We start from the raw sequence: 144,179 nt of genomic DNA, 5'->3' as shown, positions 1-144,179 counted from the left end.
GAAGGACTTTTGGGAAGGCAGGTGTGGAGGAAATTCATCCAATCATCAAAGTCTAAGCAAACCAGGAAAAGATGGGGGGGGGGGAGGAAACAGGAGTGTAAATGAATAATAGGGGGCAACAGGAGGAGCTGAGGGGGTACAGGGGACTGAGGGGAGTGCATGGGGGCTGAGGGGAGTAGTGATTGGAAAGGAACTTTAAGGACAAGGAAAGGAAAACATTCAGAGAGAAAGACAGGTTGATCAGAGTACAAACTTCATTTGCTTCAGACAGTTTTCTCTCCATATCCTCAGAGAAGATTCGCTGACAAAAGATGCAGCACCCCTCTTGTCTACGGCACCCCTCCTGTCTAATTGTGGTGTTAGAACAATGTTTATGGTACCTAGCTAGTATCTGGGAAGTGGGGAATTCTTTTGATGTTGGTTTTTACACAAGTGCCTAATCAGTTTTGAAGTATGACACATGCATTCTTCCAACGTTTAACGTCTAAAGTCATTGATGCTTCTGGAAAAAGCTGGAAATGAACTGTGGGAAATACCTGAGTGGGTCTTGGCACAGCCTTACATATTTTAAGAACCTGTGACCTCACAACTTGTATGAGGTAAGGCAGCAGAGTAGCCTTGGGCTTTCCAATGGGCTGGGTAGACACTGTCAGCAAGGTGTGGTTGTCCTGGATGGGGCAGGGGCTGAGCAGCCAACAATTGCCATTCGAGAAGCACATTCCAAGCTCAGGGTTGCCATAGGCACTTTGCCCGTTCTTTCTAACAAGCTTTCATAGTAGGTGTAACAAGCCTCTCTCATGAAGAATCTAGAGTGATCTCGACCTCACAAATGCCCACCTGCCTGCCTCCCTGTCTGCCTTTCTCTTGTGCTGGATTGAAGTACTCTTGTGCTTATGTGTGCCAGGCAAGTGCTCTGCTGTTTGGCTACATTAACTTTTTGTTGAGACCATGTCTCACGATATCCTCCAACAAGCCTTGAACATGAGCTCCCTGGCCTCCTTAGTGCGGGGATTTCACTGTGTATCACCTGTTCTAGTAAAAATTAATTGAGAGTTTCTACCCACCTGGGATCATTCAGTTCCCAAATGAAAGACACGAAGCCTTTATATTTATAATAAGCCTTAAAAGCAGTAGAGCTGGACAGATGTCAGCCCTCCATGCTATTTCGTCTACTTCCCTGTCAGTAACTCCAAGGTATCCCTTGCTGTGTTCTGCCTGGGTTGCTCCTGCTCCAGTTGACTGGCCCTCTCATGATTCACCTACCCCATGGTGTCTTCCTCTCCTCCCTCCTCTCCTCTTTTCTGGTTTCTGCCTCAGACCCTGGGAACTGAAGCCCCACCCACCTCTCTTCTGCCCTGCTAGTGGCTGGAGGCAGCTTTATTGACCAATCAGGGATAACTTGGGAGACAAGATTACATAGCATTTCTTGGTGTACTGAGGATTTCCTTGTTGGGGAGTGGGCAGCCAGATCTTGGGGCCGGTATTTAGCATTATAATACATAGCAAGAGACCAAACCTCAACAATTAGCACCCCAACTACCTTACCCTTTGCCTGTTCAGCTACCTAAAAGCAGTTTTCCTTGCTTAATTAAAACCATTTTCCACAGGGTACTAGCTAGTCACCTAACCAGACTATAACAACAACAACAACAGCAACAACAACAATAGTAACAAAAACCGGAAAGACCATCTTCTCCTCAGTGTACTTGGTCATTGGCCGCACACCTGCCACTTGCTTTATAGGTGCTTTATAGGTAGTATCCAAGGGATTCATGGTCTTATTCAGACAACAGTCATAAAAGGCAGTGAGCTAACAACTGTTTATTGAGCATTTGCTCACAGTAGGTCAGTTCTGTGTCCAAGAAAGAGCAGTGACGAAAACAGACCAAATAATTCTCTGTCCCCAGAGGGATGACTCCCCAAGGGGCAGGGAGAAAATAATTCCAATGTTCTTTATGCCAGACAGTGATGGGGTGAAGGGGAGAGAAGGAACGGAGTTTTTTATACACAGTCATCTGAAGGATGCCTCCTGAGGTGATGACCGAGGATGCCCCGAAGAAGTGCAGGGATGGGGTAGGGAAGAGAGCACATCCACAGCCAGTACCAGTGTGCAAGGTGCTATGATCAGCTGAGCAGGGAAAGGATGCTGGGAAAACAGGGGTGGGGGTGGGGGTGGGGGAAAGGGCTTTCCTTGCTGTAGGGGCTGTGGCTTCACCAAAAATAAAGACGTCATCGAAAGGCTTCCAGTGGAAGATTACACAGATTTCTAAGTCTCTCCTGTGGTTTGTCATTTCCCTTCAACTATAACAATATATCTAAATGTTGTCTTAACAGCCAGCCCAGGCTTATCTCTCTCACTGGGAAGGAAGGCAGGTACTTCTAGAAATGGTGCCATCATCCAACCCAAACATCATCCTGGATGATCCAGGTGATCATCCAACCCAAGTTTCCTCACGCACGGTGTTATCTCCTCTACACTGGGTGACCACGTCATTGGCCCTCACCTATGCTTTTTCTCTCTCGGATTCCATGATTCTGCTGTGTCTTTGTATAGAGCCTGTCTGATGGTTCTAGCTTTTGGTGCTGGAGCCTTCTTGTTGGCACCCCAACCCCAGAAGCTGCACACCTTTGTCCTCCTTTCTAGTCCTTTTTTTTCTCTCCTTAGTTAGCACCTTCTAAACTCACCCTTGAATTCTCTGATGATGCATTTGTTCAGTCAGTTTACTTCAGCTATTGTGTTGGGAACATGCTACAGTTTTATCAGAGCATGAGACTGGTATACAGAAAGGTCTGGACTTGCACTGGTCACAATTTCCCAGAGAAAGAGGAGTCAGAGCTAGGCATCAAGATTTATTACATAGGACTAGTTCACAAGAAGGTGGAGAAGTCCTGGACTGCCATCTGTAAGCCAGAGTCACAAGAATATTGGTGATGTAGCTCTAGTTCAAGTCCAAAGGCAGATTTTGCTATGTAGCTCTTACTGGTCTCAAATTCACTATGTGGACTAGGCTGGCTTTGAACTTTCAGCAACCTTCCTACATCTGCCTCTCATATGCTGGGATTACAGGTTATCACCACATGCCTGGCCTATGATTGTCAAAGAGAGAAGATAAAAACCAAGATCAGCCAAGGGCCTGAAAGAGCTCCCTGTACTGACCTGCCCTTGCTATCCCCTAAGAAACTGTGATGGTTTGTATATGCTCAGCCCAGGAAGTGGCACTATTAGGAGGTGTGGTCCTGTTGGAGTAGGTGTGTCACTCTGCATGTAGGCTTTAAGACTCTCATCCTAGCTGCCTGGAAGGCAGTATTCTGCTAGCAGCCTTCAGATGAAGATGTAGCACTCTCAGCTCCTCCTGTACCTTGCCTGCCTGGATGCTGCCATGTTCCCACTTTAATGATAATAGACTAAACCTCTGAACCTGTAAGCCAGCCCCAACTAAATATCCTTTATAAGAGCTGCCTTGGTCATGGTGTTCACATACTGTTCTCAACAGTAAAATCCTAACTAAGACAGAGACCCACTTCCTATCTATTTATAAGGAGGTGGTACCAAGACCTAAGAAACTGTCAACTGAGAACAGCCATCCTGTGGAGGGAAGTGATGACCATGAGGGCAGAGCAAGGAGGTCTCCAAGCAGAAGTTCACAGTAGAGAAAGACAAGAGACAATGCAGATGACAGGGAAGGGGAGTAGATTAGTAATAGAACATATGCTTCATACACACACACACACACACACACACACACACACACACAAAACCCCGCACAGACTCACACACTCACACACAGGAGGGTATATTCTAGATAGGTCAACCCACAATCACGCTGCTGATTCAGTCAGCCTCTAGTCAAGTGGGAAGAGAGTAAAATGGGTCTAAATGCCTGAGTCCAGCTTCTGAGTAGGGTGAGGTTGGTCATGAGGCGCCTGTGGATTCCAGATGAGGCCAGGGAGCCAGGCACTAGTCAGTGGGCACCACTAGTATCTAACTGTATAGTCCACACAAACAAAGTGTTGTTTTAGCTTTGAGACAGGGGTCACCACCTAGCCTGCTTTCACATCTAGATGCTCAGCCTCACGCCTCTGGAACAATGTCTATTATTGAAATCACGATGGAAGTTAAAGGTAGGCACCTTCAACTAAGCCTGAGTTTGATCCTGGGAACTTAAACAGTGGATGGAGCGAGTCATCTCCCAAAAGTTGCCCTCTGACCTCACACACATGCTCTGACTTCCAAACCTATGCACACCTCCTCCTCTTCCTCTTCCTCTTCCTCCTCTTCCTCTTCTTCCTCTTCCTCCTCCTCCTGCTCTTCCTCCTCCTCTTCTTCCTCTTCTTCTTCTTCTTCCTCCTCCTCCTCCTGCCTCTTTTCATTCCCTGCAATTTTATAACAGGAAACTTGGGCTGTTCTAGCTGAGCACAGTGGTGTACACCTTTGGTCCCAGAACTTGGGAGGCAGACACAATCAGATCTCTGTGAGTTCTAAGGCTAGCCTGGTCCAGAACAGTTACACAGAAAAACCCTGTCTTGAAAAAAACAAAAAGAAAAAATTAAGAAAAGTGGGTTATAACAGTCTGTGAAACTCAAAATAGTTAATTTTACTACTATGCATGGAAATTCAGGGTTAAAGTTGTTTTGTGTTTTCTCCTAACCTCCTGCAAGGAAGGAGATTTAAAAACCAGGGCAAAGAAGTGGGATCTCATAATTTTGTAGGTTTCAACTAACATCATCTATGAAATCACTGTTTCTGACTCCAACAATTCCAAGAATTAACTGTTTCAGACTGAAGCCAAGTTTGGTGGTTTTTAGTTCAAACACTTGGAAGGCAGTGGCAGGAGCTCCAAGCCAGCATGGTCCACAGAGGGAGCTTCAGGCCAGCCTGGGCTACAAAAGGAGACTTTGTCTCAAAAGCAACAACAATTAACAAACCTGCTCTATAATGAAAAAACAAATACAGTCTCAGGGGCTGGAAAGATACCTCAGCAGTCAAGGGTGAGCACTGCTCTTACAGAGGACTGTGGGACTGTGAAGGGTAGCATGGTCCCCAGTTGAGCTAAGGCTAGAAGCCCAGAGACCCTGAAGGGATGGTAGGAGCTTTGCCTGCTCCCGAGTACCAGGCTCCCATCACTAGCTGCAGCCCCCATAGATTTGTGGCCATCAGTTATGTAAGGGCAACGCCCCAAGCCCCTCCACATGTAGATGAGGTATCCCTAATATCTCAGACTGAGACAATAGGAAAAGAGATGTGACCTGTAGTCACGTAGGCTCAAGATAGATCTTCATACTAATGAGGTACCTAAAGGCCTGGAGGGCTTAGCCAATAAGCTTTCCTTCCCAGACACTCCTCCCTGCAAAAGGTATTTAATCTCAGGCCCACCCTGAGAAGTGGGGTATGATTTTACACGTCCACTTTCCACCATGACAATAAATACCTTAAAACCCTGAACTGTCTCTTTTCCTTGGGATCCACCGTGGGGAGCCATGGAGAGGGCCTTCGCCTCTAGTCTCCTGTAGAAGGCCACCAAGCCAAGCTCAAGCCTGCTACTGTCAAGCCAAGGACTCCCTGCTCAGGACCAGCCAAAGCACCCCTCTAACCTTGGCCCTGGGCCAGATCCAGCCCAGATTCCTTTCTCAGCTCTTCCTCAACTTCCAGCAGCGCCTGGGTGTCTAAGAGCCTGGGAACCCCACAGATTCAGCCTCTTCGCAGGCCTGGGGACCCCTGAGCTAGCTCCCGCTCCTATGCCTCATCCCAATGTAGAGTGAAAAATTATAAAGGCCATTTTATGAAATATGTGTAGATTTTTTGCCTTACAGAACTGAAAATAAGATTTCAGGCCTTCACATTCCAGGTGAAGGACACTTGCTGGATTACATTCCTCAAGCCTCGCCCAAGGCAGGAAGGCATTCCTGATTACAGATAAAGATGCTACCACCTAGGTGGGGCCCTAGCCCTATAGCCGGAAAAAGTAAAGATAGCAATCTGAAATGGCCGGATAGGGCACAATGGCATGGTAAAAACCACATTTTTGAGAAGAATGCAGGGCGATTTCCACATGACACTAATCATTTAGAGTGAATACCTCTGAATTGTTCCACTGTTTTCATGTTTTGTATCTTTAACAACCCCATCCCACTCCCCTGGTTTGTGGTTTTTCCCTTTAAAACCCTCCAAGGACTGGCCGAGGGGGTCGGACCTTGACTCCAGCGCGAGTACCTGGTCAGACCGCTGGCTGCCAGCTCTTTCCCTAATAAACCTCTGCTGATTGCATCCAGGTATGGTTTCTTGTGATCTTTGGGTGGTCGCGATTCCGGAGGCTTGAGGAAGGGTCTCCCGAGTATGGGGCTCTTCATTTGGGGGCTCGTCCTGGATATGCGACCACCTTAATCCAAGAACCACGCTGGGAGGTAAAGGGACACCGCGGTTTTTTTCTGTCTGGTTGTTGTGTGACCTTTTGTATAAATTGCCTGGTTTTTCATGTACTGATTTCTGGTTTTTCATGTGCGGGTTTGCCTAAATCGTCTGATTTCTCGTGTGCTAGGGTTGCCTCGTGTGCTGTTTTGTCTAGGTTTGTTTAAGTTATTTGGTTTCTAAGTTGTTTGTGCCCGTCTGTCTGAATTATTTGGTTTCTGAAAAGTGCACTTCGGTTTGGACTGGCAGCTGTTTCTGTCTCGTGAGGGGCAGTAAACCATTTTTGTTTCGAGAGGAGACAAATGAGTGATTAGCAGACGTGCTGGAGAGTCACTAGCTGCTGCACCCCCAGAGACGTTTGGGGGTTCATCTAGGTGCCGGGGAGGACGTGGAATCCCTCTAGGCTGGCACAGGTTTGCATCTAGGTGCCGGAGAGGATGTGGAATCCCTCTTGGCTGGCACTGGCGATTGAGACGGGTTTTTTTGTTAGTCTTTTTGTGTGTTAACAATGAAACTAGAGAGAAAAGGTCAGAAATGGCCACCGTGGTAGTTGTGCTCTCATGGCAGTGTGTCTATTTTTGGGTTGTTCATTGCTGGTATGTTAGAAATCTGTTAGACTTGGTCCAGCATAGGCTGACCAAGTTGTCTGAATCTGTTAAATCTGAATCTGTGAAGACTGACCGCGTTGTCTGGTTATTGGAGTCTTACTTGGAAGGCGAGAGGCCTTCCAGAAGGTCAGGGGATCTGACCGTTGGATTTCAGGGGGAAGGTGAGAGGCCTTCCAGAAGGTCAGGGGATCTGATTGTCAGGTTTCAAGAGACTGAGCGCTCCTACTTGGGAGAAGACGTGGAATCCTTCTCCATCTGGGGTCGTGACCAAATGTAGTTAAGTGTTATTTGTGCCACCCGTGGCAGGGGTGAGCTATCTGTGTTTTATGTACTACACGTGAGAGGGGTGAGTTATTTGTGTTGTTTTTTTATATGTGTGTGTCTTTTCTTGGCAAATCATCTGTGTGTTAGCTGTTAATCTACTGTGTTAAACATCTTGAGTTAAAAATAGGTAACATGATTGCCGGCAGAGAGAGAAATGAAGCCGCCGGTACAAGAATACAACTGCAGAAAGGCGGGCAGGTCCTTTAATAAGGGGCAGCTACCTCAGTTCGTGCTCGCGGTTCGTGTTCCTACAGCCCGCCTACCGCATGTAGGGAATGCTTCAGGTAACAGCACATGGAGGGTGCCCTCACCCAGCCCGCTCACCCAGCCCTCACTTGGCGGGCTACAACTTGTGGTTCCCCAGCACAGCAACAGCGTGCAACAGCTACCTAGTTTGGTATTCCTGGCTGTACTGGGTACCTTGAGGTCACTAGTGCAACAAATGGCGGTTTTTCACCTGCCGCCTATGAAGATAGATGAGAACCCAGGTGATAAAAGAAAAAAAAAAAAAAAAAAAAACCTGGCAGTGGAGCCAGGACAGCTAGACAAACAGCCGCAGCAAGATTGTTCACCTGAGAGTTAATTATTTTTTTTTTAAAAAAAAAAAGAGAGAGACAAGAACTGGTTAAAACTGCTTACTTAATTTAGTTTAAAACTTACTTGTGAGGCAGTCTTGATTTACACAAGAAAAACTGATAATTCGCCCTGCTCTGTGGCTAGGAGAAGGACACCAGCAGAAAGTAGAAAAAAAAAGGGGCCAGCAGTTTTTTAGCTTCTGTATGTAATAAGGAAGTTGATAATGATTTTTCCCAGTTTTATAAGTAAAGGAGTGCTTTTTTCTAAAATTACAGCTTAAAAGTTATAGGCTGCCCTGAGTCAGAAATATATATATATGAGTCAGGAATATATATATATATATATATATATATATATATATATATATATCCTTCAGTTTTGATAAATTTTTTAGCCATTACTGTTTGAGACAATTTCATTATTTGTATGAGATTTTCATTAAGATTTGGTTCAAAGATGAGAGTTCTGACAAGATAAAATTAAAGAAGTGGTGAAGACTTGTGCTCTTATGTTAGACATAAGAATGTTTACTTTATTGTTCTTGTTGTAATCAGAAATAACTCTTCAAAAGGTTTTTATAGAACTATGACCAAAGTTTCTATTTTGTTAAAAGTTAAATTCAAATAAGTGTCAAATGTTACTCAAGTTGCCTTTTAAAAATTGTTAATACTGTGTAAACCTTTAACATCGTAATAGTCCTTACTGTGAAATGCTATAGATAAAGCTATTTGTTCTGATTTGATTTCTTTCTTAGAGCTTCAGAGGTGAGCTCACATTACACCTGTGGACAAGGTACTGTTTGCAGACTGAATTAGGTTGTGGTCTCTAGTGTGATGTGAACAGCAGTCATGCAGCCTCACAAATGCATCAGTCTACACAGAGTTCAAAGCAATAAATAAGGTAAAAGCCTTGCTTTCACAAGACCTTTACAGGTTCTGGTCTTCAGATTGGGGACCCCGTCAATTGATCAGGCCGTGGTCAGCAGCAGGTCAATTTGGAGCAGATTTGACTGAGACCTCCATGTGACAGAAGGTAAGGGACACCCAGAGGCCCACGCCAGATTCCGCTGATAGGTCTTGAGAGAGAAGATTATATGAGACCCCACTAAGTTTGATCAGGACACATGAGGTTAAGCAGAGATCAGATAAGTTACCCACAGCCTTTCTAGACTAGCTCATAGAGACATTCTGTCAGTGTAGACAAGGCTCCAGAGGCTACAGAGACTACAAGATAAGTCATTGAAAGATTTAGGAAGTATACTACATATTAAAATTATTGATGGTAATAGCAAGTGAGAGAAGATTTTACAGAAAGGAATAGAGAAGAGGAATAGAGAAGGTTTAGTGTAAGTCTAGAAAAAAAAGAGTAGAGAAGAAGAATAGAGATCAGTTGCTGTGAGTCCAGAGGAATAGAGAGGAATAGAGGAGACTAGAGAGAGGTGAAGAAAGAGAAAGGTGACAGGAAAGAATTTACAGAAAGCAGAAAAAAGGGATTCCAATCAAAGAGAGATAAAACTCTTTGAAAAAGACCAGTGTGTGCATTGCAAGTAAAGGAGCCAGCTTCAGGGTCCAAGAGGGTCCTAACAAATAGAAGCCAGGGCCAGAAAGTCCCAGGCCTCGAAAAACACCCCAAGTGGCGAAGATAACAGCTCTGTGTGAAGACGGCTATTGAGATAGACGGGGCAGCTTGGAGCCACCCAACTTTTGATAGACACAGGGGCTTCCTCCAGGCCAATGGGTCAAAAGGTATTCATGGACTACCCGAAAATGGTGGACTAAGAGATGGGCTGGGTATCCCATTCATTTATGGTCATCCTAGACTGTTCCTACCCTCTGTCGGGTTGAGACTTACTCCCCAGGATTGGGGCCCAGACAGGCTGCAACTAACTGACAAGAACTCACGGGTAGAGGAAAGGCTCCTCCTACTGACTCCAGCCGGGAGCCGTTTTCTCCATGCTGGTCAGAGACAAGCCAGCGCTACTGTGGTGGACACATGCCATCTGGACTGACTCCCCACCCCTGAGGTCATCGGTGCAGAGAACAACCTTGGAACTTGGGGCTGACAAGAAAGCCAACATCTGCATGGACAACAGGTATGCTTTTGCCACAGTCCATGCCTGCAAGGCTATATGCCAAGAGAGGAAACCCTGATGAAACCGGAAGCTGTAAATATTTGTTGCCCAGGATACCAAAAAGGGAGGAGACTCCAGCCTGAGGCAACAACCGGACAGATCAAGTGGCTTGATACAGGAGCCCTCCCAGGTTTGGGGCCTAAAAAAGACAATGGCGCACACAAGAAGGGAGAACTATACTCCCCAGAAAGCAAAGGATTTACCAGGCTAAATACACAGATGGACTCTTAAGATATGAGTGCAACCAAGCAGCTAAGAAACTTAAAGCGTATAAGGGACCTTAGGTTCTAAGCCAGAGAAATAATAAGACTTAGAGTAGATAAGAAATACCTAGGAGAAAACAGCCTAGAATAGGGACCTTCCCGAGGTTTCAAGTGTCCTAGGTAATTAGATCAGAGAGCAGTTTTACATTGTCTCCGAAGCTCAGGACAGGTAGAGAGAATATACAGGACCCTAAAATTAAACTACCCTTGGGAACTGGCGCTGGCTAGAGTGTCCCTTGTTCTTGCTCCATACCCAGAATGCCCATTTTGTGTGAGAAATGATTTTTCAGGCTACTAAAAGACTGTTCCTGGTGCTGTGGACCATCCGACCTCCTTGAAGTTCACCATCACCACCTGTGACTGATGCCAACTGGAGAAGATCCAGATGCCTGAACAACCCCCTACTCTTTGGCTCCAGGTCTTCTGCTATTCTACAAGGCTAAAGAAGCAGCAGGCCTTGACTCCTGAGACCACCCCAGAGGCACAGGGAAAATGCTGCCTTGGAGGGTGGGACTTAGTGTGTGTACACCCAAGGTTAAATGACAGCTTGTGATTACAGGATTGAAGTTGAAATGTGAATCTAGAGTTATATAGATTTGTTCCTTTTGCAATTTCTCTTTATTATATATGTGGTTTTATATATATGTAGACAGCTATGTGCCACAAAATGTGGAAAAGTCAGAAGACAACTTTGAAAGTGTGCTATAAAGAAAAGGAAATGTTTTGAAACCCCTAGTCAATAGAATAGAGCCCAAGAACCCCTGCTAACAGATACCTAGTGCCTAAAATTGATAAATGGTAGACTTACAGCTCCGGGTTAACACCATGTGTTTCCACTGCTATCTTTGATGAAAACAAAGATTATTGTGTACTTGTCCAGCTAGATCCCGCAGGTACTCTTGAAATGAGTTTGAGATACACCCTAGATGATTCTGCAGAGAGCCTATTTTCCTTGACTCTAGCTGTTACATTGTGACTAGGAGTGGCCATAGGTATAGAGACAGGTGTAACTACATTGATACAGACACCTCATTATTTTCATCAGCTGAGAGCTGCCACTGATGTGGATTTGAGAGCCCTAGAACAGTCAGTAACAAAGTTAAGTTGTTACTAGACTTGCTGTTTCTTAAAGGAGAAAGTCTGTGTGCTGCTCTAAGAAAAAATGTTACTATTATGTAGACCATTCAAGAGTGACCAGAGAGTAAATTCAGAAAAAAAAGTTAGACCAGAGACAAGATAGAGATGCACCGCAACTTTGATTCGAGAGTTGGTTCAATCCTCCCTTGCTGGACCCCTTGTGATTTTACTTTTGCTCTTAACCATAGGCCCCTACATTTAAAATAGATTAGTAACTTTTGTTAGAGAAAGGATAAATGCTGTTCAGCTTTTTGTGTTGCGCCACCAATATAAGACTTTGGGTCAAGAAAATGGTAATTATGATGACACTGGAGTTTAAACTTTTCTAAAGATCCTAATCGGAAAAAGTGGGGTGAGAATAGACTTATTAATAATTGAGTTTTTATGATTAAAAACATAGCCAAATCGGAAAAAGTGAGGAATGTAGAGTGAAAAATTATAAAGGCCATTTTATGAAATATGTGTAGATTTTTTGCCTTACAGAACTGAAAATAAGATTTCAGGCCTTCACATTCCAGGTGAAGGACACTTGCTGGATTACATTCCTCAAGCCTCGCCCAAGGCAGGAAGGCATTCCTGATTACAGATAAAGATGCTACCACCTAGGTGGGGCCCTAGCCCTATAGCCGGAAAAAGTAAAGATAGCAATCTGAAATGGCCGGATAGGGCACAATGGCATGGTAAAAACCACATTTTTGAGAAGAATGCAGGGCGATTTCCACATGACACTAATCATTTAGAGTGAATACCTCTGAATTGTTCCACTGTTTTCATGTTTTGTATCTTTAACAACCCCATCCCACTCCCCTGGTTTGTGGTTTTTCCCTTTAAAACCCTCCAAGGACTGGCCGAGGGGTCGGACCTTGACTCCAGCGCGAGTACCTGGTCAGACCGCTGGCTGCCAGCTCTTTCCCTAATAAACCTCTGCTGATTGCATCCAGGTATGGTTTCTTGTGATCTTTGGGTGGTCGCGATTCCAGAGGCTTGAGGAAGGGTCTCCCGAGTATGGGGCTCTTCACCAACAGTGTCCTGGTCCCGCCTCACTGAGCAGCAGAGTGGACGCCAGACCCACTACCCTACAGATGACCTGTACTTGTTCCCAGCACTCAGCTTGGGTGGCTTACAACCTCCATGGAGCTGTAACCCCAGCTCCAGGGGATCCAGCGCCTCTTCTTGCCTCCAGAGCCACCAACATTCACATTCACATTCATACATAGACAGGCACATACACAAGCAATTTTTTTTTTAATCTGAAATACAATTTCAGATATAAATATGGACATGTGCATGGTAAACTTCATGTTGTACAGAGATTGTAAAAAATAAAAAAAAATTTGATGAACACAGGGCACATGCCTTTAATCCCAGCACGCAGGAGGCAGAGGCAGGTAAATTTCTGTTAGTTTGAGGCCAGCTTGGTCTAGTTAGTGAGTTCTAGGACAGCCAAAGCTACATAGTGAGACCCTGTCTCAAAAAAAAAAAAAAAAAAAAAAACAAACAAACAAACAAAAAAAAACAAAAAAACAAAAAAACAAACAAAACAAAATAAAAGTAAGAAACATCCATTACTATCAGACATTCCTATTATTTCACAGTGGGCAAACATTCACATTTTTTATATTGGAATCCATAAATACTTAAGTCTAGCCAGCCATAGTGACACACACCATTAACTCCAGCTCTCAGGAGGAAGAGACAGATGAATCTCTGACAGTTTGAGGCCAGCCTGGTCTACACAGTTCCAGGACAGCCAAACCTACCTAGTGAGACCCTGTTTCAAAGCAACAAAACAAAAAAGTCTAAGTAAAAAATTATTTTAATATTAAAAGCCACAACGTAACTGACAAAAATGTGACATTAAGGAACTGACCGGCCAGGCCTGTAGGCCCAGCCCCTGGGAGATGGAGAAGAGTCTTTAGGTTTGCCAGCTTGGCCTATACAGTAAATTCCAAACAAAGATCAATTTCAAGGAACTTTTCTGTTTAACTGAGGTTCCAACTTGAGGATTGGTCCATGGTGACCAAAAAGATACAGAAAGATATAGCATGTGAGAAAACAGTTGGGAGTACTAAGAGAAAGTGTTTTCAGGAGAGAAGGGAGACATGGAACAATGCCACCCTCCAAAAATGACCTCCGGTTTGTCTTACAGATGTGGAAGTGAGGCAGCTCAGTTAGAGCTACAACTTGGCTTTCCTCCGCTCTCCTAGCCCATGCTTGGCTCACCACCGTATCCACTGCTCTGTTCATTCCATGGAATACTCATTTCAGGTTCTTGCTTTTGTTCGAGACAATGTCTCACTCTGTGTAACCCTGGCTGACCAAAAATGTGCTCTGTAGACCAGGCTGGCCTCAAACTCAGAGATGCGATGCCAGCGGCCGGCCTCTGCTGGGATTAAAGGTGTGCCCTCCTGCAGGTGTGCCCTCCTGCTTTGCTGTCAAGTTTTTCAGTGGTCAGGGACAGCCCTGCTTATACACTGAAGGCCTAATATCAGCAATAGGCCTGGCATTCATGCCTGCTAACACAAAGTCTTGGGTCTCCATGGAAAAACACTGAAACAGAGGGCTATAAACTATTGTAAATAGACAGCTTTTGTTGAAATCTACCAGCCTGAGTAGTCATACATTTCCACTTTCAGCCTTATTTCCTACATGGCTTAGATAATCATGTTGCTGTTAACTTTTGAACTTTGTGTCTCAAGCAGATAGGTTGCCTTCACACAAAGATCTCTCCCAACAAGCCCAGCTACTTAGTACCCCAGATGGGATGAAATCGTGTACCCCACACAGCTGCTTCTACTGGACCTGTTCCTCCTGACCTATCCTCAGATGGGCTCCATAAACCCTGGACAGAAGGACACGGCCAACTCTCCCAAGACTGGACAAACATCCCCCATACCCATTCTTCTAGGTTCCCCCTAGAGACAAGTCACCCCCAATGTCAGCAGGAAGTAGCCAGATATCACGAAGACCCTATTCCTGCTTCACCTCTCTCTAACTTTTCTTTTTAAGTTAACCAAAATGGGGGAACTGTACCCTTCCCCCCCACCATGAGCAGGCCTGAGAGACCTTGTTTACCACAAGACCAAGTGATAGGATCTAGGTGGAGTTACCCACCTTGGCTGCCCAGAACACCGAAGCAGAACTGCCCCTGGGCTTGCCTTGAGACATCTCCAGCTGTGACCTGGAACAGACTATGGATTATCCCACCCATCTGAAACCAGGAGGGGTTGTGGGAGCTGAACATTAAAGCTTTGAGCCTTGATCAGAGAACTTTGTCTTGGCGTCATCTCTTCTCGCCCTCCATCCCCTTTCATTCCCAGCCCCCCTTTCCGGTGAACCCAGTTGACTTGTGGCCGCAGGCGGCTACATTCAGTCACAGCAAAGGCAGGGACAGCGAGGAGTGGGGTGGGGAAGAGTTGGTGGTCTCATGCTTGGCTTGAGTTTCTACCTGGCCTTTGCAGGACTTCCTCTCCAGGCTTCTGGTTGTCGGCGTTTAGTTTTTTTTCTTGCTGGGAAATATACACTTGAAGTAGGAATCTCCATTACCCTCTTCTCTTAGTCCCCAAGGTTCACCCTGTATAAAGTTGGATGGCTACCACAGTGACATCTTATTCTGAAAGAGCCCTTCCATGTGTCAGCCTCAGGTGCTCTGTAGCCCTCAAAACATCTCCAGGAGGGGTTATCAGCATCACCACCATTACCCCCATCTTACAGAGGCACAAGGAACCCCACAAACTTGCTGAAAGTCAGACACGGGGCTTAAATCAGGACAGCTGCTCTTCCCAAATCATTGCTGTTGAACTGTGCAGTTCATCCCAGACTTCTAGCCCGGGACATGGAGTCTGGGACTCCCCTGATGCCTGAGGACCTAAGAACTGTGCCATCTCTCCTTCATCCCTTTTTATTTTGTCTCTGATCGAGGACACTTTACTGCCACTCCACTGTCCCCTCCTCTGGTTTCCCACTGCTGCTGTGGAGGAACCCAGGGCCTGCCCTACTGTTAAAGGCTGTTGCTGCCTGGGCTGAGCCAGGGTAGCCAAACTGGCCTCTTGTTATAAAGGGCTAACTCTGGCACCGCAGGAAGACAGAGCTGCTTCAAGACTCAAAGCCAATCACAGGGGTATATATAATAGGTTCTCTGCAGAATGCCTCATTATCTCAAGCAGACAGATTCTCTTTAAAAGACTCTCGATTGAGAGGCGGGTGGTAACATGTAATGAGAATTTTGGTGTCTTTAAAAACATAGAAATGTCGTGTGAATGTTTTTGTTTTAATCCCAGGTGTGGGATATGGGGCTGCTTCAGACTGTCCACAGCAGCTACAATTTGTCTTGTGCTCTGGCAGAAGTGTGATTTTGCCAGCTGAAGATAGTTTCTGTCTGGCATTCCAGGATATATTAATGCTAATAGAAGGGGCTGATTGGCTGGCAGATCACTGGATTTGCCTCAAGGAACTTAACACCCCTAATCAGCAGGTCGTCTAACAAGTTGGACGCCCCCTTTCCCAACCTTCTTCCTCTCCTACCTAGAGTTGGGAAGTTAGAAAGGTGCTAAGAAAAAGAACTCAATAAAGTAGCCAAAAGTTCTAGTTACAAGTGAATGCCTTTAATCTCAGCACTTGGAAGGCAGAGACAGGCAGATCTCTGAGTTTGAGACCAGTCTGGTCTATAGAATGAGTTCCAGGACAGCCAGGGACACACAAAGAAACCCTGTCTCAGAAAAACAAAGAGAGAGAGAGAGAGAGAGAAAGAGAGAGAGAAGAAGAAGAAGAAGAAGAAGAAGAAGAAGAAGAAGAAGAAGAAGAAGAAGAAGAAGAAGAAGAAAGAAGAAAGAAGGAAGGAAGGAAGGAAAAGAGAGTGATTGAGTCCAGATTGTGTGGTCAGTGGTAGAGCAATTGACCAGCATGTGTGGACCCCCTGACTTGATTCCCAGTGCCAACTAAAGAGAGAAAGCTTGACTAAGATTTGGGTCCTGCTGTATCATTTGCTGGCCTTGTGCTCTGGAAACTAGATCAAGGGCTGGAGTGTAGCTCCGTGGTAGAGCTTGGCAAAGACACTTTTAATTGCGACTTTGAACCTGGGTTTCTTAGTCTTAAGAAGATTAAATGGATGTGTTAAAGCTCATAAAAAAGTGACTAGAGTACAGTAAAATTAAGCAAATGATCATTATGGTGTTCAAGTCCCAACTACAGTGTCTGAGAATCCACCTTTGGGGTTCCAAATTGTTTTAGTTTTCTGAAGGGCAGGAGGTTGGCTTGTGAGACTAAGCATGGCCTGACCCATGGCTTCCTATTAAATGCCCCTTCCATCTAGGCTGAGGGAGAACAAGTTTGATAGCTTTGGAACCGGGTAGAAGCAAAGGCAGGAGAGAGGGGTTGCATCCTTAGATGGTTCCCACCCAAATACCTGCCAGCTCCTGCCTCTCCCCTCCCAAGCAGACTGACCATGCCTCTCCCGGCTGCTTCGGCCACTCCTCCTCTTCCCACCATGGCTTCCCACCACTGTGTCTTATCACCTGCGAAGAAATGTGTGTGCCCTCTGTCCAGTGCCACGCCCTGGATCAACTCTGACAAAGAGAACTGCTTCCTGGAAATGCTCAACTTTCTCCTAATTATCCTGGCTGCACACTCCAATTCCTTCTCACCTCTAAATATTTTCACCATGAAAGGCCTGCTTTTTGTTAAAGTTTTACTCTTGAGACGGTTTCTCACATAACCCAGACTGACCTTGAACCCCTGATCTTTCTGGCCCATCCCCCAAGTCTTGGGATTACAGGGGTATAGGATCTCACCTGGCTGCTAAAATTTTAACTATTCATTGCCTATTTGAATTTCTTTAAAATATTGTCTTATATTAACACACCTGTTTGTATGCATTGGAGTGTTCATGTACTATGATGCACATGTTAAGATCATGGCAAAACTTGCCAAAACCTGTCCTCTCTCATATTTAGTGACTGAAGCATCCAATGGCCTGAGTTCAAGTCTTAGTCCAGGGGGCTTTTTGTTGTTGTTGTTTTTGTTTTTTGAAACAAGATTTTTCTGTGTACTCCTGGCTGTCCCAGAAATTACTCTGTAGACCAGGCTGGCTTCAAACTCAGAGATCAATCTGCCTCTGGCTCCCAAGTGCTAGGACTAAAACTGTGGACCACCACTGCCCAGCTAATTCTTTTCTTTTAATTTTTTTTTTTTTTAGACTTTAAAAAAATTATTTTGTGTCTGATTGTTTTGCCTACACATGCAAGTCTGGTCCTCACAGATGTTATAAAAGAGCACTGGGTCTCCTGGAACCAGAGTCATAATTGGTTCCGAGCTACCGTGTGGCTGCTAGGAAGTGAACCTGGGTCCTCTGCTAGACAAGCAAGTATTCTCCAGTCCCCAGGTGATATCTCTGATGTACAGTTATAAGGAGGTAGCACTTTGTAATTTAAGCCATGTTACAAAGTACCCAGTTATTCTCACACATGGAAACAACTGTAAAAAAGATGAAAGAAGCCAGTATACCATCTTTAAACTTGGTATGATCAAAAATTTGCTCTTGGTGGCACATGCCTTTAATCCCAGCATTCAGGAGGCAGAGGCAGGTAGAGCTCTGAGTTGGAGGCCAGCCTGGTCTACAGGCATGATGTCCAGGACAGACAGAGCTACACAGAGAAAACCTGTCTCAAAAAACAAAACAAACAAAGTTTGCTTTTGGGATATCACACACATACATGCACAATTCTTTAAAAATCAAAACCAAAAAACTCTAGGAGCTAGGGAGAAGGATCAGCAGTACTTCAGAGCATTTATTGCTTTTGCAGAGGAACTGGGTCCAGTTCCCAAAATGCACAGGGTAAGTGACAGCACAAACCGACACACATACATACATGCAGGCAAAATATTCAGACATAAAATAAAATGAATGAATCTGATTTGAAACAATGTTCTAGGTTCTAGGTCTCACAGGCATGTAGACCTGAAACTATAAAAACCCAGCCAAGCTATCAGAGGTCTTTAATCACAATGCTCCTATGATAAGGCCCCCAGAAACTTGACTGATGCAGGGATAGCCTGGTATATGTAGGCATGAACACCAAAGAGACCCTGTTTCCAGCAAGGTGGAAGGTACAGACTGACACAGAGGTTGTTCTCTGGCACATATGTGTCCACGCTCACACAGTTAAATCCACATACACACATGTTTGTACACATAAACAGGTTAGGAATTTAGCTTAGTGTTAAAGTACTTGCCTAGCAAAGCACAAGGACCTGGCTTCGGTTCTCAATTCCAGGAAAAGCATGAGAAAAAAAAATAGAGAAAATGTAATGAAAAAATTAAAAACCAAGAAAACTTTTTTTTTTGTTTTAAAACAAATGAAGGCATTAAAATCTTAACATAAAAAATGCTATCCCCTGCCCCATCCCTTCCCCCACCCCGCCCCACCCCCACCCCAAGCTGGTTGGTGCAACACTCAGGAGGCAGAGGCAGGCAGATTTCTGAGTTCATTGGAGTCTTGAAAAACCAAACCAAACAAACAAACAAAAACCCCACCCCTTGCTTTTCTTGCACATCCACTTTTTATTGTAAGCAAATACACCAGACAGTTCAGCTGGCTGTGACTTCCCCAGCGACAAGGACAGGACCCGAGTATAATTCTTTTTTTTTTAGGTTTTTGTTGTTGTTGTTGTTAGGTTTTTTGAGACAGGGTTTTTCTGTGTAGCCCTGGCTATCCTGGAACTCACTCTGTAGACCAGGCTGGCCTTGAACTCAGAAATCCGCCTGCCTCTGCCTCCCAAGTGCTGGGATTAAAGGCGTGCGCCACCACCGCCCGGCTCCCGAGTATAATTCCTGCAAATGGAATTCAGCATCCTTTACAGGGGCTATCAAATCTTTGGTTGTTTCCAGTAACCCTTGAGTTCTTCAGGACGTAGAACAGAAGAAAGAAAGGGCAATGCAGATGTGGTTAGCTGTAAGAGAAAAATAAAAAGAATAGGATAATTGAAGAGATAAAAATAAAAACAATATGTGAAAAAGGCCAATGTCATCAGTAAGAATGGAGAAGGAGCCGCAGGGTGGAGGAGGGAGGAAAAAGAAATGGTGTACGATGGGACAATGCCACAGACTGTGTGCGTGCGCGAGCGTGCGTGTGTGTGTGTGTGTGTGTGTGTGTGTGTGTGTGTGTGTGAGAGAGAGAGAGAGAGAGAGACAGAGAGAGAGACAGAGACAGAGACAGAGACAGAGACAGAGACAGAGACAGAGACAGAATGGGCGCAGGAAGAGAGACTAAGTTGCAGGAATAGGCAGAGTGAAGAGAGGCGCCTGGGTGGGGGAATCCCAGAACAGGCCATTTTCAAAAATTCCAGTGGAAATTCCAACAGCGACTCTACAAACACACACAGACTGTGTAATGCACTATGGCGAGTATTCTGTCGAGGCTAGAGGGAATTCTTCTGCTCAGAGCAGAGAGATTGTATGTTTCACAAGTCCCAACTGCTCGGTAAAGACTTGGGCGCACAGGGGACCCAGACGTTCACGTCCTTTGTGGCTTCAGACCTTTGGGTTATTGTTTCTCCTTTTCTGTCGCTCTGAGTGGGATCGGGTGGGGCTGCCTGTGCTTCGCTTGTGACTCTGATGAGGCTCCGTCTGCCGGGTCCGCGCCCCTTTTGCCGTGTCCTTTCAGACTCTAGCTCTGCCGCCCGCACCCCCTGAAGCTCGCACCCGCCTATCCACGCCCCCTGCAGCCCACTCCCTCCTGCCCACACCCCTTGCAGCCCGCCCTCTTTCTGCCCACGCCCCCTGCAGCCCACGCCCCTCCTGCCCAGGTTCTCCGCAGCAAGCGCTCCCTCTCCCCCCCACTCCCCCCCAGGCTCTCAACCCTCCTGCCCACTACCCCTTGCCGGCTTGAGACGGGCAGAGCTTGCTGCTCCGTGGCTTCCCTGGGCTCTTGAGCTGCAGGAGGGATCCTGTGACGCATCCTCCTGGCATTAGAACACATCACCTTCTATTTATAGCCACCCCTCCGACCGCAAACCTAGCATGCTCTGGCTTCCTCATCGTACATGAAAATTCTCATCAAGGACCAACCTTCAGCAGCGAGGAATCCTATGCTACCCATTCTTCTAGTTCCAAGTAGTGTAACTCTGCGGGTCTAATGGTTTCTCTGGCGCAGGGAATCCCTAATCTTCTAAAGCTTTAAACCTACGCGACTTTATTTTTACATGTGTCCAAAACATTTCTAGTGAATTTGATCCGTCTCTTGTGAGTTCATGAAATATTCTTTAAGAATTTAATCAGGCCAAGCAAGCCCTAAACTGGCTGAATTTTGGGGAAAGATGTTTTTAGCTGGTTTTCTGAATCTGCTAAAATCTCACGGTTCTAAATGTAACATATATTTGGGAGAAGGGACACTGTTATATATTTCAAACAAAGGGAAAGGGTTTTTTTTTTTTTGTTTTTTTTTTTTTTTTTAAATCGTGGCTTTTAGATACTGATTTTATACTTTTACGTGTTCACCATTCATGTAATTATAAGTGGTTATAAATAATTCCTACCTAGTCATATTGAAGTTTGCAGTAACTGGAACTGAATTTTTAAGGCTGCAATTCATTTCTCATAATTCTGCAGTTTTCCCCATCAATCTCAAGAGGAAGCCTAACCGTTGACTTTCATCTTGGCTTCTACTCAGTTTCACTTTCTCAACAGCAGAAATTCCAGAGTAGATGGCCCTTTAGATTTAAGAAAAAGGGCTGGATAGACATCCCTAGTTACAGGTTTGTTTTAAAAAGCCTAGCAAACCACAGCTTAATCTCTACAAAGGCAGATCTGTGACCTCAAAACACAAGCAGAGAAATGTACAATGTGCTATTCTTGCTAACATGTAGACTATGGAAGCATTGCAACTATGGAGTAGTTTCACTGCAGACAGTACCGTGTAAGGACTTTAAGAAGATCACCACAACAATTTTTACATGCATTATAAAACAGCTTTTTAGTGACATGACCTTGTTACAGCCAATTTGGTAATATCTGTCACATTTTGAAATGTGCATATGGAGATGGAGGGACAGCTTAATGGTTAAGAGCACTGGCTTGCTCTTGCAGAGGACCCTGGTTCAGTTTCCAGCACCCCACATGTAGGCCCACAAACATCTATAACTCCAATTCCATCTGACACTGGGCATGCGTGTGATGTACAGACATACACAAATGCATCCGCATCACAAAAATTTAAGCTTTTAAAAAAGTACGTATGCATGGAGCAGCAATTCCACTACAGATTTCCTAAGCAGAGCACATGTAAGATCATGTTTGTTGCAGTGTTTATCCTAGGAACTGATTATAACGTACAAATGTTCTATACTGTGGTACATCCATATTATGATCTGTTTTGTAGACCTGAAGAGTAAAACCACTCCTTTAGTACTAACACGGAAGTGACTCCAAGATACAGCATTAAGAAATGTACAGAAACTGCCTAATGCAGACACATCTGTGGTTTCAGGTAGTCCAGAGGCAGAGGCAAGAGGAACACCAGAGCCCAGGGATCCCAGACTAGTTGGCCAACACAATTAAACTCTGGGGGAGGGGGAGGGGGAGGGGGGGGAGGGGAGGGGGGAGGGGGAGGGGGGAGGGGAGGGGGAGGGGGAGGGGAGGGGAGGGGAAGGGGAATGGGGAGGGGGAGAAAACCTGTCTTTTATCAAGGCAGGGTTTCTGTGTGTAACCTTGGCTGTCCTGTAACTTGCTCTGTAGACCAGGCTAGCCTCAGATCTCACTAAAGCTGGGGCTAAAGTCATGCATTACTCCCTCCCAGCATTGTTTTTTGTTGTTATTTTGTTTTGTTTTCTTAATGAAGAGTTTAAGGCTACCTTGGAGTGCATGGAAAAACCCCATCTTACACACTCACAAAGAACAGAAACAATATACAGTACTATTATTTACATTGGAAAGATAAACACTCATGTATATGTTAACTTCAATATACTTCATGTACAAGAAGCTAGCTGAAGTGTTTGCCTCCTGGTGGGAAACTGAGAGGAAGGGAATGGGGTGGGAAAGAAGCTTATTTTCTATTATCTGTCCTTTTCTATTATCTGTTATCTATTATCTGTCCTGTTCTATTATCTGTTATCTATTATCTGTCCTTTTCTATTTCTGAAATGTGTTTCATGAGCATCTGTTGAAATTTAAGCTAAAAGTACTTCATGCTTCCTTTCCAAACTTACAGACATGTTAAATCTTCGGATTGATCTTTTTCTAGACCGCGAAGCCCTCAGAACACACTGCAGACATTCAGTGTGTGGGTGCTGGGCTGTCATTTTGGACAAGTTTATTGTGAAACCACAAAGAGCTACATTCTCTTCCTCAGTGTTCTTTACCTAGCTGGACCCGCCCTGAGTCGTCACAGAAGTACTTTGCAGAGAAGATGCTAGACTTGTGTTATGAGCACGTTGGAAGACAGAGCTGTTCTGCGTTCCCCTCTCTATTCCACAGCATGTTGTGGATGAGAATAACGACAACTGATAGCCATCATAAAGTAATTAGAGACTTACAACTTATCCATTTTACGAGGCTGCACATTTAAGAGAATGGATGGTTAGTCAAAATTTTTCATATTTCCCACAATGGTTTTCTATGCCACAGATCAAGTGGTGAGATTTCAAATACTCCAGTGAGGTAACGTGCACTGAGTGCTTTTATTTTTGTTATAAAATTAAAAATGCATACACGAGGTGGCTGGAAGCAGTACTGGCTGAGGCATTCCACTGTAGATGCTTGTTACTTAACTGGTGTCAGCTTGTTACTGGTCAGCGCAGCAGTGGGTGAGGACTGACACTGTTCCGTTGAAGTTTTTCAGGAGGATCACCAGTGTAGTGTACTAAAGATTAAAAAGGTTGAGACATATCTATGGACAAACAGATGTTTTGGGTCCAATGTGTATATGAGTTATTTGTATATAGCATTTTCCCAGAGTCTGGCAGAAAACAAAAACAGTTCAAAATTATTATTGGAATTATTATTGGAATCTGGAGAGGTTTAAGAGTCCCTTTGGTCTTAAGTTGTTTGAGTCATTGGTTAAAGCTACCTACTACTCTATCCATTTTCCCAAAGACCACTGCACATGGACCTTGTGGTTTGGGGAAAGCAGAAATGGCAGTGGGCAGCCTCACCCCATAACTTAAACAACTTGAGACCCAGGAGATACGTGGCCCTGCTTTTCTTCTTCAGCATCCTGGCCTGGAGGAAACAGCCCCAGGTGCTAGAAAAGCAGGCTAGGCTCCCTTGGCTATTGCGTGTGCCAGATGCTTCCCCTACCTAGCTCTGTAGTGTGTGGTTAGCCCTGCTATACTTTCTCGTGTGTCTGTGTATGCACATCCAGTGCCTCCTGCATTGTTGCCTGTCTCAGAGAAACCATGTTAAGGATAGATGTTCTCTTGCCAGCTGCTTAAGAGCAACAAGATTAAGTTTTGTGAATGATGAATTTGAGTGTATTCTGAGGAAGAAGCACTATTACAGCCTATCTGCAGAACCACAGGATACAGGGTGGAAGCCTTATTTTGCAACTGCCCTAACATATATAAGCCTATGTCTCCTTGTGCATAACATGGAGTATATAAAAGCAAGGCATTTATTTTAACATTGCAACGTGATACTCATGTGTCTACTACCTATTTTAATAAATAGAGCGCTACCAGTCCCAAGAAACCCCTGTAATAACCATTTTTAAAATGCCTCTCTTGGATCTATGCCCAGAATTTTATTTTCCTGATTTTTTTTTTTAAATAGGGATAAAATCCAGGACTTCTTCATTGCAGATAAGGCCTCTATCACCTGCTTCTTTTCATTTTTTTCTCTTACTTGTCTGTCTCTTTTTGCATGTACATGCACATTCGTATATGTGCATGCTGAGGCCAAAGGTCAGAGGTCAGCCTGAGTTACTGAGCATCTTTCTCCTCTTTCCTTCTCTTCTCTTCCCTTTTCTTTTTTGAAATAGGGCAGTTTAGAACTCACCATTTAGGCTAAGCTGGCTGTCCAGCAATCTCTAGGGATCTCCCTGTCCCCTGCTCATGAACACTGGGTTTCATAAGTGCCACTCTGCCCACTTTTCTTTTCCTTTGTTTTTTTAAATTGGGGGGGGGGGTCAATCTCAGGTCCCTGAGCTTGCAAGGCAAGCACTTTAGCAGCCAGCACCTTAACCTTAGTAACTGAGCTATCCTCCTCTTCCTCTTCCTCCCTGTTTACTTTTTTAAAAAACTCTATCTATCTATCTATCTATCTATCATCTATCTATCTATCTATCTATCTATCTATCTATTTATTTTGTGTGTATGTGTGCACGTATGTGGAGGTTACAGGACAACTTGTAGCAAGCAGTTGGTTTTCTTCTACCAAATGGGTCTTAGCGATCACATCACGTTGTCAGGCCTGATGTAAGGATCTTTACATACTGAGACACACAACCACCTGCTTTCTTCTTTTTTAATATTAGTTTTTTTAAAGGCTATTTTTTAAGATTTATTTATTTTATTTATATGGGTACACTGTAGCTGTCTTCAGACACACCAGAAAAGGGTATCCAATTCCATTACAGATGGTCGTGAGCCACCATGTGGTTGCTGGGAATTGAACTCAGGACCTCTGGAAGAGCAGTCAGTGCTCTTAACCACTGAGCCATCTCTCCAGCCCCTTAATATTAGTTTTTACAGTGTTTCCCTATGCTGCTTAGGCTGGCCTTGAACTTGTGATCCTCCCAAGTATGTCTTCCATAGTAGGTAGGGAAGACACCTGATTTGATTGTTTGAATGCTTTCTGAAAAATATGCTGTCCAGTCTTGCATGTGCTTAAACTGCAAGTAGAATTCTGCTTCTTTTTCATTTAACAGTCTCTTTTTTGAGATAACCCTGATCAATTCACTCCTTCATCTTCCCACCACAGACCTCTAGCCACCTCCTGTTTTGGATTCCTGTGTTTCTCTCCTGAGAAGTCCTCCGCTGGCAGATTTTCTCCCCAGAATTGTTTGTTCACACCCCTGCTAAACAGTTACCTTAGAAAACTGAGGCCAAAAGCTGCTGGTGGTGGCACACGCCTTTAAACCCAGCATGGGAGGCAGAGGCAGGAAGATCTCTGATTTCAAGGCCAGCCTGATCTACAGATCAAGTTCCAGTATAGCCAGGGCTACACAGAGAAACTGTCTCAGAAACAAACAAACAAACAAACAAAAAACAAAAGCAAAAGCCAAACAATAACAACAGCAACAAAACAAATTCCGGAGCCAATGATATAGCTTAGTCGGGGAGTATTTGGCTAGTATGGTTTCATACATGGTTTCAATTCCAAAAACCAAAAGCAAAAGGGAACTAAGAATCACTTTCTAGAAGCTGAGTAAGATGGGTGGGTGTGTTCTCAGCTACATGAGTGAGTTAGAGGCCAGCCTGGGCTAAGGGACTCTTTCTTAAGAACAAAACAACTTTTTTTGCCTAAGGTCATATTTAGTATAATGAGAAATATTTATGATATATTTCATTTAAATACATTTAAAACTACATATGGGCCAATTATTTAATAGGTATTTCTGGAAAATAGAGTTACAGGTAATTTTTTTTCTTTGTGATTCCCCTCCCCCACCAAATATACACCAGATTACAGGAAGTCTACACAGTTGGTTCAAGTCCTATCCTGACTTTATTTTCACACCTCCCAGAGGTGGGGAGCAGATGAAGTTCTGAGTGGATGTTTGTTCATTAATATGAACACAGTTACATCAAGGACCCGGATGCCTCAGACTCATGGGAATGTCAAAGCCTTCCACAGGTCAGGCTCGGGGAAATAGCGAAGCCATCCTGTGGTCCATGTACAGAGTGTAAGAGGGAATCCTGAAAAATATGCTTCTGAGAAACCTTCATCTCTATAGCACCCCAGCCTACAGATTTGGAGAGCCTGCAGGTGGGGTTGCCTGAAAGTTCTCAGTCCACCAGAAAGGGGTTCAGGCAGCTGGGCTCAATCACACCACGTATCTTCCTGCCAAACTCCCAGTTTAGGCTTAGGCCTGCTCCTGCATATGACTTTCTGGGGACCATGAAGCTCTAGTCATTACTTAAGGTCAGAGTTCAGTATGCTATAACGAGCCACTAAGGATGGATTCAGCAGAGGCTTTTAAAGCAGCAGGCTCCATAGCCAGCAGGGGTTATTTTGGGTGTACTTTTGTGGGAAATAACTGTTTTCAACTTGCCTGTGGAGGAGACAGCCATAGCCTAATAGTGTGCAGGAAAAGTTTAAGCAACATTTCCTTCACCACCCTGCCTTTGCTAAGCAGCACCTGAATCTATCCTTAAAGCACTTAGTGATGCTTTCACTTGTCCATCAGTCCTGATTTCAAAAAGGAGGGGCACCTGCTGTCTAACCTGACTCCCACAGCTAATTTTCTACACTTGGGCCCAACTCTGAAGAGGCCTTGTGTCTACTGCTTGCTTCCCGACTCGTGCCGGATATCACAATTGCAGCTATTGCTTGCTTATCACGGTTATGATCAGCACTGATGGCCCTTTACATGTAAGTAAACATATTTGGGCAAGTCTTGAAATAAAACTTTTTAAAATTCCAGAATGCTTCACTGTTTCTAACTTGGAAATAGGTATGGGCAGACGGGGCCACAGAGTGACAAGATTGCGCCATGTTAGAGCAGCCACTCAGCTGCACCCAGTCTTTAAACTTACAAAGGGAGCACTTGGAGATAGAAGGGGGGACCCATGGCAGCAGAAACTGTGGTGGATAGTGTGTGTGTGTGTGTCTGTGTGTGTGTGTGTGTGTGTGCGCGCGTATATATGTGTGTGCATGTGCATATGAGTATGTATGTGTGCATATGTGGGTGTATGTGTATGTATGTGTGTGTATGTGTGTACGTGTGTATGTGTGTGGGTGTATGTGTGATGAAAACCTGCTAGGTCATTTGAACTAGAGATGAAGATCAATAGCCTAGTAAGGTTGCCCCAACTCTGCTTCTATAAGCAGTGCTGTAGTGAACACCTCCCATTGCCAGGTTATGGACCTTTACACAGCTCCTAACAGTTCCAGGAGTTCTAAAGGGAGGGTTATTAAGACAGGAAGTAAACAACCAGGCAGTGGTGGCACACGACTTTTACCCCTGCACGCAGAGAGGCACATAGATAGGCATGTAGATTTCTTTGAGTTCGAAGCCAGCCTGGTCTACAGAGTGAGTTTTAGGACAGCCAGGGCTACACAGAGAAACCCTGTCTCAAAAAAATAAGAGAGGAAGTAAACAACTCATAAATCTCAGAAATCCCTGAAACATACCAGATTCACAAGAATTCTCCCTCCCCAAGGTTATGAAAGCAGTAAAGCCTGGGGAAGAAAGAGACTCTTTGATTTAAGGAGCTACAAGCAAATCATGGAGAGAGCTCCAATATTTTAGCTTTGGTGAGTTGTCAGCCATGCTGGGGTAGGCTTTCTGTGACAGGACTGCAACTGAGTAATCCGTGTTTCTGTAAGTAACCCCAAGAAATTTATTCAGTAGGTTGGACTTTTGTGATACAAAAATCTTCACATAACCAGTAGATCTGAGGGGGACTCGGGAATCTAGCAGGTCTTCCACACTTTAATACTAAAATAAGGAGGGCACAGGATTCTAAAGTGACACATGGTAAGGATCGGAGGCAAGGCACTGCTCTTCCACCACGAGATGCTAACCCTTATTTGGAGATCTTTCACAGAGTCAAAATCTGTTCTTAGTATCATTATGGTATATACAATAATTCATTACATTCACCTATCCATAAAATGACCTCATAGAAGAATTATGTATATATGTATGTATGTATGTATGTATGTATGTATGTTTGTATGTATCTCCTGGAGAGATGGCTCAGCAGTTAAGAGCACTTTGCTGCTCTTGCAGAGGACCCAGGTTTGGTTCCTGGCACCCACACAGCTGTGAGAGCAGCCCTTCTCTAACTCCAGGGGATACAATGCCTTCTTTTGGCCTTTAATGGTACCAGGCACTAACATAGTACACATAAATACATAAATACAAGCAAACACTCATATGCATAAAATAAAGTGTAATCCAGTAACCCAGATTAGAAATATTGGGTTGTTTTGTTTGCTTTTTGCCACAGTGAGGGATCTGGTTGGTTTAGCTTCTCATAAGGTGATGAGGCTAACACTGTCCACATTGTACCAATCACTAGGCTGAAGGTAAGAACACTGGGTCCCCTGCTCTGCATAGTTCCAGCGTGGTTTCCACACACGAGGAGAAAGTGCATCTATGAGATGTGTGCTGAAAGAAGTTGTTGTCATATTCCATTAGCAGATTCTGGACCCCAGAAAGTAATCATGGAGTAGTGTCACAACTAAGCTTCAGAAAGGTCCCTGTGCTGAAGTGAGCACAATTAAGGCAAGCCCCAATGGGACCAGAGTAAACATTTGTTTTCATTTCCATTTTTTCCCCATTTCCAGAGCACTGTGGATTTTGGTTATCTGAGGGTCCGGGGGTTAACTCTCACTCACTTCAAGACACTAAAACAACATTGTCTCACCAGTACATGACTTATTTCAAAAGTGAGTGTTGGGTATTCCAGTAGATTCGAATAGGAACGAAACTTTTTTTTTGGGGGGGTGGGGGGGTTGTTGAGACAGGGTTTCTCTGTGTAGCCCTGGCTGTCCTGGAACTCACTTTGTAGACCAGGCTGGCCTCGAACTCAGAAATCTGCCTGCCTCTGCCTCCCAAGTGCTGGGATTAAAGGCATGCACCACCACTGCCAGGCAGAATGCAACTGTTTTAAGCCTCAGGAAAACACCACTGAATCCAGGAAGCTGAAGAAGCTAAGGTAGTAGGGATGAAACAGGTTTAAGGCCCAGCCTGGGCTACACAGCAAATACTAGGACAGCCAGGGTCAGGTAGCAAAACCCTGTTTTACTACCGGAAACAATGTATTTTGTTGGGTAAGAGTTTTGCCAGTGTGTTTGTTTTCTGAGGATTTCTTTCAAGAACTAATGCATACAATGGGTTAAAGTCTGTGAAGTGATGACTGGACAACAGCCAAAATACTGAGACATGCCGTAGTTCCTGGGAATAAGTACCGAGGAGGTGCACCCAGACACCGCCTTAAGGTTCAAGGTGAGGAAGTGGGAGAAGAGTGCAGAGGGACGTTTGGAGAAAGCTAAGGTACACACGCGTACTGCAAAGCCTGAGCAGAGTCGTTCACACCAGCTTAAGAAGTGCCTTTTCCAGAAACCAATAAAAGAACATGTGTTCTGAGGAGCTGTTTCAACCTGTCCACACCCTAGGCGACTTCCCCACAAAACGGGCAAATCCCGGGCTAAAGTGATTGCCACGCCTTGCGTCGTTGGCTCCTCAAATCCCAGAGCACGTGTCCACCGGGACTGTTTCAGGAGTGGACGCTACATGGACACGGATCAAGTTTGGATCGGATCCACTCCGAATCCAACCGCCCTGAGAGTGGGCTTGGCGGGCAGGTCCGCGGGCAGGGTTCGCAAGGGGCCCTCCCGCGTGCCCCTCCAGCCGGTCCGGGGTTACGCTGCCAACTGCGGTGCCCCGCCCCACCCCGCCCCGCCCCGCCCCGCGGCCCGGCTCTCACACGGTTACTTGCGTGACCGACCCGGGCCGGGCGGGCTGAAGGACCACGCGGGAGGAGGGAGTCAGAGCGCGGGCCCGCCCGCGCCTCACCGCCAGCCTCTCCTCCTCATTGGCCACAGGCCTGCGTCCATCACCCCCAGGTGGCGCTCGGATTGGCGGAAAGCGCACTTCTGGAACGAGGAGGGCAGAGTGACTCCGCGGGTCTCCCGCGGCTCCTTTTCTCCTCCCCCTGCTCAACGTCCACCCACCTCTCCCCACCCCCACCACTTCCCCCTCCCGGTGCGCGACAGTGTCCTTAGAAGACTCATTGGGCCAGGGGCGAAGCCAGCCACCTAGCGAGCCCCACCACCATTGGTCTATAATCACGCCCGTCACAGCGGCACGTCCTACCATTGGGCATCCTCGCCGCGCTCCCGCCCCGCCGCCTCCTCCCTCGCGGCTCTCCCCGGCTCCCTACCCCGCCCGCCCCGCCGCTCCTTCCCAGTCCAGCTGGGCGGGGACTGCCCTAGGACTCTTTAAAGTCTGTGAGTCACTGCACAACCTATCAATCCAATTAAATGTCTTGAGCGAGCCGAGCGGGCGGTGCTCCCCGCCGCCGGCCGCCCCTGCTCTCGGCGCCCCGCTATCCATGGCTGGCTGGCTGTACTCCTCCCGGTGCGCCCTCCTCCCGCATCTCGCCAGCCTCGGCTACTTCCCCTCAGCCAGCCTCTGCCCCCAGGCCGCCACGGCATGGGCTAGACCCCGAGCCGCTTCTTGCCGTCTTCCGTCCAGTCCGCGCGCGGTCTCGCCCCTTTAGCCCGTCTCGCCCGTCCCCGCCGTTTCCCCGACAGTCAGTCCATTCCTCGGTCGGCTTTCCTCCGCGGGGCAGCGGTGGAGGATCAGCCGGCTCCGTAGGAGCGGGCGCCCCCACCCCGCTCCCCCTCCGGCTCCTCCGCGCTCCCACTCGTCGGGATCCCCGTCCCGCACCGAGGGACGCACCGACCGACGTCCTCTCCCCGCGGCCGTACGACCCGCCCGGGGGCTGGACCCGGCGCCCACTTCTTCGCGGAAGGTGAGTACGGAGCGGGGTTTTGGGTGGGGAGGTCTGAAAAAAAAAATGTTATGGCCAGGCCACTTTTGGGAAGGGCAGGGATCAGGTTGTGGCTGGAGGTTCCCGGTCCGGCGTGGATATGAGGAGGCGACTCCCTCCTTCCCTCTCTCGCTCCCCCTTCCAACACCACCCCCCCCCCCCCCCCGCCCTTGACACCCTTCTCCTGTCTTGCTGTACGTGTAGGTATTGCCAGACTTCCACCAGCGGGGCATTATGCCGCCTGTAAAATAATTGGTGCTGGCATGCTCTCTGTCTTTTGAATGCCTAAGTGAGCAGTAATAGTCTGTGATGCGATCTGATAGACTGAGTGCCCTGCAGAAAGTGTAAAATGCCTAATGGGGGCACATTTTCCTCTAAATGAAGTTAACTTTCATTCAATAAAGGCAAAGCAAAAGGTGTTTGTAATTTGAATGCGTGGTGATAGAGGAGAATACTGGTTGCCTGGTGGCTTTACTTAGCGCTTTTATTTTGAAGCAATTTTATGGGTTTTCTTCTGAAAACTGTGAATTCAGTATTAAAGATTATGAAGTCTAAACCTGTTGGAAGAGAGCAGGTAAGATGAGGATCCAGCATGATATGTCTACTTGGCTTTTCCTTTGCTCTAGGGAGGCATTGCAACGCAGAATTTTGTCTTTCTCTGCCATTGGATGCAGTGTAGAGCTTTATGTATAGAGAAGCAGTTTAGAGGTTGTTTCTCTGGGTTTATATCTTTTTTTGTTCTTGACTACTCTTTAAGCAACGTTATTCTACAGAACCTCTTCAGTTTTTAATTTGGTTTTTCCATCGTAAGTCCTTCCAGATTACAAATACCCACCCTTACCTGCTTCAGGAGGGTCTGACTGTATGGATCTTTAATATTTATTTTAAGGTGAAAGAATGATAAGAAATGGTTCCTCCGATTTGGCTTCTGAGGGTGCTGTTTAGACTTCGGTTTTCAGTTGATATTACCCTCTTGAAATCGAGTCCTGCACTACTTGTCCACAAGATTTAAATTAGGCCAAACCAAACATATTTTGAAATATTAAGGTACAGCAAAGACCGCTTAGTAGATCATTTTCTACTTCTCTCTCAGACTAACCAGAATAAGTTGTTACTAAATTTAATTTTAAAGAATAGACTGTTCTTGTACTGAAATCTGCCAAGTTGCTACAGAAAGATTTCTTTTTAAAGAGCAGAAATGTGGTTATGATCAGTCCAAAGTGGTGAAGTTTAAAAGCGACTTACATGTAAATGCTGCTTTAAAGAAGTGCTTGTCACCAGCTTTAAGACATTTCAGTGTTTTTTTCAGAAAGACTTCACAGAGCCTTTTTGAATTGTTTAATGAACTTGCCATGTGACTTTTTTTTTTTTTTTTCATGAGGATGAAGCCTCATAGCATAGGGCATCCTGCTGTCTGGATTTGAATTTTGCCAGTATCTCTCCTTCACTGGCTCTGTGACCTTGGACAAATTTAAAATAATCTGGACTGTAGTGGTTTTCTCCAGTTGTTTCTCCAGAAAGACTCCTCTTTAAAAGCCCTCCCCTCCCCCAAGGATTAATAGAATACCTGCCGTAGACATCATCATCATCACTGGAAGACAGGTGTCTATGTAGAATTTTAGAGTGAAGTCCCAGGGTCTCAAGAGATTGCTCAGTTGGTTGTCCATTTTCTGAGTTCAGATTCTCAGTACCCACAAAAATGTGGCAGCCTTCCTGTAATCCCAGCACTGGGGGTGGGATGGTGGGTAGGGTGGAGACAAGGACTCTTCAGGCAAACTGGCTAGTTAGACTAGCCAAATTGGCAAGCGCTGGGTTCAAGCAAGAGACCCCATCTCAATAAAAGATGGAGGAAGAATGTGTAGCAGACACTGATGTCAGCCTTTGACCTCCCTGCACGTGCATGTGCACCTGCAAAGATACATGAATACTCATAAGCATTCGAATACCATACACAGAGGGAACAGAGTGCAGCTCCGGGACCAGGGAGGCTGAGGCAGGAAGATGACCTGAGCCCAGGAGATGTAGGCCACAGGGGAACTTTTTTTTTCCCCTCAAAAACCAACCAAGCAACCAAGCAACCAACCAACCAACCAAACAAACAACCAAACAAACAAACAAACTAAAACCAAAACAAAATGAAAAGAGAGGGTTCTCAAATCAGGTCTTGAAGGTTCAAGTCTCCGTATTTTCTTTTGCCATATGGGTGTCCTTGGCCAAGTGACTGTCAGTTATTTCATCTCTAAAACGAGACAGTAGCAGTACCTACTCTGTGTTGTTTTGATGGAAACAGATAACTTAATATGTGCAGAGATGCTGGAGTGTTTGCTATGTCTTCCCGAGGTTAGCCCACTTTTTGTCTCTTCTATACAGGTGACTTTTTAAAAAGAAATGTGTTGTTTGTTTTCCTTATTGCACTAGGGAATCAAACCTAGGACCTTGCCTATGTAAAAGTAAGTGGTCCACCACTGATCTGTATTCTTAGCCTCAGGAGTATATTTTTTATGAAGACAATAATCATTGCTGTTAATAAAAGAAGACCTTTTAAAATAAATATTCCTGATGTTTATATGAAACTTTAAAGAAATTCTATTATTAGAAGCCAGATGTGGTGGTGCACACCTGTCGGCCATTAATCGGGAGGTAGAGACAGGAGGATTCCTGCAATCATAGTTCTGCAGAAGCAGCAACAGGCTGCTGTTCTCTGGCAGCCAGCTTTGACTACTTGGCAAGTTCCAGCCCAGTGGGAGGCATAATCTCAAAAACAAAGTAGATAGTGCCTAAGCAATGATACTTGAGGTTGTCTCTCTGATTTCTGCATGTGTGCACATACATGTTCTTGCTCACCTGCACGGGGGCACATGCAGACACATACACAGGAAGGAAGGAAATTCAGTCATTGTTCAAGACATAACTGTATACACCTGTAACCTTGGCACTCAGGAAACTGAGGACAAATGATCAGAATTTAAGGGCTAACAGGGACTGTACTGTGACATTGTTTTTGAAAAATGGCTTTAGTTTATTGGATGAGTTGAGTTGTCTACACTCTGTCACTTTGTTATTCTTTTTGAGATAAGCTCTCATTCTGGTCCAGGCAAGCTAGATTCAAACGTGCTTAGCCTCCCGAGTGCTAGGATCACAAGTGCAAGACACCATTTTTGGCTTTCTTTCATTTAAATTTGCGTAGTATCATGTGCCTGCCTCAATTACAAAATTGTTACAGAAATGACATGATTGTCGTTGCCTGTGGTTTTCTCCTTCACTAAACAGAAAGATTTGTAAAGGTAACAGTAGCATTTCATCCCGGAGTCCATTGCCTAGTGCCTAGCAAAGCACCTGGCATATAAGGGAGTGAATAACCATGTACAGGTAATTAAACAGGTTTTTCAAATTATTTATGAATAGTTGCATGTACCTTTTAAGTCTGATACAGTAGAGAATACTGTAACTTTTTTATTTTTATTTTTTATTTGTCCAGTATGGTGGCTCACATCTTTAATCCTAGCACGGGGGGATGGGGGTAATTTTTTTTTTTTTTATTATTTTAGTACTTAGAGAGTAAATAAAATTTATAATATCTTTTTTACTAATGGTTTTTATTTTGAAAACTAAATTAGAGTACTCTGAAAAGGCACATCTGATATCTTCCTTTGTTACCTGACATGTCCAGGTTTTAATCATAGCCTTTTCTGACTTATAAGCTTTCTATTGCCAAGTTGAATGCTATTCTTCATTAATGTGAACCATACAAATTAGATTTTGAATGTCTCAAATGGTGATCAGATATAATTCCCTGCTTCAGAATTAATAAAGAGAATTCATGAGTCTTACTTGGCGTCACTTCCTCAAGGACTGAAACTTTGCTTCTGTTTCCCATTCAGGAATAAGACTCTTTCTCTTGAACAGTCGTAATAATAATTAGCTGCTGAAGTAGCTACAGTAAATGTGTGGTAGGTATGTGGAATCAGTAAATGAAACAATTTTCAGACTTTCCCACATTTTCATAAGTGTTACACAATTGGGAAATCTGTTACTTTAGAACAAACAAACTGGACGGGCCACTGTCTGCATCTGCATCGTTTATAGAAACTTGTTATTTCACTTGTCAATACAATGTAGCTTGGTTACTGAGCCCTCTGAAGTTATAAAATGCATGAGTTAAAAGAAGGATCTTCATTTACAAAATCAGGAGTATGACTAAGTTTTATAACATTGTAAAACCTTCTTGAGGTATAAACTCATGAGGTATCTCCTGTATCCAGGTAAGTCTGTGTATACAATCCTTTAATAAAATCATGCTTCCTGGTTTAGTTACCATATTGCATTTTCATTGGCTAAAATAATAAAATTTTAGAAAAATGTCCTTCTTTTAAAGACAGAAGCAGTTTTCATGTGTAGGCCAGTCAGCGCTGAGACCTGTGGTCCTCCTGCTTTGGCCTTCTGAGTGTTTGGATCATGGCCGTGTAGCCACATCTTGCTGTTTATGTACTTTTTCTTTTACTGTTTTGTGTAGCCTTGGATGGCCTGGTACTCACACTGTAGACCACACCTGTCTTGAGCTACTGGCAGTTCTTCTTGTCTTATTCTTTAACATGCTCTGATTACAAGCATGGGTCACTGTTGCTGGCTTTGAAATATTGTTTTGTTTCTTTTTGAGATGGGCTTCTTTCTGTAAACCAGGCTGGCATCAAATCAGAGATCAATCTGCCTCTCAAGTGCTGAGACTAAAGGCATATGCCACCCTGCCTGCCTTAAAATATGTTTTTAAGGGTTGGAGAGATGGCTCCGTGATTAAGAACATTGGCTGCTCTTCTAGAGGACCTGTGTTTAATTCCCAGCACTGAGAAGATGGCTCACAACTATCTATATGTCCAGTTCTCAGGGATCCATAGTCTTCTTCTGGCCTTGTTCACGTAGGCACACAGGCAAACATGCAAGCAAAACAGACACATAAAATAAAAAATAAATCTTAAAAAAAAAAAGTATGGAGCCCAGTTTGATCCCTAATATGACTCCTCACCCCCCCCCCCCCCAAAAAAAAAAGAAAAGCAAACAAACAAAAAAATTGTAACTGTAGACCTAGGCTTGGAGAGGAAAGATGGCTCCACAGTTAAGAGTGCTGAGTGCTCTTCCAGAGGAGCTGGGGTTCAGTTCTCAGCACCCACATGGCAGCTCACACCTGTCTATAACTGCAGTTCCAGGGCTTCTGACACTCTCACACAAACCTACATTCAGGTAAAAGACTAAATAAACATAAAATAAAATAAAATAAAATAAAATAAATTATCCACACACACACACACACACATACATACACAGTCAGGCTTAAGATTTCTTGTCAAAACAGACAAAAGCAGAGAAAAACTTAAGAAAGAAAGTCAAAGAAAGATTCATGCATTATTCCCTTTCAAAGGACACAGTTGCCTTTGGGACCCTCTTTTTTAGTCACTTATATTGTACCATTTGAATGCAGTGGGATATACATACTTCAGAGTAGAGTGGCTTGAAGGATTTACTTTATCCCATTTAGTTCCTTTTATTTAGGGAGATGGACAAAGGCGTGTACAGAAAGGCCGCCCTATTTTTTTTTGTTGTAGGTTTTTTTTTGTTTTGTTTTGTTTTAAGACTGGGTCTCGTGGTCCAGCTTGGCCTCGAACTCTTGATCCTCCTGCCACCTTCTTCCAAGTATTGGGATTGCAGGAGTATAGGATTTAAGAGCCTTTGAAAATTAGAGGGTAAACCAGGAACTTAGGAAGCAGAGGCAGGTGGATCTCTGAGTTTGAGGCTAGGCTGGTCTATACAGAGTGAGTTCCAGGATAGCTAGGGCTACCAGAGAAATCCGGTGTCAAAGAAACAAACAAATATAAAAAAAAAAATTTTTAGTGGTTTTAGTGGTTAAAAAAAAAAACTTAGACGATAGCTAGGCCTGGTGGCACATGCCTTCAGACCACGCACTTGGCAAGTAGAGGAAGGAGGATCAGGAATTTCAGCTACCTGGTGTGTTCAAGGTCAGTGTAGGCCTCAGGAGATTCTGTCCCAAAAAGTAGGCTTAGAGTTTGCCTGTTATATAAATTCGTCAGAGTTCAGCCTAACTTTTTCTCTAATTATTAGCAGTTATCACAGCCTTATGATATTGTTTAACTTTCAATGTGAACGTGAAGTGTTAGTGGACACAGAGTAAGACCTGTTTAAACAAGTGAGTCCTACACAGAAATGTTACTGGGTCTAATCATTATTGAGGATAGTGAGTACTATTTGGGAAATGTGAGTTTCCTAAGCAGAAATGTTTTTCTGACTTCTGGGACTGAACTGTGCATTCAACACAGGCTCTGCCACTGAGCTGCAGCCCCCGTCCCCAACAAAAGAAGCAACTCTTTTTGTTCTACAGTTTATCTTTAATTACATGCATGTGTTACTTCAGGTGTGTGCACACGTGAGGCTAGAAGCTTGGGATCGCCTGGAGCTGGAGTTTCAGGCAGTTATGAACCTCCTGACATGGTGCTGGTAACTTAATTTATTCTTAACTGCTGAGCCATCTCTCCAGCCTGCCCCAGGAATCAACTTAGAAAAAACAAAACACCCAACGACTTACCTATTTGTTCAGTAGCCACTGGACTGAAACAACAACTTCATCCCTTCTGTGCCTTTGAATTTAAAGTCCATATTTTTAGGATGATTTGTGTGAGTAAGCCTTTAACACCAAATGTTTACTTTTAATATATTAAATAATCAAAATATCCTACCTTTTAAGTATTGTTTCCCACAAGTCTTTGTTGAAAAGTTGTTTTCAATTTTCTTACTATTTCTGAATGAGTTTGTACTCATTTGTGTGTGTGTGTGTGCATTATGCATGTGCTTGTGAAATCTTTCTGAGTTCTTTTTCTTGACCATAGTAATTTTTCCTTTGGCTCTCTGCATTTGCCAGTGCAGAACACAGAGAGCTGAAGCTTTCATTCATTTTAGACTGCCTTTTCTATAGAAAGATTTTCTTTGTTTTATGAGAAGATGAGCATTGGTCATCTTACCTGTGTATATTTAAAGACCACACTGTAAACCTAAGACACAGCTCAAAGTACGTGAGAGAAGCAGCAACAACAAAACAACAACAACAACAAAAGAGTTAGCATGTTTATCATTTACTGATTTTTCTGTTAATCTTTTTTTGGGGGGGGGGGCTGGAGTGGGGATGCTACAGCCTTTTTTTTCTGTTGATGTGACTGTAAATTATTTCAGACATGGAGCTTTGTTTTGCTCCATGCCAAGTGATTGGTGAGTTTATAAGAAGCTTTCTTTTGTGTGTGGTGACTGCCCCAACCACATTGAGGACGACTTTCCTGAGAAAGTCACGGCACAGCACGGGGAGCAATAGCTTCTTTTGTTTTGTTTTTAAAGTCTTGAAATCATGTTGGGACATCAGACCTCAGTCACAGTGAAGTTGTCCAGACTCACATTGTTGCATGATTAATGTCTCGGCTGAAGTCACCTCAGCATTACTGTCTTTGTTGGCTTTAATTCAAATGAAATGTCCCCTTTGAGTTAACTGTTGTTTAGATTTTAAAGCTTCTTTTACCTAGAAAAATCAGCATAAAAATGAATGTTTTTTTTTCTTTCTTTGTGATGTTGAAAATCAGCTTATAAGCATACCACTGAGCTACACCTCCAGACCCAAAAATGTGTTTCAAAGTAGTATGTCCATAAAACCTTGTAAGAAAAAAAAAAAAAAAAAATTCCCAAGGACCACAGTCTTTGACTTGGTAGGAATATTTACTGGTTTCTCAGACTTTTTGATGTTATTCAGGCATCACAAGTCAGAAGTCCTTAAGTCCCATTAAATAAATCTTTTGAGACAGGGTCTCCAACACGTTATGTTGCTCAAGCTGGCCTTGAACTTGCTCCTAGTCAGGCTGACCTGGGACTCCTGATCCTGCTGTGTCAACTTTCTCAGTGAATGCAGGAATCGTAGATGTGCTCCAGCAAGACTGCGTGGCTCTCCCCTCTGATTTAGAAAGCAGTCTGTTGCTATTTTTAAATTTAAATTTAATTTATCTTTAATTTAACTTAATGTGTATAGGTATTTTGTCTGCATGTACATCTGTGTACAGTTTGTATGCCTGGTGCCTGGGAAAGCCAGAAGAAAGTATCAGTCCTTTGGAGTTGGAGTTATAAATGGTTATGAGCCACCCTGTCAGTGCTGGGAATTGAACACAGGTCCTCTGGAAGAGCAACCAGTGCTCTTAACTGCTGAGCCATCTTTCCAGGCCCTGTTGTACATTTTATTTAATTCAAATAAAATTCGACACACTGTATTCTGGAGTCCTTAATGTGGACAGCTAGACAGTGTAGGGAAGAAAGGCACAGCAGAGGTTGGTAGCAGCCACAATTAATGACTGTACACTGATAAAATGATAACAGGAAAGAATCTTTTTTTTTTCTTTTTTTTTTAATTTTTTAATTTTTTTTATTAGATATTTTATTTACACTTCAGATGGCATCCCCTTTCCCCATCCTCCCCCCCCCCCCCAACAGGAAAGAATCTTAATGTGCATGTTATGTCCTTTGATTTTGTATAAAGGGAATCCCAATTCTGACTACAAAATTAATTTGAGTAAACAATTTATATTTGAATTTGAGTTGAGACATCAGAACATAATGATGTCAGTTTCTTCCAGAAATCATGACTCTTTCTTATTTATTAACCCTGGAAAACTTTATGATGACCATGGTCTGTAATGTTTCCTAGATTTTTATTGGACTTTTTAAGTTGTTTTCTCCTGTCCTTTTGTTTCCTTTGTGACCGAGCCTTTAAAAAAAAAGGTTACAGTGAGTGTCGATATTAAACAATTAACAAGAAAACCTTGAGTTTGCTTTGCCTGCTTACAGTGGGAGCTAAGGTTTTGTCTCAGTGACTGCAGTTTTGTAATTTTCTGCACAAATGAAACTATTAGTTCCATCTTGAATAGCAAAGTGAATATACCTATGTTTTATAAAGTAGCATTACGCGTAGTGACCATCATGAGTTATTGTTTCGTATTTATAAATATTTAATACAGGTCCTAGGTTCTTGGGAGTATAGTAAGACACAGCATCTTCCCAGCGATGCCTACAGTCCTCTAGAGACAAGAGATCCCTGCAAAGAAATCAGTCCTTTATGTTGAGCCATATGGAATGTAGCATAATGCAAAGTGTGGTTGGTGTGTGCTGCGGCAGTAACGCAAGTCCTAGATCAAATGGACCTGCCCTCTGGAAATTCTGGGTGACCTTCTTGGGGATCCATCCTTCCTTTAAGTAACATTGGCTAGAGGCTTTTGTGTCTTGTACAAAGACTAGTCTCTTCTGCAGCAACTGCACAGACTCGGTAGAGAAGCACTGAAAAATGGAGCAGGCCTCACTGTCCCCAAGGGGAGCAGAAATCGCACCTGTGAACAGAGTTTATAGACACAATTTGGGTATATTTTAGGTTCCTGAGTCAAAAGTAAATACATAAAAAGCCCACTGCTGGGAACCCTTGAAACATCAGTGCTGTAGACCAGGGAGTTCCCTGAGGAAGGACGAACAGGCAGCCCTTCAGCAGCGACTAAAGATACCTTCTCCTCAGTTTGCCTAGAATAGCCCTGTCTGCCAGGTGGGTATACCTACGCCTAATTTGACTAACTTAAGAAGTCTATGTTGCTATAATTTATAAATAATCTTTCTAAATTATTTTGCTTTGAAATTTAGCAGACAGGCCTACTACCTTTTTTTTTTTTAATGTTATTATTTAGTGCTGGAAACTGGACCTAAGGCCTTGTGAACACTAGGCAAACACTTCTACCCAGCAGTGTTCTAGCCTTGGATTTAAATTCAAACACAATACTGTGTGACTATGGTTGTGTTGAAATTTTTTCCGAGTATTTTGAAATGTTAACATTCTTTATTTTTAGATCACATATGTTTCTTTATTTGGAACAAAGTCTAAGATAGGATAATATAATGCATTCCTGTCTCTTAGATTTAAATTTGGGGATAAAAGTACAAAATCTCACAGTTTATCTGTTAATGAAAGTATTTAGACACTTTCGTGGAGACTTAAGAAAACCCATAAAGAGTTTTCTTTTCCTGCAGAGTTTATTGTCTCACATCTGATTGAAATGCCCATCTAACATAGTTATGGCATTATCTGTTGTACATGATTTCAAGGACATATGTGTGTATGTGTGCGTGTGCACAGTGTACCAGAGTGTAGCCTAACATGTTGTTGTTTGATGCCTGTAATCCCAGCACTTAGGAAGTGAAGGCAGAAGGATCAGGAGTTCAAAGTCATCCTCAGCTACATAGTGAGTTTGAGACTAGCCTGGACTATATGAAACACTGTCTAAAAACAAAAAAACAACAAGCCACCATGTAGGTCAGTGGTAGAGCATTTGCCTATAGCATGTGTGAAATCCTGGGTTGGATCCTCAGCACCATCCATCTCTAAACAGAGAGAGAGGGAGGGAAGGAGGGAGAGAGAGGGAGGGAAGGGGGGAAAGGGCGAGGGAGTGGGAAAGAGAGAGGGCGGGCGGGGGGGGAGGGAGGGAGGGAGGGAGGGAGGGAGCATGTGAGCATGAAAGCCTTTTCCAAATTGAATCTATAGTGGTATGTGTGTGTAATCCAAGCTACTTGAATGGTTGAGATGGGACGAATGAGTTAGAAAAACAACCTAGGAAAGACAGCAGACAGCCTGTATCAAAATAAATAAACGTTTCCAGATTCAGTATTTTAAAAGCATGTTCTTAATGTATAATCAATAAAACTTTTTTTTGAATTAAAGTCACTTAGGTTGTAAGGTACATTGTTATGACAATGTCTATTATCAGAATCTTTGTTTTGTTTCTTCCTTTCCCCAACAGGGTCTCATTGCTTCTCACTCTTGGCTAGGATCAAGTGAGGAGACAGGGTCTTACTCTGTAGCCCAGGCTGGTGTAGCCCAGGCTGGCCCTGAATTCTAGGTGTCCGCCTTCCTTAGCTTCTCACATGCTGGATAACATGTGTGAACAACCACACCTGTCTGTGAAGTATGTTTTGAGTTTGTGACTTTTAATCATTTTTCTCTTACGTAACTTTTAGTCATGCATGTTTCAGACCTTGCCACACAAACACATTTTAAATAAGAAAGACAAATGGAACGGAGAAGCAGGGAGGAATATTCCTGTATTACACGGACCTTGGGGAGCTTTTCTTCATGTATAAGACTCACTGGAGTACCTTTAAATAATTTGCACAAATTTGAATTTGGAGACTGGAAGTTATGTGTTCTCCCAGGAATCCTTTCCTTACAGGTTTGCTGATCGTGATTCATCTTTGACACGGAGATAAGAATGTAATTTTAGTAAGTCTTCTCTGTTCTTTTTATTTTTATACTCAGAATTCTGTGGGAGGCTGGAGAGATGGTTCAGCAGTTGAGGGCATTGGTTACTCTTTCAGAGGACTAGGGTTCCCAGAACTCATATGGAGACTCGCAGCTGTCTGTAACCCCAGTTCTAAAGGGTCCGATGCCCCCGTCTGATTTCTGTGGGTACCAGGCATGCATGTGGTGCACAGTCATACATGCAGGCAAAACACTCATAAATGTAAAGTAAATCCATCTTTTTTAAAAAGTATGTGTTGAGTGAATGGGGTTGTTTGGTGTATGCCTTTGTGTGTATGGGTGCGCATGCCCATGCATTCGTGTGTGGAGGCCAGAGTTCTACACTGGGTAACCTCTGTTGTTGACCTCCCTCTCCCTCTCTCTCTCCCTCCCCTCCCCCTCTCCCCATCTCTCCCCCTTTCTCCCTCTCCCCCTCATACTCTCATACTCTCCCTCTCTCCCTCTCATACTTCCCTTCCCACCTCCCCCTCTCTGAGACAGGGTTCTCTCACTGAGCTTGCTTTCTATGCTAGATGGTTAGATGGTCTGGTTAGCCCCTCCCCCCAGATCTCCCTGTCCACTACTTCAGCCCTCCAGCACTGGGGTTCCAGACAGATGCTGCCTGGGCCTGCCTTTTATGGGTGCTGGGGACCTGAATTTCAAGTCCTCACGTGCACACAGCCAGCACTTTATCCTGGTAGCCATCACCAAAGCCCCCGTTCTTTTTATACATGGGATAAATAGCTTAATGTCTCTTAAACATCATCCCATCCCCCTTTCATTTCCCTAAATTGAATTGTGCATGTTGGGCTGTAGATGCTCTAGGTTTGTTTAAAGGAGAATGAGTCCATCCCATTCTTCTACTCCAAGGTTTGTTGTTGTTGTTGTATTTGTTTGTTTGTTTGCTTGCTTGCTTGTTTATGGTACAAGAATGGAGCCTAAAGTCATCCCGCACTAAGCAAGGGCACAGAATGCAGCAGTTCTCATGTTACTCACTGTGTGTTCTGGGTACGTTTCTTTATTGTTGCATTTAATGGCTATATTGAGTTTAAAAACATGGATAACTTCTCGTTGATTAAAAAGAATCAAGAAAAAATGATCAGAATTTTGACTCCGGCATTTGGGCTGTCAGAGTGTTGGGCTGTGGCTTAACAACTCAAGCACTTTCTGCCATGTTAACAGAACACGTGCAGAATTAGCCTTCACAGGGCACAGCTCCTGAGTGAGGCCCTGGCCTTGAACTTTTGGAAACCCCTAGGTAACTTGAATGCATGGACACGCTCTATAGTGCTGTCTCGAACACTGTTTCCCTGCACACCAGCCTTTTTTTTTTTTTTTTTTTTAAATGAGACAGTGTCTCTTTATATAGCCCTGGCTAGCCTGGAACTCACTATGTAGACCAGGCTAGCCTCCTGAGTGCTGGGGTTACGGTGTGTGCCATCTTTATACCCACAACCACACTTTTCAAATATGGAGAAAACCTGAAAGATTGATTCAGCAAACACATCTACATGTCTCCCTAGATTTGGCAGTTATGAACCTTCGGCCATGTTTGCTTTCTGCCTTGCTCTCTCCACTCTCTCTGCAGGTTCACGCCGTCCTTGTGTTAAGTGAAAGTTCAGACATGACAACTCTATAGTCAGTTTCTTAGTGCAGCTCCTGAGAACAAGGACATTCTCCTGTGTAACTACAGTACTGTCTGCCCGTCCATGATGATGAAGCAGAGATGGACAAAGGACCTTGCTGGGATGTTGGAGGAGAGGTGCTCGCTGCCACCGTGTTTGTTTGATGTCATTAACTATATCATTTCACATAGTTTCTGACTTCAGTGTTGGCTATTTGTATGGATATGGTTTTTGAAAAGAGTTTATTAAAGACAGGGTCTCAGATATGCCAGGCTGGTCTAAAGGTTGCTATGTAGCTGAGGATGCCCCTGAACTTCCTACCCTCCTCCTGTTGTACCTCCCTAGGGGTGGGATCACAGGTGTGGACTGTTGTGCTTAGTTTATTAAAGTGCTGGGAGTTGAACCTGGGACTTCGTGCATGCTAGGGAAGCCTGAGTTGAGCTGCATCCTCAATAAGCTGTTTTTGTTTTCTGAGACAGGGTCTTACCGTGTAGCTCAGGTTGGCTCAGGCGGCTCTTCCGACTCAGCTTACAGAGTGCTGGGCCTTTCGGCCCACAGGCCTGCAGCACTGCGCTTGAATCTCATGCCGGTCATTTCTGCGGTGATCGGCATCACTGCTGTAAGTATTGCTCTTTGGAACCTTTCAAATTGTTTTTCACTGTGAATTGTTGGCATTCCAGCTAGCAATGTCTCACCTCTTCAGGTACAAAATAAGATGCACTTTGAATATTTGTTCTTTTATGACTAGGAAGAAGGTTGGAGTAAAGAGTTCTCCGTTCAGTCAGCCACTGAACTGGAACCAAGTCTTTTATTAGCTACGTCTTTGAAGTTGAAGTGATTCAGGGCTGCAGTCACCTATGGGTGTGACTGCCACTTGTTCCTGGATCCTTCGTGCTCCACAAGTAGCTGTCATGGAGTATAAGTGCCTTGTGACTTTCTGAGCAGCGTGCTTAGAGATGACAAGTGATAGTCTGACATGCTGAGGTAATTCAGCTGTGGGGTGTCAAGCAGAAACTACAGTTGGTCAATCTGATTATAATTTTCGCGCTTCAGATGTCCCTAGTCTGTTGCTAAACATAAATGAAACAAAAGGTCCAAATAGCCAGTTTAAGAATTTGTGTAAGAGCAGGTGTGTGTGTGTGTGTGTGTGTGTGTATGCATGTGCATGTATGAGTGCATACATGTAGAGGCCAGAGCATGATTCTAGGTGTCTTTCCTAATGGTCTCTCTCCATTTTATTTTTCATGACAGAGTCTCTCACTGACCAGGGTTTATATGTCGGCCAGGCTGGCTGGCTAGCAGTGCTTCTAGGATTTCAGGCATGTGCCATTGTACTGGCTTTTTATGTGACTACTGGGGATCAAACTCTGTTCTCATGCCCATGTGGGCACTATGCTGAGTCCCCTCCTTTAAACATATTTAAGTTAGGGAAGCAGAACTATTAAGAATGAATGAGATCGGGTGTAAATAAATAAATAAATAAATAATAGAATGAGTGAGAGATTCCAATAGTTTGGTTGTGTTGTGTTACTGTTCTTCATGCCTATTGCTGTCAACGTCAAGTTGACTGCTTTGCCTTATATAAAAATGTGTTTCCTTTAAACAGAATCTATGAATGGCTGATACATGGCTCATAGATAGAGTCCTTGCCTAACATGCTTAGTGCCCTGGGGTCAATACCTTGTTAAAAGAAAAAAAAAAGATTTTCCTGTCTAAATAGGTAAATAAATAAGACCAACTTCATGGGGTTTGTACTGCTTCTGGAGATGAGTCTCTGTCCTCTGTAGTCATTGTTTCTTTCATGGTGTTATCAATGCTTCTGATACCGTGCTGTCGGATGAGTTTTGTGTCACTGATGACTTGTATAATCAGGTGTCCATTACTATGTGAAGTTGTGAAACTGGTCACAGCCATTTTAAAATTATGTCTGTATATTTCTGTGAAGGTTTTGGCCTCAGTCTCTGGTGTTCGTCTTCGGGAGGAACTCGGGTAGCCATCAAGTTCCTTGAGGTTTTTAGAATAGTGGCTAGTCTTAGACCCTGGCAAACCTGAAATACTGCCTTGTTTTTTTGTGCTACTGTTGTTGTATCTAACTATAAAATGAAGGAAGTGTTAATAACACTTCCTACTTATTTAGCAGATTTTCCTCCCTGGCATTCAGAGGAGTTGGCCAGTATCAGACAGCACCTCAGCCTGCTTCTGTTTGTGACTCCTGTCATGTGATGTCGTATAAAACTTCCACCTGTTAGCTTCTTTATTGTGCTTGTCTGCAAATTGTAAAATAGCATTTTTTGTTTGCACTCCCATTTCTCAGATACTGAAAATAAAGCTCATCTCAGTTAAGTGTTTGGCCAGGGTTTTACTCCAGTCAGCCAGAGCCAGAGCAAAAACATCGGACTCCTTGGGTTTTCCTTGTTGCTGAGCTGTGCTTTCTCCTCTGTTTAGATAGCCTTAGAGGACAGGAAAGTGTGTTCCTAGCACCGATAGCATTCCCATGTCTCTTCAGCGTGTCAGCATTGGGGTTTAGGTGAGTCTCTGAAGCAGGCTCATCGCAGGTTGTAAACGTCATGCTTACATGGTCATCATCTGCTTCATGGTCTTGATCAGATTGCTGCCCCACAAGTGGTGGTGGTGGTGGTGGGGTGACTTGAAGGAAGCGATGGACTCAGCCCTTTTCCTTTCACCTTATAACTGTTATCATCAGTTGCTTCCTGTCAGGGAATTTCATGAATGGGTGAATGTTCATAAGCCTTGTTTTTTCTTTATAGTAAGAAATGTAACAAAATCTCTCCCTGGGTTAGAGTGTAGTAGTGTGTGAGCGATTGCTTCCTGGATCTTATATAAACGCAGCCATAGTGACTCTTCAAATGAAGTTGTTCTAAAACGTGATCACTAGATCAAAATATATATGTGCTTTGAAGTTTGTCCATAATTTTTGTTAGTGAGTATTTGCAGAGCTTGGAGGAGGTAGTGGCTAGAATGTCTGCTATAAGAAGTTTCCCCAAGATTAATTAAAGGATGAAGTCTGTGTGGCAGTTCTCTGTACTTCTGAGTAGCAAAAGTGAAAGTTGCGTTTTGACCAGTTTGCTTCATCTCAGTGACACATAAGAGGTGTGGTGCACACACACCAAGAGGTTTTATCGTTTTAGTGTCCCTCAATATGACTCAGTGTGCGTGTGTCCATTCTTGCTCACATGCAGCCCAGGGAGGCTGGCCATTGCCATCTTGGGCTTGGTGGAAATTGGCAGCCTCCCTCCTGTAAACAGCAGCCTGGCATCGCCCTGGGATTCGATAGGACTCACTTCAGAACCATGGAGGGCCAGGCTCTGGCTCTCTTCCGGGGGCACTTAAGCAAATGAGGTGCTGAGCAATTGGGTAATGTCAGAAATATTGCAATAGCCCTTTAAAAGTTTTAAAGGTACAGTACTTGTCCTTGGATTTTCATACGTAGTCCAAACAACAAGCCAGCATGGCAAGCTAGACATTTGTGGTTATTCTTATTTTAGGAGTGTGCTAATGGCAGAAACTCAGATCCAGACCCTCAGTGTCTCCCTACTTTTGTTCTTTTTTGTTTTAATTTTTAAATTTCTTTTGTAGTTTCTCTGTATAGCCCTAACTGTCCTGGAGCTCACTCTGTAGACCAGGCTGGCCTCAGACTCAGAGATCCCTCTGCTTCTGAATGCTGGGATTAAAGTCGTGCACCACCACCACCACCGCCTGTCTCCGTTTGTGGTCCAGACTTTACTTTGTGTGTGTGTGTGTGTGTGTGTGTGTGTGCCTACATGAGTTTATATGCACTGTGTGTGGGTGGGTACCCACAGGGTTCAGAAGGTGTTTGAACCCGTAGAACTGGATTTATAGACGGTTGTCAGCTGCTAGATGTGAGTGCTTGAAGCTGAACTCCGTGGAAGAGCAGTGATGGCTCTTAACCACTGAGCCACCTTTCCGACCCCCTCCCCTCCCTCCCCCCAACCCACATTTCAATAAGTGGCCTGTGGTGCTTGCAGTCTCATTGCCTGGAGAGGGGAGATAGGTGGGTCCCTGGAGCTCACAGACTGCCAGCACAGGCCTTCTGATGAGCTCCAGGCCAGCGAGGAGACACCCTGGCTCAGAAAAACAAAACCGAAAACAAAAACAGAAAGAGTAAACAGAACGAGTAAACGAAGAAGCATTTTGAAAGGTGTTGATTAACCCCAGTAAACTGTGCTGATGGGAACAAGAAAGCCAGGATCCCCTGCTTACTTGATTTTGAGGTATATGTTTAGGGAATATAAATTAATGTTGATTTTCATTTATCCTTAACAAGATGTTTTAAAATCCTACCCATTAAAAATGCAAATACAGGGCTCTGTGGTTAAAAAGTGTTTTTCTAACATACACCAAACCCTGGGCTCCGTCTTTATTTCTACATAAAGCAGGGTATGGTAACACATGCTTGTAATCACAGCACTAGGGAGCTGGAGGCAGGGGGATTACAAGTTCAAGGTACACAGCCAATCTTGACTGAGACTCTTTCTCAAAAAAGAAAAAAAATGAATTAATTTATTCATTACTTTCAAAACTTAACTTTAACACACAGTAGGTACTCAAAATGCATTTAAATAAAGCAATCATGCTCATAATTTATTAGCAATCTCAACTAGAGTCTGTATAATTGACAGTATTCAAGCACATTTTGGAGTAAAAGAAACATATCTTACTGAATAACTTTACCAGGACCAAAAGGATTGTTTATTTTGCGTTTTATTTCATTTACTGGGGAAAAAGTTCTGCTCTGAAAGATGATACTCCCAGTTTTTAATCCATAGCTGGCTGAAAGAACAGAGGTGAAGTGCACAGACCCGGCCGGACAAAGAACACAAGTCACATCTTCCATGTCTTTCTCTGAATGACAAAGAAAAGGAGCAAGTAACAGCTGCCTGCCAAAGACTCACTTCTGCAGAGACAGTGTAACAGTGTGGGGCTGCTGCAGGCTGGGCGGCCTGCGTCGTGCGGGTGGGGCGGTGGGCGGGGTGGGCGGGGCCTGAGTTGCTGTGAAGGGCGTGGCCACGCAGCTAAGAGCAGCCTGGGCTTTGTGGAAAGTGCCCGATCCTACCTTGTGGGTGGGAGAACGCACACTTGTGCCCACAGGATCAGCAGCCAGAATCCATCCCAGCCAGCTTTAGGTTTTTTCTTTAAGACAAAGGAAAAAAAAAAAAGATTCCTAAAGTGTCCCAGCTTATCATTTTATAGCAGTAGACACTTTCAGCTGTGCATGCAATTGTTATAATTGTAAACAAATAGTTCTGGGTGGAGGCCAAGTTAGATAACTGCAGTCGAGAGCCAAAGGGTGCTTCCACTGTAATGCGTAAAGCAAATGCTCTTGCTGTCGGATCCACAGTAGGACACAGAAAATGTTAATTTTAATCCTTAATTAAGACATTGCGTTGAAATTGTTGAAAATATTATTTTTGAGAAAAATGTTACAAGTAATATAATGAGATTTGAATGATTGGGCATTCTTTTTCCCATTTAAAAAATACCATATATGAGTGCCATGGCGTGTGTGCTGGGTGTAGAAACTACAGTTAAGTGCCTGGGCTCTGGTGGGTGGGCCCTGGTGGGCCTGGGTGCATGTCCTTTCTTGTAAAAGGTCCTTTAGCGGAGGCTGCAGTTGTTGGCCTGGGAGCTAAGTTCACTTGAGCTTTCCGCAGGCATTCCTGTGAAAGGTGAGCAGCCTGCTGTGCTGAGTTTAGGTATTGTGGGAATGGCCCTAGTGCTAAGAGTTCCATTTGAAAGCCTCCAAAGACACATAGGAGGCAGCCCACTTGCTAAGTATGGTGGTCTAATTCTGGCACTCAGAATTAGAGACAGGAAGATCTTGAGTTTAAGGTCAATTTGGGTTACCTAGTGAGTTTTAGGCTAGCAACTCCTGGAATTGTCGCTACAGCTGAACCTGACCTTGAACCTCTGACCTTTTTTCTGCCTCCTGGGCATTGTGATTCCAGGCAAGTGCCACCATTCCCTTTCAATATTTTAAGTGAGAAAATCTTGCTTCTCATGCCTTGTTATCAATGTTCTGAAACGAGCCTTTAACTCCTGGGAATACAGTTTCAAAGAACTAAGGTCAGGTGAGCAGTGCGGTTTCCAGGAGCTCTGGTGAGCCTTTCTGGATGGTGGGCACCCCGACTTGATACAGTATGAGGAACAGATCAAATAATTAAAAGTTCTGTTGTACAAGAGAACACTGTGCCAATAACCTCACAGAATACCCCATAATCCCACCTGTGTTTCTTGGTAGATTCTTCCAGAGTGGAACCAACAACACTGTGTTAAAGGCCAGTCAGTGCATTACACTGTGTGACATGTTCATATATACACAAAAGCAGGTGGGTTACACATCTCATCCTAGCATCCAGTGAATATACAGAGGAAGCTTGTTATATGCTTAGAGGAAGAGGACTTGTCTTTAGTTTAGAAACCAGTGCTCCGTTTCCTGGCTTGCTTTAGAGTATGCTTAACTCTGTCTTGGTTTCTGCTGTACAGAAACCAAATGTACAGCTTTTATTCTCTCCCATCTCGGCCTCCACCACCTTGAACCACAGACACCTCGGCAGCTCCCAGGTATTGTCTAGGGACACCGCCATCACCAGGGTCTGCAGGGCTGAACTGGACAGAGTGCTTTGGGGTTTGCTTATAAAACAAAAGCCCAGCTGTTCTTTGACAGTGGTTTCTGTATTACCCTTCTGCTACTCTGTATCTCACGAATCTAGTCAGTACAGAGATAGAAAAACACTATTATAAGTGGTGTATATATACATGAATTTTGCTGAAGAGACTTTATTTATTTATTTATTTTTGGTTTTTCGAGACAGGGTTTCTCTGTGTAGCCCTGGCTGTCCTGGAACTCACTCTGTAGACCAGGCTGGCCTCGAACTCAGAAATCCGCCTGCCTCTGCCTCCCAAGTGCTGGGATTAAAGGCGTGTGCCACCACCGCCGGCCTGAAGAGACTTTAAAGCTCCTGCCTTCACTTACCAAATTTGCCCTTAGATGTCTTTTATTTCATTTTATTGAACACCAAAATAGAATTTGGTTTGGGTTTCTGTTGCCGTGAAGAGACACTATGACTAAGGCACCTCACAAGGAAAAACATTTAATTGGGGCTGGCTTACAGTTTCAGAGGTTCAGTCCATTTATCATCATGGCGAGAAGCATGGCAGCGTGCCATCAGGCATGCTGTGGACGAAGGAGCTGAGAGTTCTACATCTGGATTGGAAGGCAGCAGAAGGAAGAAGGAGACCATACTGGTCACACTTGAGCTTTTAAGACCTCAAAGCCCACCCACAGTGACATACTTCCTCTAACAAGGCCACACCTACTTCAGCAAGGCCAGACCTCCTAATAGTGCCACTTCCTGTGGGCCTGGGGGGGGGGCATTTTATTCAAACCACCATACATTTCAATACAATATTTTTTAAAGATTTAGTTTTAATTTTATGTGTATGGGTGTTTTGCCTGCATATATGCCTGGGTGCCATGAGCATGCAGTGCCAGCAGAGACCAAAAGAGAGTATGAGATCCCCTAGAACACGTTACAGACAATTGTGAGGTACCAAGTGGGGTGCTGAGAATTGAATTTCCATCTTATGCAAGAGCAGAGTGAACAAAAATTGCCCCAATAGGCTTATATTCTTGAATGCTTAGTCATCAGGGATTAGAACTGTTTGAAAGGATTAGAAGGATTAGGAGGTGTGGCCTTGTTGAAGGAAGTGTATCACTGGAGGTGAGCTTTGAGGTTTCAAAAAGCCCATGTTAGGCCCAGTCTTTGTCTGTCTACAAATCAGGAGGAGACTCTCAGCTACTGTTTGCCTGTGTTCTGCCATGCTCCCACGACGACGACGACGATGATGATGGACTAACTCTGCAAAACTGTAAGCAATTAGTATAATAGTTGCCTTGGTCATGGTGTCTCTTCACAGCACAGAGGACAGTGACGAAAACAGGTAATAACATAGCCACCTCAGTATGGCTGGTATTTCCTGAATTTCATTTTTGTCTTTTTCTGAATGTTTGTTTCATTCCTTATGGCAGACCGTTTCCTTCTGTGACTGAAAACATGGCCACCAGCAGTCTGCCCTGTAACTCTCACTCAGATGTCCTATGTACCAAGTCAAAAAATGATGGGCAAGGATCTGGCAGGCAATGTGGACAAATGCCCATTCCTTGTAAGCCATTCATTGAGGACTAGGGCAGTGGTTCTCAGCCTATTGGGTCGTGGCCACTTTGAGAGTTGCAGATCAGATAACCTGTATATCAGATATTTACATTATGATTCATAACAGCAGCATTACACTTATGAAGTCTCAGCAGTAGGAAGGCTGAGACCACTGGGCTAGGGAGATGTGAGGGGTTTTTGTCAAACCATGGCAATGTGTGTTTGCAGCCATATGGCTATTAAGTGGGAGGTGTTTCCCTAGATAAGAGTTGGTGGCTGGTAGGAAAATCCTCCTACATATGTTATAACAACTAGTCAGGTTCTAGTACCTTTCAGATGTCTAAGCAGACTTGTAGTAAGTAATACATTTTTCATTGAGGCACGTGCATATACACAAGTTTGACTGAAAAGAAAATACTGTGCGAATCAGTGTTCTAGGCATTGTGGTCTTCATTGATACTCTTCCATGGTGGTCATTAAAAATAATGCTAATTGTAACCTATCCTACTGATTTCACAACTCACCTGTGGATAATGGTCTGTAGTTTGAAAAATTCTGTGCTGGACACTAAGAGTAGAAATTAAGTTCATGTTCATCTGGTATCTTGTGAGCATTTCTGAGCTGAAGAAATGACTGTTCTGCAGAGATGCTAGCTTCTCAGAGAGTGATGTGTGACACCATTGTCCTTCTGAGTTTCTGTAGTGGATGTGACAGTACCTTTCCTACTGAGGAAGATTCTGAAGTTATGCTCTAACCTTTTTTTTTTTTTTTGGTTTTTCGAGACAGGGTTTCTCTGTGTAGTCCTGGCTGTCCTGGAACTCACTCTGTAGACCAGGCTAGCCTCGAACTCAGAAATCCGCCTGCCTCTGCCTCCCAAGTGCTGGGATTAAAGGCGTGCGCCACCACCGCCCACCACCGCCCGGCATGCTCTAACCTTTTTTTTTTTTTTTTTTTTTTTTTTTTTTTAGATTTCATTTTTATGTTTATGGGTATTTTGTCTGCATGTATGTATATGCACCATGTATGTACTAGGTGCCCTTAGAGGAGGCCAAAAAAGGGCATCTAATTCCCTGGAACTGGAGTTACAGGCACACTTGAGTCACCATGTGGGTGTTGGGAACCAAATCCCAGTCCTGTGTAAGAGCAGCAAGTGTTCTCTTCAACCTCCACCCCACCCCCCCTGAAAAAACAAGTATCCTGTGGAGCTAGCCTCCCCTCCCCACTTACTGAGAAGCAGAGATGCCACACACCTCCCCCACCCTGGGGAGCTAGCCTCCCCTCCCCACTTACCTGAGAAGCAGAGGTGCCACACACCTCCCCCACCCGGGGAGCAAGAATGATAGCCAACCTGTTTGACCACACTGTGCTGCGAGAAGATGGCAGGTCTCTAGCTTATCTTTTGTGGAAGCACTGGGATACATAACCTTACATCTATCTCTTTAGGTGCACTGACAGACTGAAATGGAAGCTTGGCAATCATGACTGTAGGAACAGAGGATGCAGGGAGGAGGGTGCAGGGGTGGAGAGAAGGAGGGTACTGGAGGAGGAGAGGGGAAAAGGAGGAGAGTGCTGGGGGGAGGAGGAGGGGGAAGAAGAGGAGGAAGGTGTGGAGGGGAGGGAGGAGAAGGATGCTGGGAGGAGGAGGAAGAGGAGGGGAGAGGAGGAGGGTGTTGGGAGGAGGAGGAAGAGGATGAGAAGGAGGAAGAGGGTGCAGGGAATAGGAGGAGGGTGCAGGAGGAGAAATAGGCTCTTGCTGCTTACAGTAGGAGCCTGTGGATCTAACTGAAGCATTTAGACTATCTGGATAATACAGTTAGGAGAAGGGGAAGGTTTCCAGAGCAAAACATAGCAAGTATTGATCAGAACAGGAAAGATTGATAAATGTGACCAGTGTTGATTAATTTTCATTCATTGAAAAACAGATTAGGTAAAGTATTTAGAACCCATATAATAAGCAGCTTGCAATTCAGAATATCTAAAGAACTACAAATGGGTATGTCCTCGCCCTGTATGGAGAGAGGTTGGCACACTCTCCTGGGCTGATCCTTATGCTGCAGTTTCTCTTGCCCTCTGATCTCATTTCACACTTAAAATCTATTACTGAGGACCTCAAAGAACTTAAACATGAATTGTATCCGTTACCTACCATTTTAACAAATAAAAGAGTTAAATATTTTTCCATTAAAAAAAAATGTGAGAGGCGGGCAGTGGTGGCTCACGCCTTTAATCCCAGCACTTGGGAGGCAGAGGCAGGTGGATTTCTGAGTTCGAGGCCAGCCTGGCCTACAGAGTGAGTTCCAGGACAGCCAGGGCTACACAGAGAAACCCTGTCTCGAAAAACCAAAAAACCAAAATAACAACAAAAAAAAAGTGAGTCTAGGGATGTAGCTTACAGAAGTCTTGCCCAGCATGGATTCAGTGCCTATCATGGAAAAACCAACTAAAATACCATCACCAAAAAATGAAGATGTTGATGCAAACAACGTTCTGTCTTGTTTAGTATACTTAGGATCTAGCCTGGGACTTTGGGCATACGAGGTACTGACTCTACCACAGGACCACATCCCAAATGACATGGGTTTTTGTAGTTTTGTTTTTTATAAGAAAAAACTAGACTTTACTAAGACAGAAATATTAATGGATAAAAAGTCAATTCCTTGTCCCCTCCCACCCCTCCCCCCATGATAGGATCTTACTGTGTAGTCTTGACTAGCCTGGAACTCACAGAGATTCAACTGCCTTTGCCTCGGAGTGCTGTAATTAAGTGTGTGCCACCCACCATTGCTCTGAGAATCAGTGCCGTTTTACTGTGGCAAATCTGTTTAACGTCTCCTTCATAGAGGACAGCTAGATAGTCATACCTGCTTTTCTATTCAGGCAGTTCTTTGGGTTGAAGTGCATGATCAAAATGTGGATTCATACAGATACGTAGTTGGGAAAAGGAGGAGGAGTATTTAAATAACCTTTTCGGATAATTATGAGTGTTCTTTTATACTCAATTAAAACTTGAAAGGTTGGTGCAGTGTAAGACCTGAAACCAGGTCCCTGAACTCTTAATTATTTATTATATTAGGTGTGGCTTCTCTTGAATATTGAATGGGGTTTTACTTATGAATGACTAGGGAATATCATCCATTGATTATTTGGAAAATACTGATTTACTGAGTTATGCATGGTTTCCCCCAGCTGATAGTTTTCACTGCACAGCATTAAACTCTCACATTGTTAACTTCCCCTTTGAGGTGTCATGCTCAGAGTGGCAAATACAAATTGTCCCAAATTCTCATTTGCACTTGCAGGCCTGAATGATATCGCTGCCACTCAAGCTACCTGCCTTCCTTTCGAGTGTGACTAACCACTGTGTGACTGTCGTGCTGGTGAGCAGAAATGGCCCATGCTTGATAAAGGCCCTGTGCTCAGAGCCAACCAGGGCAGGATGCTTTTCAGGCCTCTGGACCTGGGCTGACCCAGTGCTTGCTGTGTGCGCTCCTGCTTACCACACAGAACAGTTAGGATTTGTGCTCGGAGGGAGGACTAATATAATAATACCTGTCCTTACCTGGACATTTGATGGTCACCGACACGAATGTGAAGAATATACTATCGTGGTTTTTCGGCCTTTGCTTGTGTGAGGCACCAGCCCTTTTACCTACTCAAATTTCCAACTTTGAAAGAGTAATACATCAGAATTACGATCACAGTCTTGGTTGTGTACCCCTTGGAAGGGTCTAGGGAGCCATCAGGGTCAAACTCACAGAGATGCCCCTGCCTCTGCCTCCCCAGTGCCACCACTGGGCTGAGAGGATATTCTCCTTAGGAGCTCAGGGGCATGGGGAGTTCACCGCTTGCCTCACGGGTCAACTCCAGTGTGTTTTAGTCATCTCGGCAATGGAGACATGTCCACAATGGACACATCTCATCTCCGCAATGGAGAGATGAAAAATCAACCTTTGCTCACACACCTCGGTACACACTGAAGGCCCTGTTGGCAGCTTAGAAATGTTCAGTGTAGTCGGTCTTTGTGTTTTTTCTTTATGTAGCACAGGCTGAACTCATGGCAATCCTGCCTCAGCCTCCTAAGTGCTCGCGTTACAGATAGAAGGCCTCACCCTCGCTTTGGTTTTGTTTTAAAACTAAGAATTGCTTTTGTTAGGGGCTGGAGAGCTGGCTTCATGGGGAAAGTGTAAGCACGAAGACACAAGTTCACATCCCTAGCATCTGCATAAAAAGCCAGGTATGGCAGTGCATATTTGAAATTCTGGCCCCAGGAAGGCAGAGACAGGAGGATCCCTGGACTTACCATCTAGCCATTCTAGCCAAATTGAGTTCCAGATTTAGTGGAGAGACTCTGACTCAAAAAATATGGGGCTGAATGCTTTAGTTGATGAGAATGCCTGACGCCGGCTCTGGCTTCCACGGATCTCGTGCTTGAATGAGAACACCCAGGGATAAGTAACATTTGAGGCTAGTACAGGCCCTGTATTTTACAACCAGGATCCAGATTACTTTCAGTAAGTACTTTCCCTATCAACCCTAGCTATGATATTGTTTGTAAGCATATGGTCTTAGACCAAGTGTTTCACAAGTTAAATATAACAGAAATCTAAATGAATCTGCTAATTGTGCGTTTCCATAGGGCAGTCTCTAATTATAAGCAGTCCCTCCTTGCAAATGGCGTGGCTCTTGCCCCAGTTTCCCCCTCCAGCCGGCCCTGGGCTGCAGCTGCAGAAGCCACTGTGGTGCTCACAGAGAACCAGAGTAGGTGTGGGAGGCAGCTTTGCTGAAACAGTTACCAGGAAGTGGACTCAGGAGAGGACTGTGTTCTTACACAGTGCAGTCCTGCTCTCTTGCTCAGTCCCAGAGTGTTTTCTGTGTTCCTAATTCACCCTTGTCACATGCTAACTGACATGCATACATAACTGAACTGAATGATAAGTTTGGAGCAACAAAGTTTTGCATTTTTGTTGTTGTTGTGGTTTGTTTTTATATTTTTGAGGCAAGGTTTTGCTGTGCTGCCCAGATTGGCCTCTAACTCCAAGCAAGTCCTTTTGCCTCTGCTTCCTAGGCACTGAAACTATAAGCATATACACTACAGTGTGCAGCCTAACACAAGGCTTTAACTCACAGCAAAGAGGTTGTATCATAGAACATGAGACAGAAGTGGGAATATACCACTTTCTAGCCCTGTGACCTTCAGACAGGTTGCTTTAACTTCTTATTAAGTCTTATTTATCTTCTACAAGTAGGAATTTTTGTACCTACCTCTCAGAATTACAGTTCAGCTTATATCATCCTATACCGAGGTCATAGTGAACTCTGACTATGTAAATAGATGATAACTCTTAGGATATTGCAAACCAAAAGAAAGCATCTTACTGATCTATGCAGTGTAGATCATTTATAGACAGTGCTTTGTTTCAAGCATCTCGCTGAGCCTGTTCTCTAGAGCATCTGGCATGGAGAAGGCTGCAGGAAATGGTTAGCATGTAGATGCTAGGGGAAGGGCAGGTTGAGGTGGGAACCCAGGAGGTCTAGAGCATCATATGGAACTGGGAAGTGAGGGGCAGGGCGTTATAAAGGTAGGGGTAAATGTTTTGCCCGCAGTGGGCCCTATGCTCATTGTTGCTGGGACTAGAACTATTAATGGGACCATATGTGTACATTGACTGCATATTTAATCAACCAGAGAAGTTAAAATTAAAACAAATCGCCATGTTTGAACCCTTCTAATCTGTCAGTCTGAACCATTTTCTCCTCCTAAGGGTCCTTAGGGCCCCACATAGCAGACAAGCCTTAAATCAGTGTGTAGCCAAACAGGCTTTAAACTCGATTCTCCTGCCTCCGTTTCCCAAGTGAGTTTCTATTAGTGAGATCCAGCAGCAATGGTATTATCAAACAGTCAGGGCTGGAAACCTTCTGAAATATGTGTGGGCTAGAGGAGGCCTATTGTAAAGGTCAGCCGAGATCTTGCCTGTTCTGACTTCTACACAAGCAGAACTCCACCCCCAGCCCCAGCCCCAGCCCCAGCCCCAGCCCCAGCCCCAGCCCCAGCCCCAGCCCCAGCCCCAGCCCCAGCCCCAGCCCCAGCCCCAGCCCCAGCCCCAGCCCCAGCCCCAGCCCCAGCCCCACCCCCGCTCCTCATGTCTGTGCTCTACCTTCCCAGTAGCTTTTGAGGGATGCAGGAGAAATGTTATTATTAAAGCTTTTAAAGTAAAGAGATTTAATAACAAGTGGCCACAAGATGTCCAAGGTACCAGGCAGGCCAGCTAGACATTTTATAGAATGTCAGTGCAGAACATGTCGTCAGTGCCAGCAGGGAAGTCCTTTTGAAGCACATACCTGTTGAACTGGATTTTAAGGAAGGTAGTTTCTTAGACTTAGTGCTGTGTACCTCTTATTTCATCACTGGACAGCCCAAGGTCATCCTGGGCTATATAATAAGATCTTGTCTTGAAACACTAAAGCAAAACAGAGGGTCCAGCCTTAATTTCTGCATTCTGGAGGCAGAGACAAGTGAATCTCCATGAGTTCAAGGCCAGCTTAGTCTACATTGTGAGTTCAAGGCTAGCTGGGCCTACATAGTGAGACCCTGTCTCAGACAGCATCTAGGGTTATAGAGGTAAGAAGGGAAGGACATGTCAGAGAGGGAAGAATGTGGTAGAGAAAGCCTTTGTGATAGAATACTTCAAGGCAATACAAGTAATTGGTTCTAGGTGGTGTTGTGTAGAGAGATTCTAAATTTAAAGGAGATTAAACAAAACAAAACAGGTGGACCAGGTAAGGGGAGCCTTGAGGCTTATGCTAAGGAATTTGACAAATTGGTGCAGACACAGAAGAGGATGGGTATGAGTGGAGTCAGAGGAGGTGTCTTTCTGCAGACAGAGGACTGGTAGCAGGCTTCTGTGTACATATTTTTCCTGAAAAAAAAAAAAAAAAAGGCAATGTGAAAATGGGGTAGGATGGCATGTGGGAGCCACACCATGCGTGGACCTTAGATGGTGGCAGTGAAGGAGGAGTGGGGCAGGGTGGTGGCCTCGGAGTGGCAGTTGAAGTGATGTGCCGATCACTGGATGAGGATCGGTGTTGGGTCATAGGACAGAAAGCTCATTATTCCATTTACCCATCCTTGCACAGCGTCACCCACTATGTTATTGTGTGAGATTCATGCTGGCCAGATTCTATCACCATTTGGAGTGTGTGTGGGGGGGCGGGGGGAGGAGGCAAAAAAGTCAGTTAAGATTAGGTGTTGCCTTTGCAGTCTGCTTGTAACTCCTGATTCCTCCCAGTCTGAATTCTTTCAATCTCTTCTTCCCATTGTCAGACATTCTTTTTGGGATAGCCCAGATGAAAGGAACCCCATGGGAGAGTATGAACAGTTGCATGTAGGAGCACAGAGTGTGCTTTATGTGTAAGGAGGAAGCATTTTTGTCGTGAACCCATGCATGCAGTGGCTGGACCAGCATCTCTAGACAGGCAAGGAGGAGTGTGGGTGTGCATTGCCTGGCTGGCCCCGGCCCCAGGATAAGAAGAGCCGTAGTGCTGCCCTGCACATGACACCAGTTAGACAAAAAGGGACAGTGTTGTCTGTGATGGGTGAGGTCAGGGTGAGAAGGTGGCTTTCCCTGGGAGATCGAGAAGTCCATGCAATGACAATGAAAAGACCTGAGGACATTGAAGAAGTTGCCCAGTCACAGCCCCTTAACCACGGAACCTTCACAGTTTGTCTTCTTTCATGAAGGTGTGCTTTTCTGTAGATACACACTCGTATGTGCATATAAACATATCCAACATGGTGCTCTATCCCAGAATGTGCAACTGAAATTATAATAATCATCTTACTGTATTTCAAGATCATTTTTACAATAGAAGTTAAGGTTATGAATACTTCCATTGTGCTTATTACTTAGCCAACCAAGCCATCCCTAACCTTAGGTATCATTTCTTATTTTTAAATGCTAAACATGGCCATGTATGTGTTCTATATACGACTTCTGGCTTTTATTCAGTAATTTCTCTAGAATAGATTAATACACATGAAATTACTGAGTCAAAGGGTATAATAACCTTGTGTTGTTTGTCATGGATTTTTTTTTCTCAAACTACTTTATCTGCTCAACACTTAATGGCAATCCACCTAGAAACTATGAAGTTTTCTTATTTTGCTAAAATTTTTATGTTATTTTTAAAATCTTAATTGATTAAATATTATTGCCTTAATTTAGCTTATTTTTCTTTTTTTCATGATTAGGATTGAACCTGGGGCCTCTATTGCAGAGCTACAGCCCTAGTCCTTAAATTTAGCATCATAAAAATAAATCTATATTCATAATTTAAACTAAAAATCAGTTGATTGATTTGTAACTAATTAGGTTATGCCTTTTTAAAATATATTTTATATATTATAATATAGATATAATTATATATATGCATATATATGTGACATATTTTTCTTATTTGTTCTTCAATATTTCCAGGTTTATATCACTATCATTAAAGCTCTAAATCTGTGTAAAACTAAAAGTTTTCTTTTCTTCACAATATGTGAGATGTTGGCTCAGTCGTATTTACACAGTTAGCATGTTTTTTAATTGGTAAGTTGGATGTGATAGCTTATGCTTGTAATTGCAACACTTGGGGGGGGGTGTCGAGGCAGAAGAGCAGCCATGAATTCAAGATCAGGCTGGGCTATAGAGTGAGACCTTGTTTCTAGGAAGAAAAGAAAGGAGGGAAGGATGGACAGAAGGATGGATGGAAGGACGAACCAGCCAGGTTTTATTTCAGCTGAATCAACCTGAAAAATGAAAGTGCAGTTTTTTTCTGTAAGCTGCAAGCTATCTTGCTTTTAGGTGGATCTTTCCCATGGGCTTGTTTTCTGTATGTTTGATACATAGCTTTGTAAACTTGAAATAGGCGCCACATCCTAGCATAACTCCCCCGACTTTTTGTCCCCTCCAGCCTGTTACCTATTCCTCACTCCCAGATGTCCTTTCCCACGTACTACCTGTTGGCCTACTTTAGCTGCCACTCCAGTTCTGCATGAGTTAGGTATATATTTTTCACCTTGGTGTCTAGACTGCCACTGACACATGCCTTTGAGACCCTGAAAGCAACCACAGGATGTGCTGTGAAGCTCCTTCCTCACCCAGATTGACCTGGTTAAAGCCTCATTCTTTTAAAGCTAGACAGTTGAAGCCCTACTAGTAAGGGCGACGAGGCATGGGCCTGGAGATGCTTACGCTGGCTTTGCATCGCTGGCTTTGCATCGACAGCTCAGTGCTTTCAGCTTGCAGAAGGCCTCTTGGTTGGTGGGCTTCTGCCCTGAATATGGGGCCTAGTTTCTGGTGAGGAAAGCTACAGTTGTCCATGCAGCAATCATGGCACATTGTAGATGGTGAGTCAGTGTCGGTGAGGTAGAATAATAACAGTGTTGCAAGTGTTGTGCTGTAGCAGGTGGAAGCTGGAGCCTCCTCCTCTTTCTAGACCATCTCCAAGTTGCTGGATTCTCCAGTCCTGATCTACAAATAGGCATGATAATAGGGCTACTTTATTAATGAAATAAGACATAAAATGTCAATGCATTGCTATATAATAAGCACAAAGTTACAGCAAATGTTTCTTCAGCATGTATTGTGTTTAACTACACAAGCCTGTCTGACCTGTGAACTGTACCACTGATACTATTTCCCAGAGGCAAAACTAAGACACAGGGAAGTTAAGTGACTCATTAAGGTCACACAGCTAAAGGGTGAGAGGATCTGGGGCTCAATCTTCAGACTGCAGAGCCCACTTTCACCTGACTACTGTCGTTCCACTGTTAGCTACCTACTGTGTGACTTCTCATTTTCTCATTGTATCATGGTGTCATTGGCTGGGTCATTCCCTCATCATCTGTCTTGTCAGCACTGTCTCATTTAGGGCTGTGGACAATTCTTCATATTCCATACAGCACATAATAAGTACTTTCTGCCTAGAAGATGTCCAGCAAACAGTGCTTGGTTGAGCATAGCGGACCTGTCCACCTCTGACATCTATCTGGTCACAAGTAATCTGAGAGTGCTTCCTTACAGAGCAGCTCTCCTTTGGCTGACCATCTCCAGCTTCATTTTGCAGTTCTTAGCTGCCTTCAGGAGCCTTGTCTTAGAGAGAAGTCTTTGTTTTTGAGGAGACAGGGACTTGGACTAGGGACTCTAGAGGTACGAGACATTTAGAGGGCTCTGATGGGGAGAGGCCAGGCCAAGGAAGAGCTGGCTTTTATCCCTGTTGCCCTTACTGTGTGGCTGAGCTGGCAAGAAGCCCCACAACTGGGGCTTTAGGCATCATCATATGAGAGACTGATGCTGTTTCCAAGCCTCATGTCATCTCCAGCTCCTTCTGCCCTGGCTGCATCATGGGAGAAAGAATACCCTCATCCTCTCCTTTTGTCTTACAACACTGACTCTCTGGATTTTTACACTCACTCCCTGAAAGCCCACTTAGTATTCTTCAAAGGGAAAAAAGTAGGCCTGCAGTTATCCTGTGTTACTCACAATCTTAAAATTGAGAGATTTGATCAGAATTCTTCTTCCTGAGTAATCTGAAATCTTGTGTTATTGTGATCATTGTTTTGGTTTGATATTAACATTTTGAGTGTGGTTTCTTACAACACTTCATTATCACCTCATTATAGGCTTATTACGTGTAGTGATTTGAATGAGAATGCCACCACAGGCATATATGTTTGAATGGTTTGTCCCCAGTTAGTAGAACTATTTGGGAAGGATTAGAAGGTGTGGCCTTGTTGGAGGAGGTGTGGCCTTGTTGGAGGAGGTGTGGCCTTGTTAGAGGAAGAGTATCACTGGTGGTACTTCAAAGGTGGGCTTTGAAGTTTCAAAAGCCCATGCTAGGCCTAGAGTCTCCCTTTGGATTGTGATGTAAAACTCCCAGCTACTGTTCCAGCACCAAGTCTGTCTGCTTCCTCCCCATGATGACCGTGAACCAACCCCTTAAAACTGTAAGCAAGCCCCCCGCCCCTTCAAGCTAAATATATTCTTTTATAAGTAAGAGTTGCCTTGGTCCTGGCATCTTTTCACAGATGTAGGACAACAAGTAACACATTACAGGAAGTTAAAAGTGCAGAAAAATTTGTTAAAAAATAAAAACTAGGCTCTATTTTGCTACTTGGTGATAATCACTTTCAACATTTTGATAAATGTGCTTCTTGTGTTTTTATAATAAGCAAGTTTACAAAGTTAGATACCAACTATACATACTGCATCTCAATGTTACTCCGCTGTAGGGATTACAAGTATTGTTCTTGACTGGCTTAAAAAGGGATAGAAGGAGAAGGGAAATAGACTGTATGACTGAGCTGACGGTCACCGTTGGTGTTTATTGTAACACGTTTCTTAGGATCTACACAGCTTTTTACCCAAGCTCAATTTTGGATTCTATATCAGGCAGAAGAGTAACTGGAAGAAAAAAATTCTGGGGTGGGGGAGAGTTCCAAGGTGGTGTCCTCTGTGATGTCAGGCGCTGGCCTTCATCCTGTCATTTGAGGACTACTACTGAAAACAAAGCTGGCTCTGGGCTGTGCATTGCTGCATGTGGCACTTGATTCTATATGCCTTGCTTTTCCATATGCCTTGCCAAATTGGCTTCCTGACCCTGACCTCGCAGCTCAGCATTTCCTCTTCCCTCCACCCGTTTCCTGCCTCACTCTTGATCATTGGGATTTTTTTTTTTTCCACTTGAATCCCAGGGAAGTTATGTGGTAGCCAGAGCTGCAGTCAGGAGACCTCACTCTGGTCTCCTGAAATTCTTTTTTGGAAAAATACATTTAAGGGGTCTGGGCTCTGGAGCTGTAACATGACGCCACCAGGCAGTTTAAACTTGTCTTTCTGTTTTGCACAGCAGATGTTGGAGAAGAAAACTTTTTGTTTTCATTAATCCTGGCATCAGCTTTGCCCATAAAGATCATTTTCAACTCTTACCTGATATATATAATTTGGCCATCTTGTCCAGCCCTGACCCCTACTTCCCTGGCTGGGATTCTGAATTTCTGTGTACTTTGAAGACATCTTTGAGAAGTATGGTTTGTCACTTTAAGCCCAGACTCTCTTAAATGGACCTCATTGTGCTGTGTACAGACCTGCTTTGGCTGCTTGCTTGCTTCTTTTTTTCTTTCTTTCCTGTGGAACCCGATACCTTCTGTCTCCTAGAGTACTAGCTGTTAGCACAGGCAGGACACAGCAGAGTGGTCAGATGCAGCCTAAGCTCACAGTTGGGTACTTTCCTGTAGTTTATTAAGGATCACTTCAAAAACACGATTTTAAAAGTCCTAGTCAATTTAAATTTAAATTGTCTTAGGAAGGCATTTATTTTAGCAATAATCCCGTAGGATACATAAATATAAATAACTTTTGCTGAGGGTGTAATATATAGAAAAACATGTTTTTTTTTTAAATGGGAATCTATACATACAATAAATGGTCTATAGATTAATGCAAGTCCAGTAAAAGTAGCAGTGAAACTCTTTAAAAAGGTGTGTGTGATATGGATGTACAGGTATAAGTGTGACATAGCACCGATGTGGTGGGCAGAGGACCACTGTGAAGTCAGTTTTATTCCAGTGTGGGTTTCTTGGCTTGGGAAGCTAGGCTGATGATGATGCTATCTTTTGCTGACAGGAGGAGAGGCTGGGAAAGGGGAGTGTATTCTGCCTGGATCCCATTGAACTTAAAATATCAATAATCTCTGAAAGGAGTTGTAATTCTGAATGTCATTAAAGATCTAGGTAGAGATACACCTACAAGCCATCAGCACCAAGTCCACAGTTGATGTTGTGGGAGTTTCTCAGGAAGTTATTTTTGGTGACCCAGTACGGAAGTCAGCCCAAGAACACCTGAGGGAGTAAAGCCTGAGAAGCAGAAAAACTTATTGTGGTCAGTTTAAGAATTTTGGCTAGGTATAGTAAGTTCATACATTAAATCCCATGATTCAGGGTTGAAAGATTGGGACCCCTGTCTCAAGAGCATGCACCCCATCCACTCCATGGACTTCTGCCCCCAAAAAAGCTAAGACCAAACCCAACAAGACACCAGCAAATCCCTCTCACACAAAAGAGGTGAAGGAAACAGGCCCTGGGTTTCATGAAGGATAAAGCAAGAGCCTTCGCTAGGGAAGTCGGAGGACTGTAGAATGGCTACTGAGTGAAAAGGAGTGAGTGCACTATTGTAGCAGCATGTTTGTGGACATAGCGGGATTCGAACTCTAGAGAGAACATCAATGTGAGGCAGAGGTCTGAAGCTGAGGCTTGAGCTCAGTGTTAGTGGGATTTAGGGTTGCTGGAGCCCTCAGATGAGCTGCTCAGGAGAAGATGAACAACTGGCAGCCTCAGAATGGCCACGTGAGGTTGCGGAACAGAGAGGTAGGCAAACAGAAATACCCAGTAAGGATGAGGTCACACCAACCAAGAGGTTCATATTAGAGGCATGAGTTCCTAAGTAGGCTGATGTTGATGGCCCTGGCTGTACATCAGAGCCACCTGTATGAAGCTCGTGCCACATCATACACCACGTGCCACACTCCCCTTCAACAGCTGTGATACTGGAACCTGAGAGTGGGACCTAGCTCCGGTGTTCCCTCATACTTTGAGCTTCAAATTTGTAGTAATGGAGGAGGAGGGACAGACACAGACTGGAGAGCTGTTTGGGGGAGTACAGTTTCAGTAAATCAGTAGGACTGGCTTATTTCAGTTTGTAGCAGGAGAGGCTGGGTGCAGACAGGGTCTTGAAGAAGTAAAGTAAATGGGGACAATTGGTGCCAGGTGCTCTGCAGTCTCCTCGCAGAGTGACTGCTACTGTCAGCTATAGCTTATGTGTGGGTCCCTTTGAGATGCCCTGTGAGACTTGAGAAAATGAACTGGTGCTCTAAGAATGTGAGAGACCACAGCCACAGGCCGGCCTCGGTGGCCAGGAGCTGCATCGTGTAATTATCTGGTTAACTGCTCTGCTATTGAAGTGACATACAGTGCTCACACATGCAGTGGGGTGACACCTAAAGTGGTTATACAGGTTTTTAAGTTCTTGTACGAGGCAAGAATTGCATTTGGTCAAAATTGCTCTAAAAATCTCTCAGGGACGTGAGTGGTGGAGACTCACATTATCTTTGCAGCAGCAGGTGAAACAGTTGGGTTTTGCACACTCACATTGGTGGAAAAAATGTAACTCCGCACTAAAAAGCCTTATTCAGCTTAATTAAATGTTATCGATAAGGACAAGTACTCCAGACACTGAGGAATAGTACTCAGTACTGTCTCCTGTAAACAGTATTGCTAAACGGTCCTTTTCCAGCTTTCTTTTGTAATTTGAGCATATATAATTGAATTTGGGAATTAAAACCATGATAGTGCTCTACTCATTGTATTTGTATTTCTGATGTGTTAGGTGTGTGATGTGTATGTGTGTATGTGCACGCATGCAGCCCAGGTTAGCGTCTACCTTGCTGTATACCTAAAGATAACTTTGAATTTCTGTTTTTTTCTGCCTCTGCCTCATGAGTACTGGGATTGTAGGCATGTGCCATTACATCTGGAGTTGTGTTTTGTATTTTTTGTTTGCACAAACGTATTATTGAAGTATAGTAGTTAAGAGCCCAGTCCTTGAAACATGGTAGTGCATACCTCTAACTTGAGCATTTGTCAGGCTGAGGCAGGAGCATGCACCAAGTTTAAGTCCAGCCTAGGGTATATACTGGTTTGAGGTCAGCTGGGCTACTGTCACTGTTAATTTTGATTATCAACTTGATTGTATTAAGACACACTTAGCACCTTAGTGAGACATCTGAATATGTCTGTGAAAGCTTTCCAAAGAGGAGTGAAAGTTTTCTGAATGTAGGTGACACTCTCCTGTGGGCTGGGGTCCTGTACTGAGTGAAAAGAGAAAAGCGAGTCTCCATTGATTCATGTTGTGCACTGTCTGTTCCTCCATTTGTCCATCTAATTAAGTCAGCATGAAGATAATATGTACTGCCTCAGTGTACAGCCCTGGACACGGGTCTGGTTGAAGTGATGGTATGTATGTGCTGACCTATGAGCATAGCGTGGTGTTAGACCACACGGTCAGGGTTTTATTACAGTGGCTTGTGGCCCGGTAGAGATGCTTCCGATGAAAGGGGTGGAGCTGTGACTTTAAAATGATTGAATGCACCTAAAAGAGATCACTCCTAAAACTCAGAACAAAACAAATACACTTGTCAGGGCACAAAGTCCATCTTCAGACCAAGGCAGATGATAAGTAATTAAAGTAGTAGATTCCTACCCTGTGGATGCTTTCAACCCCCAAAGATGGTGTTCTGTGTGTTAAAGGCAGACTCTTCTTGGTGACGTGAAGATGACTTCCTAGGTATTATATGTGCGGCTGGGCAGGAGAGACTTCATTTACAAGTGTGTCCCTGTTGGGGTGAAAAAGAAAGCAGTTGCTTCTGAATAAGGGAACCAGTGGGAACGCGCGTCAGTACAAGGCTCTTCCTCTTTATCACAGTGCTGAGGTGAGTAGCAAGCTAAAGAGATGCTTTGGTGCTGTGAGCAAACGATAAAACCAAGCCAGGATGCACAGAAGGGAGGCAGGGAGGCAGCAGCCCTCTGAGGTTTGTCTGCCAGCAAGCTTCTTCCCTCAGAGTTGTTCAGCTGCCAGAGCTTGCTGTGCACAGTTCAGAAGAACAAGGTAAAACAAGCTACTTCTAGCTACTTTGGTAGATAATCTAGGCCTAGGCCTATCCTCTAAAGAGAAAAGGAGACTTTACGTTATCTTGGCATTTGGAAACAGGCTCTGCCAGGTAGCCCAGGATGGGTTTTAATCATGGTCCTCTGGTTCTGTGCGAGAATTGCAAAAGTTTAAAGTGTGGGGCTCTGCTTCTTGTTGGTAGATGTAAAAGTTTTGATGTGAATAGATTAAACTTCTTTTGTTTTAACCAACTCCATATTAAATTTTACTCCTTTGGAAATTACACTAATTGTGTGTATGTGCCTGTGAATGTGTGTGTATGTGTTATTACTCACCTGCTTACAAGGATAACACGTGTTTGCATAAGAAAGCCAAGCTGTTAAAGTTTATCCCTACAGTCTCCTCTAAACAACAACAAACCTAACCAACTTCTAAACTCCTTTCTCCCCCACGATATACACATAAATAAATATCTGACTGAGCCCATCCATGCTGTCTGTCTGTTGAGACTGCTCCTGGTTTTGCTAACTCTTCCTGTCATATTGGGTTTTTTTTTTTTTTCTTGTGCTACAGACCATTTTTTTTCCATTGCAGAGTGCTTTTCTACCATTAGCTATATTTTATTCAGCAAGCCATATTGGCAGGTATCAGGGCTTTTCTCTTTCATTTATCATAAGCAACATGGTTCTGGAAACAGCACACACACTTCTGTCTTTGCGTGTGTTCCCATTTTTCTCTAAAGGATAAATTTGTAGGTGTGGGCTTCATAATTCTAGCAAAAATATAAAATATTTTATAATGTCAGTTTGCTCCAGGAGTTGTCCTCTAGACGTCTATTCACAGTGAGTGAGATGGTCTGCTCTGTCTCAGCTATTCAGTGTCACCATCCTGATTTGACTAAGTCATTATTTTAGTAACTTTCTGGATTCTCTGTGCTGGATGTTGGAAGCTCAATGACAAACAATTCAGATACTTTTTTTTTCCTTTTTTTTTTTTTTTTTGCCTTGCCAGGATTTATTTTGAAAAGCTACAGTCGTTCTACGTTTGCTTGCTTTCTGTTAAACCTCGTAAGATGAGATAACCCAGCAGGTAAAGGTGCTTATAACCAAGGCTAACAACCTAAGTTCAACTCCTAGGACCCAAAGATCAAAAAGAGAACCAAAACTTGTGAGACTTGTCCTCACCTCTCCACATGCTGTGGCATGTACACCGTGTCCCCCAACACACACTGTGGCATGTACACCCTGCCCCCAACATACACTGTGGCATGCTCACCCTGTCCCCAACACACACCGTGGCATGTACACCCTGTCCCCCAACACACACTGTGGCATGCTCACCCTGTCCCCAACACACACTGTGGCATGTACACCCTGTCCCCCAACACACACTGTGGCATGCTCACCCTGTCCCCAACACACACCGTGGCATGTACACCCTGTCCCCCAACACACACTGTGGCATGTACACCCTGCCCCCAACATACACTGTGGCATGCTCACCCTGTCCCCAACACACACCGTGGCATGTACACCCTGTCCCCCAACACACACTGTGGCATGTACACCCCCTGGCCCCACACACTATGGCATGCACACTCTGACCCTAACACACTGTGGCATGTACGCCCCCTGGCCCTACACACTGTAGCGTCTACACTGCCTGTCCCCCAGCAAACATAGGAAACAAAATAGGGACTGGACAGATGATTCAGCAGTTAAACATAGTAGCTGTGTTTGTAAAGGGCCTAGGTTCAATTCCCAGCATGGACATGGCAGCACAGCAACATCTATAACTCCAGTTCCAGGGAATTTGATGCCCTCTTTTGGTAAGACATATGTGCAAACAAAATCCTCATACACATAAAGTACAGTAAATTTAAAAAAGAAAAGAATTTTTAAAGCTTCATTTATTTTTCACTAATGACAGTACCTTTTATGTATTTATTGACTAGTAATCTTATGAATTGAATATTCATCATTTTTATTTTATTACTCTTTGTTGAGTGTTTACATAGTCATGTCTGTCTTTCTCTGCCTTAAAAGAGTTTGTATCCCTTGGACTAACCAGACTTTTTGGTTGCAAAGCTAGAAACTGACAGTGGCCTACATAAGTCAGAAGTGGTGTCAGGCTCTCCAGCATTGCTAGGAAGGCTGGAAATGAAGAAGTTGAGGACCTTCAGAGGAGGACTGAGACAGGGCTAAGACAGGGGTGGGCCCTGAATCTGCTGCTACTCAAATAGTAGTTGAGGTCAATGTGTAGTCTCACTTTTCCTCAGTGTGTTACCCTGTGGTACCTTTCTGCTGTGGTAGCAAGGACACCAGAACTAAGTTTCATTCTCTTAATATTCCATGTAGAAAGAGAATACATCCCAACTAATGGGTGTGTACACACCTTGTCAGTCTTTTGACTTATTTTGGGGCATGCAAGCATTGGTGATCCAGTCATTGTGACAAGGTCATGAAATGCTTTGATTGGTCAGGCCAGGGTCATGTGGCCATCCCTGGTGTTGAGAATCGAATCAGCTGGATTAAAAGAGGGGCAGGACTTTCACAGTAGGAAGCTTTTCCTGGAGAAAGGGGTTAGGGGCCGCTAGAGCTGTTGGGCGTTCTCTGGTGTGCTTTGATGTTTGCAATATTGATTCTGTACTCCACTGTGCACAGTGCTACTTTATAACCATGATTGATTCAGAAAATTAAAATGTATCCATTAGATCTTTTTCTTACTTGACATCAGTCACTAGAAGGATACTAAAATGTCAGTAAGTCTACAGGAGAGCCCATCTTTAAAAAATCAATATCAACCAATCAGTCAATAAAATGCCAATAAGCATTGTTTCACTCTCTGTGATCAATTATAATAAATGAGCCAGTTGTAGTGGCAAACACCAGCAGGATATGCTAAAGCTGCAAAGTCAGAAGGATCAGGAGTTCGAGGCCAGCCTGGGCTGTAATAAATGAAAGAAAGTTGTCTTGTTATTGTACATAGGAACATGGATTCTTAATCTTCAAGATTCATATATAGTAAAGATGCCTATCTTACTAAAATCCTACATATGTGTGATATCTGATGTAGGCATGGTTAGAGGTCTAGATAGTAACATTTACCAGCAAAGCCAAAAGTACAACGCAAAAAAAAAACCAAAAAAAAAAAAAAAAAAAAAAAAAAGACCAAAAAACAAAACAAACAACCTCAGTCGTGTGTTCTGCAAGCCAGTACTGCAGTCACTTGAAGCCATTCCCCTGTCTGAACCGCCACTTGCTCAACATCTTTTCTCCCTTGAATGTCAGTAATGTCCTGTAACAAGCAGAGAAACATGGAGAAAACGGTGTGCTCTCATGAAACAAATCATGAAGCAAACATGGATCTTAGTGTGTCTCCCTGTGGGGAAATGATGTTGACAACTACTTGAGAGTTTAAGGGTGAATGTTTACATAACAATGTAACTATTATCATAATAGTCTGGAGTATTGTTGGGAGGGAATAGCCTAAGAATGGCCTTTGTGCAATATAGCATATTCATAGACAGTTAACTTAAAAAAAAACAAACAAAACAAACAAGCAAACCACCTAGGTTGCGTTTCCAAACTTGGATTAGAGTGCGTGTGTGTTTACTTATTTGTTTAGTTTTAGGTGCCAGGATCTAACAGTGGACTTTGATTGGTAATAAACATGAGCTTTGCACTGAGCTGCAGCTCCAGGTCTCAGTTCTTTTGATAGCTGCAGTTGTGGGGAAAGCTGTGGTTGAAGCTTTCTGAGGAGAACAGTCTGACTGACCAGAGGTAGGCTGTGATGGGCCAGCCAGGGTTTCCCCAGTGTCTGAGGTTCCTTGAGGTGTGGTACTGGGAAGATGTTTTCGGGTGTGTGTGTGTGTGTGTGTGTGTGTGTGTCCCTGAGTGCCTAGTCCCCAGCCAGCAGTGTCTCTATCTTCTGAACTGCAGGAATCCCCTGAAGTTAACCCATTCCCACCCAGCCAGCAAGGTTTGATTGGCACTTTCTCTCACTGATGGTCTTATCATTTTGGCACTTTGCAATTGAATGATTTATATGAAAGCTTTATATAAACTTTGGGCCATATATTTGTTGTCTAAGTGCAGAGATTAACAGTGAATAATTTTATGACAGACCACCTTTGGCACGCCTAGTTATTGAGGGAGTTAAAAAAAAAAAACACAGAGGGACTTTTTAGTCATCCATTCTCTGTTCTTAGTCATCTCTTCCTTTTATGGTACTTATTATCGCTTACCCTTCTAGAAGGTTCAACAGTGTAACCTCATCGGCCATACAGGATCATTACAGGATAACCAGTGTCCACTTGTGAAAACATAATCTGAACACTGGTATACTCTCCTCGGATGTTAATGCATCAAACTCTTGCGGTCACTAAAAGAGTTTTATGTACCTGCCATTCAGGGCATCATGTTGTCTCTCCTCTTGTACTACTCCTTGTGGTTGGTCACGTTCAGAATTAGTAACAAGAGAACTGAAAGTCAGTGTGGATAGGAGTTTTTTGTTTTAATGCATAGGAAAACTAGAATGGGGGGAGGCTTTCCTTCCCCCCATTCTAGGCGATGGGAAGTATTGTATGCATTTAGCCACTTGACTCTAGTGGCCTGGGCAAACTGAGTGTTACACAGTTGCATCCTCTGCTCCTGAGTACCAGGTAAACTCACTTCATCAGCTGCTCTAAGGTGTGCTCCTGTAAGGGCGCACTGGAAGCGTTTCTTGTCACCTTTTCTAAAAGTTTGATAAATATCATTCTAACTTCTAATCCTCCTGCTTTCTCCTCAAACCAATAGGCCCATTTCTCTAAACTATCTGCCATTTTCATGAATTTTAAGACTAAGTGTTTCAAAGTTTATGCAGTTACCAGAAAGTTATCAAGGCTTGCAAACAGCTCTAAAGGTAATGGTTAACTGAGGTAGGAAAACAAGGATTTTGGCTGATGAGTCAGATAACTGGTAGGTCCTCCTCCAGACCTCCAGCAAGGCAGTGTGTTGCAAAATAGTCTTGGGAAGGTCTGGCAGGCGGTGGTGACTCAGGGTGGGCCAGCCCACTTCTCTCTCTCCTTGGCCCCTACCTTCCTTTCCTGACTTCTCTCTTTCCTCCCTACATTACCCTCTGTCCTGCAGTCATGTAACTGGAATCCTACTTCAGCCTCCCTCCTTCCTCTCTCCTCTCTTCATATCCGGTCCCCTGAACTCTGGGGCGGGGGCAGGTAGGTCCTGTTTCCTCTAGTCCTCAGGTGTCTTACCCAGCCATTTGTCTACTAAATTACTGTGTGCATTCCATTTTCTTCATGTGCCATGATGTGAAGAAGTTTGGAACTTGCTCTCTGCAAGATAAAGCAAGCACCTTCAGAGGGCCACCAGTGACTCCAGACTGCATCAGTACCACCTCCCAAGCGCATTTAATGTCACATTCTCATCAGAAAAATCTCAGAGTCCTAAATGCACTAGGCCACTTCATTCCTTGTCTTGGTGATCAATTCTCTGTTTCTCCCTGTTTCTGGGCTATGAAATTGACACAGTCTAAATGTGATTTTTTTTCCTTGGCCTCACTAGGCACAATCATTTTTTTGATTTTAAACAATTTCCTTTTGTTTATGCCCTCAATAACCCTGCTATGTGAGCCAGTAAAACTCTCGCTCTGGAATTACACTTCCCGGGTTCGGATCCCAGCTCTGTGCTAGCTGAGTGACTAGTAATTAAGAAATTTCATAAACTTCAAAACACTCAGTTTTCATATTTGTAAAATGGACACAGTACTGTTCTCTTGATTCCAGAGGATACCACTACAAAGATTAAGTAAGAGTAAAGGTATTTAGTGCTCCTTGGATGTTATCGTATAATAATTTATCTGTTCTTAATCCTTAAGAAATAAATTCTTGCTGTGTGTGAGTCATAAACTCCTTGAGTCTTTTAAAAGACAAAAACGAAACAACTCCTTGAGTCTTATTTTAAGATGTCATATTCATTCTTGTCTAACATCTATGGCGGGGCTTGGTACTGTCTTAGTATTTTGGTAGGTGTTCTTAGCTTCCTATATACCAGTGTTGTAGGGAGCACGCTAGAGGTCCTCCTGTATGTATGCCTGTGTTTTAGGGAGCACTCTCGAGGTCTTCCTGTGTGTATGCCTGTGTTGGAGGGAACATTATACAGGACTTTGTGTATACCAGACACAGCACCAAGAACTTTATTAGTGGCACCGCCCTCAGAGACCCTCACAGTGCTACTATGATTGAAGGACCATTTTATCCATGAACTAACAGGAAACCGAGGCATGGAGAAGCTAAGCACCTTCTCTCTGGTCATAGAGGCAGTAAAAGGAAGAACTGAGTTTGATCTCAAGCACTTTACCATCATGCTACCAGGCTACCTTCTACTAAGTGCCTGTCAACTGTGTTAAAACAAATGAAACTCAGGGAAAGAGGCCTGTGAGAGAGTGCTGACTTGTGGGACAAAATCTAACTGAAAAAGATGTGGGTGTCATGGTTTGAATATGCCTGGCTCAGGGAGTGGCACTAATAGAGGCCTTGTTGGAGTAGGTATGTCACTGTGGGTGTGGTCCTTAATACCCTAGCCCTAGCTCCCTGGAAGGGAACTTTCCACTAGCAGCCTTCAGATGAAGATGTAGAATTCTCAGCTTCTCCTGTACAATGCCTGCCTGGATGCTGCCATGTCCCTGCCTTGATGATACTGGACTGAACTTCTGAACCTATAAGCCAGCCCCAATTAAGTGTTGTCTTTTATAAGACTTGCATTGGTCATGGTGTCTGTTCACAGCAGTAAAACCCTAAGACAGTGAGTAAGAAGTAAATGATCAAGCCAGGAATGTGCACATCCTTTAACACTCTTGAGGCAGAGGCAGGTGGATCTCTGAGTTCATGGTCATATTGGTCTAAAAAAAGCAAGTTACAGGCCGTCTAGGGATACTTGGTGAAACACTGTCTCAGAACAATAACAACAACAACAAAGAATAAACAACAAAAACTCTGGGAAATCATCAAGAAATAGATTGAATAAGAAGAAACACTGTAACTCTAACTCCAGGATAATCCTTGACAGTAACCAAAGGTGTGGCTGGTCCTTAGCAGGTGTTTCTTGAATTGGAATGCAGATGAATTAAGAACATAAACTTAATATCTTGGATTAGCTTAATACCAAAATTAAAATTATATCCTTGGAGTTAGAGAGATAAAAAACTCTTTTATAGAAGATCCAGGTTTAAGTCCCAGAACCCACATCAGGCAGCTTACAACTATGAGTCCAGCTCCAGGATATCTGGCTGCCTTGGGTACCAATACACAAATGCACATTCCCATGCACAGACACATAATTAAAAATAAGTCTTTAAAATATTTAAAATTATTATTGCACACATGTGCTAACATGTCATGGTATGTTCATGGAGGACACCTTTGTAGAGTCAGTATTCTCTCTCCATCCTTACATGGGCTCCAGGGGTCAAACTCAGGTCATCAGGTGGCAAGTGCCTTTACCTTCTGAACCATTTTTATTGACCCCAAAATATCCTACAACGAAGTTTTTTTTGTTGTTGTTTTATTTGTTTGTTTGTTTGTTTTTGTCCATCAATATAGAGTAAATAACCTAGATAACTAGAAAACCAGGCAGAAATATATGAAGGAATGGTTTCATATGCCAGAGAGTAGGCAGCAGGGACCCTCATGTCTGACCGAGGACGCCCTGAGGTCACCACTGGCTTTTGTGCATCTGTAATGTACCTGCACTAAGGAAAGAGCTGGAGATCCAGACTCTAATAGAATTGAAGAACAAGTCTGGAAAGATCAAAAGTAATGTGACATTTGTGAGGCCAGAGAGGAAGGAAGCATGAGGAAAAGGAGCCCCATGTGTCTGCATAGGTCCCTAAGTTAGGAGAGCACTGAGCTAGGTGAATCTTCAGTTAACTTGCATGACAGTGTGCATGCTGGGAGAACACACAGGACCTAGATACAGTCACCCTCAAGCCTAAGATGCATTACAATGGAAGAATAGAAAGCAAAACTCAGCAAAGAGAAAAGGTTGGTGGAGAGAAGTCAGGAGCACAAGATTGTAAGAGTCCCCTCCCAGTGATATCACACAGGATACAGATACTCTTCACTTCCTTAGCAACGAGTTGTGACAACATGTATGTATGAGATGCTGTCTACTAGTGAAGCTTTCCAGAGACTTGGTGCTAGGGCTTTTATTAGGGGCAGTCCTGCTGTGTTAATTGTATTCCACATTACTGGGCAAAGAACTAGGAGAAGGTCTGGGGGACATTTGGCAATTTCTGGAGACATTCTATATTGTCACAACTAGGAGTTGCTGCTGACATGTGGGACAGAAGCCAGGAATGCTGCAAAACAGCTGCATTCCACAGAGTAGCCCCTGACTGGTGCAGCCTCAGATGTCAGGAGAGCCAAAGTTGAGAAGCCCCGATCTAGACGCTAACAGATTTAAGAACAAGTCTGGAAAAGATCAAATTAATCTGTGCAGATGACCTAAAAATGCTAGTCAACTTAAAAAAATTGTTAGTGCTTTGATAATTTCATGTGTATAAGGCTAAATCCAGACATTTTAAAGGAAGTCTATAGATACTTAACAACTCATCATTTATTGTGCCAAATGTCCAATTAAAAGCCACCGGGTATGTGAAGATGTAGGGGTCAAGGGGTCAAGAGAACTAGAAATGACATAAGATTAACTAGCAGACCACTTATCAATATGATCAAGGATTTATTAAGGTTAGACATGAACATATTAAGTACTGAGATGAAAGATTCATTTATACCTGAATTTCTAGAGCTGAAAATACAGCATCTGAAATGAAAGCATCACTGCACGGGCATCACGCCGGGCGTCACTCGGGGACACGCAGGTATCACATGGGCATCTAACAAATGTCACATGGCCTTTACACAGTCTCACAGGTGTCACACAGGCGTTATGCAGACGTCACATGGGCAGTATATGAGCGTCACGCAGGCATCACACGGGTGTCACAGGGGCAGCACACAGGCAGCACACGGTGTCACGGGCAACACACGGGTGTCACGGGCAGCACATGGGCATCACACAGTGTCACAGGGGCAGCACACAGGTGTCACAGGGGCAGCACACGGGTGTCACAGGGCAGCACATGGGCATCACACAGTGTCACAGGGGCAGCACACAGGTGTCACAGGGGCAGCACACGGGTGTCACAGGGCAGCACATGGGCATCACACAGTGTCACAGGGGCAGCACACGGGTGTCACAGGGCAGCACATGGGTGTCACACGGGTGTCACAGGGGCATCACATGGGTGTCACAGGGGCATCACACGGGTGTCACAGGGGCATCACATGGGTGTCACAGGGGCATCACATGGGTGTCACAGGGGCAGCACACGGGTGTCTGAGGGGCAGCACATGACACCACACAGATGTCACAGGGACAGCACACAGGCATCACAGGGGCATTACATGGGTATCACAGGGGCATCACACAGGCATCACAGGGGCAGCACACAGGTGTCACAGGGGCATCACATGGGTGTCACAGGGACATCACACGGGCGTCACAGGGGCAGCACACAGGTGTCACAGTGGCATCACACAGGTGTCACAGGGGCAGCACACGGTGTCACAGGGGCAGCACATGGGTGTCACAGGGGCATCACACAGGTGTCACGGGCAGCACACGGTTGTCGCAGGGGCATCACACGGGTGTCGCAGGGGCATCACACGGGTGTCATAGTAGATGAGAATTTGTAGAGCATCAGTGAACTTGCCAGTGTGCACAGGGAAAGGTGACTGTAAAGAAATGGACAGAGAATCTTAGTGAGCGGGAAGGTCTCACTAAGTGACCCAGTACACATTCTAAGGGCAAAGGGCAAAAACAAATGGAATAAAATAAGATTCAAAGTTCCCAAATTAGATGAAAACCAGAAGCTCTGTCAACCTAATGTAGAAAACACAAAACTACATCATAACCACATTTGCTTAAAAAAAAAAAGCATCATGTAAGACCCACATACTCCTGTATCTGGAACCATGAAGTAGGGACTGTAGAATCACATATTCAAGATGCGAAGGAAAAAGGAGTCAATGTGAAACTATGTATCAAGTGAAACCTCTCAAAAATCAAGATAAACCAAGAACATTTCAACACCAAAAGCTGAACGCTGAACAAACCCATTGCCAGCATAATGGAGGTTTTCAAGCTGGAGAAAGAGCCCAGATCAAAACTCAGATGTAGACAAAGAATAATAGCACTGGGAATTATGTCCTCAGTTTAAAATGAGTGGGGCTGGGAGGCCCCAGTGATGGAGTGTCTCCTGCTCTTACAGAGGCCCTGGGTTCAGTTCCAGCATCCGTATCAAATGCTTTACAACGACTATAACTCCAGCCCCTTAGGGGTCGAGTGCCCACTTCTGGTCTCTGGATACCCATATACACATGTGTCTCTCTCTCTCTCTCTCTCTCTCTCTCTCTCTCTCTCTCTCTCTCTCTCACTCTCCCACTCTCTCATTCCCTCTCCCCCTCCCCTTCTTTCTTCTATCCCTCTCTCTCTCACACACACAATAAATAGGAAATTTAAAAATTAAAATGTTTATTGTAAGCACTAATAAAAATATCGTGAATGGGAAAATAAAATACTTAGTTCAAAAGAGAAGAAAATCAGTGGAAGACAATTTTATTGTTGTTCCTTTCAAAAAAGGAGAAATAAAGAAAACAAATAGCAAGATACTAGACTTGAATCAACCCATACCAAAAATTACACTAACTATAATGGTTTATAGGAGCCAGTGTAGGAGGTGAAAGCCAGACTCAAGTACCTGTTACCTATAAGCAGGGCCCAAATGATTGCCATCTACAGTTATGTTATTGTGTGTTTATCACATAAACATAGGCAAAAGTTACAAGAATAAAGAAAAATAAACTATACCTGTTAATCAGAAAGAAACATTGGCAACTTTAGCCATGTAGAAAAAGTAGATTCAGAATAAGAAATATTACCAGGTATAAAAAAGAAAACTTGTAATAATTATAGTACCTTAAGAATATGTCATCAAGCCTAGCAAGATGGTTATCAGAGAAGGTTCATCCCATGCAGAGACTCACAGCCATATGTTAGGTGGAGCTTGGGGAATCCTGTGGAATCAGGGGAGGAAGGATTGAAGGAGCCAGAGGGCTCAAGGACACCACAAGAAAACCTACAGAATCAACTGACCTGGGCCCATGGGGCCTCACAGAGACTGAACAGACAACCAGGGAGCCTGCATGGGACTGATGTAGGCCCTCTGCATATATGTTATGGTTGTATAGCTTGAATCTTCTTGTGGGGCTCCTAACAGTGGGACGGACGGACGGGGGTGTGTCTATGAGGGTTTTTTGGGGGGTTTTTTGCCTGCTTTTGGGACCCTTTTTCTCCTACTGGGTTACCTTGTCCTGACTTAATACAAGGGGAGGTACCTAGTCTTACTGCAACTTGATATGCCATGTTTGGTTGCTATCCCTGGGTGTTGTGCCCTTTTCTGTAGAGGAAAAGGAGGAGGAGTGGATTGGGGTGGGAGTGGGGAATGCTGGGAGGAGAGAAGGAAGGGGAAATGGCGGTTGGAATGTAATATATAAGACAGTAGTAGTAATGAAAATGAAGACTATGTCCTCAGATTGTTTTACACTTTCTTTAAGAAGTTGAATTTTCGCCGGGCGGTGGTGGCGCACGCCTTTAATCCCAGCACTTGGGAGGCAGAGGCAGGCGAATTTCTGAGTTCAAGGCCAGCCTGGTCTACAGAGTAAGTTCCAGGACAGCCAGGGCTACACAGAGAAACCCTGTCTTGAAAAAAAAAAAAAAAGAAGTTGAATTCTCTCCTTGAGTATGGATGGATTGAACTTTGTATCTGACAGAGAGGAGTTAAAGATCCTGTGACAGGAGCTGAGAGATGGGTCAGTGACTAGGAGTACCTATAGCTGTTGCAGGGGAGTTCTGTTGACAGCACCCATTGTTGGGTGGCCTTAACTTTTTTTTTTTTTTTTTATCAAGACTTATTTGACAGATGGCATCTTTCAAATGAGTTTTGTGAAATCTGTAAAAATTTCTAATAAAATACCTTTGCATCATCCTGGGCCATAAGTAGTGAAATTAATTTTAGCACTTAATGTAGAACTAAGCAATTCATGTTATTAGAGTCCACAGAGAGTGACCATCGATCCTGCAGCTAAGTGATGAAGAACATGTTCTTGTTGTAGTTTAGTAATTCTATGGAGACAGACAAAGGTTTACTCTCGCTGGGTCAGGTTGCCTAAGAGGAGGAGGGTGGGGAAACTCAGCCTATGCTGGTGTTGGAATGGAGTGGTGAACATGGTAGGAATTGTCCCTTACATGACAAAGCTGTTCCTTACCTACAGACGGCTTGTGTCCCCTGTCTCTTGTGTGGACTTCTCAAGCCAGGCACAGACACTTGCATTGCCAGTGTCCTGCTTGCACCTTGGAGCTGACTGTTCATGCACTGTGAGTTACTGTTCTGCTTTCTGCACAGAATGATTGGAACATGACTGGTATCAACAAACATTTGTCCACCGAATCAGCTAAACCACAACAGGGTCTCACAACTTCCTCAGTGTGGTGGCAGGAAATTCCAAAGCAGGAGCCCGGAATAGGCCCTGGCACAAGTTCCCACTGCTGTGGGGCTCTGATGGCCACCGGCTCAGCACGCTTGTTTCCCGTCCAGCACTTTGCGCATGGCACATGGCTCCATGGAAGTCTGTGCTTTCAGAGGTCCCTCTTTCCAATGCCTGAGGAAGATGCAGGGCTAAGGGGCAGTCATTTGGAAGAAACTCTGCAGGTCTGTAGGTTAACTTTGAAGATAGATTTAAAAAAAAAAAATCTAGGGCTTTCAATAGTGTGCGCATATGCATGTACACACACACACACACAGCCCCCACTTTGGCCTCTTCCTATCACATCCTGTCTAAACACCAAGTGCAAAGATTTTCAACCCTGCCAATGTGAAAACCCGTGAGTTGGATGAGTCATGGATGATTGTACAGTATACAAATTCTTTCTGAATGAAACTATTTAAAAATGCTTCTCTGATTATTTGAGCTTTAAAAGAATCAATCTGAAGACAGACAGACAGAGGTGAAAGACAGACAGAGAGACAGAGACAGCGTGAGTGAGCACTATTCATTCTGTGTGTGAGTCTGAAGGTAGGAGGATGGATGTTGTTTATACTACTCATGAATTTTATTGCTCATGAATTTTATAACTTTCGTAAACCTCACAGATTTCATACTCTTCTCAATCAAAATAAAGTAACATTGTTTTGATTGAGAAGAGTATGAAATCTATATGATTGTATAATATGGGCTATTACTTTGAAATGAAATCCTTGGTTCAGAAGACTAAAATAAAATTAATTATTTGAGCAACATTCAAAGACCAGTTGCTAATATACAAATTATAAGTATAAAGCAAAGGCATTTCCTTTTTAAGATCATGGATAGATACATAGTCTCGGCATTTTCCCTTTAAGATCCCGCAGATACATAGTCTCTTGGTCATAGCTACTTCACTTTCTCCCCTCACTCACCTACAAACTCCGCCCAACACATCACCTTCTCACCTTCATGTCTGCTCCTGTTCTTCTGGGGTGGGGTTAGAGGCAGGCAAACCATGAGTCCAGTCAATGCAGCCGGCTGGATAGTGGCTGCTCTTGTTGGCATGTTCTTCTGCCTGTCTTGTGCAGGCAGCTGTGTCAGGTTCAGAAGGCAGCACTTTGCAGCACTCCCTCCATCTCTGGCTCTTTTGTTCTTTCTGCCTTCCCTTTCCTGAGCCTTGCAGGGGGTGGGGGATGATACAGATGTTCTATTTAGAGCTGGGCATTTGACAGTCATTTATTCTCAGTACTTTGACCAGTTGCGAGTCTCTGTATTACCTGATGCTCACTGCAGAAGCTGCTCTTCTAGCCAAGGTTGAAGTGTTAAGCATATTTAGACAACATGTCTTATGTAGTAAAGCATAGTAACAGGTTCCCTCATAGGGCCTGTGACCTCTGGAGCCAGGGCTTCTGACCAGGTTTACAACACCAGGCATGAGTTTTTTCCTGTGGAACAGGCCTCAAATCCAATCAGAAAGCAGTTGTCACCCTGCTAACCTTCAGGCCACTATTGTACCAGTGGGCCCGTCTTTCCTGGCAGGTGAGTTATTGCAGCATTCAGAATTCATCACTGCATGATAACAAAATGACTTTTCTATACCAGCAATTGTATACAAAGCTATTATCACACTCTGGATAATGTATTATTCTTCAGAGACAGGATCTCACTAAGTAGTTCAGCTGGACCTTGAACTTCCAACATTTCTGCCTAAGACTCCTGAGAGCTATATATTCCTTTTATTTTCATACACACATTACTTCTAAGTTTTCAATATTTATTTAAACAATTTTTAAAAAAAGAAATCATTAAATGTATATATATATATATATATATATATATATATATATATATACCTTTCTAAAGTAGTAATCTCACTGATACTTAATTTTGTAATATTTGTATTAGTATCTTTTGCTGTGTAACACATTAACTTAAAATAATAACCATTTGTTATCTCAGTTTCTGTGAATCAAGAATTCAAGTCCAGTGGCTGGAAAGACAGCTCAGTGGTTAAGAGTACTGGCTGTTCTTCCAGAGGACTTGAGATTGGTTCCCAGAACCCACACGGTAGCTCACAACCATCTGTAATTTTAGCTCCAGGAGATCCAACACCCTCTTCTAGTCTCAGGAGGCACATACATGGTATACACACACAGATGCATACATGTAAATAAAAATAATAAAAATAAATGTTAAAAGAAGAATTCAAGTATGGCCTTCTTGGTTACTTCTGTCATACATGTTTGAGTGTCAGACAAGGGACACAGTCTTGTTTAAAAGCTACATAATGACAGATGATTAGGCTTTGAACACAGCAGCAGCATTGACACCAAGTCCTGAAGTGAGCAAGAGTCATTGTGATGTGTTCAGAAAATCACTTCAGAAAGTATCAATGGTTATCATATTTAAGTTTGAGGTACTAAAGGAATGTCCCCCGAGGGACACTGCTAGCTATTCTAAAAGAAATCTAAAAGAAATGCATTTGTAGTTGTAGGAGGGACAGTTATAGCATTAGGTGTAATTATGACCTGGTCAAATATATAATGTTTTTGTGATTGTATGTAGGATAGTTACATCATATTTAGGTGTTACAACCTGTTGTTTTCATTTGGAAATTAATGACATAGGAGATACATGATTGTGTATCAAGTTGACAAGGGGTAGACTTGTAATGGATATTTTTGGTTGTCACTTGGCTGCATCTGGAAGGCCCTACAGTGAAGAGCACACCTGTGAGAGATTATTTTTGCTTGGTTTGAAGTGGGTGAATCTACTTCTAGTCTGGAATTTTGAGACAGGAAGATACACCTTTAACCTGAGCCACACCTCCTGTTGGAAGCATTGAAGATGCTGAAACTGCATGAACAAAGTTTCATAAAGAGACCCAAGGATGGTGCCACCTTGATACTGTACAGTTTTAGAGGGCAGAGAAAGGCCAGGGGCTGCTGGGAGAGAAGTGTGGACCAGCAGAAGGGAAGAAAACGAGGTGTGTGCTGTCCTGGAAGCCATGTGGACAGAGTGTTCCTGAAGGAGGGAGTGGTGAGCTGTGTAGGTCAGCTCAGGTCAGGTAAGCTCTGAGAACTGGCCACTTGAGCAAAGGAAAGCAACTGGTGGCCTCCACATAACTCAGAGGGAGTCCTTTACTCACCACCATAACTTGTGATCATTACAAGGATAAAATGTAGCTTCAAAAGATTTGTTTTTCAAAAGCTTTTGGGGGGGCCTAAGAAAGTTAAAAATCTATAATCCAACAGTTTCATTCCATTTATAGGTATATTACCCCCAAATGGAAAGAACAGGAGTGCACACAGATATGTGTGCGACAATATCTGTAGCAACATCATTCACAATAATCAGAAAATAAAAATTCCAAATGTTCATTAAGAATCAAGTAGGTAAACAAAATGTGGGATATCTCTACAATGCAGAATTAGTGGGGGGCAGGGAAGGGGCAGAAATTTATAGACGTGCTGTTATATACTCATAATCCTAGCTTTTGGAAAACTGAAGCAGGAGGATCACCAGGAGGATCAGCATGGGTTACAGAATGAAACCCCGTCTCAAAACACAAACAGAAAAAAATATTAATGGCACAACATTTATGAATCTGGAAAACATACCAAGCGAGAAAATCCAGACATAAGAGGCCAAATGCTATATGTTGGCATGTGAAGTGCCTAAAATAACTAAGCCCATAGCAGCAGTAATGTAAAACAGGCTGCTAGGGGCTGGGGCAAGAGAGGAGGGAGAATAATTGTTCAGTCAGTACAAATTTTCTGTTTAGGTCCATAAAACAGTTTCAGAAACAGATAATGTAACATTAGTTGTACACTAGTGTATGAGAAATTTCTGTTACTGAATTATATACTGACAAAAGGTTTGAAATAGTACATACAGTTACCACAGGGCTTTTTGAAACTGAAGGGCTGGGCTGGGGGTACAGCTCAGTAGTAGAGCATTTGATTAGCATGTTCCAAGGACCTGGGTTCAGACCTCAGTGCATATTTAAGAAGTATAAGGGAATTGACAGCATATCCTCCTGTGTGTCTGCCTGTCTTGGAATTAAAGTCTATAAACAAGCAAAAAAATACCTTTTTCCTGGATTATTTCTGACTTGGGTCTTTCTTAAGCATCGTATGTGACCTGAGAGCTTTCTTGTAGATTGTTTGGTACATGTTTCTTATACTCTTTTATAGTTCAAGTTGTAGTTATTACAATTTAAGAAAATAGTGTCCCTGTATATACGGACCATTATCATCAGAAGACCAGGAGAGAGCTGGTTATCATGCATGAGCCAACTAAAATGTGAGGAGAAAAATACATCTCTGTGTTTGACACAGTCTCACTGTGTAGCACAGGCTGGTCTTGAACTTGGGAGTCCTGTCTCTACTTCCTCAGTGGAACATTATTATTATGCTCAGAAGAGTATATCATTTAAACACTACATTTAAAATTAATGTGTGTGTACACTAAGGAACACTATTCTCTCAAATAATGGTTCTTGAAAATAATGTCTTGAGCACACATCAATAATTTTCTTGCTAAAACAGCATTTCTGCTAGTGCCACAGAACTGATAGGAGAAAGCCTTGAGGAGTGGGAGGTTTTGTGGTGCATATTTAACAACCGTGACAACTCAAGAATTGTAAGCAGCCTCGCCTCCTTGTCTGGGATCCGTTGGCAGCATTGTGTCTGCTGGCAAACCCTGCGACATTCTACTGCAGCCACAGCCGGGCCGCTGCCGGTCGAGGAAATGTTTACAGAATGTTTTCAGGTCTTGGTGGTATCTGTATTAAAAACAGCCTTCCACTATTCCTTTCAAAAGCCACCGTGCTAAAATGTGTAGTAAATTTAAAATAAAATAACAAAACATGAGTCTAAAATTGCGTCTCAGTCTTGATGAAACAAAGGCTGGTGTGTTGTTGTGGCCCAGGGAGCCAGCCCTTGCTGCCTCGTGTGATTTCAGAGGTGAGTCTCGATGGGGGAAGATAGATGGATGCCAGATGCAGTTTACATAGATTCAGGCAGCTGCTCCGAGGCTAGGTTTCATTAGCTGGTAAGTGCGCCAGCAGAAGCAGCAGAGTGGGGCCCCACATGCCAAGAGGACAGGGAGAGCAGCGGAGCAATACAATATTCACTAAGTGATTTTAATCTCGGAGATTGAGTGTCGCCCAATCAGTTTCCAGGCTATAAAAAACAGTGCATGAGACGACCCAAGCTTTTGTCCACTTGGGGAAGAAACTTGTACTTTTTTTCCTTTTTTGTTTGTTGGTTTTAAAACAACTACCACAAAAAAAAAAAAAAAAAAAAAAAAAAAAAAAAAAAAAAAAAAAAAAAAAAAAAAAAAAAAAAAAAGAAAGAAAGAAAGAAAGAAAGGGAGAGAGAGAAAAAAGTTCACTAAATCCATATGGATAGTTTGCGTTTAAAAAAAAAAAAAAAAAAAAGCCAAACTTCCTAACACACACAACCTTCCAAAAAGAAGCCCCCTGTCACAGCCAGGCAGACAGTCCTCAGTACATGGGACAGATGACTATTTTAAGTGAAAGTCTAAGATGAACTTCCCAGGCCTCTTCCAGCCTTAAAGTTGTCTCCTACCCTGTCCCACAGTCACATCCATTCTCCAAAAACAAACAATAAAACAGAAGTTTTTGTATAAAGATAAAGCTTACGTGTTTTTGAGACCATGTGATCTGCACAGTTAGTGTTGAAATCCATGTACCAGCTACATAATTGTAAACTTAAAGTTCTAATAAAGGAGTTTTTGCTCTAACTACTTCTGGGGTCATAAGTAATTATGACAGGACTCCGGCACCAAGCTTGGCTGCTGTGTATATGTTTTGTTGTCTGAAGAAGGGAGCTATTTAGTGTATTTTTAAAACTTGTTAAACTGCCTTTGCTGTTCTGAGAAGTGACCTAATGTGTCAGTGATGCAGCCATTTTGTGTAGGATAATTTTGTTCACTGAAAGTAACACAGAGTTGCTAATTGGTTAGACATGTACATATTTGAGAACTGATCTTGTGGCAGTCCCAGCTTTTCTTTTAGTCTTAGGAATGCCTCACACATTATGGCTCTGAGACATTACACAGTATTTTTCTACAGATCTGTGTGTGCTCAACTCTTAATAGCAAGATTTGTTCTTGGAGAAGAATGGCTTCTATTGTACTTGAATTTTTTTTTTTTAGTATTTTAACTTAGTAATAATTATTTTTTAGTCCACAAAATGGTTAAAGATTTGAGAATAAACTATGTCACCAAATAGCTATGTGGTACCCTCCTTAGTTTGAATGCATTCTGGGACTGATTGTGTTAGTCTTTGAAGTTTTTCTCAGAGCAAAGCTCTCATTTCTGGATTTATATCTGAATTAGAAGGGATAATATTAGGAGTGGAGCTGTGGCTCAGTAGCCAAGAGCCCTGTACGCTTTTCCAGAAGACCCAGGTTAGATTCCCAGCACCCACATGGCAGTTCACAATCATCTGTAACCCCAGTTCCAGGGGTTCTGATACCTTCTTCTGACCTCTGAGGGAACCAGACACACACATAGTGCAGAAGTGCATGTAGGGGAGACACCCATATACATGAAAAGAAATAAAACAAAGGGAATAATCTTAGGTGATGTGGTTTTATTTCATCGGGTCTTAGGGAGTTGCTTTATAGTGATCACCTCTTACATTTTATTTCTCCCAGCTCCCCTCTCTTCCTCTGGGAGTCAAGCACTGTCTGCCTTATCAGATGACACTAACCACTGAGACCTTTTTGCTGTCCTGTGTGTGCCATTCAACAAGGCTTTGTGTGTAGACTTGTTGGGTAGAGGGGATCGCTCTCATGGAAAGTGGGTCAGGAATTCAAAGTCATAACACAGGTAGTGAGATGTACTGTGAGACCTTATCTAAAAACAACAACCCCCTGCAAACTAACCCAAAACAAGGACAGCAGACCAGTTGAGAGACTTAGACTTCTCTCTTGGTGATTTATCAGACAGTCTTGCTCAAGCTTTGCCTAGGATCTCATAATTATATTACATTGTGTACATTATATACATTAATGCATTCAGGTAGTGTTAAACAAAAAACAGTGGGTTTGGTTTGATATCAAATTGAAGTGGCAGAGGGCATTTTTGAATGCTAGTCAGTTGATGAAGTTACTCAGCAAAAGTGCCTTTTTCAGTCCTCCAGCTCCAGGATGGAGCTGCATCTCCTCTCTATGGCACTACAGCATTATCACAGCACAGTTGACTAGGTGTGCTGGGGATGGGCAGGGTTCTCCAACACCAGAGACCACCATTGTGGTGGGGAACTCTGTGGATATTATGTTGCAATTACTAGAGTAGCTACCGCCATCGCTGGCCATTCTCAGGCACGTCCTTTCCTCACTTAACCGATCTCATGATCTTCGAAGCAGCACTAGGCTCTGGCTGTGGCTCCTGCCCTCCGCCTCCTTCTTGAAGCATGATCTTGGTGTGTGGCCTTGCTTGTCTTCAAGCTCATGATGCTCCTGCCTCAGCCTCCTCAGTGTGCCACCATCACTAGCCTCTTTCCCTTGGGGACCTATGAAGGCCAGTGCAGGGTCAAGCTGGAACTTGAAACCCCATGTATCCCAGGAATATTTGACTTTCAAGTCAGTGTTCTTAGAAATGTCAAATATATTGACCTGACCATCCCTTGCTCTAAATTACACTTCATTATAAAATAATCTCAAAATGTTCTATATGGTTTCCCTACAAAAGAAACAGAATATAACGACATAGCAGCAGCCAAACTCAGTGAACAGTTGACAGTCACATTCTGTTGACAGAGTCATGGAGTCACGATGATGCATGGCTTAAGGGGCCTTTAACTGCATGACTTCTGAGGTGAGGGGGAGGATTGGGTGGTGCTTGTGGAGTCACGTGCAGTACCCACTGCTTGGTGGGGGCAGAGGAGTGTGAGCAAAGTTAGGCAGAGCAGTTTCATGCCCCACCCGGTGGCTCATCCTGGCATTCTAGGCTCTGCGTGTGTCATCGGTGTATGTGGGCTGGAGCTGCATGAAAGCACGGTAGCTTTCCTTTGGAAATATAAATAACAGTGAAATAAACAGTGGACTGCCTGTGCCCTTCCACAGAGCGCAAGTGTGTGTCACATCTGCATGCGGGGCTTTCTGTCTACAGCTAATGCTTCCAGTAGCTAAAACCAACTTCAGCTTTCTATTTAAGTGTCTAAGATTCAGTTGTAAAAATCACTCTAAGCTAAAGCTGTTTATAGAAAGTAGCTAGTGTGTGGGCATACCAAAAAGAAAAAGGCAGGCTATATTTAAAAAGTGATATGTTAAAGTTTTTCTGATTCATGGTGCTAGATAGGTAGGTAGACAGACAGATCACCACACACAGTTTCATCTGAGTTTGTTTTTAGAAATGTGCTTTGGCAAAGAGCCTTCATTTGACATTTAACCAAAGTAATGGTGTAAATTTGCAATAGTGCGTAAACAGAGTGCGCTGTAATTTGTACATGCTATACAGCTTAAAAGTAGCTAAAGGCGGGGCACTGGTGGCACACGCCTTTAATCCTAGCATTTGGGAGGCAGAGGCAGGCGGATTTCTGAGTTGGAGGCCAGCCTGGTCTACAGAGTAAGTTCCAGGACAGCCAGGACTAAAGAGAGACCCTGTCTCGGAAAAAAAAAAAAATAGTTGAAGGTGTGGCCTTACAATCATGTGCTCTACAGCAGCAGATGGACGGTCACCATCCGCATCCGTAGAGATGACAGTGTCACAGTGATTTCCTGGACAGCACAGATTTATCGAGTACTTAGGGTGTTGGGAAGTTTCAGCAGAGTATGTCTAGATTTGCAACCATGGGAAGTTCATACAGGACCTTCATAGATATAGCATACTAGCATTCTATACCCTTGAGTTTTATGCAGAGCTTAAATTTATCTGTAGGTGTGTCAGACTTGCTTAACACAAGGATGTTCTATGAAAATCTCACTTTGTACATTTATTGCCATTGTTCAGTGCTACTGTTTTCCCCCCCACGGGCAGTGCTGGTATTTCCTTTTCTGATGATTGGGAACCATTAGAATGCTAAGGTGTTCTGTTGAAGTAAGAGCTTTAAGTCATTTCAAATCAGGACATAATAAGGTCACTGTTGTCAGGGTTTAAAAATCCTCCCTAGCAGGGTAGTAGAGGCACACACCTTTAGTCCCAGCACACAAGAGGTAGAAGATGGTGTGTCTCTGAGTTCAAGGCCAGCCTAGTCTACAGAGTGAGTTCCAGGATAGCAGGGCTACACAGAGAAATCCCGCTGATTGATTGATTGATAGATAGATAGATAGATAGATAGATAGATAGATAGATGGTTTTATTCATTCTTTCTTACCTATTTTATAGTCCCTTTTAAAGTTTCATTTATAGTCTTTGGTTTAAGGGAGAAAAGCCAAATATATTGAAAATTAAAAGTAGAGGCACACACCTTTGATCCTAGCACATGGGAGATAGAGAGTGGTATGTCTCTGAGTTCAAGGCAGCCTGGTGTACAAAGTGAGTTCCAGGACAGCCAGGGCTACACACAGAAACCCTGTCCAATAAGTAAATAATAAATAAATAAATAAAGGAAAGAAAGAAGGCAGGCAAAAGTGCAGGGCTAGTGAATGTGGTAACACATGGGCTTTGTGATGCTCTTCTGTCTCAAGGGTACAGTTGTCCTTGCTTTGTACATTCTGAGAAGCTGGAGTCTCAGAATGAACTGTTTTGTCTACCACCACCATTTCCTGTGTACCTCAGTTTCCTTCCTTCCTTCCTTCCTTCCTTCCTTCCTTCCTTCCTTCCTTCCTTCCTTCCTTCCTTTCTTTCTTTCTTTCTTTCTTTCTTTCTTTCTTTCTTTCTTTTCCGAGACTAGGTCTCTCTGTGTAGCCCTGGCTGTCCTGGAACTCACTCTGTAGACCAGGCTGGCCTTGAACTCAGAAATCTGCCTGCCTCTGCCTCCCAAGTGCTGGGATTAAAGGCGTGCACCACTACCGCCTGGCCTCAGTTTTCTTTAATGATCAGCAGTGATGCACATATAGCCTTTGTAACCTGCTTCCACTTACGTTACCTGCCTTGGTTTCTCATGATCCTGAGATATTGGTGGGGCGTTTATTACTAAATTCCTCAGGTTAGAAACCTAAGACATGGTTGAATCTTAGAGGTTACAGATCTCCCAGGGACGTTCACTCCCCCATCCGTGCCTACTGCCTGTACCTAAACTTCCTGATTCCATGTGTCTGCGAGAGACCCAGGAAGGTATGCTTGTGGAAAAGATCATCACTTTCCCAGACCTTCCTCTGCATTTTTCTGTTGCCCACCTCTCTGGGAGTCCCCAAGCTGAGCTGTTATGACTAGTATGTAGTTGACTATTGCCTCTACCCACATATTACAGAAAAACCAACAAACGGTGCCTTAGACCTAAGATTCAATGGTCCGAAAATTGGCTGGTGTGAGGGTTGGAGAGAGGGACTTCATAAGGAGGAGGCAGAGGAAATGGGATGGACAGATGGTGGCTGGGATTATGTGCTTTGAAGTTGCAGAAGTGCATCGGACCCAAGAATGCTGGCCACCCTGGAGTGGAGAAGGGACAGGGAAGGACGCAGAAGAAAGTCAGCCTCTTAGACTTCTGGGCTCCAGAACTAAAGAGTAAGTTTGTGTCATAGGATCACAAGACCCTAAACTGAGACACATAGTTAGGTGACAGGTCATTGCAAGAATTGCTTCACATCAGACTTGGGGTAAAGGCAGTCATTGTATTGACTCATAAGGTCCTCCACAACCTGCCCCACTCCTCCTAGTCCCTCCTCACCATCTCCTCCTGTCCCCAAGGCCTGCTCGAATTGGCTCTTCTCTAACTCTTACACCTATGAGTTGCTCCGTCTTTTATCCCCACTTCCTGCAGGTTCTGACTCAAATGCCTCTGTTTAGCTTTATTCTGTTTTTCTCTTTTATGACCTAGGACATACAGCAGGCATTAAATACATGCAGAGATCTGATTAATTTAGTAGGACAGATTGTTAGAAATGAGATGCCTGTATTACAGATAAGAACATCCAAAATGGTTCTGGATACACATGACCAAATTCTGTTCTGCCTGAGGTCGAATCAATTCATATCCCATCAGTAACCCTGAGACAATCCTTGTCCACTTTATATTCACCAGTTGTAAACATTCCCAGGCCGCTTGCTTCATGGACATTCTGTGTCACTTAAGTTTGTATGACTTGTATTAGGTGAATTTGTATTTATTAGCTGCTGCCTTTGTCCATTCTTCTAGTGGCAGCCTGGTCTCAATGTTTTTCTGATGTAGTGCTGATGTTTTCCTAACTAATTTATAGAAGAATCAAAGTGGTCTTTGTTGTCTCTGTTGCAAATATTACTTCTACCTTGTAATTTTTTTCAGTTTTTCTTGTCATTTTTAATAAAATGTTTGATTTTTTTTAGCGTCATTTTATGTTTTCTCACTGGCTTATTTGGAAAGATCTTATCTAGTTATGAAATCCACTGTCTATCTGAAGTGTCCGTCAGCTTTTCTTATGTTTATGATTTTTATTTGGAAAGATCTTATCTAGTTATGAAATCAACTATCCATCTGCAATGTCCTTCAGCTTTTCTTATGTTTATGATTTTTAATGTTATTTAATCTGTTGTGTGTTGCTTGTTGTATAAACCAGAAGGGTGGTGTTCAGTTTCCTCCCATGCCCAAGGTGCACATGCCATCAATAACACCTTCTTGAAAATACTAAGCCTTTGTAGTTAGTAGGGCTGCTTCAAGTATTCAGTAAAGGTTCTTTTTTTTTTTTTTTTTTTTAATGCCAGAACTCAATTCTTAATTATTGTAGTTTTAAAATATGATTTGGACTTCTTTCCTTTGGAAAACAAAAAACTTTTAAGATGTGAAATAAGTGGCGCAATAGTTAAGAGCACCTGTTACTCTTGCAGAGGTCTTGGAGTCTATTCCCAATACTGTTATGCTGTCTCACGACCACTGGTAACTCCAGTTCTTGGGGATCTGATGCTTTATTTTGATCTCTGTGGTCATCAGACACAAATACAGGATGCACAGACATATATGAAGCCCAAAAACTCATATATATAAAATAAGAATAAATAAATCTTTAAAAAAAATCATTTAAAATTATTTTTGAAACAAATGTGATGGTGCACGACTTCAATCCCAGCACTCGAGGCAGAGGCAGAGAGGCAGAGAGGCAGAGAGGCAGAGAGGCAGAGAGGCAGAGAGGCAGAGAGGGGCAGAGAGGCAGAGAGGGGCAGAGAGGCAGAGAGGGGCAGAGAGGCAGAGAGGCAGAGGCAGAGAGGCAGAGAGGCAGAGGCAGAGAGGCAGAGGCAGAGGCAGGGAGCTGTCTATGAATTCAACATCAACAGGGTCTGCACAGTAAATTCCAGGCCTCTGTTGGTTTTAAATAAATTCTAAGATCATTCTGGGTCAGGTTTAGGAATAGTTATAGATTTATATCCTTCCCCTGGCCTTCTGTTGATTTCCTTAATCTTCTGCACCACCATTCCCTCCTGGAATTTAACCACATGTACATACCAGTATCCTGTGGGGTTTTTTGTTTTTTGATTTTTTTTTTTTGTCTTGTTTTGTTTTTTCACCTCCCTGTCTTTGTCAGGCTGCTCCATGTGCCTGTAGTGACCTTGATTAATGTCCTTGGATGACGGCCCTAAAATTGATCAGCACCTTGGTATCTACTTGCTCACTGTCCTGGTTTTGTGGCCTCTCCCTTGTGCTGCTTGTTAACTTGGGCACGTTTCAGTCACCATGTGACCTACTGTATCGCAGTGGATTAGTCTTTGCTGAGAGCTCTGCAGAGGCATCTCTTATGCATTTTGTCTTCTTTCTTTCCTTCCTTCCTTCCTTCCTTCCTTCCTTCCTTCCTTCCTTCCTTTCTTTTTTTTGGTGGTGCTGGGAGTTAAACCCAGGCCTCAGGCATGCTAGACAAGAGTTTGCCCACTGCTATTCCCTCAGCCTTTCCCTCCATTTTGTATGACTAGTATCGACCATGCTACCATCTGATAGCTTGTGATATGAATGCATCAGAGGAAAACACTTAAGACTAGAAATTTGAAAATAGATTGTCACGGTGACCAAGGTGCCTAGGGCTGTGGTGGGAGAGGTAGGGTGTGCTTGGAAACCAGCAGGAGAGAGCTCAGGTGAGTGTGAAGACGGGAAGACGATTCTCTGAAACCCCAATCTCTATCCCAGAAACCAAGTCAGTACGGTGGCTTAGCCGTCTGTGGGTCTTCAGAAGAGGCACAAATTTAAGGAGATATGACTAGGTCAGTTTTATTTATTTAACATTTCTTTATTTGGAAATGGGCAGGTGCATGGATGTCGTGGGGGGTGGGGAGGGGTCAGAGGACAACTTGAGAGATCCCAAGTTTTGAACTGAGTGGGTTAATGCCTTTGTACCTACCAAGTTATCTCACTGTCTTCTGGCCAATTTTAGATGTGCCATGAGTTGGACACGCCTTTAGATAACCAATGGAGATACACTGTATGAAAGGGAGTGTAAACAGGCACTTATACACACAGTTACTGTTCCAAGGAGCATTCTGTGGAGATTGGAACAGGATGCTATTAATAGTTATGGCAGGTTAACAAACATATTCCAGGAATGGCCCTGATTTGGACTAGGATGTAGGTATGGTTTGCCTAAGTTAAAAAAGAAAAAGAAAGAAGAAACCTAAAGGTCGGAGGAGATAAATCATGTCTTAGTCAGGGATTCTATTCCTACACAAAAACATCATGACCAAGATGCAAGTTGGGGAGGAAAGGGTTTATTCAGCTTACACTTCCACATTGCTGTTCATCACCAAAGGAAGTCAGGACTGGAACTCAAGCAGGTTAGGATGCAGGGGCTGATGCAAAGGCCATGGAGGGATGTTGCTTATTGGTTTGCTTTCTTACAGAATACAAGACTACCAGCCCAGGGATGGCACCACCCACAGTGAGCCCTCCCACCCTTGATCACTAATTGAGAAAATGCCTTACAGCTGGATCTCATGGAGGCATTTCCTCAGGGAGGCTCCTTTCTCTGTGGTAACTCCAGCTGTGTCAAGTTGACACACAAACTCATCCAGTACAAGTCATTAGTATATAGGTGCCCTGAGAGTGTGCATAGTTGCCTAGTGTGAGTTTTCCTTACATGTAGGTATCTAAACCAACCACCCCTGTTGCTTATCCCCACCCCCAGTACATACATCCCTCTAACTTCAGACTGTAGCCAGAGGAAGGTGTTTTTGTTTTGTTTTCATTCTGGGTGCCGGAGATAGTTCATGGCAGAGCATTTGTCCAGTATGTACACTGGTGGGATTGAGCTGCAGCCTGGAGGGAAACGTCTATTGCTGCAGGTTTCTGACAAGGCTGGGGGAGATGGAAACAGCAAAGTACGGGTGGGCAGAGCGGGGAGAGCAGGGAGACTACAGCTCAACAGAAGAGCTGGCAGGAGCTGGGTAGTGGCCACCGCTGTCATGGTGTTTACAAGACCAGTGCACTTGCTTTGGAGCAGGAGACGGAGTGAAGCTGTGAAGGGTAAAGACAGGAAGAACTCCTTATCCCCACCATGGTACAGCCTTCATGTGGGAGATGATTCCTCCTGTCTTAAGGGTAGAGCCCGCTGAGTCTGTGGTTTGTTGACTGCTAGAAGAGGGTGACACTGAGCATTCAAAGGATTTAAGAAATGGCAGCCTACAGTCAGCTTCCTGTCAGGAGGTAGTGCTTGGGTAGGTCACTGTTGATTCCAGTAGAAAAGGAAAGCACCGGCTAGGTTTGGTTGGCTTGAAGTATGAAGTTTTTCTTCTTTCTCTTCAGACTCAAGATGTGGACATCTTGAAAAGAATATTAATGTGTCTTCTGGTTGCATTACTTTGTTGAAATGTCAAGGATAAAATGCTGATGATCTATCAAACTAGATTTTTATGGGCTGATAAATGCTGCATCTTTATTAAGAGGGATAGAAACCCTTCAAGTGAGCACATTCCTTTAAAATTGTGTGTGTGTGTGTGTGTGTGTAAATGTATATGTGTGCGTGTTCATGCAGTGTCATATACATTGAATGGTAAATAAGGGTTTTATTGTTTGTTGGTTTTGAGACTCTTTCTCTGTATAGGTCTAGCTGGTCCTGAACTCATGATCCTCCTGCCTCAGCTTTCCAGGAACTAGGATCACAAGCCTGTCTTAGCTATGGTTTCTATTGTTGTAATAAAACATTGTGACCAAAAAGCAGGTTGGAAAGGAAAGGGTTTATTTGGCTACCACTCCCAGATCATAGTCCATCATTGGAGGAAGCCAGGACAGAATCCTGGAGGCAGGAGCTGATGCAGAGGCCATGGAGGGGTACTGCTTACTGACTTGCTCATCATGGCTTGTTTAGCCTGCTTTCTTACAGAACTAGAGACCACCAGCCCAGGGATGGCTCCACCCACAATGGGCTGCCCCCCCCCCCCCCCCCCCCCCCCCGTCAATCACTAATTAACACCCTACAGGCACGTGTGCCGCCTGATCTTAGGCTCTTAGGCATTTTCTCTATTGGGGTTCCCTCCTCTCAGATGATTCTAGCTGTGTCAAGTTGAGATAAAATTAGACAGCACAAAGTGTGTGCCATCATGCCTGCTGAAAAGCAAGTTTTTAAGCAAAAAGGAAAAAAAAAATTGAGAAATGTTTAAAACATCGCAACAACATTACAATAGAACGTTGCCTTGTTTTCTTTCTGGTCCTTCTGTCTCACAGAAATTTTTGTTAGTTCACTTCCTCAGAGGGGATAAAGCAAGGACACAAGCAAGAGAATGAGAAATGCTTCACGGCTCTGTGAGGCCTCAGCATGCTCTGAGGAGAGACCTCAGGCAGGCTGTGGGGCGAACAAAAGGCTGTTGTGAACTGTATGCAAGAGCTGGTGAGAGTTTGTATTCTGTGGGAGTTATTTCCTGTTGTTGACTAGAGTGCTTTATTTAGAACCACCTAGCTTCAGAATGCCTGCTAGCTTGCAGAGAAGTGTGTACTTAAAACGTAGGCTTGTTTCAAGACCATCTCTTTGAAAACAAGTCACACTCCACACACTCCACAACATGATGTGTACAGACGTCAAGATCAGGTATCAGCGTGCACAAAGGAGGAGCCAGGCTCTGCTAGTGCAGTTAGTGGCTATCTGAATATCTCTGGAAAAAAATCCTTGGTGTGTGAGGGTGGGGTGGGGGGCTAGCTTCCATTTAAAAACAACATATTGGATCTAGTGGCAGGTATCTGTAATCTCAGCCACTCTAGAGTCTGAGGCAGAAGGATAGCAAGTTTTAGGCCAGCCTGGACTACTTAGCAAGACTGTCTCCATACTAAAACCTAAAAGATAGTAGATGACAGAGGTACAACACAGCAGTAAGTGCTTGCTCCAACTCCAGAGCAACAAAATAAAATAAATAAGGAGATAAAAGAATAAATGTATGTGTTAAATAAATTCCTTGGGGTTTCGAGAATATTGCAAAATTGCCTTCATATTTTGAGAGAAAGCTTATGATCTTTCTGGCATGGTAGATGTTAGCTAGCAATCAAGAAATATGCCCAAGCACAGCTGTGAGCCCTGCCTGATACTCTTCTCCTTAGGAACTGCAGGTTGCTTTAACATTGCTGTTGAGTTTCACATTTATTCAAACTGATATTTATTATTTATTTATTTTTATTCAGTTTGAATAAATGTGAAGCTCACTATGCAACTCAGACCTTGAACTTGGCACCCTTATGTCTCTAATCAGGCACTCAGATTACAGACATGTGACACCATGCTTCCTGCTCAGCCCTTTGTTAAGAATATGTAGGGTAATACCTTAAAGTTAATGAGCGATGTAAATTTCTACAAAATGATGGGAGATAATGAATGTTTACTATGCATATGCCCAGTATTTGTTATTTTATTTCTGTATGTATGGGTGTTTGTGTGCATGTATGTCTGCACACATATGTGCCCGGTACCTTTGTTATTTTATTTCTGTATGTATGGGTGTTTGTGTGCATGTATGTCTGCACACACATGTGCCTGGTACCTTTGTTATTTTATTTCTGTATGTATGGGTGTTTGTGTGCATGTATGTCTGCACACACATGTGCCTGGTACCTTTGTTATTTTATTTCTGTATGTATGGGTGTTTGTGTGCATGTATGTCTGCACACATATGTGCCTGGTACCTTTGTTATTTTATTTCTGTATGTATGGGTGTTTGTGTGCATGTATGTCTGCACACACATGTGCCTGGTACCTTTGTTATTTTATTTCTGTATGTATGGGTGTTTGTGTGCATGTATGTCTGCACACATATGTGCCTGGTACCTTTGTTATTTTATTTCTGTATGTATGGGTGTTTGTGTGCATGTATGTCTGCACACACATGTGCCTGGTACCTTTGTTATTTTATTTCTGTATGTATGGGTGTTTGTGTGCATGTATGTCTGCACACACATGTGCCTGGTACCTTTGTTATTTTATTTCTGTATGTATGGGTGTTTGTGTGCATGTATGTCTGCACACACATGTGCCTGGTACCTTTGTTATTTTATTTCTGTATGTATGGGTGTTTGTGTGCATGTATGTCTGCACACACATGTGCCTGGTACCTTTGTTATTTTATTTCTGTATGTATGGGTGTTTGTGTGCATGTATGTCTGCACACACATGTGCCTGGTACCTTTGTTATTTTATTTCTGTATGTATGGGTGTTTGTGTGCATGTATGTCTGCACACACATGTGCCTGGTACCTTTGTTATTTTATTTCTGTATGTATGGGTGTTTGTGTGCATGTATGTCTGCACACACATGTGCCTGGTACCTTTGTTATTTTATTTCTGTATGTATGGGTGTTTGTGTGCATGTATGTCTGCACACACATGTGCCTGGTACCTTTGTTATTTTATTTCTGTATGTATGGGTGTTTGTGTGCATGTATGTCTGCACACACATGTGCCTGGTACCTTTGTTATTTTATTTCTGTATGTATGGGTGTTTGTGTGCATGTATGTCTGCACACACATGTGCCTGGTACCTTTGTTATTTTATTTCTGTATGTATGGGTGTTTGTGTGCATGTATGTCTGCACACACATGTGCCTGGTACCTTTGTTATTTTATTTCTGTATGTATGGGTGTTTGTGTGCATGTATGTCTGCACACACATGTGCCTGGTACCTTTGTTATTTTATTTCTGTATGTATGGGTGTTTGTGTGCATGTATGTCTGCACACACATGTGCCTGGTACCTTTGTTATTTTATTTCTGTATGTATGGGTGTTTGTGTGCATGTATGTCTGCACACACATGTGCCTGGTACCTTTGTTATTTTATTTCTGTATGTATGGGTGTTTGTGTGCATGTATGTCTGCACACACATGTGCCTGGTACCTTTGTTATTTTATTTCTGTATGTATGGGTGTTTGTGTGCATGTATGTCTGCACACACATGTGCCTGGTACCTTTGTTATTTTATTTCTGTATGTATGGGTGTTTGTGTGCATGTATGTCTGCACACACATGTGCCTGGTACCTTTGTTATTTTATTTCTGTATGTATGGGTGTTTGTGTGCATGTATGTCTGCACACACATGTGCCTGGTACCTTTGTTATTTTATTTCTGTATGTATGGGTGTTTGTGTGCATGTATGTCTGCACACACATGTGCCTGGTACCTTTGTTATTTTATTTCTGTATGTATGGGTGTTTGTGTGCATGTATGTCTGCACACACATGTGCCTGGTACCTTTGTTATTTTATTTCTGTATGTATGGGTGTTTGTGTGCATGTATGTCTGCACACACATGTGCCTGGTACCTTTGTTATTTTATTTCTGTATGTATGGGTGTTTGTGTGCATGTATGTCTGCACACACATGTGCCTGGTACCTTTGTTATTTTATTTCTGTATGTATGGGTGTTTGTGTGCATGTATGTCTGCACACACATGTGCCTGGTACCTTTGTTATTTTATTTCTGTATGTATGGGTGTTTGTGTGCATGTATGTCTGCACACACATGTGCCTGGTACCTTTGTTATTTTATTTCTGTATGTATGGGTGTTTGTGTGCATGTATGTCTGCACACACATGTGCCTGGTACCTTTGTTATTTTATTTCTGTATGTATGGGTGTTTGTGTGCATGTATGTCTGCACACACATGTGCCTGGTACCTTTGTTATTTTATTTCTGTATGTATGGGTGTTTGTGTGCATGTATGTCTGCACACACATGTGCCTGGTACCTTTGTTATTTTATTTCTGTATGTATGGGTGTTTGTGTGCATGTATGTCTGCACACACATGTGCCTGGTACCTTTGTTATTTTATTTCTGTATGTATGGGTGTTTGTGTGCATGTATGTCTGCACACACATGTGCCTGGTACCTTTGTTATTTTATTTCTGTATGTATGGGTGTTTGTGTGCATGTATGTCTGCACACACATGTGCCTGGTACCTTTGTTATTTTATTTCTGTATGTATGGGTGTTTGTGTGCATGTATGTCTGCACACACATGTGCCTGGTACCTTTGTTATTTTATTTCTGTATGTATGGGTGTTTGTGTGCATGTATGTCTGCACACACATGTGCCTGGTACCTTTGTTATTTTATTTCTGTATGTATGGGTGTTTGTGTGCATGTATGTCTGCACACACATGTGCCTGGTACCTTTGTTATTTTATTTCTGTATGTATGGGTGTTTGTGTGCATGTATGTCTGCACACACATGTGCCTGGTACCTTTGTTATTTTATTTCTGTATGTATGGGTGTTTGTGTGCATGTATGTCTGCACACACATGTGCCTGGTACCTTTGTTATTTTATTTCTGTATGTATGGGTGTTTGTGTGCATGTATGTCTGCACACACATGTGCCTGGTACCTTTGTTATTTTATTTCTGTATGTATGGGTGTTTGTGTGCATGTATGTCTGCACACACATGTGCCTGGTACCTTTGTTATTTTATTTCTGTATGTATGGGTGTTTGTGTGCATGTATGTCTGCACACACATGTGCCTGGTACCTTTGTTATTTTATTTCTGTATGTATGGGTGTTTGTGTGCATGTATGTCTGCACACACATGTGCCTGGTACCTTTGTTATTTTATTTCTGTATGTATGGGTGTTTGTGTGCATGTATGTCTGCACACACATGTGCCTGGTACCTTTGTTATTTTATTTCTGTATGTATGGGTGTTTGTGTGCATGTATGTCTGCACACATATGTGCCTGGTACCTTTGTTATTTTATTTCTGTATGTATGGGTGTTTGTGTGCATGTATGTCTGCACACATATGTGCCTGGTACCTTTGTTATTTTATTTCTGTATGTATGGGTGTTTGTGTGCATGTATGTCTGCACACATATGTGCCTGGTACCTTTGTTATTTTATTTCTGTATGTATGGGTGTTTGTGTGCATGTATGTCTGCACACATATGTGCCTGGTACCTTTGGAAGTCAGAAGAGCGCATCAGATCCCCTGGAACTGGAGTTAAAAGATAATTGTGAGCTATCACATGGATGCTGGGGACTGAACCTGGTTCTTTCATGACAGCAACAAGTGCTTTTAATCTCAAAGCTTCTGTCTGGCCCCATGTCCAGGTTTTATTTTTAACAAACATTGGAAACTGTAGATAAAAATCTCCTTGTAAGTTCTGTATCATGAAATTCATAAAGAAAAAAAGAGAAGAAATGTATTTTTTACCTATTAATTTTGAAACAATGAATTTTTAAATTGTAACACACTTATTTGGTTTTGATATTTTTAAAAGAAATCAAACTCTCTAGACTCTGTGTCTTTCCTCAGCTCCATCCTCCTCCTCTCCTTAACAGTGGACGCTGTTTTCATAAACTTTATCATCTCTCCTTGTATGGTTCCCATATGTGTACTTGTAAAACAGTTTATAACATGCTTTGGCATGCTTTGTTTTGAGGCAGGGTCTCACTGTATCTCTAGCTGGCCTAGAACTCACTATGTGTACCAGGCTAGCCTTGAACTCACAGAGACCCACCTACCTCTACATCCCCAGTGCTAGGGAGTGCTAAAGGCATGTGCCACCACTCTGGCTTGCTCTATAGCATTTTATACATGTTGTGTTACATGGTTGTATTTTATAACCTGCCTTACTGTCTTGAGCTATTTTTTGAGAATATGCAATGTTAGTTCTTTGAAAGCGTAGTTTTCAGGAGCATTGATTTGTCCTCATCTTGAGGAACCTTGATGCTGTTTCCAGCATTCGCCATTCTAAGTAGTGTACTGATTTTTGTTTGTTTGTTTGTTTTTGTTTTTGTTAATTATGTGGCTTTATAGTGATAAAAACAAGTTTCTCTAGACTCTGGACATAGCCCTTCTATCAAGAATTCTTCAAGAGAATCAATCCCCAGTGCCATACGGAGTCCATTATAGTCTTGTCCTGTAGTTAAATATTTGCCAGAACATCACTGGCTTATACCATCCTCTAGAGACCCGAGGGTATGCTTTCTAAATCATTTTCTGTAAGACTTATTTCCCTGTTGAACACTAGCCTCAAACTCAGAGATGCTCCTGCCTCTGCTTTCTGAGTGCTGGGATTAAGGGAGTATGCCACCACGCCTGGCTCCTCTACCTGTTTTGAGATAAATTCTCACTCCAAACCTGAAGCTTAGTTTTGTCTAGACTAGCTGGCCGGAGATCTAGGGACCCACATATCTAGAGGTGTCTCAGAGCTGGAGCTATGGAAAGACAGAGGGACACATCCCAGACTTTCTTGGGGAGCTGATATGGGGAGCTATGCTTTACCCTCTGAGCTGTCTCCTCAGATCCAAGATTCTTTTTCTATCGTAATCATTTATCAGAATACATTTTTGGGTTTTTTTTGGGGGGGGGGTTGTTTGTTTTGTTTTTACAAAATTTAAAGTTATGGCATATAATTTTATAATTTGCTTTTTCATTTTACTGGACTTTTTCACCTGCTTATTAGGCATTTTATTTCCTGTTTTATTCATTTTTCTATAGTGTATGGGTGTGATGGTTTGTATATGCTTGGTCCAGGGAGTGGCACTATTAGAAGGTGTGGCCTTGTTGGAGTAGGTGTGCCACTGTGGGTGTGGACTTTAAGACCCTTACTCTAGCTGCCTGGAAGTCATTCTTCCACTAGCAGCCTTCAGATGAAGATGTAGAACTCTCAGCTCCACCAGCACCATGTCTGCCTGGATGCTGCCATGCTACAGCCTTGAAGATACTGGTCTGAACTTCAGAACCTGTAAGCCAGCCCCAATTAACTGATGTTTTTATAAGATTTGCCTTGGTTTCATAGTGTTTGTTCACAGCAGTAAAACCCTAACTAAGGTAGTGGGAGTATTTGTTTGTTTTTATGTTTGTAAAAGCTAAGTCAAAGCAGAGAATGGTAGTGCATGCCTTTAATCCTAGCACTCAAGTGGCAGAGGCAGGTGGATTTCTGTGAGTTCAAGGCCAGCCTTGTCTACTGAGGGAGTCCCAGGACAGTCCCAGTTATAGGGCTATGTAAAGAGACCCTGTCACAAATAAAACAAAACTGAGTAACAACAACAAACAAACAGAAAGCTAAATCAAGAATTCCTTACGGATTCTTTGGTCCAGTGTGTGGACCTCACATATTATTTGATAATCCTCACCTTGCCTTTAATTTAAGAGTTATTTTGTTTAACAGATACTTAGCTTTCTTTCTTTTTTTTTTTTTTTTTTTTTTTTTTTTTTTTTTTTTTTTTGGTTTTTCGAGACAGGGTTTCTCCGTGTAGCCCTGGCTGTCCTGGAACTCACTCTGTAGACCAGGCTGGCCTCGAACTCAGAAATCCACCTGCCTCTGCCTCCCAAGTGCTGGGATTAGAGGCGTGCGCCACCACCGCCCGGCAGCTTTCAATGTGACCAAAGTTATTGTTTAATCTGTAGTTTGTGCTTTGACTATCTTTTTTTTTTTTTTTTTGGAGTTGTACATAAATGAGTCATCCAAGGAGACATTAATGAAGGGACAGTTGGGACTGTCCAGTGACAACAGGAAGCAGTCACTGACCGTGTATCCAAAGTGGAAGCAGGGAGGAAACGGTGTTGTTTGGGTAAAGCCCCCAGAAAACACAATAGGAATTGATAGCCTGATGGACAGCCACACAGAAGAGTTTGTGGTTATGGCAATTCCAAATATAAAAAAATTATAAACTAAAGGCTTTCAATTTCAAGCAAAGGACTAGGATTACATTTAGTTTTGTTTTATTGTATTGTATTTTGAGACAGGGTCTCATGTAGCTTGAATTCATAGCTTAAGATTGCTTGAACTTCTGATGCTATTTCTGCCTCTGGAGTGCTAGGATTATAAGTGTGTGCTGCCAAGGCCAGATATTGGAAAATTTTGAAATGGCCTCCTTCATTCTGGCACTAGATTTGTTTGTTTGTTTGTTTGTTTTTGGTTTGGGGTTTTTGTTTTTTGTTTTTTGTTTTTTGTTTCGAGACGGGTTTCTCTGTGTAGCCCTGGCTGTCCTGGAACTCACTCTGTGGATCAGACTGGCCTCAAACTCAGAAATCCGCCTGCCTCTACTTCCAAGTGCTGGGATTAAAGGAGTGCACCACCACTGCCCGGCTGTTTGTTTTTGAGACAGGGTTTTTCAGTGTGACAGACCTGGCTGTCCTGGATTCACTTTGTAGACCAGGCTGGCCTCGAACTCACAGACATCCATCTCTGGCAGTAGACTGTTTTATTGTTATTGTTTGTTTTATTTTTCTTGTGGTGGTTATTTTTGAGACAGGTTTTCTCTGTAGCTTTGACCAGCCTAAATGTTTACCATGAAGACAGGCTGACTGGTCTCAAACCCATGGATATACTCCTACTGCCCCTTCTGCCTAGTGGTGGGACAAAGAATGCTGAGGTTAATGTGTGTGTGCTGGCTGAAGGCTTGTGCCGCCATCCCCACCTACCAGTTTTTAAACAATTCTACATCCAATACTAAGAAAAGGTAATATCGAGCTGGGGATGTAGCTTCGTGGCTGGCAGCGTACCTAGTCAGCATACATGAGACCCTAGGTTCCGTCCGCAGCGAGGCATAGCAATGGGAAGGGACCTATATTCCTGCACATGTGTTTTCCACAGACATGTCCATTAAAGTCTTGAATTTTCAACTTCTCAAAGTAGAAATGTTATAGCCATGGTTTAAAACAATTGTTTGAATATATCATCTTATAAACATCATCCTGTTCTTGCTCAAAGGGTCTCTTTATTCACAAGTATTTTTCCATTTGTTTGTTGTTGAGATGCAGGGTCTTTCCGTGTTGCCCAGGCTGCCTTACATCCTGGGCTAAGGAGTCCGCCTACATTATGTTACGTTTCCTTGTGGCTAAGACCACAGGTGTGTCCTCCCACATCCAGTTTTCACAGATGCTTACAAGATGATTCTAGACAGTTACTACAGTAGATATACAAATATGATAGAAAATATAATTTAGTCTTGCTATAAATATAAATATATTTGATTTTTGGAACACGAGAGACATCTGGCATTAAAGCAATGCTTTGACAAAAATCTTTTTTCTATCATTTAGGCAAGTTTTCTTTGCAATTAACATTGATTGTTGTTGTTGTTGCTGCTGTTGGACAGGGTCTCATTGTAGCTTTGGCTATCCTGGAACTCACTATGTAGCTCAGGCTGGCCTAAAATTGATTGCTAATTTTTATAGCATGTTTGGTTACTGGAATTTAATTGTTTTGAGGTTTATTTATTTTCATTTTATGTGGATGAGTGTTTTGTCTACATGTATGTCTGTGCACCATGTGCATGCCTGGTGCTCTCCTGAGGTCAAAAGACAGCATGGGATCTCCTGGACTGAAGCTACCGATGATTGTGAACTGCCCACCATGTGAATGCTAAGAATTGAACCCAGGTACTCCTGAGGAGCAGCCAGTGTTGTTAACCACTGAGCTGCCTCTCCAGCCCCTGAAGGCTGTATTTGTATATATGACTTAATTGGCACTTTCTTAGAGTAAGCAGAACAGACAAGTCTTCATAAGGAAGTAAGCAGTAGATTGGCATTTACTGGTAAGGTCATTTCCCGAATAGGAAGTCTACATGCGTTAACTTTCAAAGTATACTGTCTAAGTGCCAGGTAGTTCTTTTAACTAGGTTCAACTTGAATTATAGAGCACAGAGATGCTAAAAAGTAGTCATAAATACAATATTATATTACAATGGTGATCTGTGGTTACAATAGTTCAAAAGCACTGAGTATTTAAGCTTACACACACACACACACACAAACCTGCACGCACACACAAATACATATACACGCACACACATTCACACACACAGTGGGAACATAACAAGAAATAGTCTGTAGTTCTTTATTTGGGAGGCTGAAGCAGCAGAATACATGAGCCCATAAGTTTAAAACTAGGCTATGTAAAATATTACAGCCCATCTGTTAATAAGTTTATATTTATAAGGGATTAACCCTATGGTTTCTCCACTCCTTCCTCCAATACTCATGAAGTACACTTAATGACTGCTTCCTATGCCACATGCTGTCCTGGAGGCCAGTGCTGGGTGACAGACAGAAAGGGTCGTTTATGAGCAGACTGGAGATTAGTGAAGGGCTAGTGGGTGGGCTGATACGATTTCTTTTTGTTCTGTGGTTTGGGGTTGTTTATTCTGTGGGTTAAAATAAGGCCAAGGACAGACAGGGTTGGAGTTTTTGGTAAAAGAAAGAACTGTTTTTTATCTATATCCTAGTCTATGGTTGGGTCTCAGTGACACCCAATTCTTGCATGCATTGTTCCCCCGTCTGTCCCCACACCCTAACTCTGGCTCTCCTTTCTGAGGAAAAAGCACTTTCTTTTCAAGGTGTCTTCTGGCTCCCAGAGATTTTCAGCGAAGGGTAGGTTGTACAGTCTTGAGGTCATCTTTGTCCCTGGGTATCAGCTTGTTGAAGAGTTCAGTGTCAGCCCCTCCTCAGTTCCTTTCCTCCTTGTGGAGACATGGAGAGCCTCCTGCCCTGTGTGTGGCCCAGCAGAGCACTATGGAAACAAGCAAGCAGGTCCATGTGAGAAACCTTGGGAAATGCCCTGCTTTTCTCTAGACTTTGAAACCAAAAGATGGCTTTAGTGATTATCTAGACATGAAAAGGTTTGAGGAACACGTCTTATCAAAGAGAACACATTATTACCATTTAAATTTCTTCTTCTTTTTTTTTTTTTTTTTTTTTTTTTTTTTTTTTTTGTTTTGTTTTGTTTTGGTTTGGTTTTTTTGAGACAGGGTTTTTCTGTGTAGCCCTGGCTGTCCTGCAACTCACTCTGTAGACCAGGCTGGCCTCAAACTCAGAAACCTACCTGCTTCTGCCTCCCAAGTGCTGGGATTAAAAGCGTGTGCCACCACTGCCCGGCTTAAACTTCTACTTCCATTTAGAATTGTGTGAAGGTGGATTTGTTTTATATTCTTATAGTCAAGCTGAGAGACTTACAAAGCATTATGTCTTATTTTCAGCCCTAAAATTCTTCCACAAGCATAACGAGAGTGAAAGTTCCCTTTCAGAGACTCCTAGATCCTAGAAAGGGCTCCAGAAGCCAGAGTCCAAAGTACTATTTTTGCCAGGTACAGAAGGAAGGTCAGCAATGCCAAGGGTCTAATACTGCCTCCAAGTGCCGGGGCTGAGGAGCTAGGCTCAGAATCCTCTAACATAATAACCCAGTGCTGCTTCAATAGAACCCATGCTGATCTGAGATCTGTGACACAACAGATTAGGACTCAAAAGTCACAGCTAGCTAGCTAGACAGCTCAGTGGGTAGGTTGGGCAAGCCTAGGATATCTGAGTTTGATCCCTGGATCCCATAGAGAATAACTTCTGGAAAACAGATTTCCAGAAGTTATTCTTTGACCTCCACATGTGGGCCATGGCACACACACACAGACACACACACACAGACACACACACACAAACTTTTAATTCATGAATTAATCATAGCTCAGTAATAGAGTTGTAAATCTTTGAATTTTTTGTAAAGAATCTTCATCTCACCTGGAGGCCCTTCTGACATTAGTTGGCAGTCTGTGGAATCCAGATGTTCTGGGTGTGTAAGAAATGGAATCCAGATGTTCTGGGTGTGTAAGAAGAGTATTCTTGCTAAGGATTAGGTGGTTTATAGACCACCACCACCACCACCACCACCACCACCACCCCCCCGTGACATAGAACCAGTGTGTGGAGAATGGCAGGTAGTGCTATATTGAGAAATGGGAAAGTTTGGGGTTCTTTTTTTTCCCTCAAATGTTGTTTTAAAGATTGTGTTCTATGGTAAGATTTAGACACTGTCAAATTTTTAGAAAAAGAAAAGGCCTAATATCTTTTTAAAAAAAGAAGAGGAAGAAGAAGAAGAAGAGGAAGAAGAAAAAGAGGAGGAGAAAGAGGAGGAGGAGGAAGAGGTATTTATGAACCATAACTGGTAGCGTTTGAGCTCAGCTTATACCAATGTAATAACTTTCAGAAGAAGATCCTACCTTAGGGCTGTAGCTCTCTGCTTGGGTGACTTGAGACTGGAAGGAGGAGCAGGAGAAAGGCCTAAGTAGAGAGCAGGACACAGTTTGCAGGAGTACATTAGTTTATTTGGTCATTGGGCACGAGGAAAGCTTTCATCTCTTAACACTGTATTAACACTGTATATCTACTGGCCTTCACATCCATAGGAGTCCCTGCTGGCCACAGAAGGGATGTGAATTCCAGAAGTTGATTTTTAAAAATCTATCCCTTTTTCTGGTATTATGGTAAGTCTACAGCTGATAGCTCATATTTTCCATGAAAAGACTGTCTAGCCCAGTTTTTTCTATACAGTGGCCCAAAACTAAAACATTTGTCTTTTTTGACTTTAAAACCAAGACTAAGACTGTTGATAGATAGATGATTGCTAATACTTCAGCTTCAAATCTCAACTAGAATTAAGTTGAAAGAAGAGTTGAGGGAAGTTTTTGAAGCCTGTCTTTGTTTTCAGACTGTGGGATAGCTCAGTAGTTGAGTCCTACACCCTGGGTCCTGTCCCCGCTACACACAAAACATCATACATAGATACAAATAAATAAATAATCTTCGTTTCATGGTTCATATATCTGACTTGTCTCTTGTTTCTCTAGCCAGGCTAATTAAGTGCTAAAAGCACTCTTCAGTTAGTACATGACTATACTAATCTGTATGACATAAGGTCATACAAAGCATTTCAAAGGAGAAGCAGGGGCTATATAAACTGGTATCCAGGACTCAGCCATGAGAGGAGACCTCTCCGGATGAGCTTATGATTTCAGAATTTCTGTGCTGAAGAAAAGGAATGCTTTTCTTCTCCCTAAACTGATGTGTCCCTGATAGTTAAATTTCACCTACTAACTTGTGATGGAGAAATTCTGAATTCTTGATTAAGCCCCAAGATTAAGATTATTTTAAATGGACTTTTAAAATGTATAAACATTTGTGTGTGTGTCTGCGGTGTGTGTGTGTCTGTGGTGTGTGTGTGTGGGTGGGTGTGCGCGTGTGTACAGGTACAGGTTCACTTAGCATTTCATGATCATTCTGTATAAGTAACTAATATTTTTCTCTAAAAATAAAAAAAAAAAAATTCAGGCCCAACATGGTTGTGTATACCTTTATTCCCAAGCAGGAACAGGGGCAGGGGCAGGCAGACCTCTTGGAGTTTGAGGCCAACTTGGTCTACATAGTTCCAGGACAGATGGAGCTATGTAGAGAGAGCCTGTCTCAAAGTTAAAAAAACAAAACAAAACCCTTCAGTCATTGAGTATACTTTAAAAGTTCATGGAAGGTGTCCTGAAGAGATGGTACAGCAGTTAAGAGTGCTTGTTGCTCTTGTAGAGGACCCCAGATTGGTTCCAACCACCACTTCTGCTCACAGTTTTCTGTAACTCTAGTTCCAGAGGATCCAGAATCCTTTTCTGGCCTCCATAGGACCAGGGCATGCATGTGGTTCACAGATACACTCTTACTCGAAAGTTTTTTGGTTTTGTTTTTAAGTACAGAGAGATCTTCTTTTATCTTTGAACGTCTCAGATTAGGCAGGATTAGCTAGATAGCTGTGCTGACCTACATAGAACCCAGACTAGCAAGAAGGAGCACGGAGACAGAAGTACCTGATGTTGGACCACACTGGCAACTGTTGAAGCTGCCACTTCACACTTTAACTAATTGGGCAGATATACCAGATTCTAGAAGTTAGTTAAGTGAAATTGTAACTCATTTACTGATAAGCTACCAAGCCTTCAAAAATAAAACTGTCTCACGCCAGAAGCAACCTTCAGCTGCTTTCCTCAGAATTCAAACTTTTAGTTAAGCACACACAGAACACAGACTTGAGACAACATGTGTTTGTTCTGTGGACACACTAAAATGTCCCTTCCATTGGCCTTTCTTTTGTGCAGGAACACTGTATTTGGGAAGCATCATAAAATCCTGTGTCTTTTTGCTAACTTCAATGAATAACAGTTTCAATTCATGTTAAATTCAACAGAAGTAAATACCTCTGGCCTCCCACAAAGACATCCCAGGAAGATTATTGTAGCTTCTATTTCAATGGTGGTTTATTAAAGTGAGCACTCAAAGTCTAAGTGAGTGGGTGGTTAGGGAGCCGTGAGAAGTTGGTATTGTCTCCAAATGCAGAACTCTAGAAATGAAAACTACCTTGGCTCTCCAGCAAAATGTATGAAAGTTTATGCCACTGAGCAAGACCTCATAGGGCCATGAGTGTACTTTATGCAGTGCCATTTTAAATGCTATTGTAATGACTTGCCAAAGAGATATACAATTAGCTGACATTGGTTATACCTCATGAAATATCTGTATGTGATTTTGATAATGCCAAGGATTTGCTAAAAACAAACAGCAACAACAAAAAAACCCTTTTTACTTCCCTAAGTGATAAAACCTGACATTGTCTCCTTTACCATGTAGCACACATTATAATAATAGTTATTATAATTATTAGAGACATGTTCTCACAATTTAGTTCTGGCTGGCCTACAACTGTCTATATAGACCAGACTGACCTTGAATTAAGAGAGATCTGCCTGTCTCTGCCTACCTAGTGTAGGTGGTCTTACAACTGATGCTGGCTCATGTTTTAATTTTGATAAGATCATCAACTCGATTGATAACAAATCATTACAGAACAGTTTGATTTGGACTAAATTTGTCTTGATGTTTAAGACCTTCATGTTAGGTCTTAAAGCTTTACTATCCTTAAGTACAACCAGTGTAGTGGACCATTAAATAGCAAAAAAGTCTGAAGAGAAATTATTGGAGTGGCAGCCAAAAATTTAAGGTACCTGAATTTCTTTTGTAATATCTTTATGTAGAATGTACATGCCATTTAAAAAGTAATCATAAATGTTCCAGTTGAGCTCTCCCTGACCTCTTAGTACTCTTAAATCCAAACCACTTAGACACATGTACTGCTAATACTAAGGACAATATAAAGCCTCCTGCTAAGTTTGAGTACTTAAAAACATAGGTTTTTGTTGTTGTTGTTGTTTGGCTTTTTTTAAGGGGAAAGATAAGGCTATCAACTTGTGGGCAGAGGACTATGCCTCTGGTTCCCTGTGTTCTCCAAGCCTGGTCTCCCTCTGGTTGGCTGTTAGGTCTCCATACAGGATGCAACTCTGGTCTGTCCGGCTCCAAAGGTACTATTTGGTGACCCATTTCAACTGTCGAACTTCTGTTGCCAGCTCCAGATGGAACTCTTGACCCCTCCCCCCATTCTGATATCTCCGAGGGCCATTGGTGGACCCTACCCTCCCGCCAACCGGCCCAAGTGGCCAAATAGCTCGGATGCCTGTCATATTTGTGGTCGCGCTCCTCTGCGGACCGTGCCTGCACTGCCGCCTTTGTCATCACCCGCTCTGTCATCTGCCTGTTTTCCAGAGTGTGGGGGTTAGTAGTGGTAGTAGTGGCCGTCCGGCTTGAGCGCCCCCATTTCTACATCTCCTATTTTAGCCTTCAGTCCACAGAACAGGCTGCAGAAGCTTGATGCCTGCCCTCCTGCTTCCTGAGCGTTCACCCTGAGGGAATCTGCATTTATGGCACCTGGGCGGGGCCAGGGCGGGGCCTGCGAAGCTGAGGCGGGTGTGGACTGGCTAGGGGCGGAGCCTGAGGGGACCTGGACCTGAGGAGTAGGGGTGGGCGGGCCTTGCGGTGGGCGGGATCAGGGTGGGGCCTATACTGCAGGGGCAGGGCTGGTAGGGCGGGGCCCAGCCAGGCAGGGGGTGGGGCCTACGGGGCCTGGCCAGAGCTCGCCGGAGGCTCGCAGGCGGACGTCACTCCCTCACGGCGAGTGCTGGAGCACGAGCCGTACCTCTCTCGACCGGGCGTCCCCTCCACCCGCCTCCTGCTTCCTCCCGGCTGCCCGCCGCCTCCTCCACCATTGTATAATGTTCCCGACGCGCAAGCAGAGGACGCCGGAGTCGTAGCTCCGGCCTCGCCGAGCTCCCTGCTCCCCTCGGCCCCGCGGTGGGGTGCCCCGCATGGAGCGGGCATAGCTTGAGGGGTGGGCGGAAACCCCTCCGATGCGTTAGCTCCGGGCAGACCTGCCTGTGGTGAGTTCCCGGCCAAGCTGGAGGTTCCCCGGGGTTGAGCTCCGGCGGGCGGGGGGCGGTGCTGGGCTGGGCCAGGCGGGAGCCCAAGGCAGCGGAGGCCGGGCCGGGCCGGGCAGGTTGGGGAGTACCCGCCGGCTGCCTGGAGACCCCGACTGTCACGACCCGGGGCGGGAGCCGAGCGGCAGCCGTCGGGAGCTGTGGCCGTCACAGCTGGGGTGCGTGTGCTCGCTGTGGTGGTTGTGGTGCCGAGAACGTGCGAGACTTTTTTTTTTTTTTTTTTTTTTTTTTTTTTAGATTCGGGTTGCTGGCAGGGAGGCTGCTTCACTTTTGAGTTCCGTGTCTGGGTTTGCATCCAACTTGCTATATTGTGTTTCGAGAGTTTCCCGGTGGTTTTGCGTTAAAACAGCTCTCTTCACCCTTTTCTTCTGTGTCCAAGTGAATTGATTTTGGATCCAAATGTATATTAAACTTAACGCCTTCCTGGTTTTTAAATTAGAAATCTACAAGTCATCTTGGTGGTAACCGCCTATGACGGGGCAGGGGGGGGCGGCGCTGAGGGGAGCCAGCTGTCCAGATGCATAGACTTTGTACCATTGACACTGGGCACCCTTCAGAGGACCGTTGCGTCGAGAGAAAGTACTGAATTGTTCATATTTTCTTAACTGTAAATTGTCTTAGCTTTAGCAGGAATTGTATCAGATCAATAGAGTTGAAAATTGAATGTTAAGTTTCGTAAAGCGACGAGACTGTTTTAGAATAACTTTTTGCTCTCATCTAGGTAGTTTCAGGAGTAGAAAGTCGGTTTTGCAGGCACTGAATTTCTGGAGAAGGGCAGTCAGCAGGGACAGACTCAGAAACAGCAGTTTTTTTCTTGAGTAGAATCGGTCAAACCCTAGCTGGCTTTCAGGGACAGTCAGTGTTTTCAAGCTTTTTTCTTGAAACATGCTTTTGATTTCCCAATATTTGTTAAGTAGTGTTCAGAACGTGGGGAAAGGAGCCTGGAGGTTGTAGTCACCAGTAGGATCGCCCAGGCCCTAACTGTTCAAATTTGCTTTTGTAAGTTTTGTTACTGACAGGAATGAGGTGGGCCAGGGCTCCACTTAACCCCTGGAAGGCGCCACACCAGAGAACTCTGGGCTCAGCCTGCTGGGTTAGTTGGTTACTTCACCTAGTGGCTACTTCAACCTAGCCCTTAAATATCACTGTATCCTGATTTGAGGGTGAAGATACTAAGATCCCAACTCTGGCATAAACAAGAATAATTGTGGATCCTTACTTTCCTGATAATTTTATTGAAAAATACGCAGGAGCCGGGTGGTGGTGGCGCACGCCTTTAATCCCAGCACTTGGGAGGCAGAGGCAGGCAGATTTCTGAGTTCGAGGCCAGCCTAGTCTACAGAGTGAGTTCCAGGACAGCCAGGGCTACACAGAGAAACCTTGTCTCAAAAAAAAAAAGAAAAAAGAAAAAAAAGAAAGAAAGAAAAGAAAAGAAAAATACACAGGGATGGCCTGGCTTGTGATGGCATACACTTAGAATCCTAGCACTAGTGAATCTGTAAGAAGAGTTCAAGACTAGCTTGGTCTACACAGTAAGTAAGTTCAGGGCCATCCAATGATTCTGTTCAGGTTAGCTTTAAAATACTGTCTTTCCCTTCCTAATTAAAATACGTTCAACTGTTATGGATGCTTCATGGACTTGGTAGCTTGCCTCTCCACCCAGGTCTGTTCCTTACTTTAGTTCAACAGGTAGGGAGGGGACTCATATTTTATAACAACCCACTGTGTGGCAGGAAGTGACCTAGGAATAGTTTTATTGTCATGCAAGTGTCACAGACTGGTAGGTAACAGCTACTCAGACCAGCTTCTGAGAAAAGAAGTGAGAAAAGAGTTTGACTCAGATGTAGAAACCCTTTCCACTCCCATTGCTGAGTTAGCCTGCATAACAGCTTTTTAAATTTAATTAAGGAACAGAAATACAAATTTACCCAGTTACTACAACTAAAGTATTAGTGGTGGACATAACAAACAAGCATAGTTTTTTTTGTCATTTAAATTTACCTGTGATGGCTGGGGGTGGGGGCATTTTAAACAGTACTCCCATGGTAAAGTAAAAGTTACATCACTCAGGAGTGTCCTTACTTAAAATATGCCACACTCTAGAAACTAAGAGTAGTAAAGCCACAACACTGTTACAGGTCTCTTTTGTTGTGCTTTCTTATTAAAGAACAATAGTAAAAGTGCAGGGCTTTGTTTGGATTTTGGAGACAGGGTTTCTGTGTAGCTCTAGCTGTTCTATAACGCACTCTGTAGACCAGGCTGGCCTGGAACTCAGAGATTGGCCTGCCTCTGCCTCCCATGTGCTGGGATTAAAGGCGTGTGCCACTACCGACCAGCCAAAGTATAAGTTTTAATTTTATTCATGGTTTCAAAATGAAGACCACTTAGCCAGACTTATTTATGAAAAATAGATAAGCCTGGTATTGAGAAGGGTGAAGTTTAGAATACTTAGAGAGTTTCCTAACTTAGCAGTTGTGGATGTTTTTGTTTATTGTCTTTGTATATTATGTAGAGTGAAAGCTCTAGGTGGTGGTGGTGGTGGTGGGTGTTCTGATTGTCTAGTCCAAAGGTCAGACCTATACTGAAGATACCAGAGGCCCAGCTTCAGTTTAAGTGAAACCGGCTTGTTGCTGCAAGCAGTGCCAGCCTTCACACACCTTCCTTTTAGATTTTTCTTTTTAAGTTTATTATATTTGGGCTGGGGGAGGAGATTCATGTGGCCTCAGAGGAGAACTTTGTGAAATCTGTTTCCCTGCCAGCTTTTACATGAGTTCTGGGGATTTAACTTGGCTCTCCATGCTTGAGTGGCAAGTACTGTTACCGTCTGAGCTATCTCTCAGGCCTCTTTTCTGACTAGAAACACACAGACACATGAAAGTTTACAAGTTCTGTGGCCGTTGCATGTGCACAAGTAATGCATTTTCTACCTGCACTCATAAGTACTCATCAAACATTTGGTAGAAACTTACAGACTGTGACTTCTGTTTAAAAAGTGTCTGATTATCTAATTTGATTTTAGTATTTTAGAAAGAAACAGCTGACCAAAGTTGAGTTGTTTTTTAAAGAAAAACAAAATGTTGTTTTAAATAGCCACTGTAGTTAGCATTAAAGGCAAACTTCTGTCCTGTACAAATACTGGGAAACCCTTATGAACAGAGTGGACCCCAGAGCATCCATCACTCATTGTGTGGGGCTGTGTCTTTCTCCATTAGCACTGCCTAGCAGTTCATTCTTTGTATGACTCTGTGAATGGCATATGTCAGCCTAAGAAGACGGCATTCCTATTCTGGGTAGTAAATAGACTCTTTGTTGTTCGTGCTCCCCCACCCCCAAAGATCAGGAGACAAAAACATGTTTGGCTCTCTAAAAATTTTCTTGGAAAATGTATAAATTATATTTCAAGATAAAAGCAGCATGATATCTTTTAAAATACATGATTTCTAATAGGACAGTCAATCCTCTGTTTGAAGTCAACTGAAAATCCTTGCTCTCATCCCAGGAAGCACCGTGGCTTTATAGATCTGTTGTAGAACTCTAAGTCACCTATGCTGCGTTAGCCCCGCTGCAGTCTTCAGTGAGAACGGAGTTGCTGGGCCTCTCACACCCTAGGTAGTCTTGTGGACTGAACTGTGGGGGCGGGGACTGGAGGGAGAGCGGAGGACAGAGCAGCAGCAGGCAGTGCAACTGCTATAGCCAGTCTGACTAGTTTAAGGTGCCCAAAGGCAGCTTTGTTTCTCCAGTGACTCTAGGTAGCAACAAATTTAAGTTCTTAAACTCATCCACATCTGCAATACTACTGTTGTCTCTCTGCAAAGAACAGGAGCTTTGCAGGTCTCCTAATTAATCTAAGCTTTTCTTTTTTACCTTTAAAACCCTTCATTAACGGACTGAGAAGAAGCCACCAAACTGCACTTTTTTCTTCTAAGGGAAAGGGGTTCTGACTCTAGGACATAGTGGTGTGATTACAGTGGGCTCTATAAACCTGGTGGCCACATGAAAGGCCCTCACTGCAGAGCGACCTTCCAGCCCTTTGCTCTCCTCTGCCTAACTGCTTATCATTCCAGCCCATGCGGCTCCTGAGCTTGGAGTAGACTGCCGGAGCACCCCACCCTATGTTGAGAAGCATTGCCCAAGATAGACGCTGAGAATCCAAAAGTCCCAAGGTCATCTCTGTACCAGAACAGGTTTTTGCATACAGTTGTAGCCACATGAATGACATGTTCAGGTGGTAGCTGTTTGACACTAACTAGCCCTTCAGATTCCTCTTCCTCTTTGAAAGGGACATTTTCAGCATCTTGTGCTTACACATGCCTTTGTTGTTGGATTTTTGCTTTCCTAGAAATCTATCTAGCAAAATTTGGGTACTCTGGCTTCAGCAGATTTGTTTACTCCTCTTCTGGTGAGACGTCTGATAAGCCTTTTTGAAGTTGTATGTGCCTCTCCCTCAATTCTGGGCACGCTAGGAAAGTGCTCTACTGCTAAGCTCCAGACAAACAATTGCAAAATTGTGATTTTTGTGATGCTGGGGATGGAACTCGGATCTTGCATAAGCTAGGTAAACGCAAAACAATTTTTGAAATACTGATTTAAAAAATTATTTTACTGTGACTAAAATATAAAATGAAGGGTATTTTACCTGGAAGTGATTCTTAGCTATGTGACAGTAGTTGATTTACAAATCCAAAGTGAGATTTCCCCTCTGCTTCTTGTAAAGTACCCAGAGGCAGGTGGGACAAATAGGTTGGGGATAGCTAGCTGGATGGACTTGAGGAAAGCCTTCCACAAGGGTCCTTCAAAGTGAGAGTAGAACTATTAAGTATTTTCTTCAGAAATAAATAATTACTATACTTAATAAGGTACTCTAACTATTTTTATTATATTTAACTAAATGGCTTTGCTTAAAATTCAGTAAATTATGAATATTTAAGGTCATTGGGGGAAATTTAAAATCTCAAAGCAGCCTAGAAAAATGGCTTTTGTATTTACAAAGTATTCACTACCCTTTAGTTTATATTTTCTTCCCCCTCCCCCCCATCCCTTATTTTTTTAAGACAGGGTCTGTCTGTGTTAAACAATCCTGGCTGTCTCCTTTTGTAGACCAGGCTGGCCTCAGACTCACAGAGATCCTCCTGCCTCTGCCTCTGCCTCCAGAGTGCTAGGCTTAAAGGTGTGCACCACCACCACCACCCAGCTTATTTTCATTACCTTTTTCTTCAGAGTGAACTATTCAAGTATATGATACAAAATTTAAGTTGTCTTTGTAAAAGCTTACCAGCCTAATTCTTTCATTTTTGAGTGATTTTATTTTACATGTGTGGGTGTTTTGCCTCTGTTCGTACACACCACCTGTGTACCCGGTACCCAAAGAGGCCAGAAGATGATGTTAGATGTTAGACCCCCTGGAACTGGAGTCACAGATCATGGTGAGCCACCTTGTGGGTACTGGGAATCAAACCTAGGGCCTTTGGAAGAGCAACCAGTGTTCTTAACCATGGAAGCGTCTCTCTAGCCCCTATCTACCTAATTTGTAAAGGCAATTACAATAAATATTCTGAATATGTAGGTTACTTACATGGGCCTCAAATTCACCATCCATTCTCCCAACTTAATGTTTTAACTCTTAAGAAACACTTCCACAAAAATATCTCTTGAAGTTACATCCTTAGGTTCTATTCTTCAGTTTTATTTAGTGATAAACTAGTTAGCTATCATGGAAAGCAACCTTTAACTAAATGTTTTCACTAAAATTGAGTTTTATTTTTCACTGAATTGGCCTTAAAGTTACTGTGTTGGTGTGGCTGTTGTATATACCTGTTCTTTTATTTTCCCTTGACATTGTTTATTAAGGATCACTTATGTGAGGGAAAAACAAGATATCTTTGGGGAAAAGATGCTACAAGAGGATTGAAACTAGAATCCCATCTAAGCAATTATAAATACAGGAGAAAAAAATATTTTCATTATGCCCGGGAATGGGGAGGGTGCAAAGTTGGATGAACTTCCCTGGCACGAAATCCCCTGGAGAAAAGTCAAAGCTGAAGATTCCTTAATGCTAATGAGACTTTAGACTCAGGATGCTGAAAATATACCCTGGACACCAAATGATTATAAAGCATCATCATAATGCAAATAATTATAATATATATGTTTCTAATTACTGGTTTTCAAATAGCAAAAAGACAACTAGTTCATATTTTAGAAGCATTATTATTGAACAAACATCATATAACCTGAGCTAGTAATCTGACCAGAGAGAATCCCAACTGTTACAAAGTAACTTGCTTCATTGTATCCCTGAGGTTAAAACTGCATTAGTTTTACAGTTAAATGACTTCTCCTCCATGTTCCTGATGAAGGATTTTCTCCAATAACTGCCTGAAGCATTGTTCAATGTGGAAGTAATTTGGTGTTATTAAGATGCAATTGGATTATTGAAAGTGACTATACTAGTACAATTCTTCGTTGTAAATGTGGAAGGCTGGTTGTGTGGTTGGAAGTCAACCTCAGAACCCCACTGGAGATCTGAACTGTTGCCTCCTCTGAGTCCACATTTCATGACTAGGATTCGTGCTTGGTTTTGTGTGTGTGTTCTTAGTTCAGTAATCCTCCAAGGATCTTAAACCTGGTTTTTGAAGCACTGATATTACTTATATACAAGCAATAAAAGGTTGTACCTACCATAGCATAATATAATTTAGTTTGGGCTTGGTAAGGCATCTAGCATTCAGCTTTGCCGTGTGAACACCTGAATGGGAGATGGTATTTGAAAATGTAAATGCTTTGAGAACTCTGTAGGTAGGAACTGACATGGAGTTGAAAGATGCCTTGCTGCTCTGTGGCGCCCCCTTGTGGCAGATGTGGTTCTATCTTCCAGTGTTTATCGGATTCAGTTTGCATTAGGCATGCTTGTTTACATAAAACACTGATTCATGTGTGTAAACATGCTTATAGAGTTAGTGTAATTCTCATGTAAGGAATTTTCTGCGCTTATTTGATTTTTTTTTAACTTGTAGAGTTTTTTTTTTTTTTTTTAAATATATAGTGATGTATTGTTTAACTTTTATGGAAAATTCCAGACAGACTCAGAAGTCAAAGTGCAGTGCAGTGCCCTGTGCTCATCACCCAGCTTTAAAGGAACCAACATTCTGTTGACTTTGTTTCCTCTACATGACCATTCTGGTGTTGTTTCTGAGTATTTTCAAGCCAAATTGAGGCCTCAAATCATGTTGTATCTGTGAAACTGTAAGTTCAGACGTTGCCTTTGTCTGGGGTGAAATAGAGGACTTAGCAGTTCCATCCTTAGCCTTAGAAGATGGCTGGCATTGTCCTCAACTCATTAGGGTTGGCGTTGCAACCTAATATTTCCAGGGGACAGAAAAACAGCGAGTTAGGGTATTAGAAACACATTCCACTGCTGACATGTTTTAAGTCATTTTTGCTTTCTAGATTTTTACCATACTTATTCTTCCCAGCTCTCTTCTTTATTCTAAAGAAACATTCACTTCTAGAATCTGACTCTTGTTTACTCAGTGAAACTGGTTATCACCTGTTAAAATGCCATTTGTTTTCACGTGAAAAGACTATAAACCAGCATTAGAAATGGTAGCCAATTTAGCTGATAGTGAGAACCCTAAGAGGAAAGATAAAATATGTTAAAATGTAGACATTAGAAAACAACCCCACATGGTAAAAGTAGTGTAAGTATGCACAGAGCCTGGTGTCCTGGCCACTTCAACTTGTATCCTGGCCTATGGTGGCCTCAGGAGGGCTGGGAGCTTGCAGCTGGCTGGGTGGGCAGGATTGGCCTGCGGGACTGAGGGCCTGGCGCAGTGGAGCCACGGATGGGTGTCAGGTTACAGCAGCCTGAGTGAGCACGGGGGACTGCCTGATCTAGCGAGTGGCTTTATAATTACTGTACTGATTTGTTAGGGAGGCTTTGTCTTACTTACCAATTAGCATGGATGTTACTGCAGAGACCTCTGAAACCCTGGGTAGGCTTTAGTTTAAAAATAAGATCTTCCGGATCCCGACGGCCTCGCTAGCATGGGTGCAAAGGGGTGGGAGTACTGTTGTCTTTCCCTGTCTGTAAGTGGCAGAGCCCTGTTGGACTGTTGCTCCCCTGGGCCAAGGCTGTCACTGGTGTCTGAAGATTGCCTGATGCCAACCCCCCACCACCACCATCATGTACTCTTTTGCCTGGCTGCAGCCCAGGACCTGTAGGCTGCTCTGTTTCTTGTAGCTTCCCTTATGATCCTGCCAGTATCCCTGACCACCACTTCCCTAGCTCTTTCTGTTCTGGCTCTTTGTTGGGCCTTGAGGGGAAGCTAGGTGTTAAAAGCTTAGCTATGAGCAGGTTTGTAGTATGGTGTGTTCTTGCGGGTGTGGCATGTTTAGTGTAGAAAGCTATCTAAGCCAGTGTGGTTTCCCATTGACACAGGATGGGGTTTCTCCTCACTGCCATAATGCAGGGACAGAAGCTTACCTCAAAAGTAGGATACCAAAGGTTCCTAAAGACAGGAACCAAGAAAAATCCCATTTCAGAAACTGCTCCCTCAAGGTTCCTAGCCCTACATTAGCGCTGTTGATAAAGTGGAACTGGGGGTGTGGGGGGGGGAGGGGGAGGGTCTTGTTCTCATTAATAAAGAATGTGAGAATGAGTTCCTCGAAGCCCTGGGACACTTACCAGAGTTTAAAAGAAAACCCCCAGGGTGGAAAATCTGTAAAAGTCGGCAGCTACCCACAGGAGAGGAAAGGAGAGAAGGGACAAAGCCTGGGGTAGACATCAGACACACTGAGAGAGCTAGGAGCAGAGCCACGAGGCAGGGAGGAAGGCATTAGAAAGAAAGAGGAAGCCCAGAGTATCAGACAAGAGCATCCTTAGGTTCTGACCAGCATCTGAGAGAGAAAGAGGAAGAGTGCCTTTGTGACTTGGGCCTCAGAAATGGTGGCAGACCCAGTGACCTCATGGTGGCTAGGACGGACTAGGCTGAGGGCTAGAGTGACAAAGAAGAGTACAGTATCTCATTAAAAGAAAAAATAGTCTTCTACCTATCTTTTTGGCTGTTTGTTTGAGACAGGATCTCACCATGTAGTTAACCCTGGCCAGCTAGGAACCAGGCTGGCCTTGAACTCATAGAAATTTGCCTGCCCAGTGCTAGGATTAAAAGTGTGAACTGACTTTCTTAGAGGTGGTCCCAGGACCAGGTGATTGGCTAGGCACAATTGGAGTGATAGGTCTCTTTCAGCTGGAGGTCGCATTCACTTGCCAGAAGGAGTTTTCCCTTATTGGGCCTTCACTGCCACTCCCAGTTCATCTCTGAACCTGAATTCTACCTCATAGTTGACTTAGTTAGGAGAATGCTCCCCCCACCCCTGCCACTCTGGAGGGAAACTGTTCCAAGTCAAGAGCAGCACAGGTGCAGATGAGAAATCTCTGGTGTTCTTTTGGGAGCCTTCTCTTCCCTCTTGGCTCCTTTTTTTCTTCAAAAGTAGTAAATTGGGGTAGGGGTAGGTGGAGAGATAGCTCAGAGGTTAGGAGCATTCTCTCCCAAAGGACCTGGGTTCAGTTCCTAGCACCCACATGATGGCTTACAACCATCCATAATTCTAGTTCCAAGGAATCTGAAGTTCTCTTCTGGGTGTCCCTGGGGACCTGGCAGGCACATGGTACACAGATACATGCAGGCAAAATACCCATAAAAATAATAAAAAGTAGTAAATTGTTGTAGAAGGTGGGGTCATCATTGCCCGTGGTCTCTTAGCAGCCTGTGGTCACACCAGTTGCCATATTGGACTTGTACAGAGAAATAAGGGGTATCTTAGAGTATGTGGCCATTCCCTCAAGAGCTACATGCCCCTCCTATAACTTCTTTGGTCCACCTGAGGACCTCACAGATTGGGTTGGTACTGTAATTGACTTTTAAAAAAGCATGTGTTGGGACTGGAGAGATGGTTCTGGGGTTAAAAGTTCTAGTTTTCTTCCAAAGAACCTGGATTTGGTGACCTCCACTTTGAGCTACTTGTACAGCTGAGGTGGTAGAATCCTTGAGTCCAGGTTTTCAAGACTAACCTGGACAGCATAGTAGATGCCATTTCTTTTTTTCTTTTTTTTTTTTTTTTTTTTTCCCTTTGGTTTTTCAAGACAGGGTTTCTCTGTGTATCCCTGGCTGTCCTGGAACTCACTCTGTAGACCAGGCTGGCCTCGAACTCAGAAATCCGCCTGCCTCTGCCTCCCAAGTGCTGGGATTAAAGGCGAGCACCACCACCGCCCGGCTGTAGATGCCATTTCTTAAAGCAGGAAATAGATCACTTGTCAGTTGTCGTCATAAAGTGCTACTTACTGGTTTTTTGTTTTTGTTTTTGTTTGGGTTTTTTTTCCCCCTCCTGGATTAGAAACAAAAAAATGGGGGGGGGGCTTCATTGTCAAGACAGTGGATAGCAGTGTGCTCAGGCTTAGTGTAAGATGTTCTGACAAAGACCACAGGAAATCCTGGTTCTGAGATCCTCTGTCTAGCATCCCCTGGAAACTTCAGAAATACAAGTTCCTAGAGCCCAGCATCTCTGCTTGAACAGGCCCATAGCTAAGGCTAGTCCTTACCTAAGTGGGAGAGTGGGGTCAATATGAGGGCTCACAGGTGGTGTCTCCAGGCTAGAGCTCTCTCACCCTCTCCTACCCTCTAGTCAGGACCACATCCATGCATGCATAGAGCTCTCTTCCCTGCTAGCTTCACATTTCCCTGCTAGCCACTCTGTGTCTCTTCATTTGTTCCACTTACTGTTCATTTATTGAGGACCATTTTGGTGTCAGGGAGGGTCCTTAAAGGAAGAGTACTGAGGTGAACAAGACAGTTTTGTGCCTTTAGGGGCCTTATGGTATGAAAGTAGTTGGCAGACATGCAAACAGGGCTGCCAAGCCTGGTCTCTGCTGGTCACTCAGTCCTTACATTTCCTGAGTTGTGAGTTACTCAGGACCTGGAATGGTGGAACCGTGGGCAACAGGTAAAAGTTATTGAACTCTCTGGAATCTAGACCTTTGTCTTTCGAGGAAACTTGTACTGACACTTGTTACTTTGGGGCATCAGGCTAAATAAAATATAGTCCTTTTTCTGTTGTTGTTGTCGTCATCATCATCGTCTAGAGCCACCTGCTTCTGCCTCCCTGGTGCTGGGATTAAACAGAATGTAATTTTGAGGCCTTAGGGTCCTTTCCTGATGAGAAACTGCAAACTGGAGGCAATGTCTGGCACACACGGGGTTGTTTTATTTGTGTTTGTGCGTGTTTAGATTTTCGTTTTTAGATTTTAGTTTGCTGCAGTCAGTATTGGTTGGATCAGGTTTGGAGAGTACTGACTAGGTTGGGGGCCTCATAGCTCAGTGTCGTCTGGGCATGTGCCTAGCTTGAGTGAGGCTGAGCTTGAACCTAGGCCTCAATTTGAGTTCAGAATGTCAGGATTTTGTTCCTAACAATTTGGAAGAGGCCATATTTGATCTCAGACCTTATAGTAAGAGTTCAATAGAAAAGCAGTTGTTGGTAGTTTTTAGGCTTGGGTAACAGGAGAGGAAAGGAAGGATCCATGCACCTGATTTCTCTGTGTGAGGTGTGTCTAGCCCAGCCCTGAGTCCTGGGAATCTCTTTGGTTTTTTGTCTGGATAGAAGATTTGGTTCTTGGAAAGCTGAGGAGGAGTGTAAGGAAGCACCAAGCCCAGGTAGCCCAGGAAGCAAGCTGGTATCCAGTGCTTTATTAGAAGGCTCTGACTCTGGAGCCCTTCCACTCCAGAGAGTAACCTTCACAGGAATCCCTTAATGAGCTCCTGATACTGCTTGTGCAGTCTGCCCTCCTTTGAGGCCTTTGGAAAGGTCACATGCCTCTCTGACAGCCCTTAAAGAGCATTGTTATTTTTTTCAGAGTGTCCGAGGAGAAAGGCTTCCGAGGAGCTGGCCACCCTGACCCAGTCGGGCCTGAGCCAGGCTCAAAGCAACCAGAAGGGGCCACGCGCCTGGCTGTTTGCTGTTGGGTTTTTGAAGGCATGCCTTGTCTTTGTTTTAATGTCTTGCTTATGGAGATAGGGTTATACAAATCTCTCTGAGTGAGAGGTGCTGCCCATCTCTCTGTGGAGCTGAAGGTCCTCTGAGCAGGCGAATGGCAGTGCTGCTACCTTTGGCATTCTGCACTTTGGTTTTATTGCACTTGTATTTATCTATATGACTTAGCTAGATTGTGTGCATTTGGCAGTTTCATTGAGTGCATGGAGCCAATTTTGTTTGCTTCAATACAAAAAAAAAAAAAAAAAATGAAAGTAAGCCTGTTTTGAGACATACTCCATCAGAGGTCCTTATTTATACACTTGAAAAACACCCAATAGAGCATGCAGCTCTAACCAGATGGATCGTTCTGATTGAAGTTAGGTGGTGCTCATGTTGAAGTCTGAAATTCTCTCCACAGATGCCGTCAGCTGTTGGAATTCTGCTGAATGCCAGAGAGATGTGTGTCACCATGGAAGTGCTAGGGACTGAAATCTGGGTCTCAGCAATAGCAAGTGCTCTTAACCCTGAGTCATCTCTCCAGCCTCTAGGTGTGACTGCTATGGAAGTAGCAATTATTTCTAAAGAAATATGTTATTAGGCCAACAAGATGGCTCAGGAGTGCTTGCTGAGAGCCTTAATGTCTCACTGACTGATGGTGGAAGGACAGAACTAACTGTATCAAGTTGCCCCCTGACCTTCCATATGTACATGTGCACACACACACACACACACACACACACACACACACGCACACACATACACAAAACTAGCTCAGGGTCTCTCCAAGGAGCCCTGGCTGTCCTGGAACGCACATATCTGCCAACTTCTGACTTGCTGAGTGCTGAGATCAAAGGCTTGTACCACTTTGCCCAGCGTAACAAATTAATTTAAAAGAATTTTCAAAAGAAGTGTGTTACTGAAAAAATACTATGGTAGTACATCTCAGTAACCCAGCTGCTTAGGAAGCAAGGGAACGCAAATTGCTTGGGTCTAGGTTAGACCAGTCAGTCAGCAGAGATCTCATTTTTAAAAATGTGGAGGGGAGGAAAGGGGGAGAAAGTGCAGAAAGGACCATTTTATTCTGGTAACAAGTCTTTACTCAGTTTTATATTAATGCTTAGAAGTCTATACTCTGGTACCAAAGTTATTTTACTATAGAGAATCACTAAAAGTGCCAAGTGGCAATAAGTTTCTGGTTTGATTTTAGCTGTATTTCAGTGTTTCTTAAACTTCTGTGGATGGGCCCTCTTGATATCTTCTCCCTACCTAGTCCTTTGTGAATTTGCCTGGTTGGGGGGGTGGGGGGGGGTCCAGATCCAAAGACCTGACGGACAGGGCAGGAGAGGAGGGGGCAGACCCACAGACCTAAGGTGTGTGTGGGGGGGGGGGGGTTAGATCTGCAGACCTGAGACCTGATGGGGCTCAAATCCGCAGATCTCATAGGGGAGTGGGCCAGACTCACAGACCTGATGGGCACTTTGCTGTAAACCTAGAGTCTTTATTCACCTCATCTGAATGAGCACCAGTTCACTTGCCAGCCCCACCTGTGGACCATGGTGTGAGAACTGCTGGCCTAGGGTGTGCGGTGTGCATGTGTGCACTTACACATTTAAGTGGCCTGATCATAGGATGGCATAACATAGATCAGATAACATTATGTGTACATTAAATGCACTTACAAGCTCTTCAGGCAAAGTAACATTTTTTTTTTCCCTGAGAGTATAAATGCTCAAATTGTAAACAAATACACATAAAATTGGGAATGCAGTTACTTGCTTCAAAATTAAGTTGTCTAATGATGTATTGTGATGCTTGTGATGTACTGTATTTTGCAGAGTAAAATAAAACTACCTCTTCTTTGGTTTGTCAAGTTTAAACAAATATAGGTACCGCCATCAGGAAATGTCTGGTGCTAAGTAGGCATAAAGTGGGGCCCACTAAGAAGTAGGAACTCTGAGAGGCGAAAGAGACGCTCATTGTTCTTAGACCCTCCTTGTCTCACAGAACAGTTGTGTTGATTATGGGACTGGTCTTTGGTCCTAACGATGATACCCATCTTGTTGATGCTTACGAAATGAAGGGAAATGGTTTCGTCCAAGTAATTCCACATTCTTTATAAGCACTAACAGATCTCAAACAGAGACTGGCATGGATAGGCTGCAGCTGTCTTCATTTCTCCCATCACAATCAGACATCCTTTATGGGATCCTGTGTTAGACTCTGGCCTCCTATATGTCTGCTTTGTGGGATGGACAACATGGCTCTCCTTTAAACAGAGTGTTAAGAAACTTCTGTGAAGTGTATACATTGTGTTGGCCTTCCTTTAGGATTAGATTTGAAATTCAAAAGGATTGTGAAACAAAGGAGGGAGTTTGTATGGTCTGGCAGAGTACCTGAGATTCTGGAGATGTGGAGTGAGCGCTAGTGAGGGGCGGTACTGTAAGGAACAAGATTGCCCAGCACCTTTGGAGAGGGCTCACAGGAGTCTAGGGTGAGTGCTGCAGACAGGGCTGAGCAGTGGGCCTGGCTTACTGAGAACCACACAGGTCGATAAGAAAGCTTTCCTGACTGAGTGGTTAGACAGCAGGCTAACCTGGTTGGGCGTGGTGGTGAGTGATTGTAAAGTCAACACCTGGTAGGTTCCAATGAAGAAGAGGGGTTGAATGCAGGCCTCAGGCTGCCTTCCTGCTTGAGTTCCTCCTGGATCCGCCCAAAGATTCATATTGAAAGCCTGCCTGGAAATGTTTTTTTTTTTTTTTTTTTAAAAAGAGACAGAGGCTGTTCCTGAGAGCTATTTCATAACAGAAGTTCTAAAACAGGGCAACAGTGACTGGAGACTAGGAAGGATTGCCATCCTGAAAGAGACCTTCAGACAGACGGCAGCTCTCACAAGGGATCTAGTCTTAGCCCTCATCAGATTTCTCAGGGTCTGGGATAGAGAGTCCCTTATATCTTTCAAATACCCATGTATCTCTGAGGTCACAGTAGGTGTTTGTTATGACATGTGTCCAGTGCCTGAGTAGCAAGGTTACAATCAGAGCAGGTTCCTTTAATCTTGAAGCAGTTTATCCAATCACAGCCGTGGCTGGGAAAGGAAGCCAAGCAGAGACCCAGGCCGGGAACCGTGCATTCTTGGCCTTGAGTGAAAGGCAGTGGCAGCTCAGTCTCCGTGGTCACACCAGACAGGCAGGAAGGCTTTGTGCACGTGAGGAAGGAAGAAACATTGAGAGTACACAGGATTCTACCAGAATCGTGTGTATTCTCCTTCTCTTACTTGAGTTGTGTTCAAGCTGTAATTTATAACACCTCTGTCTGTTGAGGTCATGCATTGTATGTTCTTAAGTTTTAAAAATAAACCCATTTGGGGGAGGGAAATTGAACCTGTGTGATAATGTTAGGTATGTGAACGCAAGCACATGAGCTGAGAAAGTAAAAACCATGGTTTCCATGGTAACTCCTAACTTCTCCGAGTTGTGTTGTACACATTACTCACACAGTCCATTGGCCAGGATTACCTAGTGATAAAAATGCTCTGCAGGCATGCAAGGGTGGATGTTGTGCTTCTCTGTGGACAGGGTCTTCCCAACCAACCCCACCTGCTCCTCTGGGCAGGAAACTAACTACACAGATGAGACCTAAGTCAGCGTCTTCATGGTGGAAATTAGCCTTCCTGTGATTCATGCTACTTTGTGTCTTTCTCCTCTGTAGATATATGTTGGGTAAAGGAGGAAAACGGAAGTTTGATGAGCATGAAGATGGGCTGGAAGGCAAAATCATGTCCCCCTCCGACGGTCCATCCAGGGCGTCTTACACCTTACAGCGCCAGACTATCTTCAACATTTCCCTTATGAAACTGTATAACCACAGGCCGCTGACAGAGCCCAGCTTGCAGAAGACTGTCTTAATTAACAACATGTTGAGGCGGATCCAGGAGGAACTCAAGCAGGAAGGCAGCCTGAGGCCTGCTTTCAACCCCTCTTCCCAGCCCAGCGACTCACTGAGCGACAGCTACCGGGAGGCCCCACCTGCCTTCACCCACCTGGCCTCACCTCCTGCTCACCCCTGCGACCTAGGAAGCACTACACCCTTGGAGGCCTGCCTCACCCCTGCCTCCCTGCTCGAGGACGACGATGACACTTTTTGCACTTTGCAGGCCGTGCACCCTGCAGCTCCCTCCAGACTCTCTTCTCCAGCCCTTCCAGCAGAGAAGGACAGCTTCTCCTCCGCCTTGGACGACATCGAAGAGCTCTGTCCCACATCTACCTCCACAGCGGCTGCCGACGCAGCAGTAACAGCAGCAGCAGCCCCTGAGGGCTCAAAAGGAACCTCCAGTGAGTCTAGTGTCCAGAAACCTGAGGGCCCCCAGGAAGGCCGCACAGATGACTCAAGATTCATGGACTCTCTGCCTGGAAATTTTGAAATAACAACGTCCACGGGTTTCCTGACAGACTTGACCCTGGATGACATCTTGTTTGCTGACATTGATACATCCATGTACGATTTTGACCCCTGCACATCTGCATCAGGGACAGCCTCAAAGATGGCGCCTGTGTCAGCTGATGACCTCCTCAAGACCCTGGCTCCCTACAGCAATCAGCCTGTTGCCCCAAGTCAGCCTTTCAAAATGGATCTCACAGAGCTGGACCACATCATGGAGGTACTTGTTGGCTCCTGAGACCTGGAGCCCCGTGACTGTGTCCAGCCAGGCCCTGCACCTGGGGACCCCATGACTGCGCCCAGCCAGGCCCTGCACCCTTTCAGTCCCGACAGTTTCTCCGCACTGTGCATGGACCCTTGCTTGCCTTTTTCAGAGAAAAAGAAAATTTTACAAAAGGATCACACTAGTATTTTCTTCAAGCAGAGTTGGAGTGCCTTCATTCGAGTATGACCACTTTAACACACTCTTCTGAGTGGGTTCCTCAGAGACCTGCTGTCCTGGCGTAGGAGAGAAGACGTTTGAAGACTGTGTTGTTAATGTTGAAAGGTGAACATGAACAGTTCAAGTGAAGCACAAGGATTAAGTTGGAAAAGCTGTAAATTGCATGTGCATATTTGTCTATTTTTTCTATAAGTTTTATTGCAAGAGGTTAAAAAAAGAATATATATCTATATTATTTGGATAATCTCAGTACCTTTTCTGGCGGGCGTTTTGCCCTGTGTAAGTTGACTTGGCACTTCAGCCTTTTTAGAGGCATTAACTACTCGTAAGTGTTGCATTTACATGGCTGTTTAGAAAACTGCTGCCCAAATTTATTTTATATTTTTGTACAGATTCTGCAGTTTATGATATTGTTTTTCTAAAAACAAATGCTGTTTATACATATGAAATAGCTATTTTGATAGGATTTGCTCACATAGTTCCTGCAAACGTGAGATGTACAAGTTGCACTTGTACTTTTATAGACTCGTAATGTTTTATATGTGTATGGTGCAAGAGAGAATCGGATCACGTCAATCTACAGTTGATGTCCCCAATGCAAATACACACAGCGCTTTAATAAAGGGCCAGGTGATCTGACACCCACATTTCACAAGCACCAGCCCCTGGCACGGTCACCTGCCAGCACTGTGACTTCCAAAGCCAGAGCCCTTTCTGCTCATCAAACTTGCATTAAGCAGTTGGCTGGGAGATAGTTGTGTATCTGGGGTAGGGGCAGAGTTCATGGGACTGCTCCTTAGCTCCCTCTTTTGAGCAGAGGCTGCATCATCTCATTTAAGAGTGGATTCATAGCAGGGTGTGGGACACACCCCTGTAATTCCAGCAGTTGGCAGGCAGGGGCAGGTGGATTTTTGTGAGTTCCAGTCCAACCAGAACTATACAGTGAGAACCCTGTCTCAAGGTGATGGTGGTGGGGGGTGGGGAGCAGGGGGATTAAAAAACAAAAAACAAAAAAAAAAAAAAACAACAAAAAAACAACTGTATTTATGCCAAGTTGCTGTTTGAATTGTTTTTATTTTAATTTTTTAAAATGAAAACCCAAGTCTTTTCCCTTTGGCGTAGCTTTTATGATGAGACCACAATTTTACACAACAAAATTTTACAACAAGCAACTGACCTCTTGATGGAGGTGAAGCCCTACTTTAGTACTCAGGGCTCATAAAGAAGAAAGTCTCCCCAGAAGGCATCCATCATGTTGCTGAGCCGACTCTCCGTGTCCATTCCCTGGAGCTTTTGTTCCCTCTGTTGCTAAGAGCTGCAAATGGCATCTTTCTGATGAGCGCGGCGCAGTGAGCTAGCTCTGCGCACCTCTGCCAGCCGGAACGCGCTCTCCTGACATCTGTGACTAGAGCCACGGTCCACCACCTTATGTCATGGTGTCTGATCTGGTTGCTTTCTTTAATTAACTGCTAATTTAACTACACTTTACAAAGCTGTTATTCCCAAATACATAGACAGGAATTTCTATGCATGTTTCTAGCCCTTCCCTGTGTGCTGGCCCCTCAGGCAGCTCTTCATGTAGTGATTACCCCACGAGTGCACCCGTGAGATGCAATCATTTGTTTGAGTGTATCATGCCTGTTGCTGAAGCTGCCTTTCTGTTCCATGGCTCTTTCTTGCAGTGGTACTTGAGCTGTTGAGTGCAGGTTACATCCTATATTGTTATGCAGATGGCTTCTTTAGAAATAACTTTTATATTTATTTAAAAAAACTTAAATTATGGGATTTTGTTTTTGTTGTCTTTGTTGGTCATTTGTCAATATACAGTCACCAACCAATTCTGCTCACTTCTTGCCATGGATAAAATGGGTCTTTCTGGCCAATTAAAAAGATAAATTTTACAAATGGCACTTTAAACAAGCCATAGATAGTTTTATTTTTATAATGTACATGGCAAGCAAATGCATTTGTGATGAAGGAACTGCTCATCCAAGGAAAAGATTTGTGGATGGTGTGATTAATATCTTTTTACACTCTGATTTACCTTTTCCTCACTCAAATGTGTCTGACAGGCTGATTATCAGCTCTGGAGCAGCAAGAAGCTGATCCAGCTGTTCTCCCACAAACACCCTCCACAGCCTCTCACCGAGTGCTACACACGTCTGTTTCCTTTCATGTAGGACCAGGGACCATATGTAAGGTGAGGGTTGTCGTACATGCTTCCAAGTGTCATTGTGCCTGTCCAGTTTAAGAACTTTTCTTTCTTGTAGAGAGCAGGTCTGCCCATACCCTGTGTGTTTTAGAACTGGAGGATCCTGTGAACTGGCCACATGCCACACACATCTGCATACATGTGCATATACAGTAGTGTTGATTATTCCCAGCAAAAATGGCACAAAACAGTTGATTGCCATTGTCAAAAACTGATTTACAGTAACTTAGAATAACTGTACTTTTGTTGGATTAGCAAATCGTGTGTTTAAACAGTCCCATATGTTGGGCAACAGTTCAAATAAGCACAGAGAAGCATTGCCCAAACTTGGTTCTCTAACTCTAGTGCATTTGTAAGGCTGGGCTTCAAAAGCAAAACACCCACCCCCAACACCGGCAGGCGAAGTGCTAATTCTTGAAACATGCATGGGAAGCTAAGGCCCCATTTTCAGGAAGAGCAAGCCCACCAAGAATTAAGACTGTCTTTGTGACCTACCTATCTAAAGCTGTATCCCAACAGGGAAGAGGTGGCGCCAGACTGAGATCTCCCAGTCCCAATTTGAGTAGGGGAATGTGCTTCCAGATGCTTCCTGGCAGTAGTGTCTCACCTCCACAAAGACAGTCTTGTGGCATCCAGAGCCAGGCAGACAGCCTGGGGTGCCTCGGCCTGAAGAACTTGTTGACAATGACGTGCAATGACGTGACAAGGAGAGAGCAGAATCCTGAGAGACATAAAGGGATACTTTTCCCCATAAGTTATTTATTCCTTTTTTTTTTTTTTAATCTGTGTAAATATATTTATTTTACTGTGGCACTCTAATGACATCTGGGTGGTATGGTGCGGAATGTATTTCTTGTAGGAGTGTAGATCTGTATGTATTAAAAGGGAGAGCCAAGTCAGCCTCTACCTGTCTCTTCATCAGATACACAGTCCACATTCATTTTTAACTCTCATCTCCAATATGGGTCTATTTAAAATATGCAAAAAGGTGTGGATGAGGAATGTTTTAATACCTCCAAATTTTTAAGAAAATCAAGCATAAAAGGGTTGATAATTTTTTAAAGTTTTCTTAGTAGCACTTTCTCTTGATGACGGAAGGGCAACACACAGGCACCCACCTTCATACCAAAGGGTGAGAAATGGCCACAGCCTCCCACACCGCTCCAGTGTCTTTAGCAATTGAGCTTTCTATCGCCATAGCCCCAACCATCCTGAGGTCAATCAAGGAAAACTTCTTACCGACGTAAGCTCCAAAGAGCCAGAGTATCAACTTACGGATCATTTTTAAAGCCTAAATTTCTTACCACCTTTGCAGTAAACAATGAATTATGAACACTGCAAGGGTAGCCTTCTTAAATGACAGACACAAAGACTGCTTGTGCAGCGATCGCTCCTCTACTCTGTGAAATGTCTTAATTGTGAAACCTTGCTCTTACAAATTGAACCTTTTTACATTTCTGAAAATAGCAGAAAGAACATATTTGACTTGTCCTAGCTGTAAGTGGTTGGTTCTTGTTGCTGCCCGGTACCTGGATGCCAGCGGGGTGCGCATCCGCCCGTGTGCGACTTGTCTCCAGTGCTTCCAAGGATGACTCTACATGGCTCTTGGCCAGGATCAAACGCTCTTGCAGACAAAGCCAGTATAGATTTTGGACTTCTTTTGGGGAATTTGGGAGAGAAGATTAGTCCACATGTACAGCTAAAGTGTTGAAGGTGTACATGGGGACGTGTTGGTGCGTGGATTTTTAAGGAAGGAGGTGTGACCTTTCCCCACAGACCTGAGAGCTGTGCCTTTTCTATGCAATATTACAGACATCACATCAGAACCCAGAGGGCTGTGTTCAATGTAGATTCATTCAGGCTGTATTCTAAACAATTGGACAGATTAAATGTACATGGAAATGAGCAGTCTTTTGTAGTTTTATATTATACAATAAACAGTTAAAAGACGAAACATGTTCACAGTTTTCTTCTGACTAGAGTACCGCCAGTACTTAATGTGACTTGTCCCATTAAAGCGTGTGCAGTATCCTGTGCCCATGCTAGTCCTTGGGTCTCCCGAACCTCTTAGTCTCTGGAACCACCATCCTCTCCCGCTGCTCCCGGCCTTCTCCAGCCCTTCTTGGCTTCCTTTTACTTCTCTGACCCAGCTTTCTCCAGACATTGTTTTTTTTTTTACCAGGACTTTCCCAGAGCTTTTACTACTTACTAACCTGAGATGACACCCCACTCAAAACTGTGGTAGCCCCTGCCTCTTCCAGCCGTTGGGCTTTAGTTGAAATTCTAGGGCTACCACACTTTATTGTCCAATAGCATTGTGCCTCTCCATTGGCCATTCTCTGTGGGACCTGGCCTTCTCCAGTTGGAAACTTGGCCTGCTCAGGTTTAGCTCAGCTGCCATACAGTAAGCCTGTTCCTCAGTTTAGCCTCTTTGTCCTCTGACACCTTCCTGTCTCCACATCTCTGACCCATACTCTCCTCCTCACCTGCTGCTGGTATCAGTGTCACCAACCTTGTCCTCATGGCTTCAGTAACCATGTGTTAGTGCCAGTCTGGACCACCCTACTATCTTCAGGGACTAATTGGGGTGGGGGTGTCCAGGCACTCCGTGACAACTAGCTCATGGAGCTACGGAGGTGGCAATGAAAGAATGGGAATAAGTGCTCTGTTAAATCCGCTTCGGAACGTGGAGGGTTCCAGTACCCCAGAATGTGACTCCTTAAGTAACAGTCTTTAAGTGAGAGCAGACATCTTGCTGGGGCAGCCATGCAGACATGGAAATGCTACATGGAGACAGGCACAGAGGTGAGGACAGCATTTCTGCAAATCAAGGTACAACGGAGGTGACCAGCAAGCCACTAGCTGCTTGCCTTAAAGCCTTCAAAGGAACAACCTGCTACTGTCCTGCCCTTGGATCTCCAGCTTCTCTTGTTGAGGCTTCCTGGGTTGGGGCCTTTGCCATGGAAGGCCTGGCAAAGTACCACAGAGCAGATGGTCAGGAGGTCCAGTGGGGATCTCTCAAGGCATCTGTGAACCAGGGTCTCCCATTCAAATCCAATGAGCATTTGCTATTGATTGGTGTTGGAACTTTGATAAGCCTTTCAGCCTCCGGGACAAGATCAGCCTCAGCCCCTAAAGCCCCTTGAAGACATTGACAGAACCATAGCGATGTCTACACTGAGAAGTGGCAGGCATTAGGGAATGGTGGGAAGGCTTTCAGCCTCCGGGACAAGATCAGCCTCAGCCCCTAAAGCCCCTTGAAGACATTGACAGAACCATAGCGATGTCTACACTGAGAAGTGGCAGGCATTAGGGAATGGTGGGAAGTTGGAGGTTTGAACCCTAGGACACATGAGGCCCTATCTTTAAAAATAGAGAAGCAAGGTAGGGAAGTCTTCGAAGCAGGGTTGGCAGTTCTCACTACAGAATGAGAGGGCCAGCACTCAGCATTGACTCTGCTTGCTCCAGGGTCAATCTCCTGCTCATCACCTGCCATCTCTGGCACACAGCAGCACCCTGCCTCTATGCCCTTGCTCCCAGGCTCTGGTGCAGAGCAGCTTCACTTCAAGGCTAACCTCAAATACCTGTCCAGGAACCCATCTCCGCATCTTCCTCTTAAGAGCCCATTCTGTTCTCAACTCTTGCAGGGCTCCAGACTTTGCAGGGAAAAAAACCCTGCCCTGACTTCACCTGAGCTGCACACAGGTTTTCTCTGCAACACTGCAGTTCTGAAAAACAAGAACCCCGGAATGGTCACATCACACCGCCACAAGCTACAGACTGCCAGTTTTAATAAGCAGTAGAGTAGTCCTAGACCATAGTCATGCATGCTTAGGTGTGTGTCCCTGGGGCTGTTTGCCTCCACAGCACAGCTGAGCAGGTACAGTTATACTGACTCTCGTAGTTCAAAAGAGTTGCCATTTGGCTCTTCACCAGAGACACATCGCCAGACTGACATTTGCCACCCACACAATCCTTAAGATAGCGTCTGCACAAACGAGACAGGCTTGGGGCTTTCAGTAAGGACATGTACCCCTAGAAAGATGAGTCAGTTCGGGTGCCCAGGGAGCCCCAGTGCACTGAGTGCTGGGGTGGAGGGGCCAGAGGGGCCAGCAGTCAAGCCACACAGAAGGGGACATCTTCAGAAAGCTCAAGGTCTGTAAGAGGTCTGGGTCTTCTGCTCTAAGGAGCCGGATTTCTGGCTTCAGAAGAGTATCATTCAGCTTGGCTCATTAGCAGACCCTTTGTCACCAACCCCAAGCCTGCTCCTCTCTCTCCTTGTTTGTTTTTATTTGTGTGTGGAGACTGGTTTTTATCCCAGCTGGTCTCAAACACCTGCATGGAAGTGCTTCTACCTTGGCACCTGAGTTGCTGAGGTTATAGTATCTCTCCAATCTTTTTAGCACTGCACAACTTGCCTTCAATCTGGAGACCTGGAAACTTTTCTTTCCCCCGGTCTGGGGTGTTGGGGGAGGTGGGGTGGAGATCCCCCTCTTGACTTATGGGGAGGGGCAGCCAGTAGGAGCAGCAGTTAGCCAGTAGGGAGACCTTTGTGTAGCTGAACACTCCCAGGGTGTTCACAGGCTCCCTTGCCTTGATTGTGTGACTTCAGGTTAGTAACTTCTAGGGGGTAAGAGGACACTGGCTCTCTGTCCTCTCCTGGTTTGTTATCACAGTGGGAGGGCTGGCCTTGGACTGCAGACCTCAAAGATTTGCAAAAGCTCTTGAATGCCCTAAGGTGCCAGCCTTCAAGGCATCTAGGATGGCTTGTCCTGTGCATGACAGGATCAGACAGCACATGGTGGCATTGTCCCAGGAGCTGGGAACCCTCTCTGCAGCAGGCTGGCTGTCTCAGCCCCATAGCTCTACAGACATCCCCCGCCTCCCAGGCAGGGCCAAGCTGCCAGCTGCCAGCAAGGCCTATTGTTCAGCAGTGACAAGAAATGGCTGCAGAGCACAGACTGGAGAAAGGCTGGAGGCAAAGTGGGGGAGGGGTGGCAGTCTGGGGAAGCTCTCAATGCCCCTAGCACAAGGCTGTGTTCCTGGGAGAAGTCTGAGAGGAACCCAACCCTCGGGAGTCAGGCCCCTCCCTCATTCGGTCTCTTTTAGATGTGGGAAGTGTGTGGCCCCGTTTCTGCACCCTAGCAGAACAGGCTGCCTCAGGATTCAGCTGAGTAGCTGAAGACAGAGCCATGTGGCCTGCACTTCGGCAGGCTGCTGTAAGTCAGCTCTATCCGTGCTCCCCTGTGCAGTGTGCCTGTTGGGTCTGGAAAGTATCCAGGACAGTCTCTGATGTGTGCACAGCTACCGAGTGTTTTTCAGGCAGCTGTTGAGTGTGATGGTTTGGGAGGTGCGTGCACTGCAGGACTAGGGGGTGTTTCAGCCTCTTGGTCACTCCCATTCTTGCTGAAGGCTCGGGGAAACTTCAAGAGGGTGAGCCATGAAAACATTGGGATCCACAGCTGGCCGTAAGACGAAGTCACAGTCCCTTGAATCTCTGCAACAGAAATCACCCGGGACCGAAGCCACTGGGAGAGATGAGTCTAACTTCTCTACAGAGGAGAACTTCTCTCCCATTGCCCCAAACATATGCCTACCCACTGTTGAGGGGACGGGGATGGCTGATGTAGTCAGAGAACCAGCACCCACTGTGAGCCAAACCCTCGGTCTTCATCTTTCTCTCCCTCACCTCTTTTCTCTCTCAGTCACCGCCCCCCCCACACACACACACATCCTGCATGCCTACTTGAAGTTGAGTTTGACTGGCACAGGGACTCTGGCTCTGCATCATGAGACCTTTATCTGAGGGTCTGTCTGGTGGACTGGGCTTCCGCTCGAGGCTCTGAGATGGTGCTGCTGGCAATAGGGTTCAAGCCCAGGACACTAGCACAGGGTGGGCAGCCGTCTCGAGCTGCACGGTTTGGAAAAAAAAAAATGGGGGAGGGATTCTAATCCGTCAGCAGCTGGGACTAGGGGCCCTTGGGAGGCAGGGTGTGTGCCTCCTCTGAGCAGCGTGTTGGTGTCCCACAAGCCAGGCACTCCAGCAGTGAGGAAGAAATGCAGACCAGCACCTCTGAGTACCACCTCCCCCAGGAGGGTCTCTGAAACTTTCTGATACCCCAGCAGCCAGCCAGCCAGTGGAAATGCAGAACCACAAGGGTGGGCAAAGCTATGTCTGGAAAGCATTTTTTAGTCTCTTACTGAGGAAAAAAAAAAAAAAGGAAACCCCCAAGTCCACAAAGGTTTGGGTAAGGTGGCACAGCTGGCTCAGGAGCAGACATCTGAGTGTGCTGTAAGGCTCCTTTCTGTATATTTGGGGACACTCTGCTTTGCCTTCACGGGCCATGGGTCACATAAGGCGATACTGTGGACACGCCACCAAGTGGAAATACCTTGCTGGCTTGGGCCTGGCTCAGAAGGGACAGAGAGAATAGCTCCTGCGCTGGTTACTTTTTGTTTACTTGACACAAACCTAGATCACTTGAATTGCTTCCATCAAATTGGCCTGTAGCCATGTCTGTGGAACACTTCCTTGAGTGCTTGATCTATGTGGGAGAGCTCACCCACTGTGGGCAGCCCCACTCCTGGGCAGGTGGGCCTGGACTGTAGAAGAAAGATAGCTGAGCAGGCCAGGGGCAGCAAGCCAGTAAGTGGCCTTCCAGTTTCCCAGTGGCTGCCGCTTCAGTGCCTGTCACCAGGTTCCTGCCTTGAGGTCTTGCTCTGGCTTCCCTGGACATACATGATCTGGATGCATAAGCCAGGTTAGCCTTTTCCTCCTCTGATTGATTTTTGGTCAGTATTTTATCACAGCAACAAAGAAAAGTAGGACAGAAATGGGTACTAGGTGTGAGATGTTGCATTGACAGATTTTTTTTTTCCTGCTGTTTTGAGGAGATTGTGGTGGCATTGGAACTTTGGGCTGGAAAAGTCACTGAGTATTCAGAATTTAATAGGGTGTTTTATAGGAGCTTGGAAGATATGAGTGCTGAGAGAAACCGCTGGGGTCTGGCTTGAGACATTTCTGAGGGAAGTTTTGAGAGTCCCTAAAAGCCTCTCAGGAGAATGTGATATATTTTAATTTAAGATCTGTACTTTCTGGTAAACTGGGATGGAAGATTTAGCTGTGACTAAGAAGAGACCAGAAGATTTGAGGTGTGATAATCTGGGAGTATTTCCTCAGAGTCAGCAGCATACAGAAGCCGAGCTTCAGAGGGCGCCATGGCCGCCGCTCCACCTGTGGGCCACACTTGGTAGTGTGTAAGAATCGCCCAAGTGTTAACTGGTTCTGGCTGCATGAAATCTGAAGGTTCAAGGGATTATAAAGAACAGCTGTGGGAAGCTAGGAGCAAGCAGCCATTGGTGAAGGTGTAGCCTTGGGTGTAGCGGAATCTCCAAGGAAAGGGGCCTTGGAAGGAAGCTGAGGCTTGACCTCATGTGGAGACCATTAGTGAATGTGCAGCCTCAGATGCAATGCAGACCCCAGCATGTAGGAGATGCCAAGACCAGGGATGACCACCAAGTACAGCTACAGGTATGGAGTGGAGCCAGTCTGAGCCTGCCATACAAGCTGTGTATGCCAGAGGTGGCAGAGAACTGGGATTGTCCAAGCCCTTCGGAGCCTAAAGGATCGTGAGTGTCTGAGTTCACTTTATATGCTACACACAACTCCATCACTGTTAGATTCGGTTTTACTCTGATCTGATTGTAACTGTGCCCTGGTTCTTCCTTCTTGGGACAGGAAAAATAACTTGTTTTTTGATTCTGCAGGAACCCACAGGTAAGAGAGTTTGAGCTTTTGAAATTTTTAAAGATGATGGGATCTTTAAGTTGTGTTTTATGTTGTGATGGTAGCACGAGATCCTGGGGATAAACAGGAAAGAAGAGGTTATGGTTTCACAGTGATGTGTTTTGTGTCGAGCTGAGAAGGGGTCAAAAGTACTGGTTAGGTTTTTGTCTTTTTGACATAAAACTTGACATATCTAGGAAGAGGGGATTCCATTTGAGGAATTGCCTCCAACCAGACTAGCCTGTGAGCATGTCTGTGAGACTTTTTATTTTGATTGCTGATTGATGTGGGAGGGTCCAGACCACTGTGGGTTGTCCTGTCTTTGGGTAGGTGGGCCTGGGCTATGTAAGAAAGGTAGCCGCCCGAGCAAGCCAGGGGAAGCAAGCCGCAAGCTGCAGTTCTCCGGTGACGGCTGCTTCAGTTTCTGCCTTCAGTTCTGCTGTGGCTTCCCTCCAGGATGGACTGTAATCTGGAAGTAAAAGTAAAAGCCAAAGAAACCCTTTCCCCCAAAATTGCTTTTGGTCTATTTTGTTTTTGTTTTTTGTTTTTTCTTTCCCATAGCAACAGAGAAGCAAAGCCCAACAGGTTCTAGGCTCCATACTCTGGTGTCTGTACCCCTGACTTGACAGCCCCTCAGCTTGGCCACAGGGAAGAAGAGGTGGGGCAGGGGAGGATGTCTGCTGTCTGACCCGGCTCAGACTCAGCTCCTGCTGGGCAGCTCCAGCCTTGCTGGCTTTCTTCTCCTCCTCTCTTTTCTCTTCCTCTGTACCTCCTCTTTGTCTCTGCCTCCTACCCGGCCCTCTTCTCTATAAGATGGGTCACACTTGGCCTAGAACTCCTAAACACAGGTTAGCCTACTTCTGCCTTCCAAGTGTTAGGATTGTTATGCTGGTTGCTTTGTTTTAAGATTTTTTGTCATGTTCTCTGTATGACTGTTTTACTCACATGTATGTAAGTACGCGGGGGGCCAGCACTGAGTCTCCTAGAACTAGAGTTGCAGATGGTTGTGAGCTGTCATATAGGTACTGGGATCTGAACCCAGGTCCTCTACAAGAGCAAGCAATCATCTCTTCATTTGAGACATGGGCTCACATGGTAGCCCAGGCTAACTTAACCTGGAGCTCACTCTGAATCCCAGGCTAGCCTGGAGTTTACCGTAGTCCTTCAATCTCTTCCTGCCAACAGCCAGGATTTCAGGTATATGTCACACATACCTACTGATTTATTCTGCTAACTCTAAGCTCAGCCCCTTGTGCTTTCAGGGGAAGGAGGTGGTATGAGGTGGCACCGCTATTCCCTTAAAGCCAAATCTCTTAGGTCATCTTTACCCGACCCAGTACCTACTCCTGAGAGGAAATTGGTCCATCAGGAAATGCAAAACTGTGGACTTTCCACAGCCTGCACTGGCAGCTTTCAGCAGGATTTCCACCTTCCCAGAAAGTGTCCCTGTTCCAACCCTTATTTGGACACAGGTGAAGTCAGGAATCGGGTACAGGGAGTGTGGGGGAGGTGTAGGCCAGTGATAGAGGCTTGCCTAGCACGCCTGAGGCCCAGAGATCCCTCCAGGCCCCAAAGAAAGAAAGAGAAGGGGAGGGACAGTGAAGTAGAGAGGGGCAGTGAGAGGGTGGGGCAGTGAAGGGGGTGGGGCACGGCAGCGAGGGGTGGGGCAGTGAAGGGGGTGGGGCATGGCAGTGAGGGGGTGGGTAGCCAGGAAGATTTATGTCAATTCAGCTCCTCCTTTGTGTGGTTGGGGATGTGCCTGGGGTTCCTCAAGTCTAGAAACTTACTAGGCCATGTTGGTCCAGCCCCAGGCCTGAAAACCAAATGTTAGATTCTGTTCTCCTGTGCTCTAAGAATACCCCCTGGCTTCCCTGGAGCCCAGGCATAGTTCTTGTCATGGCTTTTGTGGACCGTGCAATTTTGTCCAATCCTTCACCTGGCCTTTACACCACTCACCTTCCTCCTGCCCCCTCCCCTCAGCCCTCCTGCAGTTCTTCCTGTTCAACAATGGCACAAATAACCTCATTCCCTTCACCCAAGTGACCTCCCCAGGACCTGCCTAAGGTAGCTGCCTGCTCAGTAACCACTTCTCCTTCATAATCGTGGCACTTTCTCATAATAGAGCACCCGAGCTTAACCAATGGTTCTCTCTCTCTTGAGGAGTGCAGGAGCCTGAGAGGCCAGGACACTATATGCTGTGGGCAAGGGACTAGGGCAGACCTGGCACCTCCATCATCCTGCAGGAGAGGACAGAAAAGGAGGAGTCACATAGGTGGCTCCTGACTTCCTCTCTGTTGTGGGCTGTGGTGGGTTTTGTTTAATCTTACCTACTCATTACTACAGCTGGATAAGCACAATTATTACCGACCAGCGCCTGTCCCAGGCTCTCCTGCTTGGTGCCACGCTGCTTTTAGGGTGTCTCCTCCCATTGATTAGTGGTCTAGCCTCCTTCGGGACAATGTGCTTGCCCTGGGATCAATACTTGATGGAGGAGAAGGAGAAGCACCTCTGGGAGCTTGAAAAGTCCATTCCTGGAGGAGGTGGAGACTGGGGATGTAGGGGTGGGGAGGGGTGAGATGAGAAAGCGGGAACAGGGTCAGGACACCCACCCAAAGAGAAGGGGCCCAAAGACATCAGCTCAGGCTAGGTAAAGGATTGAAATACTGATTTTTGTTCTCTAAGTTCTGGGAATAAAACTTCTTACCCTTGCGTGGCAAGCACTTCTCAGGGTCGGAGCCACCTTCTCTGCCTGGCAAATCTAGTTTTCAAGATCTTAATTAGACTCAAGAACCAAATCTAACTTTAGAATTAAGCAATACTTCATTCCAGGAGATAGAAGAGGTTGCTTTTCTGTACAGAGAAAGGCTGAAGCAGGAAAGGGAAGCCAACTTTTCTGTTACTGTTGTTTGTTTGCTTGAGAGACAAGAAAGAACTTGTGTCCACTAGGGGTGGCCTCTGACAGCTGTATCTAGAGTGTCACTTTTTCTCTCCTGTGCTCAGCGTTTTTCTGAGTTACCTAAGGACCCTCTGTCACATGCCACAACTCCACTATGCCCTTCCCACCTTCATGGTCCTGTGGGGCTGTGAGCTCACATGTGGGCGTGGGTCCTGTTGGGCTGTGCTGTGATTCCTGCGGCTCCGGGGAGCAGAAGCACAGAAATTTGACTGAGTTCACTCCACGCGGCTCCTTGTGGATGCTGGGCTGCGAGAAGCTGCCGGAGCTCCGCCCGGGCGTGGAGAAGTCTCAGCCTGAAGTCCTGCGGGGGCAGGGCTCCTGAGTGGGGGTCTCCAGGCCGAGGCAGCTGACCTGGAGGCCAGTGTTCTCTGTCCTTGGGCTCCCAGACTGCTGCTGGGAGCTGTGGGAGAATTGAGACGGAGGGCAGACGGGCTGGACCAGCCCGCAGCCAAGAGGAAAGAGGAGGAGAAGCCCCGGCATCTTCCTGCCGGGTAGAGTCTCTTGGTTAAGGCACTCGCTTGGCTGGGTCAGCTAGCTTGGTTAAGTTGCTGGCCTCCAAAGTGGGAAGGTAGAGAAGTCCTCAGTGGGAGATTAAACAGTAGTCTAAGGCTCCTTCCATGGTTCTCCACAGCAGGCCCCAATGATAACGAGGAAGTCCATGGTTTTAAAAGGTTTATTGTCATAGCAGAAAGTGAATGTGGCTGCACATTCCCCCCACCCCTCATACACACACCCTTATCTCTGGGCAGACCTGAGTTAAATAAGGAGGGAGGAGGAAGGAGGGTCTGGGAAGGAATGCTTAATTGGCTATGCCCTCTGGCCTTCAGGTAACTCATTAGTTGTAAATCTCTTGAGGCCCTGAGGCCTGTAGTCACACCCTCTACCTGTGCTAGAGGACACAAACCTCTGTGTGGGAGGGGCTGTAGGGGATTGCCCTACATGACTGAAAGGTGCAATGGAGGTCTTGGCCTTGTGTCAGGAGCCTGGAGTCTGGGAGCGTGGCGAAATGTATCCCTTGTAGGTATGGATACCTGTTGGGTCTCCGGCCATTTCTAGCCAGTGCTCTACCAGAAACCAAGCTATCCTTTCACAGTCCCACATGGACCCAAACCTTCCAAGACCATGAGGCAAAGAAATCCTCCTTACATTATTGCTCTGGATATTTGGTTATAGAAATGTGAAGACTTCTGGAAATTACTGCTTATATAAATCAGAAAAGGCCTTGGGAGTATAAGGATGTGTCCAATGTTTCGCCCCTCCCCATCTTCAGGTCAAAGTGCAAATGCTATTTCTGACCACTTCATCCCCTCCAAAGCCTCAGGGTACCATTTCAAAATACCAGACAGAGGACTCAAGGGGAGCACCTCTTATTACACAAGCCTTGTGCTGGCTAGGGAAGCAAAGGTCCACCCTGCACCTCCACTGATCGCAGTACTGTGTGATGTAGAAGAAAGAGAACCTTGGTCCTTGTGCTGGAGGCAGTATTAACTAAATTCTAAAGTGTGTGCTCTGCGTATCCCTCAGACCTTATCTTCTTTCTGTTCATCATCTTCCAAGAAGGGAGCTTCCAAGAGGCCCTTCCCTCACAGTTTGCAGAACACCTTCAGGGACAAGACCCTGGTATGTTTCTGACAAGCATATCACTCCCTTCTTGATACCCCCTCACCCCTGCACTCCTGACAGTCTTGAAATACCCCTACTGGAGCACTTATCTTCATCAGAAGGATTCTTTTTTTGTTTGTTTGTTTTGGTTTTTTTTGTTTTGTTTTTGTTTTTTGAGACAGGGTTTCTTTGTGTAGCCCTGGCTGTCCTGGAACTCACTCTGTAGATCAGGCTGGCCTCGAACTCAGAAATCCACCTGCCTTTCCCTCCCAAGTGCTGGGATTAAAGGCGTGCGCCACCACTGCCCGGCTGATCAGAAGGATTCTTAACCTTACTTTATTTCCTGTTCTCTTTCCTATTTTCCTCTGGCACATAGAGGTGTGCCCCTGACAGGAGACATATTGTCTCACATAGAATAAGGGATAAGGTATTTCTGTCCTAC

At 44.1% G+C, this 144,179-nt stretch overlaps 1 protein-coding gene and 1 long non-coding RNA gene across 10 annotated transcripts; one reads left to right on the top strand and one right to left on the bottom strand.

Moving 5' to 3' along the window:
• Positions 1-30,472: 30,472 nt before the first annotated feature.
• Sertad2 (SERTA domain containing 2) lies at positions 30,473-133,347 on the top strand. Of its 9 annotated transcripts, XM_076938075.1 has the most exons (4): positions 30,987-31,086; positions 42,402-42,451; positions 44,058-44,713; positions 128,011-133,347. In XM_076938075.1, the coding sequence occupies exon 4, from the start codon at positions 128,015-128,017 to the stop codon at positions 128,975-128,977; it is 963 nt and encodes a 320-aa protein (XP_076794190.1). In that variant the 5' UTR covers positions 30,987-31,086; positions 42,402-42,451; positions 44,058-44,713; positions 128,011-128,014; the 3' UTR covers positions 128,978-133,347. The 9 variants fall into 9 exon arrangements, with proteins under 9 accessions (XP_076794191.1, XP_034364584.1, XP_076794192.1 ...); XM_076938076.1 differs by lacking the exon at positions 42,402-42,451 and having other exon boundaries at positions 30,473-31,086; positions 44,574-44,713; XM_076938077.1 differs by lacking the exon at positions 42,402-42,451 and having other exon boundaries at positions 30,981-31,086.
• On the bottom strand, positions 105,647-112,382 carry LOC143443045 (uncharacterized). Its single transcript, XR_013111738.1, has 4 exons — positions 112,213-112,382; positions 108,136-108,196; positions 107,657-107,735; positions 105,647-106,658 (listed from the first exon to the last, which is right to left on the bottom strand). It is a non-coding gene; the product is annotated as an uncharacterized LOC143443045 (long non-coding RNA).
• Positions 133,348-144,179: the final 10,832 nt, after the last annotated feature.

This window comes from Arvicanthis niloticus, chromosome 7 (genome assembly GCF_011762505.2).
Source record: "Arvicanthis niloticus isolate mArvNil1 chromosome 7, mArvNil1.pat.X, whole genome shotgun sequence".
NCBI classification, from domain to species: Eukaryota; Metazoa; Chordata; class Mammalia; order Rodentia; family Muridae; genus Arvicanthis; species Arvicanthis niloticus.
Note: the sequence above shows the minus strand (reverse complement) of the source record. Positions and strands in the feature narration are given on the sequence as shown.

Coding starts and splice junctions, on each gene's coding strand:
- Sertad2 (XM_034508693.2), top strand. CDS start 128,015: ATGTTGGGTAAAGGAGGAAAACGGAAGTTTGATGAGCATGAAGATGGG.